We start from the raw sequence: 144179 nt of genomic DNA, 5'->3' as shown, positions 1-144179 counted from the left end.
TGTATATATGTAATTTTATATATATATATACACACACATATATATGTAATTATATTATATTATATGCCTGGAGAATTACAATTGGTTAGTTTCTCAGAATTTACAAAAAGACTGCTATAATCTTTCAGGAAACTTCTTTTATTGGCTGGCTATTGCTACAAAATTGCTGTATGTCAATCAACTACAAAGTCTTAATGACATACAGCAAATATTTTTCACACTTCTGAGGGGTTCTGCTGATCTAGGCTAAACGTAGCTGATCTTGGCTGGACCACTCACTCATACATGTGTTTTTAGGTTGGCTCTGCACCATGTGACTTCATCCTTCTCATGGGACCACAGAACTAACCTGGGCATGACCTTCTCATGGTGATGGCAGAAATAAGAGTGAAAGTGCATTAAGCAAAATCTTTAAAGGGCTAAGCTCAGAAGTGGCACTCTGGCATTTCAACATTTATTGTCAAAGAAAGTCACATGACAAAGCCCAGAGTCAGAGCAGAAGGGTACTGCAAATTTACATGACAAAGAGGAGTGAAGGATTGGAGTCACTATTTAATCTACCACAAATCCACCATTAGGCAAGAATTACTCATGCTCCTCCTATCCCCCACCTGGGATGGTGGGGGTCCACCATCCCAAGACCCCCAAAAGTTTTATCTAACACAACATCAGGTTTGAATAACTTATAATAGATGTTCATGCAAGTCCTCCTGATCCAGAAACGTATGAATGAAGAAGGCAATATAGCTGCCTCAAAAACACACAGCATACAATGGTGGAACAAGGACAGGATAATCACAATAAACATTCCAATTCAAGGAGGAGGAAAATGAAAGGCAAATAACAGTTACTGGTACCTAGCAAGTCTGAAAGTCTGCTGGGAAAATGTTTCCAGGTCCCTCCACTTTAGGAGTCGTAAATAGTCCTTGATTTGACCCTGGTTATATTTCCCAAAAGTAACTCCCCAGTTCACTTTATTCATGGATCTTGGCTTCACTTTCTAGGATGTCCTTCCTTTCCATCATCCTCTTTGGTCACTTCTAAAGAGCTCAATAGAAAATATGTTCTTTGAGAAAAAATTTTAGCCTGCCTTCTGGATACAAAACATTAAGGGCTCAGAAGCCTTTCAACATTTTGTACTGCTCATTCCCTACTAGACCAGGCAGATGGCACTTCTGCTCCTTCAGTCTTCTCAAAACTTTTGTTGGTTTCCAGTGTATTTCATTCATTTTACTCCCTGTGCCCAAAGCCATTCTTTGAGAACAATTGTTCTATTTGTCTCACTATCCCTAGACTTTGAAAGAACTGCTGTATCAGACTGTTGTGGATCTTGACCTTAAGATTCCTACAAACACTTGTGTGCAACAGAGAGCACATATTAGATTTCATCCTCATTCTTTCAGAAGTCAACAAAAAATCATATAGCCCCTTCTTTGACTTGGACTTTACTCTGAAACCATCACTTACTAGCAGCACCCCAAGTTTGACCTTTACCCCAGCCCAGACTTTACCTTACTCTGTGAATCTGTTACTGACTATAGAAGCTGGAGAAGAGAAACAATTTTATGTTCCAATTCATTAAGTCCTGGGCTCTCAATTTTTCCGATAAATTCTGCTTGCAAATGGCCAGTTCTTTTGAGTTCTTCCTTTCTTGTACTACCTTATATGCAGCTAAAGAGAAGCAGCTGATGTTTTCAAATTTTCACTGGGAGATCTCCTTGCCCAAATCCAAAGTTTGTTTAAGTACATTTTCTGTCTTCCAAGAAACCACAAGTGACCATTTCACCAAATGGGTTACCATTTTTTCAGTCTCCTGTAATAGTTTCTTCACCATTTTTTCAAACTCCCACCATCAACTAGCCCTAAAAATAATGCTATGTATTTCAGGTGTTTATTAAAACAACATCCCATTTCTGTATACCAATTTTTGTTTCAATTCCCTTTGGTTGTAATATCAAATGACCTAAAAATATACTAGCTTCATATATATGACAAAATAACATTTAAAGATATATTTGAAAAGATCATAATTGAAAACTTTCCAAAATTGATGAAAAGTATCAATCTACAGAACTTTTAAGCTCCAGGATCCCCAAGGCAGGATAAACACAAACATCACACCTTTTCAAACACAATAAAAGACAAAGATAAGTAGTAAATTTTAAAATTAGATTTTCTGCTTTTAAGCAGAAGGGAGGAAGAAGAAGAAGAAGAAGAGGAAGGGGAGGAAGGATGATAAGGGGGGTAAGAGGAGGAAGAGGAGGAGAAGAAGACATTATATACAGGGTAAAATCCATATAAATAACAACCAACATGTTACCTGAAACAAGGAAGAACATAGGGCAACGCAACATCTTTAAAGTGACAAATCAACAAAAACACTCAGCCTAGAATTCTATATCAGGAGAAAATATCCTTTAAAAAGAAGGTGCGGAAAAAAAAAAAAAAAAAAAAGAAGGTGCAGCTTCCCCGGTGGCGCAGTGGTTGAGAGTCTGCCTGCCAATGCAGGGGACACGGGGTTGTGCCCCGGTCCAGAAGGATCCCACATGCCGCAGAGCAGCTAGGCCTGTGAGCCATGGCCGCTGAGCCTGTGCGTCCGGAGCCTGTGCTCTGCAACGGGAGAGGCCACAACAGTGAGAGGCCCGCGTACCAAAAAAAAAAAGAAGGTGAAATAAAGACATTTTCGGAGTGACTACAGCAGCAAGAATTAGTCTTCTGTACTACAAGAAGTGCTAAAAGTTCTTTCAGGTTAAAAAGAAATTATAACCAGATATAACCTTAAATCTGAAGGAAAATGTAAAGGCCACAGCCAAGTGTGTGTGTATATGTGTGTATTTTTAATTTTTTTAAATAAATTGCTTTTAAAAATATCAACAAAGTATTATGAAAATTATCACATATCTGGAAGTTAAATATAAGACAACAAAAACAAATGGGTGGGGGGAGGCTTTTAAGGTTCTTATACTCTTCATAAGGTAGGATAATATTATTTAAAGGTAGACTGCAATAACTTAGATCACATTGTAAACTCTGGGATAGAGCACCCCATAAAATATTCAAAAATGTATAGCTAAAAGTCAATACATGAAATAAAATATAATAATAAAATATGAATTCACCCAAAGAAGGCCAGAAAGAGGTAATAGAGGAATAAAGAACTCCATAGGTGAGTTGTACCAGACATTAAAAAATAATAATACCAATCTTACATAAACCCTTTTAGGAAATAGGGCAGGAAGAAATGTACCCCAAGTTTTGATTACAAAAACCTGTAAAGAACATTTACAAGAAAGCTACAGACTAATACGCATCATGACCACAGAAGTCCTGAGCAAAATACTAGTAAATTGAATCTAGAAATACTAAAAAATAATAATAAACCATGACCAAGTGATATTTTTTCCCAGGAATACAAAGTTGATTTGACTTTCAAAAATCAATGGACTGAATTTCTGATTTTAGCTCCAATATATAAAGAGCTTGAAAGTCATCTCTCCAGTTCTTCTAAAAGAAAAAAAGCTGAATGAATTAAAAATCAACATCTCTTCTAGGATCCATCAGAGAACTGAGGTCACAGGGCAGATCACTGCCCTGAAAACTGGCAAGACATGTGAAAACAGAGGATCACAGTTCACCACAATCAAAATCCACTGGAGCTATAAAGTTATAAAGTGAAAGAAACACTTAAACAGTAATTGAAATTGCTGGAGACTGAGTATGAACTCGCTTGAGAGTTAAAAAAAGAACCCTAAAGATACAGTCTTAGGGGGGACTCCTACACTGCTGTGAGTTTTACATGTAGGCACCCCACCAGGTTTTCCCAGTGAAGACTTGAGAAAAATAGCCTCTGCTCCCAGGTGGGTGGGGGCAGGGAGTGAAGGGAGGGGGAAGAAGTAACCATTTTGAAATAAGCCTGGAGCATTCTGTTCTCCATAACAAAGGGTAGCCCTCAAGGAAAGCTATTTTACCAGAACCTGATCTGACCTATCAGAAGGGCAGTTAGACAGCTCCGATCCCCTCTAGCCTTCCTGTCTCACCTAAGAGCAGAAAAAAAAGAGCTAAGAAACTTTCCTGATGGTCATACTTCAGGGATTCAGGCCCACTAAAATACTAAGATTTAATCATAAGATTATAGAATGGTTTCCCTCCCCTGTACCTTACTACCACATTAACAAGGCTCCAGTATAATAACAGTGGATTACCACTGAGGGAGGTACAAGGCAGAGACTCAATTTAAGAAAGGGTTTCTAGGGAAACCCAAAAACCGTAGGGAAGACAAAACCAAGGATACTAGAGGAAACTGAACCTCTGCCATGCACAGCTATAGGAAACATTAAACATAGCCTAACTCCTATCCAGATAAAACATAAAATCTCACACTAAACTTATGTTTACCTCAGTTCCTATTACCCAATACATCATGTCAAGCTTTCAAAAAAAAGTACAAAGCATGTTAAAAGGCAAGAAAAAAACTCAGTCTGAAGAGACAAAGCAGGTGTCAGAACCTGACTCAGATATGGTAGAGATTCTGGAATTATTGGACCAGAAATTTTAAGTAACTATGATTAATAAGCTAAGGGCTCTAATGGAAAAAGTGGACAACATGCATGAACAGATGGGTAATGTAATTAGAAAGATGAATAAGAAAGAATTAAAACAAAAGGCTAGAAACCAAAACCACTGTAACAGAAATTAAGAATGCCTTCCATGGTATCAACAGTAGACTAGACACAGCTGAGGAAAGAGTCGGTGAACTTAAAGAAATACCAGTAGAAATTCCCAAACTTAAATGAAAAGAGAAAAAATATTTTAATGTGGAACAGAATGTCTAAGAACTATGGGTCAATTACAAAAGGTGTAGCATATACATACTGGGAAGAAGGAAAAGAAAGAGAGATGGAGCAGAAGAACTATTTGAATTAACTATGGCTGAGAATTTTCCAAAATTAATGACAGATACCAAACTACAGATCCAGGAATCACAGAACACCAAGCAGGATTAATACCCCCAAAATCTACATTTAAGTATATCATATTCAAACCATGGAAAATGAAAGACAAGGAGAAAATCTTGAAAGAAACCAAATGGGGAAAAAAAATCACCTTACCTATAGAGAATCAAGAATATGAATTATATCAGACTTCTCTCCAGGAACTATCCAAGCAAGAAGAGAGTGGAATTAAACATTTAAAGTGTTGAAAGAAAAAAATCCACAGAATTCTGTATCTGCTGAAATTATCCTTCAAAAGTGAAAAGAGAAATTAGGACTTTCTCAGACAAACAAAACCTGAGGGAAGTTGTTGCCAACAGAACTGCCTTGCAAGAAATGTTAAAAGTAATGTTATTTGAAAGTTGACTTAGGGGATCCCCTGGTGGTCCAGTGGTTAGGACTCCATGCTCTCACTGCCAAGGGCCCAGGTTCAATCCCTGGTCAGGGAGTTAAAATCCCACAAGCCACATAGTGTGGCCAAAAAAACAGAAACAAAAGCCAAAAAAAAAAAGTGGACTTAGATTATACTGCAAACTCTAGAGCAATCACCAAAAGAACATTGCTGGTGGGAATGTAAAATGGTGTAGCCAGTATGAAAAAGTTCGCCATTTCCTCAAAAACTTGATCATACAGTTACTGTATAACCCAGCAATTCCAGTCCTAGGTATCCAAGAGAGATAAAAACATAAGTTCACACAAAAGCTTGTATATGAATGCTCATAAGAGAAGCATTTATAATAGCCAAAATGTGGAAACAATTCAAAATAGACATCAACAGTGAATGCATTTAAAAAGAAAATGTGGTATATGCAATGAAATATTATTTGACTATGAAAAGGAATTAAGTACTAATACATGCTACAACATGAGTGAACCTTTAAAGTATGCTAAGTTAAAGAAACCAGACACAAAAGATCACATATTACATGATTCCATTTACATGAACTGTTCAGAATAGGCAAATCTATAGAGACAGAAAGTAGACTAGTAGCTGCCAGGGGCTTGGAGGGAAGGAGAACTGGGGAATGACTGCCTAATGTGTACAGAGTTTCTACTTGGGATGATGAAAATGTTCCAGAATTAGACAGTGGTAATGTTTGCACAACATTGTGAATATAATAAAAACCATTGAATTGTAAACTGAATTGTGCAGTATATATTTCCAGCTACTTTTGAAAAGCAATGTAATTAATATTTATAGAATAAAGAAGAAAAGCTATATGATCTTATTAGACACAGAAAAAGCACTTGATAAAGTCAGTACTCATTCATAATAAAAATTCTCAGAAAACTAGGAATAAAGGGACCTACCACAACCTCATAAGGAAATCTATGACAAACCAACAGTTAACATAATATTTGATAGTGAAAGAGGGAAAACTTTTCTTCCTAAATCCAGGAACAAGCACGGATGTTCTCACTCACTGTTATTCAACATGGTGCTGGAGGCCCTAATAAGGGATAATAAGGCAAAAGAAAAAGAAAGGAAGGAAGGGAGAATGGCATGCAGACTGGCAAGGATAAGAAACATAAGAAACAGAAATCATGGAATATCACTGTGACTTGAAGATAGCTCAGTATTTCTTAGACAGGACACAGGAAGAAATAAGTGTAAGAGAAAAATAATTGAAAATTTGGAATTTATCAAAATTTAAAAATTCTACTCATCTAAAGATACAATTAAAGAAAATGAATAGGCAAACCACAGAATATGAGAAAAGATTCAAGAGCGTATATCAGATAACTGTTATCTTGGGTATATAAAAAATGTCTTACAAACAAAAATAAAAGACAACCCAATGAAAACATGTTCAACATCATTAGTCACCAGAAAAATCAAACTTTGAAAAATGGTCTAGGGGGAGTTCCCTGGCAGTCCAGTGGTTAGGACTCTGCACTTCCACTGCAGGGGGCATGGATTCGATCCCTGATTGGGGAACTAAGATCCCACAAGCTGCCTGGCATGGCCAAAAAAAAAGAAAAGAAAAGAAAGAAAAGAAAAATGGTCTGGCAGTTTCCTATAAAACTATACCTCTTATTTATGACCCAGCAATTCTAGTCTTTAGTATCTACCCAAATAAACAAGAATGTTATTCAAATTTTATCCTTAGCAACTTCATTCAAATGAGATAAAAAGGAAACTAAATGTCCATCAACAGAAAAATGGATGAACAAATTATGGTGTAATCACACAATGGAATACTATAATACACAATGGAATGGAATAAAAAAGAACAAAACAGTGATACATGCAACAAATGGATGAATACCAAAAGGAGTATGCTGAATGAAAGAAGACCTAAAAGAGCTCATAATTTATATTTTATAAACTTATATGAATTTTTTTAATAAAATGAGCAAAATTAATTTATGGTAGAAAACATCAGAACACTGGTTGCCTCTGGTGGGTGGTGACAGGAATTGACTAGGAAGGAGCAGAAGGCAACTTTCTGGGACAATGAAAATATTTATACCTTAACAGGTTTGAGTGACAGTAACTTTAATATACGGATCAATCCCCTTACATGTCACCAATCTCTCAGTACCAACTTCACCACTCCTACACTGGTGCAATCACACGCCTCTACCCATTCAAACACCCCAGGCTGAGCCACCCCCACCTCCCCACAACGTGGACAACCTTCTCAGCCCACTCTGCCTCCAACACGCTGCTCTGGGCCACTGCAGCTCACCAACACGTGCCTGCCTCATTCAGCACCATCTAGGGACTTTAGGGGGAAGGGCTGTTCTTTTACATTGGAAAAGGCCCTTCCGTTTCATTTGAGCCTTCAAAGACACTATGATGTAGGCAAGGTATGTCATTTTAACCCATTTTACAGGGTACAAAAAGTTTAAAATCTTCTCCCAAGTTCCTTATTGGTAGGTGGGCACAGTCCAGGATATCTACTCTAATGTTGCTTTTACCAGCCTTAGAGTGAAGTCCTCATCCGTACCTCTAATCCCTAAATCTTGCTTTCAGAACCAGGGGATTCGGAGAACAGAGAAGCAGGCAGAATAACAAAATGCAACCTGCCAACAGCCTCTGTGGTTAAGGTGAGAACCACCATAACACACCTCTCATTCAGTTGTACAATCTGTTCCTGCAAAATAATCAGCCAAACCAGGATACTTACCTTCATGCACTTCTGATGCATACCCCACGTGCCAGGCCCTCCGGTTCACTTCCCCAGTCATTCTCATAAGAGGAAGAGTTAGATTAGATTCCTATGCCTGCCCTAACAAATTACCACAAATTTGGTGGCTTAAAAGAACAGAAATCCAAAATCGGTTTCAATGTGTTTTTAAGCAGGGCCTCGCTCCCTCCAGAGGCTCTATGTAAGACTCCATTCTTTCCTTTTCCAGCTTCTAGAGCTGCATTTCTTGGTTCATGACCCCTTTCTCCATCTTCGAAGGCAGCAGAATAGTATCTTCACATCTTTCTCTGCTTCCATCGCCACATCATCTTCTGCCTCAGTGTCAAATCTCTGCTCTGTTTTCACATCACTTCCTCCTCTATCATAAAATCTCCCTCTGCCTTCCTCTTATAAAGACACCTGTGGACTTTTAGGTCCATAATCTTCCATCTCAAAATCCTTAAACACATCTACAAAATCCCTTTTGCTCCATGTTCCAGAGATTAAAACCTGGATATGCTTGGGGACCGTTATCCAGCCATCCACAGGGACCAGTGGAGACTTACCTCCTTCAGAGGCAAGCACTAAGCACATTCCTATTCAGAAGTGGTGTGGGAAGGGTTAGAATAAAGTTGATTTATTTTTCTAGTCATGGTTAAGATAATGCTACCAGCTAAGGCATTTCAAACATTTTAGAGAATATCATCCTGTTCTTTCTGTTTTCCACAAAAGAATTGTTTGTTGAAATTTACCATCTAATTTTCAACAGCCTCTTTCACTCAAGTATCTTTTCCATCTCCAGTTGATGCACAGAGCCAGGGAAATCTCATAGAAATGAAAATGGTTGGTGAAAACTAAACATATTTTCCCTTAAAATGCAGTTTGAAATATTTGCCCATGGAGTTTCACCCAAAGAAACAATTATTTTAAGCATGAAATTGAATGTTAACATTCTGAATATGAATAAACTCTCTCTGCCTCCCTTGGTCTTTGTCTTCAGGGAGGTGGGGGAAGGTACCACAAAAGCACAGAAATATGCAATGTTTTTAGTTGTTCCTAATTTTTATTATTGTTTTATTTTATTTATATTTTATTTTAGAAAGTTTCAAATTAATACAAAAGCAGAAAAAATAATATAACTCCATGTATCCATCACCAGCTTCCACAGTTTCCAACACTCTGACACTACCATTCCATATACTTCCCACCAATTTTTTTTTCTGGATTATTTTCAAGCATATCCCAGACATCATAAAAATTTCTCCTTAAATGTTAGCTTTTATCACTAAATATTAGACCTTTTTAAAAATACATATAACCGGGCTTCCCTGGTGGCGCAGTGGTTGAGAGTCCGCCTGTCGATGCGGGGGACACGGGTTTATGCCCCGGTCTGGGAGGATCCCACATGCCGCGGAGCGGCTGGGCCCGTGAGCCATGGCCGCTGAGCCTGCGCGTCCAGAGCCTGTGCTCTGCAACGGGAGAGGCCACAACAGTGAGAGGCCCGCGTACCGCAAACAAAAAAATAAAAGTATATATATATATATATATATATATATATATATATAACCACTACATCAATAACACATTCAGCAGAATTCACAATAATTTATTGATAGTTTTCAATACCACTCAGTCTTCAGTTACCACCACTTGCTTCACAAATACATTTTAACAGGTGGCTTTTTCAAACCAGAATCCAAATAAGGTTATTATTGTTTTTAAAATCTTTATTGTATCCACAGTTATTTTTCCTTTATAATTCTGTTATTTCTTCCTATTTTTTTGGATTGGCCTTGCCAAAGGTCTACCAGCTTTGGTTTTGTTAATCTTCACTATTATTTTTTGTGTCTGTAGTCCTTTTTTTTAACTGTGCTAAAATCTACTATCTTAACCATTTTAAGTGTACAATTCCATGATATTAAGTACATTCACAGTGTTGTGCAACCATTACCACTATCAATTTCCAGAACTTAGAAATGAGCAATTTTATAAGGAGACCCAAGACCCAAGTGACTTTAGCTCTTCATGACAACTTCTATCCTGAAGAATAGGTTAAATGCAGAGTTCAGAAGAGATATTTACAAATATTTCATTAGCAGTTTCCAATTTCATGCCAACTTTTAAAGCTCTGACCTAGATCACAGTTAGGTAGCTTTAACTTGCATTCAATAAATGTCATTTATAGGAAGGATATATAACTGTATTAAATCCTCTTCCAAATAAACTGTCAGGGTCCCACCTACTAGGTATTGATTTTTTATATTCAACACCCCATCAAACAGCATCACATAGTAAATGAAATTGCTGATTTCATCCCAGGGTTCATAGAATTATAAAACTGTTTCTAAAGTCTAATTCACTAATGAACGGCATCTCAATTTATAAACTCTGGTTTACTCTTTGAAATGTTTGCACCCCATCAACAGTCACAACCTCACTGAGCCACTTTCCCTCCTATTAATTAGAAGAGGTACAAACAATTCTTAGGAGAATAACTAGCAAGCTGTTGACAAGCTTCTTTGAAAATGTATTGGGATTAAAGCAATTAGCAAAAGTGTAACCTGATTAAAACAATTGGTAAATTGAAGAGAACCTCAGTGATACAATTTGCTCCTCTATTCTACTGGCAAGACATTGAAATAAAATGTGATATATGTATTTTTAACTAAGTATTCATCCAGGAAAATCCAAGGGATAAAAAAGCAGACATCCTGAACATTGCATGGGATATGCCACATGGGATTTGGTTTATGGCATCACAACTCACCGTCTTAGAAAATGTGAGAGATCCAGTCAGTGATGGAGAGGCCACTAAGTACTCTGAGGCATGGGTCTCCATTATAATGAGATTCATTTCTGATGGAAAAAATTCATAGAATTGAAGAAGTGAGGAAAGGGGAAGAAGTAATCCTATTTTTATGTCTCATCCAAATATGTAGATAACACTGGAAAACCTGCATGGGGAATAAGGTATGAAATTACTTTCACAGTATATGAACATCATGGCCACTGCTAGACTGTCATAATATTCTTTAAGGGATGTCTTATTCCAGGACTTTAGATTTCAGCTCTTGGCTGATAGCAGCCTACAAAACATCAGCATGAATTAAACATGGAAGGTTCACAAAACTCTAAATAAAACAAGGGAAGGTTGTTAAAGTTTGGCTTCTTAGAGGTACAGTTAAAATAAGACATGATAGAAAATCCTTCTGAGAGACAAAGGAAGCAGTTTTACAAGGAGTAAACAAAGATGATGCAAATGTAATTATCTTAACTAAATAGGAATAAGCGAAAATGGATGGCTGAGCAATTTTACTTCTGCAACTGATTTTCTTGATTTGTAGAAGGAAAAAGAAAACCAGCTCCAGAGCCAATGCTTTAACCATTCATTCATGGAAAATGTGAGTGTCTACCATGCTCTGGCAGTAGGCTAGATGCTAGGGATACAATGGGGAAAAAAAACATGTTCCCATCTTCATGAAGCTTGCATCCTGGTAGAAGAGATGATAAATAAGTAGATACTTTTTTAAAATAGTAAGTTGGACAGAAGCACATAAAACAAATAATTATAGCGGTTTTAGCAGAAACAAGAACATGCCAGAGGAGACATGAGCGGTGACTCTCTCTAGTCACTAATTATTATGCATGTGTCTTCACTTACTGGGGGGTAGTTTTTCACAAGAGTCAGCCAGACCCCCACAGACTCATTTCATTAATGATGCTGGTTATGGTTGCAAATTAAAATGAGACAATAATCGTGTGTGTCAAGCACTCAGGAAGCTGAGCTGTTCTGGAAGCCTCCCTAGCTATGACAAAGGGTGAGATCCAAACAATCTATTTTTACAAAAACACATATATGTAGACACATTCAGAGAAGACAAGGAAGTGCAATATATGCAACCTAACTCTGCATTTTGCTACAAGACAGAAATGGCTCTAGAAAATGTGTCCCTAACACAGCAATTTTCATTCCTTACTTGGCCAGTTGCGCTCTCCTGTGCTCTTCGTCTCATTACAGTGAACAAAGCAGTCAACGTCGAGCTCCAGCTTCCCCACCACACTCCTCCCTGATCAAGCCCTGATTGGTGTGGGTTAAGGAAGCCTCCATTCTCTGCCCAGCCCATTCCCTCAGCCTATAAATACTTATCCTGAAGACTGAAAGTCCCGCCCAACCTCCTCCTTTGGAGTTAGACATTGAGAGCCTCAGTTCATATTCAAACGTGCTATACAGGTCCACCTGAGCCGTTACCTGACTGCATATGAGAATCACCTGAAAGGCTTATAGAATTTTTTTTTTTTTTTTTGGTGTCACAGATTATGATTTAATTGGTTGGGACAGAGCTCAGCATGGATACATTTGAAAAGCTACCCAGGTGTTTCTCATGTTGCAGCCAGGGCTAGGAACCACTGTGCTAATGCTTTAGTATAAATTAGTTTGTCCCTTTAAATAAGAGGCCGAAGAGAAGAGAACCCATTTCACCAGGAGGGGACAGATAGGCAGGGAATAAGCAGAGTACCAACCTCTGGAATGGGTGCAAAAGTGGAGAGCCTTGAGGAGCCAGGGGTCATGAAAAGACACAGGGAACGTTGGAGGAAGCACAAAATATCTGCGCCTCTGAACAAGACCTCAATGAGATTATATGTTCTTCATCTCTGGAGCGTGGGTTGTGGGATTAAAGAGGGCTGATCCTGGTGAGGAGCTGTGTAATGGAAAAGCTCAGTTCTCCTGTGTTTCTCCTTTACTCTTCCCATTACTACCACACAACACTTCTGACACCAGGGGTGTGGGGGTTTTCCCACACCAAGCAATTCTCTGTGACACTAACTGAGTGTCCTATGGTTTAACTCAATTCTGACGCTACCTACCTGGAGACAACGTAAGATCCCACAGTTACGGGCTCAGTCAGGACAACCACCCACTTCAGATGCCAATCACAAGTAGTGAGCCCCCAGGTTACCCACAGTTTCTGTCCCACTTGGCTACAAATCCAAGGTTCCCATGACCTCCTCTACCTTGGATTCAATTATTTGCCAGAACTGGCTACAGAACTCAAGGAAACACTTACTTACATTTACCGGTTTATTGTACAATAAAGGATATGAGGAAGAATACAGATGAACAGCCAGATGAAGATCAGGTACACAGGGCAAGGTGTGAAAAGGTCCCAACCGCGAGAGCTTCTGCCTCCACAGAGCTGGGGTGCCTCACCCTCCTGGTACGTGGATATGTTCAACCTGGAAACCCTCTGAACCCTGTACACAAACATTTGATATTTTAGACATATTATTCTTAAAGGGAAACTTCAAAGCAGAAAAGGCATTAATTGCCCTATCAACCGTCTTGATCTTTGTTTTGTAACAAATATTTCAAAGAAAAGTTTTTGTTCATTGCACATCGATATTGTCGAAGAGTGCATCCCAAAACATCTTTCTATTGAGTGTTAGCATACACGTTGCTTCTGATAAGCTCATTTTCATTCATGCTTTGATTTTGGGTTTGACATTGAAATTGATATTGCTTTTGCTAATACAGATCTTAGATCATTTGTGATTGTATGTCAGAGTATTCCACATAAATATACACATCTTTTCTGTTAAGGTGTTTATAATTTTAGATACCAGAAAACACCAGCAAACATTTTTGGGTATATTCTAATAGCCTGAAATTCAGATCTTCTAGAAAAATTAGCAGCACTACCAGAAATCATGTGTCAAAACTGCCAATTTAAGAACTATTTTACCTACAAAACTTATTTCTTGGAACACCATTCATATAATTTGCACATAGTATATAATACATGTAAACTTATTAATATTAATATCTCTTTTATTTATAAAAATGACTCACTATGAAAAGCAGACAAGGCCACAAACACCCAGTTATGTCATCAGCTCTAAGACTGAATGATTATATCATGACCACTTCCCTCCTATGTGCTCCTGTACCAGCTCCCAGAAATGTCAAACTTAACTTTTGACTTCACATGTCACGTTTCCTGTTCTTGCTTTTAACTTGACTTCAGTGAATTCCTTCAAAACAGTAATAACTCTATATTGATTGTTAAGCTTTAATTCCTTCAGGATCTGGAATTTTAAAGAACATACAAGTCCCAAGAGCTACAAGGAAGGATTCCTGCATGGAAATACTAAGGCTGATCAATAACTGATTAATAAATACAGGCAATAAATAAAATGTAAAAGTGTTCAGGTCCCCCAACTGTGGCACCACGTTCTAGTAAAGCACTTACTTTAGGTCCACATGTATGAACTAAAATAGAGTTTACCATCCCTAGCTTCTGGGATTTATCTAAGGGCAGGAGCTTCCCACCATGCTAAGGGAATCCTCAATATCCTCAAGGATCCAAGGAGATAACTCAGAGGGATATGAAGGAAAGGTAGGGGAAACTTTCATCCTGGGCATCTCCACTTATTTCTGTTGTCTTCAGCATAAGACTTCCTGCTTTGGGGGTGGGGGTGGAGGGAGGTCTTTGAAAATGTGAAACAATTGATATGGGAAACACTCAGCACAGTACTAGGAACATAGTCGACTCTTCTGGTTTGTTTAAATAAAATCCTTCAAAAGTAATATCTTGGCCTTGTCCCTTCTCCCTGAAAATCCATTTACAGGTCATTCATTTTCACTAGATGTTAACCGTCTTGCGTTGATCTTCCTCCCCTCGCCTCATCCCCTATGATACACACTGGCATTGAATTCCTTCCTTTGGCAAACCCGCTCCACTGTTAATAGAAGCTTGTGAGCGGTCAGCCTGATTTCATTATGACACTTCTAATCATTCTGCAGGGCCCAACTCAGCAGCCACAGAGTCCACAGGGCAAGGAAGAGGAAGGGACCATGATGCCAGTTTAGCTCTAGCACTCCACAGACTTCGTTGTGTCAGTAAAATTTGGCCAGTGACCCAGAACACACTAACCAGGAATTCACAGCCAAGAAACATGAAAACTGAAGAAACCTCATAAATGAACCTTCTTTCTACCAGCCTTCTTCTAGCCGTTCATTTTGTCATCCTTTAATTTCACCTGCTCGCTTCCTTTTTACCTCCTTTCTTCTCCTCTCCTCCTGTGTCATCTCTCTCTTCTCTTCTTCATTTGCTCCTCTGCTTACTTTTCCCCCCCACAAAAAAAATTGATTTAGACAAATAAAAAGAGCATAAACATGGAAGTCAGGTGAAAGGAAATAAAGGTTGAAAAGTGGAAAGCACATACACATTAAATCATTTCTTGCTGTGTGTCCTTGGCAATGTGTTTAACTTCTCTGAGCTGTATTTCCACTATGAAGAAATAACATGTTATGAGAATTAAATGGGAATAATGTGTATATATATATATATATATAATCTCTATTATATGTAACTAAAAGTACTCAATAAATGGTAACTACTATTATTTATTATCAGCAGCAACATAATTTGCTATCTTTTGTAGGCTCGCTCTTTGTCCGCATACTGTGCTCCTTTAAACCCTCTTTGCCTCCCACCATCTTGCATCCTCCAGAGATGATGTTCATGATTATGACAATGATGGGGGAGAGGGAGAGGATGATTTGCAATTCATTTTGTGTTCATGATGTGCTATATCCCGTGCTAGGTGTTTAACACACATTATCTGATTTAATTCTTACAATAATGCTACTAGGTAGTCACAGTATTAGCATTATCCTCATTCTACAGATGAGAAATGGGGCTTAGAGAATTTAATTAACTGGACCAAAGTTCACACAACTAATAAGTTGCAGTTGCAGAATTTGAAACTAGTGTCTGTGTCCTTGACCACTACAAAACTTGCCTGCATGAGATACTTCTCCACAATCAAAGGCAAACACGTCAGCAATGGCATGCCTCATTTTATATTTAGAGTTAAGGGGTTTTTACATAAATACAGGGATAGAAATGCTTACAAAGTAAAGCACTATGAAGAGAGAGAGACTGTCAAGTGGCAGTGCAGGTGCCTGACTGAGCTTCCCCATGAATCCCTAAATTTTTAGTGTTGGATGGGCTCAGGATCTATGTTGTGCTCTGAGGTTTAATTGGGGAGAGTTCATGGTTCCTTTCTATTCCCTTCAAGTACCTCTTACTTCATCCCAAAGACTAAGGAATATTGTTATAGATTGGTCAAGTTCCTGGACTACAGTTCTAAGAGGTAGAGCTTCCAAAGGGACTGAAGTTCAAGCATACATGATCATGGTTTCTCTTTATATATACTTTATTCCTAGGGGCTCAAGAGAGAAGAGGTGGAATTGGCTCAAAGAAGGTCTGACTAAATCTTCCACTTTATTTTGGACTGAGAGAAAGCAAGGTGATCTCAAGCAACTGGTTTGGAAAAATGAACAGGGTTGTACATAAAAGGAACCCCCCCACCAACACCACCACACACACACACACAAAAAAAAACAACAAGGGTAGTGCTTAAACTAGAGAAAATAGGAGAAGTAAAGTAACAGAAATATCTTAAGGGATCTTCTCCTTCATGATAAAATCCTCACAGACCTAAGGAATTCCAGATGAAAAGGTACTATGGCATAATAACAGTACAAGGCCCAGAAAGACTTAGAATCATGCTAGACAAAAAAATACAGAGATCATGGAACTATTCTCAGGAGTGTGCCTGTTATAAATGTAGGGTATTTTGCTGCAAGAGGGAATGAGTGCTAAATCCCTAAAGAAACCCACACTGCATAGACTGAATTGTCCCCCCAAAATTCATATCTTGAAGCCCTAAACCCCAATGCAGCTACATTTGGAGATAGAGCATTTAAGTAATTAAGGTTAAGTGAGGTCATAAGGGTGGGGCCCTAATCAGATAAGACTGGTGTCCTTAGAAGAAGAGATACCAGAGAGCTCTCTCTCTCTCTCTCTCTCCATGCGCACACAGAGGAAAGGCCATGTAAGGACATAGCAAGAAGGCAGCTCTCTCTCTGCAAGTCAAAAAGAGAGCTCTCACCAGAAACTGAATCTGCCAGCCCCTTGATCTAGGACTTCAAGCCTCCAGTACTATGAGAAAATAAATTTCTGTTGTTTAGGACACCCAGTCTGTGGTATCTTCTTATGGCAGCCTGAGCTGACTAATACACTCACTAAAATTCAACAATGGAACCCAAGGAAGTAGAAAATCAAGAAGAAGATGGAAAGAAAATTTAGGAGTTTTAAACAAGAAAATGGACACCAAAAGGAAGAAGGAGACTTCAGAAAAAACCTGAGGATGGCAATGCCACTCTAGCAGGTTGCTAAATTTTGCAAAAAGACAGGAGCCCCCTGTGGAGAAAAGACAATTTGTAACAGGGGTGAATTTCCCACCAGAGTGTAAGAGCTGTTGTGTCACAATTAACATTCTGATGGGAGATTCCTCCCAATGGAGTTGTAAGTTCACGTGTCTTCCACTCTAGAAAACTGGCATAGATTGATTACCACCTGGAAATGCTGGAAACAAGAAATCTCTGTATTTTGCTCTCCTGTTGACTCTATCCATCAACTTCTCCCATATGACTCTTTTAGTCTATGGTTCATATCAACAATGTACATCTAGAATACAATATATGTTAATTTCCAACTCATACTTTGTTGGAGGACATGTTACTATATAAGGAAACTACCGCTGTGATTGAGAGTGGCTGAAGCATGAATATTTGTTGCTGCAATTTTAGGTGTTATCTGTATTGTTGGAACTGCAGAACTGTAAGACACATTTGAAAGCTGGAATTAAATTACCTCAAATTTTGAGATGTTTGGTGGTGTTGAAGAAGCAACCTCAGTTCCAGAGGAAGGCAGCTTCTATGGAGAAACCCAGATTCCAAATAGGCCACCACCTACAGCAAATGAGTCCACCAAGAAAAAATGGTTGTTATATATATTTAGGGAATTTACTCTTTTTATGGCAACAAGAAGAAAGGAGATCCATTTTATTATATTAGTTTCTCAGGTGAAACAAGGGATTGACTTACTAGAGAAATTCATACTGTTCAACTTTAGGTTAATTATGTTATAGTATTATAAAGCTATATCCTATATAGCTAAATCCTATATCCATCATTTATTAGCATGTTGTGTTAGCAAATTACTTGATGTCTCTGATCCTCAGGTTTCTCAACTGTAAAATGAGATAGATAATAATACTAACCACCTCAGAAAGTTAATGTGAGAATTGAGTTAAACAATGCCTAAAAAGTGCCTAGCCCATAATAATTGCTCAATACATGTTAGATACTCTTATAATAATCATTTTTTTTCTCTGGACTTTACTCTGGGGCAAATAGTAAAACACTATCTTGTCACTGGGTTGGAGAAATAGGTGAGGAGGAGAAACATCTAGCATTGAATGAGCACTTAACTGTGTGCTAGACACTGTACTGAGTGCTAAGACATAGATTATTTTTTTTAATTTTAGTTATTATTCAATTATTATGTGTTTGTATTTATTATTTATTACTCAGCCCAACCTTATGGAGTAGGTACCATTACTTTAAAGACGATGAAACTGAGGTTCAGAAAGACTAAGCATTTTACTAAGGTCAACACAGGTAGTAATTAGTGACTCTAGGAGCAGAAACCCCAGTGATAAGACTCCAGGGACTATCATCATGACAAGGATCAAATAAAACATATTTCAACAAAATTGAAGTCAAAAATAAAAAGAGTATGACTTCTCAGGTATTGTACAGAGTGGTACTGGAGCTAACCTCAAAAAGGGTCCTTGGGCAATGTCAGAGGCCTTCATAAAAGCCTTGAAAGACCAAGCTGCCCATCTCATGGCCACAAGTGCAGAGGCAGAGACTGAGCCAGTGATCTCAGTGGGATCAGGACCCTGATATTTTCCTGACCTTCACATCTCATTCTACTCCGGGATGAAAAGTTTGTCTCTGGATTGACCTCTGTCTTTGAATGTGCACTTTCAAGGGAGTTAAAGATCATGTGCATACATGTATGTTCTTTCCTTGTATTTCCTTGATTCCTTGAAGCTGGAGAAGGAAGATAAGAACAGGACCTGCTCTGTCCCGGGGGAAAATCTGTCCATCTCGGCTTCATTTTGGTCCCTTCTCCCTTTTTAGACCTACATCATCCCAACTGGTGAGAAAAGATGAGTCTGGAGATGACTCCTTCCTTAGGGCTTCTAGTGCTTCTTATTCTTTTATTCATTGCTGGATGCTCTGGCCTTTGCCGTTGGAGCAGAAAGATCTGAGACTCAGGGTGCACTTAATGAAAAGGAAGCAGAATAGATTAGTGGTTATTATCCTTGACTACACATTAGAATCCACCTTGTTAGGTTTTTTAAATTCTATTGGCCAAACCACATATTATACCAAATCAGCCAGTATCTCTGGTGGCAGAAAAGAGGAGAACCAAAAAAACAGTGTTTGTTTGCTTTTTTTCTTTAAATCTCAGATCACTCCAATGGACAACTAGTGAAATAGACCACATAACCTGTTTTGGTTCCAAATCTCAGAACCAGCCTTGGCATGGAAAAAAATGTTTTCTGTATGACCCAATATAGAGCATTAAAGTTCTACAACAGGGTTAAGGGTCAGAGCCAGAGTATAATAAAGAATGCTCCTGGGGCTGCCCTGGTGGCGCGGTGGTTGAGAGTCTGCCTGCCGACGCAGGGGACACGGGTTCGTGCCCCAGTCCGGGAAGATCCCACATGCCGCGGAGCGGCTGGGCCCGTGAGCCATGGCCGCTGAGCCTGCGCATCCGGAGCCTGTGCTTCTCAACGGGAGAGGCCACAGCAGTGAGAGGCCCGTGTACCGCAAAAAAAAAAAAAAAAAAAAAGAATGCTCCTGGGTTCCACCATTTTATCTTATTAATATATATTCCCTTTGGGGACTTTGAATGATTAAACCGGAATAGTATTTATTCCAAGGTTTTGGGTCATATACAACCCTCTAACCCCATGATATTTCTCACAAATTGCAGAGGCCACATTTCTCTCCAATTACAACTGTGCTCTTTCCCTTTCCCTTTTCCCTCTTCAGCAACACTTGAGCTGGAAATTAGGTTCTATATAATCATGATATTGTTCCATGAAATATCAGGAATGATTTTTTTTAAGTATCATAAAAACATTTCCAAGAGGAGGAAATGCTTATATCTGACAGAAATGTAATAGGTCAACCAAAACTTCTATTTATGCATCATGAAACAAAAATAAAGTTCTGTTTGTCCTAGAACTATGACAAAAATCACAAATTATCTTCACCAAGGAAGAAAAATTTTAACTAATAATATCAAAGTATGCACAGAGAAGTTAAACAGCAGTACCAGACTGAAACAACATGGCCATAAAAACGTGGCTCTCACCTTAGTTCACACGTTAACACATTACAACCTCATTGTGAGCATTTTAAACATGAGTTAAACCAGAATCCGTAGAGATGAGACCCATGCATGAGGTTGGTAGGGTGTTTTTTGTTTTTTTTTCCTTCAAGCTCCCCAGAGGACTCCAATATTCAGCCAAAATTAAGAACCAATGCTCGGGACTTCCCTGGTAGAGCAGTGGTTAAGAATCTGCCTGCCAATGCAGGGGACACGAGCTCAATCCCTGGGCCAGGAAGGTCCCACATGCCACAGAGCAACGAAGCCAATGCACCACAACTACTGAGCCTGCGCTCTAGAGCCCATGAGCCACAACTACTGAGCCCGTGTGCCACAACTACTGAAGCCCACACACCTAGAGCCTGTGCTCCACAACGAAGAGCAGCCGCCACTCACCACAACTAGAGAAAGCCCACACACAGCAATGAAGACCCAATGCAGCCAAAAACAAACCAAACAAAAACAAAAAAGAAGAACCAATGGTCAAGCAGTGTTTCAGAACCTTGGACAGCTAGATACACAATAGGCAGTAGTAAGACAAAATAATAATAAATTGAGACATTGTTCACTTTTTACTAAAGAGATGATCACTTTTTACTAAAGAGGCAGAAAAGTAGGAGAAAACAGGAAGAGGGAAAAAAAGCACACCCACAGACTGGAAGAAAATGCAAATGATGTGACTGACAAGAGAATAGTCTCCAAAATTTACAAACAGCTCATGAGGCTTAATATCATCAAAACAAACAACCCAGGGCTTCCCTGGTGGCACAGTGGTTGAGAGTCCGCCTGCCGATGCAGGGGACACAGGTTCATGCCCCGGTCCGGGAGGATCCCACATGCCGTGGAGCGGCTGGGCCCGTGAGCCATGGCTGCTGGGACTGCGCGTCCAGAGCCTGTGCTCCACAACAAGAGAGGTCACAACAATGAGAGGCCCGCGTACCACACACACAAAAAAAAAAAACAAAAAAAACAATCCAGTCAAAAAATAGGCAGAAGACCTAAATAGACATTTTTCCAAGGAAGACATATGGATGGCCAAGAGGCACATGAAAAGGTGTTCAACATTGCTAATGATTAGAGAAATGCAAATCAAAACTACAATAACGATTTTTGGTAGAGGAGGCAAGAATATACAATGGAGAAAATACAGCTTCTTCAATAAGTGGTGCTGGGAAAACTGGACAGCTACATGTAAAAGAATGAAATTAGAACACTCCCTAAAACCATACACAAAAATAAACTCAAAATGGATTAAAGACCTAAATGTAAAGCCAGACACTATAAAACTCTTAGAAGAAAACACAGGCAGAACACTTTATGACATAAATCACAGCAAGATCCTTTTTGACCCAACTCCTAGAGAAATGGAAATAAAAACAAAAATAAACAAATGGGACCTAATGAAAGTTCAAACCTTTTGCACAGCAAAGGAAACCATAAACAAGATGAAAAGACAACCTGCAGAATGGGAGAAAATATTTGCAAATGAAGCAATTGACAAACGATTAATCTCCAAAATTTATAAGCACCTCATGCAACCCAATATCCAAAAAACAAACAACCCAATCCAAAAATGGGCAGAAGACCTAAATAGACATTTCTCCAAAGAAGATATACAGATTGCCAACAAACACATGAAAGGATGCTCAACATCACTAATCATTAGAGAAATGCAAATCAAAACTACAATGAGGTATCACCTCACACCAGTAAGAATGGCCATCATCAAAAAATCTACAAACAATAAATGCTGGAGAGGGTGTGGAGAAAAGGGAACCCTCTTGCACTGTTGGTGGGAATGTAAATTGATACAGCCACTATGGAGAACAGTATGGAGTTTCCTTAGAAAACTAAAAATAGAACTACCGTAGGACCCAGCAATCCCACTACTGGGCATATACCCTGAGAAAACCATAATTCAAAAAGAGTCATGTACCACAATGTTCATTGCAGCTCTATGCAGGACTGAGGCAGGACATGGAAGCAACCTAAGTGTCCCTCAAAGATGAATGGATAAAGAAGATGTGGCACATATATACAATGGAATATTACTCAGCCATAAAAAGAAACGAAATTGAGTTATTTTTAGTAAGGTGGATGGACCTAGAGACTGTCATACAGAGTGAAGTCAGAAAGAGAGAAAAAAAATACCGTATGGTAGCATGGACATATATACACTACCAAATGTAAAATAGATAGCTAGTGGGAAGCAGCTGCATAGCACAGGGAGATCAGCTCAGTGCTTTGTGACCACCTAGAGGGGGTGGGATAGGGAGGGTAGGAGGGAGATGCAAGAGGGAGGAGATATGGGGATATATGTATATGTATAGCTGATTCACTTTTTTATACAGCAGAAACTAACACACCATTGAAAATCAATTACACTCCAATAAAGATGTTAATAAAAACTACAATGAGAGACTTCCCTGGTGGTGCAGTGTTTGATAGTCTGCCTGCCGATGCAGGGGACACGGGTTCGTGCCCCGGTCCGGGAGGATCCCACATGCCACGGAGCAGCTGGGCCCGTGGGCCATGGCCGCTCAGCCTGAGTGTCCGCAGCCTGTGCTCTTCAACGGGGGAGGCCACAACAGTGAGAGGCCCGCGTACCGCAAAAAAAAAAAAGAATCTGCCTGCCAATGCCGGGGACATGGGTTCAATCCCTGGTCCAGAAAGATCCCACATGCCGCAGAGCAAATAAGCTCATGCACCACAACTACTGAAGCCTGCGAGCCACACGTACTGAGCCCACAAACCACAACTACTGAGCCTGCACTCTAGAGCCTGCGTGCCACAACTACTGAAGTCCACACACCTAGAGCCCCTGCTCCGTAAAAGAGAAGCCACCACAATGAGAAACCTGCACACCACAACAAAGAGTAGCCCCCACTTGCTGCAACTAGAGAAAACCTGCGCACAGCTACAAAGACCCAACACAGCTAAAAATAATAATGATACTAAATAAATAAATAAATAATTTAAAATAGCTTTATAAAAAAAACTACAATGAGATATCACCTCACACCAGTCAAAATGGCTATCATCAAAAAATTCACAAACAACAAATGCTGGAGAGGGTGTGAAGAAAAGGGAACCCTGTTGCACTGTTGGTGGGAATGTAAATTGATACAGTCACTATGGAGAACAGTATGGAGGTTCCTTAAAAAACTAAAAATAGAACTACCATATATGACCCTGCAATCCCACTCCTGGGCACACATCCAGAGAAAAACATGGTCTGAAACGATACATGCACCCTAATGCTCATTGCAGCACTGTTTACAATAGCAAAGATATGGAAGCAACCTAAATGTCCATCAACAGAAGAATGGATAAAGAAGACGTGATACATATATACCATGGAATATTAGCCATAAAAAAGAATGAAATAATGCCATTTGCAACAACATGGATGGACCTAGAGACTGTCATACTGAGTGAAGTAAGTCAGACAAAGAAATATCATATGATATCGCTTATATGCAGACTCTAAAAAGAAATGATACAAATGAACATATTTACAAAACAGAAACAGACTCACAGACTTAGAGAATGAACTTATGGCTACGGGGGTGGGGGCGGCGGTGGAGGGTGGAGAGAAGGGATAGTTAGGGACTTTAAGATTGACATGTGCACACTGCTATATTTAAAAAGGATAACCAACAAGGACCTACTGTATAGCACAGGGAATTCTGCTTAAAGTTATGGGGCTACCTGGATGGGAGGGGAGTCTGGGGGAGAATGTATACGTGGATATGTATGACTGAGTCACTTTGCTGTGAACCTGAAACTATAACAGCATTGTTAATTGGCTATACTCCAATATAAAATAAAAAGCTTAAAAAAATGCTCTGTTCATAAAATCCACTGTGATTAATACCTTCAGGCTTTCCTCTTTGTGCAATGGTAACAATATCTCAAATCAAAATAAAACAACAAAAGAATCCATGTAGTTTGAAAAAAAAGCACAAAATATCAATAGAAAACCCCATTCTTGTTTAAAATAGTGTTCTCAAACCAAAATGACTTAGAGGGTCCAGGTAGAAAATGTTAAGAAAAGAAACAGGGACTTCCCTGGTGGCACACTTCCCGCCTGCCGATGCAGGGGACATGGGTTCGAGCCCTGGTCTGGGAAGATCCCACATGCGGCGGAGCAACTAAGCCCGTGCGCCACAACTACTGAGCCTGCACTCTAGAGTCCAAGTGCCACAACCACTGAAGCCTGCACGCCTAGAGCCCATGCTCCACAATAAGAGAAGCCACCGCAATGAGAAGCCTGCACACCGCAACAATGAATAGCTCCCACTCACCACAACTAGAGAAAGCCCGCGCACAGCAAAGAAGACCCAACACAGTCAATAATAAATAAATAAATAAATAAATGAAACAGAGGCAAGGTTTGTTATGTAATGGTGGTTTAAGTTTACTCTTTTGACAAAGACCCCCTTTGCATATAGACTACTCTCCAGTTACACACATACCCGCACACAATCATTCTTTGATCCTTCTAGGAAAGCCGTGACCTTCTCGGTCTGGATTTTACTTTTCTACTTTTAATGGAAAAATATTCTTAAGACATAATTGCATTTTCCTTTTTATTCTACTATAAGAAAAACAAGATGATAATAAATGGAAACTTTGGGGGGCCACAACATGCAGGCTAAACAGAACACATCTGTAGGATGATTTTGGTATATATAACATCAACTTGCAACTATATGAAATTAATAAAATAATGCAAAACATATGAAACTTTCTGACTCACTTCAAAACTAAGCTCAAATTAATCTCAGGCTTAAATGTGCTTTATGATTTATGGGGTATTTAAGTGAGAGAGATCTTTTCACTATTTATCATAAGCTTTCCAACTTCCCAGGCAAATTACATTAGCAAATTTCTGTTTTGCAAAGCACCTGTTGGTCTGATAGCTGCAGGTCACACAATGCTAAAAACTGCAGCAATTACCTGGACAATTCATGATGAACAGGGCATTTGCATAGCATTCAGGATACTCCATTATCATTTTCATTACAATGCAGGCAAATTATTTATTGGAAACCTAGACAAAGTGGTTCACATTTATCAGGCAAAGCCACAGAGGCACTATGCAAATACCTCTACCTTTTCTGTCACTGGCGGTATTTCAGTCAGTTCATCATTGAAAGCACCTTTCATTAAACAAAGGTGTCTGACTGTGAAGGCCTAAAGCCAAGCAAAGCTCTTTTTATCCAATCAATCACGAGAAAATAGATAGTACTCACATTATCTAATTTATTTATAACTGATTAGTCACTGAAAATCAAAAAGGGGAGAGAAATTTGTTTTCTCCATGAATAAAGTAAATCACTTTTATGTTATTTTTTTAAGAGGAGGATCCTTCAGGCATCTGGTTCATCTTGTATATGACTATTGACGCCCTGATTTTAAATAGAGTTCAGCCTGGTAGAGTGAGAAGTCAATTTTTCATATCATCCCATTGCACTCCTGTGAGCTCTGTGTACTACTCTTCCCAAAGAGAATGGTGAGCCCTGGACCATGCTTCCTGTGACTTTGAAGAGGAGAAGCATTTAAGGCATAATATCAGAAATATTTACAGTTGCCAACAATTCCATCTCGGAGCTAAAGTTATAAATACTTCACTAAATTCCAAAGGAATATTTATGAGATGTTTTTCCCCTGAGAAAGAATTGCAATCTCAAAAAATGTCTGTTGTAAAAAAATATATAACCAGTTTGGGAAATGTATGTTTCTTTCTGGGTTCACCGAACTTTAGAATCCATGGTCCAAGAGGCACTAGGGCGCATCTCTCCAACCCTGAGTGCTGCCTGGGTGCCATATGCAAAAGCTCAGAGGCTTGGGCTGTTCTGAGTGCTTGTGTAGGCTGCCCTGGCTGAAGGCCTCTCTGGTAGATCCTGATTCTTTTTACTGTGCTACAACCTGCCCATTAATTAGCAACTGGGACAAGATCACTATAAATATTGGAAGGCTAAGCAAATCAGTTTCCAAAGCACATATTTCTGAGATTGATTAACCACATGGACAGCCAGAGACTATCAAATGTCTCTAGCACACAGTTCATTCTATAACCTGAATTCTACATTTGCTTTCCCTGAGTGTAAGAAAGACCAATACAGAGAAAAACTCTAGTGATTATAATAAAAACTAATGTGGTAGATGGCTAATTTAGAATTGATAAGTAGAAACTTTTTCCCCAAGTGGGAAATGTTGCTCTTTCTAGTTATCGTGTGTGTGTGTGTGTGTATGTGTCTGTTTTATTTAAGTGAAATTCATATAACTTAAAATTAACCATTTTAAAGTGAATAATACATGATCATCTTTCTAGGTATTTTAAAGGCTAGACTGACTACCATGCCATTCCAATGCTAAAAGTGAAAGCTACAATCAATCAAAATTCCTTTGTACTTTAGGTTTATGCTATGTTTATGCCAAATGAAATGTTCAACTGATTTTTTTTTTCACTGAACTGACTAGTTTTTGACAAAACTGACTCAAATTGACTATTTAAGATGTGCTTATATAACACTACAGTAACAGATCCAGAGGAACAACAATAAACGAGTATGTTCTCATACTTCTGGCTGAAGGACAACAGTCGTACTTTTTAATCTACCGTTGTGGTGTCTTAGAGACATATTCAGTAGTAATTCTATTGAACCCTAAGATGTCCACAGAGAGAAGCCCTGTGCTCATGACCACGGAGATCTGACCTCATCTCCATCACAGCTCAGAGATTAAAACATGCCTTCGACACCACTGGACTTAGCTGCTTCATTCCTGCCCAAGGAAGAATTACACCATACCCTTGACTCCTCTGTACGAAGCAGTGTGCCTGGACAGTGCACTGCAAAAATTGGAAAACATACAAAGTCTGCTTTGGGGAACCTCCAAATCCACTTCTCTGAATCCTTCTCCTGCCTAGCTATGCTCTGGTGACCAGTGAATTTCTGTGCCTCCCCAGAGCTAAGCCTGCCCTTCCCAAGAAGACAGCAAAATCCTAAACCTTTCTCAGTTCTGATCAACTTACTGCTTAATGCCCAGTGCTTTACTGACTGCTTTTGATAATAAAATAAACAACTCAGAACTATAAAGCTAAAGGCTGATGATGAATGACACCCCATATTACTGTTGCACTTCAGCCTAAGAGACACAAAGGAGGAGCCAGTGAGAAGACTCAAACCTCCTATAGGTTAAAGGGGAGAATGGATTTGGGGCCCCTGGGTTTTTCTGTGTTCCTGAAACCACCGTTCTGGTCTGTCACCCTGGTAAGTTGATCCTGAGAATGTGTTTACTTTATGCTTAAGAAATTACAAATGTTGGGACGTTCCTGGTGGTGCAGTGGTTAAGAATCCGCTTGCAGGGGACACAGGTTCGATCCTTGGTCCAGGACGATCCCACATGCCACGGAGCAACTAAGCCCATGCGCCACAACTACTGAGCCTGCGCTCTAGAGCCTGAGAGCCACAATTACTGAGCCCATGTGCCACAACTACTGAAGCCCGTGCGCCTAGAGTCCGTTCTCTGCAACAAGAGAAGCCACCACAAAGAGAAGCCCGTGCACCACAAGGAAGAGTAGCCCCTGCTCACCACAACTAGAGAAACCCCGCATGCAGCAATGAAGACCCAACGCAGACAAAAATAAACAAATTAATTAATTTTTTTAAAAAAAGAAATTACAAATGTTACTCCAGGGTGGAGATTTCACTCCAGAATCACCCATGCACCTTCTCAAATGGAAGATGCTCAGGCTTGTATCCCACCTCCAGGGATGCCATCTCTAGCATCCAGGCACCTGTACTTTTTGAAAGTACCCAGGTGAGTTTCAGTCACAGTCAGGGTTGACTCCCTCTCAAAGAGATTCTAGTCATCAGATGATCACTGAGGGCCATCCTGCCTCTGAAGTTCTGTGATATGCAATGAAACTTTTCTTTCTCCACAATCATGAGAGAAAATTACGTCCCACTGTCTGTCCTGTTAGCCTCTTCTAGAGCCCCAAGGTTTTTAGTACTAAGCATGACATCCAGGTTTTAAGCAGATTTCATTTTTCTCCTCCTACTCACCACGGATGAAGGAGAGTTTGAGGTCTGCGTGACTCCATTCCATTACTAAAATGAATCGAAAGGCCTCGAAAAGCATCCCCAGCCAAGCCATCAATAATGTAAAAACATGGTCCCCGTGGATTGCAAAAGAGATGTCTATTTCGATAGGAACATCCTGTGTGGCCTTTGTGTGTGAGGAGGTGACTATTTAATTAAGAGCATCGTCCCTGTCAGGACAAAGTCGCTCTCCAAACGCAATCGTCAAATCTTAACAAGAGCACGTCTGCCACCTAGTGTTCAAAGTCAGCATAACATTTGTCAGTCTTCAGAGAAAAGCAGCTGCTTTATCTCAGGCCTTCTTTAGTTTTGCTTTCTTTAGCTAAGGTCAATTCTGGAATGCTTGGGGGTAATAGTGGGAGGTATTATTTCTAGGTAAAACCTATCAAAACACAAAAACTTGCACTCATTACTCACTCACTCACTGAAGACTATGAAAACCAATCAAAACATTAGTGATCCGTCTGCCTGACCCTCATTCTCATTAAATTGGGTCCACAAAACTGGCAGTTGGAAGAACACATGTTTGCAGAGCAGATTCTGTAGTCAGATAGGTGGTTTCTACATGCACATCTTTAACCTTGAGAAGTTTTGCTCCTCATTGGCTGGAGGTAGTCTGTCCAATTACAGTAATTTAAATTTCAACAAGAGCGTAACAGGGAGTTAACAGTGAGGACTGTAGTATTTTGATGCTGAAATTTACATTTCACAACATATAATTCACATCAAAATGTTCTGTCCCTAGGAAACGCCTGGGGCCAGACTAAACAGCCCTATCTCCCCAGGTGATGGTGATAAAGATACTAAATAAAATAAACCTGAACTTACAGGGAAGTGTTGAGGAATAGCTATTACATCAGGGGTAAAAGCTCTTGTTGAAGCAAAGATGCAGGTGTACCTTATGCGGTTTAATGCCCTTTCCCCAGCCGGAGTAAGAGCTGTCCTATGGCTAATGTAGCGATGGGTCACCAGGCAATGGATTCAGAGAGAGGAAACTATGGGGATAACCAGCCCTTTCTTCCTCATGGTTCCACTTCTACAATGCAGTCAATCCTCTTTGCCCTCTTCCAGGTTAAAGATAAAATATATATGACCCTCTGGGAACAAATAAAGGACTAACAGTTATCAGGGGAATTTATCCAGGCACCACTGAAATTAATGGGCATCAATCAAGCCCTTATGATGTACCAGGCACTGTGCTTCACCTACATTACCACCCCATTGAGATAGAGTCAACTGTTGATACCCTGTGCCAATAAGACTGGAAGAACTAGGGGTCCTCCCTACATCCAGGGAATCCCTGCATTCCATTTACCCTTGGTATCACAAGCCAGTGGGCTCTAGGAACTAGGGGAAAAAAGTTTTTAAGCATGTCAGTTTTTAAAGAACCCAGGTAATGGGCAACTGGCTCTAGAATCTGGGCTCTTAAATGCTGCACTACACTGTCCGCTGCAGCACAATATTATACATTCTTCCTTGACAGTTTATTCTCAGCCCAATAAAAACAAAAGAGAAATATCTCAATGTGATGCCATTTAAACTTAAATCAGAAACTGAACAACTTCACTTTTCCAAAAAAAAAGAGAGAAAGAGAGAAAGAAGAAAGGAAGGAAGGAAAGAAAACCATTATTGAAATGCCTAATTCTTTGCTGTCATGGCTCTAACAATGGTGTACATCATTGCCTCACCACCTCAGTCCTTTTCCTGGTTACACAACATGACCATTGCTTAATAATTGAAGTTCCTTTCTACTAGGTTGGACAATATTGGTAATTATGCATCCACGTTATTTAAAAACATTTAAAACATTTGCAAACATGTACAGTTTGCCAGGTAATTTAAAACAAAAATTTTAAAGACAATCTAAATCAGTGAGTATTTTCTATGGTTTTAATCTCTTGTACTGGGTTTTTTACTCATATGTGTTGGAATATTTCCTCCCAGTAGACAAAATGTATTTCTGGCTTGTGAAAAAGCTTTAGGAAAAGAGACCTCCTAGGGTTTAAGTCAGTAGTTCAAGACCTGACTAATGATCAGAACTTCCTGCTCAGATTTTCAAAAATACAGGCTCCCCGGCTCCATCTTGGAGCATCTGAATCTGATTCTGCTGAGGCCCCCAAATTTATCGTACAACTTTTTAAAATTCCCAGTGACTCTGATGGTCAGCCAAGTTTGAGACCCTCTGCTCCAGACAGCAGGAGGAACCCTTCTCTTTATTTCTCTTTGTTCCTACATTGGCTCATTTAATGGGAACTTCCACCATGAATTTTCCCCTAAATGTTAAGGGGAAAGTTTCTGTCAGCACTTGGTTCCTCTTCCCCTCACTTGCTCCCACCTGAGAAGAGGAATGACCTGCCTGGATTGGGGAAGTTGAGGGAAGATCACTGTGCTTGCACAGCCTGTCCTCTGGGCTCTGGTTGTTGCTGTCTCCCAAGCAGGCCAAAGCAGGAGCATCTTCTCCAATCTGCTCCTGATTTGTTACAAATTATCTTCCATTAGACATACAATCAGCATGCATCGAAGTTAACTTTACCAACTTGAAATCGATTATAATTCACACAGTGATTGGTTTTTTAAATTTTCTTATCTATGGCAAGAAAGGGTTTATGAAGAAAATCCATGATGTTGATAGTACATATGGGAAAGTGATTCTTAACTTGAAAAATAAAGTGTTTAAACCCTTTATAGAATTCTTTTGCAAAAATTAATACTTACTTAAGAAGCACACACTTTTGCCTCATTACATATAAACATCTATATGCTGTTCTTTAGTAGGAGAAGATAAGGAAAGTACTGATATGTCATCCAGAGTTTCTCCCACCACAGTGAATGTGCTGTCATTCATCCTCATTCTCTTCCATGAACCTCCTACTCACCAGCTGGGCTCATCTACAAGGAAACACAGAGTAAAATTAAGGGAACAACATGGTGATGGTCCTGTGCCCTTGATTTGGTTGATATGTAGTCCTAGTCAGAACTGAAACATGGTTCTAACAAACCTCACTGTTTATCACTTTAGTGTGTGTGTGTATGTGTGTGTGTGTGTCTTTCTGTGTCTGTGTAATGTAACCATAATATACTTAAGCTGGTGGTTTTGTGAACTTATCTATTCATTAAAGTAAGCCTTCTAGGAAGTTTTGAGTGCCAGCAAGCACTTGGAAAAAGTCAACTGAATTCATTTACAAATTTTTTTCAAATGTATTCAATTTACATAGAAATTTCTACCCAGTTCATCCAAATTAGTGACAAAGAGCTGTAGTATTGAGTTCTGAAGAATTCACCTGATGTGTGCTCTATAAAATGCTTTCCAATAATGAGAAAAATTATAACAGGGCTCTTCTGTGCTTTTCTTTAACTAAGAATGATCATATATCGTCCACCTTGCAGCTAGTATTCAGAAATAAGTGACCTCAGTACATTATATGTACACATAGAATATTTACCAAGGGTCACTAAAGATTCGATTCTGTCATTTTTTAATATGCCTCACATCAAAGGCATTGATAATCTTAAGTTATCCAGCAAGATGACATTCTAAGCAAGATATTATTTAATCAGATATTTGGAAATCATTCAAGTTCACATAAGAGTGAGGGAAAGAAAACACATTAACTGGCAAAGAAAATGTATTTTCATCTATAGGAATATTGACTTTGTCAATATTATGAATGATATGAATGAAAGATCATTGATTTATCTTACCAGCAGAAATATCATTTGGACCCTTTGGGTCTATATTGCACTATAATTTCAAACATTTCAAAGTTAAATCCTTCCAACAAGTTCAAAATTTATTCCTCTTGCAATAAAAATTTATTCCTCTGTGTGATTTTCCCACTTTAGCACAAAAATATATTGCTAGATGCCTTTATAAGATAGCAGGAAATTGATTACCTCTTTGATATCTTTTTAATCAAAAAATGGACTGGAAACAATAAGGAACATTTAGTCACATCTAGAGGGAGAGAAATTTAACTAACTTGCTATTTTCTTATGAAAGTGTCAAAAAAGGAATCCTTCTAAATAACTTTTGCTGTTTCTTACATCTTTCTTCCTAGAGAAAAAGCCAATAGTTGAGTGATGGTGACAAGAAAAAATATATTGTATCCTTATGCTTTTTCTGCATGACTCATGTGAAAAAGGATAAAAGGAAAGAATAAAATTCTTATTCCATAAGCACAAGAAATAAGATTACAACTATCCTAGCAGTGTTATATGTGAAAGGAACTCCTTGGAATGTTAAATATTAAAGGTAATACAGTTGGCCCTCCATGTTTGCAGTTTCCACATCCATGGATTCAACCAACCTGTGGATCAAAACTATTTGGAAAAAAAAAAGTTTTTTTGAAAGTTCCAAAAGGTAGAGTTGAATTTGCCACGCACCAGCAACTATTTACATAGCTTTTACATTGTATTTACAACCATTTACAGAGCATTTAGGTTGTATTAGGTATTATAAGTAATCTGGAGATGATTTAAAGTCTAGGGGAGAATATGTGTAGGTTATATGCAAATACTACACCATTTTATATAAGGGACTTAAGCATCCACAGATTTTTGGTATCCACAGAGGTCATGGAACCAATGCCCCACAGATACTGAAGGACATCTATAAATCAGCATCCTCATCCATTGCAAGATGACCTTCGATAAGACAATTGATACACCATCATATCACAGCAACATTAAAAGAACTGTGCTATTTAAATTACATTGTATTTCAGGAGTTCTAGTCAAGATGGTGACACAGGAAGATTCTGAACTCACCTCTTCCCAATAACACTTGTAATTGGGAAACACTGGGAAAAAAACTTTAAAAATAGCTGTCAAACAAGGGGAAAAAAACCACACTGAAGGTGTAGGAGAGGCTGGGACACAATCTCGTTATAAACCACATCCATTGTGAGGTGAACCACAATCAGAAGGGAACTGGAAACCTGGAGCTTCTCCCTGAGGAAGGAAAGGTTCATACCCCACATTTAAGACCTGCACCTGAGAGACAATCTCCCAAAACATCTAGCTTTGAAAACCAATGGGGCTCACATCCACAAGAACCACGGGGCTGTGGGGAACTGAGAAGCAGCTCTTCACGGGCTCCCACACAACTTACTCACCTTAGGGCTCAGCACAGAAGCAGCTCTTTGAAAAGTGCCCAGATTTCCTGTGAAAGAGGCTCATTTGCTATTTTAAAAGCATTGGACTGAGGGGCAGGGGCCTGCTGGGGGACTCAGGGGACCGAGGTTGGTGGATGGCACTTCCCTGCTCTCCCTCTGCTGAGATCCTGAGCACGAGCATCTCCCAGAGAGGAGCTTCTACACATATCTCATGCCCTGGTTTTTGCAGCTGCCACCCAGTCACCCCTTGATTGCCTGGTTCTGGAGGCCGAGGGGCTTGTATTGTATTTTAAAATTTTTATATCTTAAAGGTGGAGATTGGAGGCTTTGCATCTAGTCCACCCCTTTTGTTTTCTAGATGAGGAAGCTAAGGCCTAGGGAAGATAAGTGACTTGTTCAAGGTTACAAAAGTAATGCTACAGGGGGGACTAAAACTCCACGTCTGTCTGCGGGTTTTCAAGCCAGTGCTCTTTCTAAGTCAAATATCTACTAGCTCATCCAGCTGGCTTGGGGCAAAGCATCAAGCCAATATTTATTGAGAACTTACTATGAGCTACAAGGAAAACCTGTGTGCCATTTATCAACTTAGTGCCTCTCAGCTGTAAACGCCCCCGAACACATTCTGTGCAACAAGGGGTGGATTTTCTTACTCATTCCTCCTCAACAGTGAGTGCAATTTTAAACGTTTTCAGCAGAGGGCGCTGCAGGAAAATTCCAAAAGGAAGGAGGTCTGTTTCCTGTGACTGCAGCAGGGTCAGTCGTGGTGTTGGTGTGAGATCAAAAGGTTCCCAGAATGCACAGTCCCTTGACAACCTTGCAGCCCCGGCCTAGCCTAGCAATCACCTTCCCAGAGCCCTCTCAACACCGACGGCAACCTGCACTGGCGCTCGCACTGCTTCTGCACAGCCGCGTGCCAGCCCTGCAGCTCCTCCTGTGCCCCAACGTGTTCCTACAGGGGTGTTTCCTGCTTGCCCAGAATATGCAGACCAGCTCTGGCCCATGCAAACCAGCAAAACTTTTTGCCATCCGATGGGCTCTAACTACAACTTCTCCAACAAAATGTGGACCCCCGCCTTAAGGGTGAGACCCTCTTCCAGGTGTGTCTTTCCTGTGTACTCCCCCTCAGTCCTAAGGTACCCTATAAAATCTTTTATCCTACTGTTACTCTTTTCTCCACATTTAATAATTCTTTACATTATACAACCCTGTTTAAATTATTTTGTGGTTTCTGTCACCTGATTGGATGCAGACTGATATACCCTGCCAGATGCCACCAAAATGCCCATCCTCTCCCATGATGTCCTTAATAATTATAATTATTGTCATCATCATCATATAACAAAAATGAACACTTTTATTGCTTACTTTGATACCTGTACACAGCAGACACTCGAGAAATATGTTTCAATCATTTAATTTCCCCAACAGTTTTATAGGGTAGATGTGCTGGAGGAGGCCACTGAGACGAAGCGGCTGCTGGTGGGTCCTTCAGCTGGACCCCGGCAGTGGTAGGCTCCTCACCCCCTCCCCGTCCCTGGAATGTACTTCTGCCTACTATTCCCACACCAGCAGCAGATTCAAGGACACAACCTTAAGAGACCATCTGGATGGTCTATATCACTGAACTCCTTAAGGCCTCTATAGAAAACTTTTAAGATTCTGTTGGGCAGGTGCAGAGCTCTACTCATCTTGTGGTTGCCCAAGACAAGCCTCATATGTAAGTTTTCTTGCTTATTAAACCTGCCACCTACCAATCTGTAAGGGTCGGCCTCTTTCTTCAGTCTCCCCCTATCCTCCGTGTATGGGGACCAGTTTTAAAGTTCACCCAGGGAACTCCCAAGGTTGCAAACCAACAAGGTATTATTATTATTCCCATTTTCAGATGGATATGAGGCAGAGGGAGGTTCAGTCATTTGTGCAGAATCACACAGCCCAGAAATGATGGAATCAAGAGCAGTTGTGCCTATTAGCAGATCACACTTGACTTCCTTTTATCTCCCAGCTATCTGCTTCTAGAACCCTCCCCTCATTTTGCTCCTGGTATTGTTTTCTGTGGTCCCCATTAAAAGGCAGAAGCAGCTTGGCCCATCCTTTTCTTTTCTTTTTTCTTTTTTTTGGCTGTATTAGGTCTTCTTGCTGCACGTGGGCTTTCTCTAGTTGAGGTGAGCAGGGCTGCTCTTTGTTGCAGTGCGTGGGCTTCTCACTGTGGTGGCTTCTCTTGTTGCAGAGCATGGGCTCTAGGCACGTGGGCTTCAGTAGTTGTGGCACGTGGGCTCAGTAGTTGCAGCGCATGGGCTCTAGAGCTCAGGCTCAGTAGTTGTGGCACACAGGCTTAGTTGCTCTACGGTATGTGGGATCTTCCCAGACCAGGGATCGAACCCATGTCCCCTGTATTGGCAGGTGGATTCTTAACCACTGCACCACCAGGGAAGTCCCCATCCTTTTCTTTATAAAAGGCGCCACAGCAGAGCTGTCTTTTACATGCTGCAGTCGCAGAAAATTTGCAGCCACTTCTTGAACAGGCAACACACAGAGTTACAGAATGTAACAGTGCTCCACTCCACAGTCACCACTGGAAACTGATGTCGTTGAGTGGTTAGAGAAGAAGCAGGTAAAAGCCTGCTGCCCAAAGGCTTAGATGACCTTTTTAAAAATAACAGCAACCTCTATCTTTAGACAAACAACATGTGTGTCCATCAAGACAGCTGACTCATTGCCTCTATTCCAGTCTCTGGGTTAGGTTCAAAAGAGCAGATAGAGAAAATATGATACTATCAGAGAGCCTTGGACCTTTCTGTTACCCTGGGATGTTCTGGCTAGTGATTATCACCATAGATGCTCAAGATAACTGTGAAATACTCGTCTTCTCTGTTGAAGCTCCTGGGAGACTTTCTTTCAAATAGACAGCAAACTGAGAGTCCTGGGTAGTATATGCCCAAGATATACTCTCCAGCAGCTCATTTTCAAAAGAGAATTGCATCCCTTACCATTTGGAGGCACACTCTAGAAATATGCAATAAGGAGTAAAGTAATAAGAGGAGATAAGATGAAAATGAACGAGACCAAAACAAACAAACAAACATATCCATTCAAATAAAATAGTCATGTCAGGAAACTACACACTTGCTGAAAAAAGACAAACCATAAACCTGCTGGATGGCCCTGGTGGCTCCACCTACACCTGGTCCCTTCCTGTCCCCCTTATCACTGCCCGCCCTTTGAGTGGTCTGCCAAAGAGTTCACTCAGCAGGAAGGAGCTGGCTCAGCTGAAGCCCTACAAGGTAAGTAGCTCCTACCGGCACCTGCATGTGAACCCCCTACACTATTGACACCTGGGCTCGAGACACTCCCTTTTTTTCAACAATGCCACTTCTTACCATCAGAAAACTCTCACTGTACGTGATCAGACAAGTGTTTCCTGCTCCCCTCCCTTGTTTTCCTAGTCCTTTCAGGCTTCTGTAACAAAATACCACAGCTTGGGGAGCTCATAAACAACAGAAACATATTTCTCACAGCTCTCAAGGCTGTCTGAGATCAAGGTGCCAGCACGGTCGGGTTCTGGTGAGGGCCCTCTTCCAGGTTGCAGACTGCTGACTTCTCACTGTGTCTTCACGTGATGAAAGGGACAAGCTAGCCCTCTGGAGCCTCTTTCAAAAGGGCTCTAATCCCAGTCACAAGGACTCAACCCTTAGGACCTAACTGCCTCCCAAAAGCCTCACCTCCTAATACCATCACCTTGGACATTAGGTTTTCAACTTGTGAACTTTGGAGGGACACGAACATTGACCACAGCTTTCTCCATTTATATCCAAAGAGGTACCATGGCAGGATTATTCTCATGGACCACTTTCGACAGTGCATCCAGGTGGGCCTAAACTAAGCACCCTACACATGATGGGCTGACCTTGTTTGAATCTTCCTCAATAACCCTCACTTTACACTTACCCATTGTGCCACTAGAGGTGTTTATCTCTACCCTATGGCATGACAATTATATGACAAAACTCAAGAGGAAGTAAGTCTCTTTGCTTTATAGGAGTTTTTATTCCAAATAAAGTAAGCCTTGTCTACGGCCATACCACCGTGAACGTGCCCGATCTCACCAAATAAAGTCAGCCTTAAGAAGGCAAACTGGTGGAAAGGAAAAGTCACAGTTTTGGGAGTGAGACAAATCTGGGATTGGGTCCTGGCCCTGGCTACATGGACTGTGAATCCTCAGGCCATTTATACAACTTCTCTTAGGTAAACTGGATTTAATAATGCCTATTTTATATATTTTAATGAGTTTTAACAAAACTTATTAAAAGTTCATTTGATTTCTAATATACCCTCTGCCACTTCTACCCCTGAGCCTCTTTCTTTCCAGACTTAGCAGACTTAAACAAAATTTTTGTTTAAACAAAAATAGAAGTTTATTTCTCTCTCATATTCAAGAAGCCCAATGGTAGTCAGATCAGAACTGTTAAAGCACTCAAAGGTGTAAAAGATCAGGCTCATTATCTTGTTTTTGCTCCCTGCAGGATTTCCATTCTAAAGGTCACCTCATTGTCCAAGATAAACACCGCAGCTCCAGCTATTACATCTTTTTCTGGCCAACAAATATAAGGAAGTATAAAGAAGGCAGATGCACTCTGCCTTTAAACATTACTTCTAGATACATCCCATCGAGTGGAACAGAGTCATTTGGCCACATCTAGCTACAGAGGAGGCTGGGAAATCTGTGAGTAACCATGCACAGAACCAAAAATTGGGGTTTAAAAATTGGGGATGAGAACGATGAATACTGGGGAAAAACTATAAGTTTTTAACACACAGATTTAAGTAATTACTTATAGTGCAATACAAGCTAGTAAGTGTTAATATGACAAAATAAGGGTATGATGTATTTGGCTTTGTATTTCTGGAAAGCTAAGCAGCTATAAATCGAATTGGTTTCCTGATAACACTGCCAAATTGGGAAATCACTGATCCAAAAGAATACTAAATAATAATAAAAGTCAAATTGTGGCAGCCAGAGACTTCAGGCACATCAAATATAGCTTTAGACATTCACTGAAGACATTGTTTTGAGAATAATAATGAGATAATTTTTCAGCCATTGGGAGTTTATCGTTTCAGATCTTCAAATAATGTCACAAGTAGTCACATGACAACGTTGAGAATAATATTAAGTAAATCTTTTCCTTGTTCTACTATTAAGAAATCAGAATCAAAGCCAAGACAACAGAGTACTTAAGAACTGAACAAATTCTGCCGAATAAAGTGAAGAGCCTTGTTTCAAAGATTCTCACTGTCATGGATCCAGCATCCACTTCCAGACTCCCCTCCCAGAGGTGCACAACACTGCCAGTGCTAAACATAACTATTCATTCATTCTGCATGGTCCCCACATTTTCAGCTGAATCTTTTCATGATGTTAGGCTCTCTGTGTAAAACTCCCTGAAAACATTCCTTCTTGTTGAAATGCCACCCTTCTTTTTACAGTTGCAAAACCATTAAAGAAGAGTGGATGAGCACAGCAGGAGAGAGAGAAATAATAACTAAAATAAAATTCCCCTCTCAAAATAAGAATGCACTCCAAATGCCAAAATAATTGAAAAAATCCAATCAAGCCAAGATATAAATACAATCAACTTCTGTAATTGTTTGACAAAGACCAGAATAAGCATAAGATGCTCATCAAAATAATTGCAAAAAGCATTATTCTAAGAACAACTATTGATATAATTCTAAAATTATGTTATAGATTTATAACATAATCCTCTCAGAAACTGATATAACAAGCAGACAAGAATAAGTGACAGGGCTTCCCTGGTGGCGCAGTGGTTGAGAGTCCGCCTGCCGATGCAGGGGACACGGGTTCGTGCCCCGGTCCGGGAAGATCCCACGTGCCGTGGAGCGGCTAGGCCCGTGAGCCATGGACGCTGAGCCTGCGCGTCCGGAGCCTGTGCTCCGCGACGGGAGAGGCCACAACAGTGAGAGGCCCGCGTACCGAAAAAAAAAAAAAAAAAATTATAAGTGACAATATCAAAGATATGAACAATTAATACTGTACTGGATTTATGAAATATATTAAATGTGTAAAATAAATATTGGAATACACACACACACATGCAAACACACATACATACAGTCAATGAACAATATACACTTTTTCGACACACACACAACCTTTATAAAAGTAAACCGTTTTAGGCCTTTGAAATAATCTTAATAAATCCCAGATGGTCAATATACAATTCAGACTACTTCAACCATAGTGCAATAAAGTTAGAAATTAATGCCAAAAATATAGCGATTAAGACATTTCAAATGTTTGGGAACTAAATAACATAAAAAGACCAAGCACCGCATGGGGTAAAAAAAAAAAAAAAAAACACCCAAAGGAAATGAAGATCTACTTAGAACTGAATACAAACGAAACATCGCTCATGTAAAAAATTGTTTGACATAGCTAAGGCAGTACTTAGAAGGAAATTGATTGTTCTATATGCACTCAGAGATTAAGAAGGCTAAAAATAGAAATCTTTATTACTTCTTTTCTTCTTACCTCTATGGATGTGCTTAGTTACCCTTTTCCAATTCATTAAGTTAAATGCTGTGCTTGAATGACTAATAAGTGTATGAAAAAAGACTCTCAGCCTCATTAATATTCAGAGATAAGCAAATGAAAACAATGAGATACAAGGCTGGTTTGTTACACACATCTGCATAGTCCATGGGAAATCCCTTCCCTAAAGATTGTCATACTGAGTGAAGTAAGTCAGACAAAGAAAGAGAAGTATCATTATATCGCTTATATGTGGAATTTTAAAAAAAAAGATACAAATGAACTTATTTACAAAACAGAAAGAGACTCACAGACTTAGAGAACGAATTTATGGTTACCAGGGGGGGAAGGGTGGTGGGAGAGGGATAGTTAGGGAGTTTGGGATTGACATGTACACAATGCTATATTTAAAATAAATAACCAACAAGGGGGAAAAAAAGAAAGAAAACATAGTAGCTTACACAATTCAGTTTCATTTTTATGAGAAATAAAAATCAAATAGGACAGCAGATCTTTGTATGCACATAGTAGAGTAAGAAGACCACATTTTTAAACAACATTTTCAAAGTATAAATACAGAAAACACTTGTGAAATTTAATATAATTATGTGATAGTTTCTAGAATTATGCTACTCCTCCAAGTATGGTGATGATGTAGAAAGTTAATAACTTCATTAATGATTGCCAAATTATCTTATTTAATTAAACCAGAATAATACCAAAATTTTAAAAATAAATAAAAGCACATGGCCTGAAAGATGCACACATGACCACAACTCACAACCCACAGACCAGAACTTTGTCACATGACTATACATGACACCTCAGAGCTTTCTGAAGGTCTGGGATATGTATACTTTATTATAAGACTTCCATGTACCAACATGTTAACTGGGGTTTCTATTACTGTTGAAGGATCAGAGAATGGATACTTAGTAGAGAGCTGTCATGCTCTGTCACAGGTAACACGCTTAAGTGAAATTTTTTTTAACTCTTGGACTTCTATGAGGGATCCAGCTCCCTTGTGATGGTGTCAGATAATTCATTTAGTTGTAAAAAAGTCTTTGCTGCTCAGATTTGGATTTCAAAAACATGCCAAAAGTGGCTTTAGAAAGAAAAAAAAGTATAGAGCTTCCTCTAGGAAACTCTTAACTTTTTTTAGTCCAGTATTTAATTACTTGGAGTTTTTAAGCATGTGCCTTTCATGGAATGTATGAATTAAAGCTATCTGTGGTCTTATAAAGTGGAACCGACAGATAGTTCAAACCCTGGGGATTGATGGCATTCAACTACATATAGTTAAAATCAGGCTATTTTGCATTTCTGTTTATGATATTCCATAATTCACTAATGTTTTTATCTTTTCAAGTCTTTTCACCCTGAAAAAAAAAGTATAAAACTCCTTGCATGCTAATTTTTTTAACATCTTTATTGGAGTATAATTGCTTTACAATGTTGTGTTAGTTTCTGCTGTATAACAAAGTGAATCAGCTATACATATACATATATCCCCATATCTCCTCCCTCTTGCATCTCCCTCCCACCCTCCCTATCCCACCCCTCTAGGTGGTCACAAAGCACTGAACTGATCCCCCTATGCTATGTGGCTGCTTCCCACTAGCTATCTATTTTACATTTGGTAGTGTATATATGTCCATGCCACTCCCTCACTTCGTCCCAGCTTACCTTTCCCCCTCCCTGTGTCCTCAAGTCCATTCTCTACATCTGTGTCTTTATTCCTGTCCTGCCCCTAGGTTCTTCAGAACCTTTTTTTTTTTTTAGATTCCATATATATGTGTTAGCATACACTATTTGTTTTTCTCTTTCTGACTTACTTCACTGTGTATGACAGACTCTAGGTCCATCCACCTCACTACAAATAACTCAATTTCGTTTCTTTTTATGGCTGAGTAATATTCCATTGTATATATGTGCCACTTCTTCTTTAGCCATTCATCTGTTGATGGACACTTAGGTTGTTTCCATGTCCTGGCTATTGTAAATAGAGCTGCAATGAACATTGTGGTACATGACTCTTTTTGAATTATGGTTTTCTCAGGGTATATGCCCAGTAGTGGGATTGCTGGGTTGTATAGTAGTTTTAGTTTTAGCTTTTTAAGGAACCTCCATACTGTTCTCCAAAGTGGCTGTATCAATTTACATTCCCACCAACAGAGCAAGAGGGTTCCCTTTTCTCCATGCCCTCTCCAGCATTTATTGTTTGTAGATTTTTTGATGATGGCCATTCTTACTGGTGTGAGGTGATACCTCATTGTAGTTTTGATTTGCATTTCTCTAATGATTAGTGATGTTGAGCATCCTTTCATGTATTTGTTGGCAATCTGTATATCTTCTTTGGAGAAATGTCTATTTAGGTCTTCTGCCCATTTTTGGATTGGGTTGTTTGTTTTTTTGATATTGAGCTGCATGAGCTGCTTATAAATTTTGGAGATTAATCCTTTGTCAGTTGCTTCATTTGCAAATACTTTCTCCCATTCTGAGGGCTGTCTTTTCGTCTTGTTTATGGTTTCCTTTGCTGTGCAAAAGCTCTGAAGTTTCATTAGGTCCCATTTGTTTATTTTTGTTTTTATTTCCATTTCTCTAGGAGGTGGGTCAAAAAGGATCTTGCTGTGATGTATGTCATAGAGTGTTCTGCCTATGTTTTCCTCTAAGAGTTTTATAGTGTCTGGCCTTACACTTAGGTCTTTAATCCATTTTGAGTTTATTTTTTTGTATGGTGTTAGGGAGTGTTCTAATTTCATTCTTTTACATGTAGCTGTCCAGTTTTCCCAGCACCACTTACTGAAGAGGCTGTCTTTTCTCCATTGTATATTCTTGACTCCTTTATCAAAGATAAGGTGACCATATGTGCGTGGGTTTATCTCTGGCTTTCTATCCCGTTCCATTGATCTATATTTCTGTTTTTGTGCCAGTACCATACTGTCTTGATTACTGTAGCTTTGTAGTATAGTCTGAATATGACAAGAACTTTTAATATCTCTTTTGTATCTCTGTTAAATGAATGGGCATTTGACAAATCAGTTAGTTGTTTAATTGAATACAGAGCAGAATATTTTCTTTGGAATAACTGACTCCTCCCAATTAATTTGAAAAGTCATAATTTCTTCTCACCAACCCTTCCAGTTATTTCCCAAGAAAAAAGATAGCCAAGGCTTATCAATTTATAAAAGCCTAATTTCTTTACATAGAAACATTTTAGGTTCCAAGCTTCAAGGCAAAATCTTAAGATTCTGTCACACACAGAAAGACTCAAGAGACCTATTGGCACCTATGGCTCATGATAGAAGCAAGCAGGAAAATGAGAATGAATGGGGAGAAAAGTAAAAACCAAGAGATGGAGGGTTGTGATACAAAGCAAGGTGCCAGTACTAGAGTTCAAGATCACTGTAATTACATCAAAGTTCAGCAGAACCAAAGATCTCACTCCATTGACTGAACACGGATGAAATACCACTTTTTATCTCTTCTCTGCTGTCTCCCATATCACTCAAAGAAATGTAGATACACAACTAAAATCCATCTAACATTTACATTTGTTCCAAAAAAGTACATAAAAGGGAGAAGAATGTAGGAAGTGGCACCACTGTCTCTTTACTGGGGGTACCACTAGCTGCCTACCAGTCAGTGCCCAGTACCAGGTAAGGAATTCGTGATACCCCTAGGCATGGATCTAATTGTAGCCAGTGGAAATCAGCTTCTTTTACGTGACACATACATTTTCCTGTGTCCTGAGTTCTGAAATGTGTTTGCGCAGAGGCATTTCCCATCACTGGTCCTCACGCCTACTTCAGAAGTCAAGTCTTGGGAGAGGTTTGGCAGGAACGTGCAGGTACAAGATATGCAAAAATGGAAAATGATTAAGAGGAGCTATAAACACCAATGTTGGGCAAATACGGTGTTGTGAGCTGAATTATGTCCCACAAAAAGGAATGCTCATCAGGCCTCACAAAGAGGGCAAGACTTCCGAGGGAGCTGAAACACAAGCAGTGTTCAGGAAATGAAAACTAAAAAAATTTTTAAAGCAGCTTTCTGTGACCAAAGGGTCTTCTGTGAGAAAAAGAAATGGGATGGAGGGTATACAAGGGCTTTTAAAAAAAGTGAGATTTCCAGAATGATTTAGCACTTTATGTGTGTGAGATTATAGAAAAAATATATATATTGGTCTAGCCCCCAGTTCCTGGCACAGAGCTAGTAAAACTCTTTAATTTCCTAAGTGATAAGAACACTAGGAGCATCTCTTGTCCTAAGGATGTGACTCTGGGTGGGGTCCTCAGTGGGGGCTGGTCACCAGAAAGACTAAACCATGATTAGAAGCTTGGGATTTTCGGCCCCGCCCCACAAGCTCCAGAGAGGAGAGCAGCTGGGAGTGGAATTAATAATTGATCATGCCAATGTGAGGAAACTGCCATAACATCCCAATAGCAGGGGTTCAGGGAACTTCCAGGCTGGGAGCATGTGTAGGTGCTCTGAGAGAGCATTGAAGCTCCATGCCACTTCCCACATACCTTGCCCTATGCATCTCTTCCATCTGGATGTTCATCTATATCCTTTATCATATCATTTCGTAAACTGGTAAATGTATGTAAACATTTCCCTGAGTTCTGTGAGCTGCTCTAGCAAATTAATTGAACTCAAGGAGGGAGTCATTGGAGCCTCCAGTCTATAGCTGGTTGGTCAGAAGCATCTGAAGGCAGGTGAGGAGGAACATTCATCCTTGTGGGACTGAGCCCTTAACCTATGAAATCTAATACTATCTCTAGGTAGATAGTGTCAGAATTGAGCTGAATTCTTGGGCATTCTGTTGGTATCCAATAATTGCTTGTTGGCGTGAGGAAAACACATTTCCCCACACCAACAAGCAATGTGTGTTTCTTCCACACCTTTGGTGACTAGACGTGAAGTGCTCTCTGTGAAGGTAAAGCAGACACAGAGGAAAGAAACACAGGAAAAAAGAGAGACACAGTAGGGAAGAACTGAGTTTTTCCCTACACAGGTGGAAAAAACTGTAGGTTTTTTCATACACTGTTAATGTATAATTTGATTTAAAAGTAAACGTTAAACCATTAAACAGCTGAGAGACCCAGAGAAACAGAGAGAGACAGAGACAGAGTTTCAAGTCCTAACTCCTAGTACCTGTATATGTGACCTTACTTGGAAATAGGTTCTTTGCAGAAGTAATCAAGTTAAAATGAGGTCATATGGATTATGGTGGGCCCTAAATCCAATGACTCCTGTCCTTATAAGGAGAGGGAAATTTGGAGACACAGAGACACAGACATACATAGGCAGGAAAAGCCATGTGAAGAAAGGGGCAGAGATTGGAGTCACACAGCTACAAGCCAAAGAATGCTGTGGCCCAGCAACTACCAGAACCTGGAAAAGGGCAAAGAAGGATTCCATGAGCCTTTAGTAGGAGCATGGCCCTGCCAAACACCTTGATTTCAGACTTCTAGCCTCCAGAACTGTGAGAGAGTAAACATCTGTTTTTTTAAGCCACCCAGTTCCTAATTTGTTACAGCAGCCTTAGGAAACTAATCCAGATGGGTTAGTTTCCTAACATATTACATCATCAGGAGCTAGTTGCAGGCAATAGACCCTCAGGGAAATGGGAAAATCTGGCATTAGTTATTTGGCCTGAAGGCAGTGAAAACCATGTTAATGCTTAGAAATGAAACTTTAGCAACTCATAGCATGCTGTGGTGAATCACCTAATTAAACTAATTCTTGGTATCACTTGGAATGAATTGACTTTTGAGGGAGGTTTAGAGGAACTGAACTGAACTGCTCTCTGGCCATAGAATAGTATGAAGACCATGAGGAATCCAAAATTGTGGGGTGGATGCTTCTAACAAAACCAGAAAGTTTAAACAAAGAGAAGTTCAAATCCTTAAATTCTTTGGACCAGGATCAACTAGAGACTGTCATTACTTAGAACCAAGGCTGAGAAGATAGCTGGGAACCAAACTCCTTCAGGTTGCTGAGTTGACAGTTTCATGATTTCTTACGTGGCAGTTACAGCATTGGTCATAAAGGAGTGGGATACCAAGAATCTGACAAAGCATATATGGCAGGTTTTAGGAGATTTGGACTACTCTAAGCCTCCAACATCCCACCCCGAAATGAACCTTCTCAGACAATTGAACCAGTCTCTCTGCCCCTGCCTGATGAGGCTGGCCCCCACCTTCTTAAAGACACTGTAATTCCTTTACATGAGTGAATCCCTTTGCCAAAGGAAGTCACTTCTCAATGCCCGTCCCCAGTCTTTCCTTCCACCACTCCTCACAGTCTTTGAATATTAACAGTAAGAAGATGAGTATATGCCGAAGGACTAAACCCAAGAGGAAAAGGTGTAATTTTAGTATGTTGCTCAAATTTCAGGGAAGATACTATATCATGGTGGTTATGAGCACAGGCACTAGTGTTAGACTGCCTGAATTCAAACCTCCCCTGTGGCACTCACTGTGTGACCTTAGTCAAGGTCCTTTACATATTTTTGCCTCAGTTTCCTCATTTGTCAAATTGCAATAATAATACTTTTACTACCTTAGGGTTTTTGTAATAATTAAAATGAGTCAACATATGTAAGTGCTTAGACGAGCTGGCACATAATAACTGCTATGTGAGTCTTAGCTATGACTGCAGGCTACATTAAACTACCTTTAGAATGCAGTCCATATAGGCTCCAACCAACAATGTTCCGCTGAGTGTAGCTAGGGCCTTTTCCGGCACTAAGGCTCCATCCTGATGTGTTTCACATCTCCAGCACACACACACACCCCCCGCCGCCTCTTCCAGCACAGTCAATCTGAACATCTTCTATGCTAAGCAGGTGCATGTGGCTAAGGAAACAAAGACAATGACAAAGTTGTATGTGCCACTACCCAGTTCATCTTATGTGATCTGTAACATGGAAAAGAATTATACAGTGAAACCAAAACACTGAGGCTCAGGTTGCAGCTTCCCTTTTATATATAACTACAGTTTCTTGAGGGCCTTCAGTACGACAGGCGCTGTGTGCTTCCCACTTTCCGGGCTGTTATGGACTGAATGTTTTTGTCCCCAAAATTCATATTTTGAAGCTCTAATCCTCAATATGATGGTGTTTGGAGATGGGGCCTTTGGGAGGTAATTAGATGAGGTCATAAGGGTAGGTGGGATGGGATTTGTGCCATTATAAGAAATCTCTCTCTGTCCCTCTCTCTTTCTTTTTCTACCATATCAGGACACAGCAGGAAGGCCAACCATGCTGACACCATGATCTCACAGTTCTAGCCTCCAGAGCTGTGAGAAATAAATTCTTTTTGTTTAATCCAGTTGGTTTACCATATTTTGTTAAGGCAGCTCGAGCTGACTAAGAAACAGGCATTATTCTTTGTCCTCACAAGGGTGCACAAGACCCAGTCCCTGCCCTCGGGGAGCTTGCAGCTTAGTGATTAGATACTAATCTCAAGGTGATTAGCTACTGTGATAATGAAATACAGCAATGAGGGAAGAAATATATAAACTTCCCCCAGATACACGCCCAAAGCTCTCTGCCAAAAGCAAGGGATTTGTTTGCTTGTTTCTGTCTTGATGATAGCAAGCAATGTAATTTGAAAACATCAAGCACTTTTTCCCACCAAACATCCTGGTAAATTCTCAGGAGCTATGCTCTGCTCTCCCTCATCCTCTCCCTCTCTCTCTCCATGTGTGTGTATGTGTACATTTCCCTTCACCAGTATCCTAAGGTTTCACAACAATCGTGCCGTGCTGAGTGATGGTGGTTTCAGAACCAAGGACAGCACCTGAATCTTACCTTTCTATACTTTTAGTTTTCTATCTACACCTATGGGACTGCTGTGATCAGATTTCCTCTACAGTCACAGGTTAAGCCAGATCTCTCACACACCACTCTAAGAAAATAATGCTAATAGTAAAATAATAGTAACAATACCTAACATTTATTGTGTTCTTAATATATGGTATACATGTATTATTTCACCTAATACCTTAAGAACCCTATAAGGTAGGTTATTATCTCCAGCTTATAGATGAGAAATAAATTCAACAAAAGGAGGTCAAGTGGCTTGCCCAAGGCCACACAGATAGTAAGAATCAGAGTCAGAACTGGAATCTATATTAGGTATTCATTATTATTATTCAATTTGATGTCTCTAATTAGATAAATGAAATTATTGTTTCTCTGAATAATTTTTCTGTACTAAAGCACTGTTTTCTAGGAATGCTATCAGAATCACGTGCATTTCACCATATGAATGTTACACTGTAGATCAGCATTTAATTAACCTTGGGACATTGAGCACCAATGAAGTCAGGTAACAGGTGGAATCCCCAGCGACAGAGTCAGACTGTGAGGCTGGGGCAGGAGCCCCTTCAGTTAGCCACTGCCTTCAATCTTATGCTATGAGTGATGTACTTACTGCCACCAAGAGGGAAGAATCCAGATGGGGGATAGTCATGGAAAATTACTATCTTTCACGGATTTTGCTGAACATTTTTGCAATATTTTGAAATTCGATGTTCACCTTTAAAAATAAAGTTTTTCAATTATAAATACATACTCAAGAGAAAAATAAAACCAAAAGGAAAAATTCACTCATTTTCCAATACCCAAAGGTAACCATTCTTTCTATTTTTTGTGTATTTCTCCAGTCTTTTCTTTATAAAGTTAATTTCAGCAAGTGGGGGAACAAGTGGCCCCCCATCCCTGCTTCAGTCAAACTTAAGCATTTATCAGCTAAACATATTGAGGCTCCAATTAAACTGTCACTTGAAGAAAGAATGTCATTAATTTTTTAAATTAAACTTTAAAAAATTTATCTAGTAAGGGTTTTAGATAATCGTAGAAATTTTTAAGGTGACTTTAAATTATAAACCATAAATATTTTTAGCTGATTTAGTGATCCCATAGAAGAAAACAAGGAAACGTGAATCCTAGGATTTCAAGAACTCGAATAACAACTTGCTATCTACTTACACACCACTAGGTGGTACTTGGTGATTTTTCTTTTCCCTTTAAGATGGGTGTGTGTGTGTGTGTGTGTGTGTGTGTGTGTGTGTGTGTGTGTGTGTGTGTGTGTGTGTGTGTGTGTGTGTGTGTGTGTGTGTGTGTGTGTGTGTGTGTGTGTGTGTGTGTGTGTGTGTGTGTGTGTGTGTGTGTTTCCTCTGTCTCATTAAGAACAGTGAAAAGAGTCCAATGAGCTTGAGGGAAATCTGAGGGGCGATTAAAAAGTTCTAAAACTGGATTGTGGTGATGGCTCACAAATTTAAATCACAAATTTACTAAAACGGCTTGAATTGTACCTCAATAAAATGGTAAAAAGGGGAAAAAAGCGAAAATAAACATTTCTATACATGGCATATCTTGAGAGCATTCATATACTTTGTATATTCATAAGAAAGCTCTCTGCTTAGCTACAAGTTAACATTTTTAATTCATTTCTATAATCTGAACCAATGTAATTAAGTATATATTTAAACTCTTTTCCTGTGTTATGTAGTAGTCTCAAATAGAAATGATCTAATATTTAGTTCTGGCTTTCAACATCTTCTTTAACATGCAGAGTATCTGCATGTTGCCCATAATGGACCTTGAAGGCATTATGCTGAGTGAAATAAGTCAGACAGAGAAAACAAATACCACCTGATCTTACTTATATGTGGAATTAAAAAAAAAAAACCTCATAGACACAGAGAACAGATTGGTGATTGTCAGAGGTGGTGGGTCAGGGGCGCAAAATGGCTAAAGGGGGTCAAAAAGTACAAACTTCCAGTCATAAAATAAGTCATTCATGGGGATGTAATGTACAGCATGGCAACTACAGTTGATAATACTATATGCATTGGATATTTGAAATAAGTATTGCCTGAGAGTAGATCATAAAAAGTTCTCATCATACACAGAAAATAATTGTGTAATTATGTGTGGTGAGGGATACTAACTAAACTTATTGTGATGATCACTTCAAAATATATGCATATACAAATCATTATGCTATACACCTAAAACTAATATAATGTTGTATGTCAATCATATTTCAATTTAAAAAAAAGAGTAAGAGCCCATAAACCCACATTTTGAATTTGGATGATATTTTCAGCATTTGATTTGATTATAGATATTTTTTCTGTTTTGTTCAAGGAAAGAGGCAGAAATAACAATGATTCTGGAAATGACTACAGAACACGTAGTACCTCCTGGTCTAAACTTATTTAGATGTGGGGGAACAAAAACAGTTGCCATGTACCATCAATATCTTCTTCTGTAAATGAAAGAAACTTTACAAAGCCTTTTGGAAGAATTACTATAAATAGTTTGAGAACATTGTGATACTTGAAGTTATTTGTAGATTTGTTGTGTGGAAGCTTCTGATATGTTATTTGCTATTTATGGTGTAATATAAAAATCATATTTCAAAGAGTGAGATACTTAAACCCTTTGTAAAAGCAAGGTCTCTACAAAAGCTATAAAAAATAAAAATTAAACAGCTAGGAAAAGCTACATAGCATATATTTGCGTAGTTACTGAGCACAAGTCTGATTAATCATCCCACTTAAGGTTATACAGAATTATCATAGACCTAGAAACTAGAAATTAGGGATAAACCCACTGACTGCTTTAGATATGTTAAGAATGACACTAATGTGTCATTCTTTTAAAAAGGCATTAATTTTATTTTCTCCAAGAAATATATTCAGAACAAATTTAAAGGGTAAGAACCATAATGGTATCTCCTCCAGGGAAAATGAATAGGAAATGCACAGGAAAGGGAAATAAGGAAGTAAACAGACATTCATTCTAAGAATTTTCACCCTTGCTGTTATATTACATAATAACAGGAAAAAAAAACAGTAGGGAGAAAATGACAATTAATGAATTGATGTGAAATTCTGACTTAGGGAAACTAAAGTCCAGCTAAACAGACAATAAAACAGCACATTCAAGTTCAAATACTATTTTAGAATTAAACAGCCTCTGTACCTAAAAACTGAACCAAAACTACTAGTTCAATTTTAAAAAATAGTTTTAATATCAACTGAACTGGTGTCTATAATATGCAATAGAAAGTACTTTTTTGCATTATTTTTGCATAGAAACAGAAGAGTTTGCACACAATTGGAAGAAAATCAACTGACATTCAAGCTATTACCAAGGAAACTCATGAATAACACAAGATTGCTGAGGATACCAATACTCCCCAAATTATAACAACATAGTAATATAAATTGAGGATGTCATCAGAAAATCTACAAACAACAAATGCTGGAGGGGGTGTGGAGAAAAGGGAACCCTCTTGCACTGTTGGTAGAAATGTAAATTGATACAGCCACTATGGAGAACAGTTGGAGGTTCCTTAAAAAACTAAAAATAGAATTACCCTATGACCCAGCAATCCCACTACTGGGCATATACCCAGAGAAAACCATAATTCAAAAAGACACATGCACCCCAATGTTCATTGCAGCACTGTTTACAATAGGCAGGTCATGGAAGCAACCTAAATGCCCATCGACAGATGAATGGATAAAGAAGATGTGGTACTTATATACAATGGAATATTACTCAGCCATAAAAACGAAATTGGGTCATTTGTAGAGACGTGGATGGATCTAGAGACTGTCATACAGAGTGAAGTCAGAAAGAGAAAAACAAATATCGTATATTAATGCATATATGTGAAATCTAGAAAAATGGTACAGATGAACTAATTTGCATGGCAGAAGTGGAGACACAGATGTAGAGAACAAACGTGTGGATACCAAGGGGAGAAAGTGGTGGGGGGGGGTGAATTGGGAGATTGGGATTGACATATATACACTAATATGTATAAAATAGATAACTAATAAGAACCTGATGTATAAAAATAAATAAAATAAAATTCAAATTAGAATATATATATATATATAAATTGAGGATGGCAACACTGTGAAACTGCCCAGTGGGTTCTACCTAGGGGAGGTCATGGGTGGAAGCTTCAATGAAATCAAAAAAAAAGGAACAAGAAAAGAGATTTTAAAATTTGCATATGCTCCTTGCCCTTCTGCCCGATTTCATCACCAGAATTAAATATCCATTGTCTAACTTGATTCAATATTGCTTCCTGATGAAACCATGGACCATGATATGTTAAGACTCAGTTTCCTGGTGCCCTGTGTGAGCTGGCCTAAGATTGGAGTATGCTATTGATTGCATTGTGGCCTCCCAGCATCACGTCCTTCTGTAGTATCCTCCCACACTGACTCAGGATTTGGCAATAGTAGCAAACTTGACTCAAACAAGCTTGAAACCTGTTAGCATGTTTCAGCATGTTCTCTTGGACCCCTACTACCATTAAGAGAAAATACCTAAGCTAGCCTGACTAGACTAGCTCACAACCCATCCTCACTAGCCTCCACTCAGGTGACCTGCCAGTTGATTTTATCGATAGAAACCTAAGTCCAGCCAAGATCCCCAGAAAAACTCAACTGACTCGCACATCCATACAAATAATAAAGAATGGTTGATTGTTTAAGCCACTTACATTTTGAGGTGTTATGCAGAAATAATTGCTGACAGAGTGGTCAGGCTACCATAACTTATAGACTGTCCTCTCTGCCTCAAGCATAACCTAGATGGATTAGGGTCAACCATACTAGGGAGTGAAAAATGGAAGTTAAGACTGATGAAAACTAAAAGTTATGATATTATGGTTTCTTTACAAATTTAAAAAAACAAGGATATTTGAATTATAAGCTGTAAGTTAAGCCTATACATTTAACTTAAGTTTATATTCTTCAAAATGTATGTGATACTCTTTATTCTTCCATAGACTAACATGTGTCCACATGGTGCTTCCACATTCATCACCTTTTTTGTGCCCATCCCAAAGTAGTTTGTCAAATTATATTAACTTAATAACAATTTAAACTAATTCTCTTAGAAACACACAGATCTGACTTTAAAATATTTCAGAGTATCTAAACCAATCGTATCATGTCATTTATGCCTAAAGCATCTCTAGAATGTTGTTAGATGGCAAGTACAACATAATTAACAAGCATATGCAGAAATGTTTCCTTCAGTTGGCAAAGTAGTCAACATTCACATACAAGTAATAGAAAATGACAAGTCTATTATTACAGAATTCTTAACACCTGTCACCAAAGGAAGGTTTAATGGTCTGTCTCGCATAGCTAATGAACTTTTCTTCCAATTGAGAATGGCCATATTACCTTGAACCATTGCTGGCTGTATTTTCGCACATTGTAAACCCACTTCTTAGCACTCTCCTGGCTTTCAAACAGCTCTGTTCCTTGGATCAAAGTAATCCAAGTTCCACTACACACTCCACCCCCCAAAAAATCTTTTAGAAAACCTTGCTATTCAAAGTGTGGTCCATGAACCACGAGCATCACAGATCCCTCACAAGCCTGCAGAATCAGAATCTGCATTTTTAACAAGATCCCCAAGTGATTACTTTCACTCTTAATTATACTATTATTTTCACTTATTATTTCATTTCAGGTTTTATTTAGTTCCTATACTTAGCCCTAACTTGGAGACTATGGCAACGGGATTCCCTGTTATTTTCAGCAGTTAGGCAGCCAGTCTTTTTTTTTTTTTTTCTTCCTTAGGCAGCCTGTCTTAAAAAGGAAGAAACTACAGTTGACCCCTGAACAACAATGGTTTCAACTGGATGAGTCCACTTATATACAGTTTTTAGATAAATATACAGTAGGCCCTCTGTATCTGCAGATTTGAAACCCATGGATATGGACTGCTGACTGTACTAGCTATTTTATATGAGGGACTTGAGCACCCATGGATTTTGGTATAGGTGGGGGCCCCTAGAACTAATCCCCTGTGGATACTGAGGGAGTGTACTTCACACAGAACTGCTCCTCCCCACAGTTCACAGCAGCAGCATAAAAGAGTAACGCCATACCACCTCTGAGAGCTCTGACTCACAACTGATGTGAGTCTGTGAATTGTTCACCCCCTTACATGCTATTCAAAACTGATTCCCCTCTCCATCCCTGCTGGATATTGGTAAGTACACAACATAGCCCCAATAACATTTTCCCCACATTTACATGGTTTTCTTCTACCAAACAGCACATATCTCGAGGACAAGTACTAGATCCCTTATTCAACTTTTTAAAATCTCCAAAGGCCAAATACACTGCCTGATAAGGCATAGGTAGGTATTGGACTGTGCTCTTTCTTTTTAATTAATGAATGGGAAAAAAAAAAAAACTTGGTCACTAATTAAGTAACTGATTCACGTAAAATACAAACAAAAATATCTTACCTATTCCTGGTGTTTTTAAATTACAGTATATATTTTCACAGCCAAGTCAACTTGCTTCTCCTATAGTCTACTTCTCCTACTAGATTGATTCCAAAGATTTTAGACTATGATAGAAAAAATAAATATTCAAACAAAATAGTTTACATACTTTTTTCATTTCCAATGCATATGCTTCTTTCCATTAACATCCCGTCTTAATCATCTTTGAATCTCTAATGATCCCTATAGTTTTGGGTATATAACATGTACTCAAATATTTGTTGAATGAACAAGTTATTTTCAAACTACTGTGAGTTTGTTAGCATACTACAATTAATGAAAAAAGCTCCAATGCAAAACATTTTAATAGGCTGTCAAATATACAGTAATTAGAATTATCTGAATATCACTTATATAAAAATCGGTATATCACATTAGATGATTCTATAAAATAAAAACACAAATCACACATTGACAACAACCCCTGCAGTCCAAGAACCCCCCCATCAATAGTACAAATTACAAACACGTTTTTTAAAAAGACATTGTTTAGACATTTAAACCAAAGTAACTTTGACTAAATACATTCATTCATCAAGTACAATAAATTTAGCATAGTCACTAATAACACACAATTTTAGGTGCAATTTCACATGCTTTCATATATCTTCCAGTTCAATTCCCACAGTAAAGTGTCTTTGTGCACACCATATCCATTTATATGCAGGTGCATCATACATCATACTTAAGACTATTTCACTTCATAATTAAACGTGTTAATATATATTGTAAGTGAATACCAGGCCAAAATTTAACCTCAGTGATGACAAATTTAACAATTAAAAATGTTCTTTACAGTATATTCTAATTTGTTTAATCGCATGAGTACTATTTCCTCTTACTAAACACTATTAAAATAAGTAATAAGAATTTAAATATTAACTCCAGAAACATGGAGACTCCAACCTTCTTAAAATATTAACGAGCATTTTAAGTAACAATACAATCATTCTGTAAGTCAAAAAAGTAATTTCATATTCATTGCCAAATTTAAAATACAAATGATTTGAAGATTGAGCCCTAAAATATTTGCAGTAAATTGTAAAGTACAATTTTTAATATGTGCAGTAATTTGCTTGTGAATATGTAATGGAATGTTTTTCACAGTAATGTTATGTTAAAACGCTATTCTACATGAACAGTCTAAGTAAACGTACCTTTACCAGCAAAAGTGAAAAATTAAGGCCTTCTAATGCTATCTATAATTATTACCTGAACTCAAATGTCAAATAGAGGTTACAATGCTGCAAAGTATTATTTTTAACCTCTTTAACATATTGTTAGTTGCTTCACCTCAACTCAATTATTACCTTATCTTTACACAAAGTTGAATGCTAGTTAACTTTATTATCTTTAAATAAGCATTTCTCCATATCTCTATTTTAATTTAGCCCCCAACCCACCCCCATCTAGAGAGAATGCTGGAAACGGTAAGGGCTTTGTCTGATTGCATCACAACTATATATTCAGGGGTTAAAAATGTCACATTTATATTTCTGAATGAACTAAGATGCCTGGCCTCCATACACAACATGACTTGTTTTCCTAAAGTATTAATAGACAATTGCAACCTCTTTACATGACCAAATTGACTTTTTTTAATTGAAGTCTAGGCTACGAAGACATTACAGGATGTAATGGAAGGATAACCAAGGCTACAAATATATCAAATCAAGGTTAAAGGCACTGGATAAGGAAGGTTATTACAAAGCATTGTAAACAATTTTTAAAGCAAATCAAGTTTTAAAGTATCAAATGCCAAACTACTAAGAGCAAATGGTACTAAACTGATGACAATGCTTTAAAATAGTGGACAAAATTTCTGTAATTTCACAAATAAAATTCTTTCATTGTTCTACCATTTTCTTTCATCCTACATAATCTTTAATATTCCAAGTCCTAGAAACAAATATGTTTCCAGTTGCATGAAACAAGAAAATGGCAACTGAGATATCTCTGAAAATTAATTCTATCTTCTCAAGTTACATTATTAATTTGATGTGTATACGGTATAGAGATATGAAGAACATCATCTTGGATATCATAAAATAGTAAATTATACTCAATTAAAATCATAAAAAAAGATCTTATTCAGTTGAACACAATCTAAAGCCCCACAACAGCAAATTGTAGTGTAAAGAGGCATAGTAAGTACAATTTCCAGACACATAAAACAAATAACGAATACTGAGTTGAAAATACCACATGCTCCATGTTACAGTCATTTAATACACACATTTTCACAACTGTTTCTTGAAAAACTATTCAGATAAAATATTTAGCATTTATTATCAATTTTAATTTATTTGAATCTATGTAACTTCATCCATATTAAAATATCAATTAATGTAAATACTTTATTATAAAACTATTGTACAATTTAAATTTTTATTAGAGAAATGTATTATTCACTATCCACAATTTCTTAAAGTCCTTTTCATGAGTGCATTCCATACGAAATACACTAAAATCATTTATATTTCCTAGGGGGAAAAAACTACGGTAATCCTATTAACCCAAACTATATCCTTATTATTATTTCTTGAACATTTAAATGTTTAAATATGCTTGGTGAATAGTGATCATTCATCCCCACAGTGGTAAATTTTAGCATAATGTTAAATGACTGGACTAGACAGTAAAATAGTCACATGTAGATAACACAAATAGATGCTTGTTGTTACATGTAAGCTTACTTATTATAAAGTAACATAAAATGGGCATTGGATAACAGTGAAAAAAATGTAAACAAACAGAATTAAATGTGAATCTCTTCCCTGAAGAACAAAAGATAAAAGTGTTTCTTGTTTTATTAAAACAAAACATTATCTATTGTATCAAAAATGTAAGACACTGATTATACAAAACTAAATTTCCAAATATGGATAAAGAAAATATGGAACTGATTCACACTTTATTGAGCTAAAATGCACAAAAAATCTGATAATAATTAAATTTATTAAATTCATTGTACATATAGGTTGATACCACCCCACACAAAAAAAAAGTCTCTTGTTTTGTTAAGATTCAAAATAGTGTTTAAATTGTATGAGCTTAAGATTTATTGAACCACTATCCAAATAACAACAACAACAAAAGTCTACACTGTGGGACAAAAAAAGTAAAACTAAAAAATTTCTATTAACTATGACTTGAACTTCATCCCCACAAAAAAAGCTACGGCAATACCCATTTAGGCAGCAGAGAAAAATATGAAGTCCTTATGGAAAATACCTACACTGACTCTAAATAAAAAATTTTAAATAATCAAATTTTGCTATAACAAATGCATATGAATTTTAAAGGTATTCAGGCCTAATAAATTTACTAAGCACAGAATCCATAGGGCATCTGTTACTTTTTTTTGTGCTCAGATACTTGCAAAAGTACACTCAGAGAGGGTTGGGAAGGTGAGATAAACATAAAATTGTGATACTTTCCTTCACACTAAAAAAAGGCCCTTGAATTTAAAAGTTTAATTTGCAATTTTGGGGGGAAAACAGTCTAACAGTTCACAAGTCTAAAACAATTTCCAGGAATATGGCAAAACTGTTAACTACTTAGATGTTTTATTAGTGAATCAAAGTGCAAGTAATTAAAACATAAACATTTAACATATTTGCAAATTTAATTTCAAAGTTCTGAATGTTTCCAATAATAAATAACTAGTTATTTTTTAAAAGGGGTGGATGTGAAACAGAGATAATACTTACAAATCTAATTTTTCCAAGAAATATAGTACTGCCCCCCTTCCATGAAGTTAAATTATAATTTCTCTCTTGAATATGATATACAACTGTTTTAAGAATGAAACAGAAGCATGAATTTAGACATGTACCAAACTCTGTATGATGTACTAATATACACACAGTATTTTTGATAACACTCACAATACTGGATGTTGTCCTTCACTGCTTATTAGAATTCTGAGAAACACTTTTAAGCAACATATACCCATACCACTGCTTAACTAAATGGGGACATATAAATACATGAATTGTAAAAGAAAAAAACTCTCAAAAGTTATTTAAAGGAGAAATAAGAAGAAGAGCTTCAATCATCCACCTTTTTGAAGCTGCAGTAAAAGGTATTATATGGTTTATAATACTTGTCACAATGCAGTAAAATTCCAATTTTCCCATAAAGATTTTAAAAGAAAAACATTTTGTTCCTTGCAAATAACTTCTCTCTTCCCTAACCTTGGCAAGACTAATTATTAGTGCCCTTAATGTCAAGACTTTTGTTGTTGTTGTTGTCCATTTCAATGATCTTTTTCAAGAAGTATTTTGAAATATGTATACAAATGGAAATTAAAGTGAAAATCTGCTTTTGGAATACAATGATTCTAAACCATTTTACTTCTAAGAAGCACCTTTTGATATGCTGGTCTGAACTTTTAATATAAAACCGAAACAGTACTTATTTCTGTAGAATTTTCTCCAGTTTTAATAACTTCATACATAGCAATACTAAGGATATCAACCTGTGCTTTCTAGATTTTTGAAAGTGTTCTAATAATGTAATGAGTTTAGATATGGCTCATTGTTAAGGATGGGTGGACAGAGATTTCACAATAAATTGGCTACAGAAAGCTAACTAAACTTGTAATGACTGAATAATGGTTTGCATTTTGCTTAAGCCAAATAGATGTTTAAGCCACGTACCACCACATTCCCTGCTTAACATTCCTAAGTTTCTTTATTCTTTATAGTTTTCTAAAGAACAAATAATTAGTTTTCCTGAGTAAGATTATAAAAAAGTTAACCCTTCTACCAAAAGTATAAAGACAAATAAAATGTAGACTCAATACAAATTTTTTACACAGCATTACGAGTGCAGAGTTATTAACTGCTGCTCTTCATTATGATTGCCCCACCCCTTTAAAAGATTGCAGCAAAGGATTCAATTGTCTAAAATACTCTGCAGTACAGTAATTAAATGCTTTAGCCCATAAACATATCCCTCATCTACTGTGTTGCTAGGGAACACATGAGCAAAGTCTATCATTCGCACTTCTACTTCCGCAATCTCTTGACAACCAGTGGGAAGATGGTAGAAGACTTTTTCCAGTTGGGAAAGTACGTTTCCGTTTAAATGTTCCTGTGACATGCTTTTCCACCCATTGTCTTGCTCTATATTTTCAACTTTCAACGAAGTCTGACTGTGATGCTTTTTTGAATACATTTTTCTGTGGCGAGCATACATTTTGGACAAGCTTTTGCCCACTGAAGCCTCTATTTTTCCATTCGCTGTGGAACTTAACACATGAAAGTTATTATTGTACTCTAGTACATCTGTGTCTGAGAGCTGTCCTTTGGACAAAAACTTTTCTGCTAAAGTTCTGTCATTCAATTTTGCAGTAGTTGGCTGAGATGAACCTTCATAAACAAACAGTAATGAACTTGCATAAAAGTTAAGCTGCTTCTGGCTTTTAAACCACTGCAGAATATTCTCAATCTTCTGAATACTGGCAGCAATAGCATCTTTTCTTAAGCAGAATCCATTATGAAAAAAACGGGAGACTCCTATAAAAAGGAAAATACTAGCATTATATTGAAATTATGAAATAACTATCACTTGGGAAGTAATCTCATCTTAGATACAATTCTTTAATTTTCTCCCATCAGCCCCTGCAATTAAGTGAACAGATAAGAATTCTAGTCAAACACAAAGTCTTGGAACTCAACTTAATTTCTGGTGAAGATGTTCTTGCTAGAAAACATATAAATGACACATATGTAACATGAAATACCTTATTTAGACAAAAAATTTACTACAGGTAGACTGCTAGTTTAGTGCTCTCTCTATACATTCTCTTAAGGAACAGGATTCCAAGATTTGCTTCATTTGCTATGAGGAATTTTACAGTAAGATTACATATTTGTTAGAATCACATTCAAGAACTAATCTAGAACCTTGAGTCAAATCATAACCATTTTTAATGATGTCAACAGCCTGTTACCAAAATACCAAACCATAACTGTACTTAATTTATGTTCTCGAAAATATTTATTAAATCAGTCTTTTCACAAAAGTTGAGCTCACTTTGGGGACTAGTACTACTCCAAGTTGAGTATGTTATTCAAAATTGAGACGTTTACATGTTTTAACCTATCAGATTAGGCCTCTTATAAAATTATTTATGCATATTTTATCATATTGGGGAATTTATGGATACATGTAATTAAATTTTACTGTTCCCCTACTTCGGGACAGAAACTGCTAAAAAATAGTCATATTAGCCTGAGAAATATTTTAATAAAGAGCCAATCTGGGGATTTCCCTGGCAATCCAGTGGTTAGGGCTCCATGCTTCCACTGCAGGGGACATGGGTTTGATTCCTGGTCAGGGAAATAAGATCCCACAATCTGTACAGCATGGCCAAAAACAACAGCCAATCTGAATATTAGCTTGCTATTGGTTAAGTATACCAAGGCAAATACTAATTGTTAAGGGCACACTATAGATGATTATTTTGTATACATAAAATAAAAATTCTTCAAACTATTTACATCACTCTTAAGTTCTGCCCCATCTTGGATAGAGCTAATAATAAACTTTAAAAGAATATTATTTCTGGAAATCTGTGCTATCACTGCTTTTATAATATCTTGGCCATAAATATTTTAGAAGCATATATGTTAAGACTTTATTGTGAACTGAATCATTATACCAAAGGAGAATTAAAACTGAAATCACTTTAGAATTATTTTGATAACTGTGTAGTAATAAAAGCAGTAAAGTATGGTTTTTCAATCCTTACCATCCTTTAGAGTTTCTTTTGTTAAGCTTCTTCCATAGTGCTGGTTTTGTGTCTCATAGCTATCAGAATGAACATGATAAACCTGTCAGAAAAAAGCACTGAATATTAAACACTAATACTCCTTGACCCAGGGCTGGAAGTGAGGAGCAGTGGACGGAATCCCAGCAATGCAAGGATGGTTAAAGATGGGAAGATCTACCCATATAATTCATTCTAATGGAGTTAAGATGAAAAAAAAAATCATATTGTCTTATCATGCTGAAAAGGCATTTAGCAAATTTACATCCACTATCAATGAAAACTCTTTAAAAAGACAGATGAGTATTTCCAATATGAAAAGAATTATCCATCTCAATCCACCAAAAGTTAGCCTCAAGTTTAAAGTAGAAATAAGGAAGCATCTGTCCTAAAATACAAGAAACTTCCACAAAAAGTACTTTACCACAATGTGTTTTATCATCATTATTACCTAATATTGTTCTGGAGTTTCTAGCAAATGCAAATAGATAAGAGAAAGAAATAAGAGGCATAATAATTTGAAAAGGCGGCAACAAAAATATTACTCTTTGTAGATAATGGTTGTATATTGGAAAATCAATTTAAAAACTAACAAAAACAATAAAAACTTGAAATGGTGACAGTACAAATTAGTAAACAGAAAATAAGCTTTCATATATACAAACAACTGGCTAGAAAATGTAATGAAAGACCCTACTTACAAATCAAATAAAAAAGAAATAAAACATAGGAATAAACTAAAAAAGCCTAAGATCTATATAAAGACGTCTTTAAAACACCCCTAAGATATACACATAAACACATACCCATGTTCTCAGAAAGGAAGATTCAACATCATAAAAGATATAATTAATCTAGAAGTAAAATCAGATTATAATAAAACACCAACAATTATTTTAATCATATAAGCTAATTTTAAAGTTCATATAGAAAATCAAGAATTGCTAAGGAAAATCCAAATAAGATCAGTAAGGAGGGACTAACCTTGCCATCCTACTAGATATTAAAACATATTTTATTTATATTTTTTCCAACTTTATTGAGGAATAAATTACAAGTATAATTGTATATACTTAAAGTATACAATGTGATTATTTGGTATACATATACATTGTGGAATGATTACTAAGATCAAGAAAATAAACACATGCATCATCTCATACAGTTAACTCATTTTTAGTGTATGTATGCAGTGAGAATGCTTAAAACCTACTCTCAGCCAATTTCAAGTATACAATATCATATTATTAACTATAGTCACCATGCTATACATTAGTTCCTCAGAACTTATTCATCTTATAAATGAAAGTTTGTACCCTCTGACCTACATCTCCCCATTTCCCCCTTCCCTAAATCCCTGGAAACCCCCATTCTATTCTGTCTCTATGAGATCAGCTTTGTCTTTTGGGTTTCTTTTTTTGACTCCACGTATAAGTGCTACCACACAGTATCTGTCTTTCTTTGGCTGGCTTATTGCATTTAGCACAATGCCCTCTGGTTTCATCCATATTTCCTTCTTTCTTATGGCTGAATGATATTCCATTGTTTAAAGAGGCACATCTTCTTTATCCATTTATCTGTAGACAAACACTTAGGTTGTTCCCATATCTTGGCTATTGTGAATATTGCTGCAATGAACATAGGAGTGCAGATATCTCTTTGGGATAGTAATTCCATTAAAACGTACTTTAAAGTCAAAAACATGAGAAGCTTGTATGTGATAATGGTATTTTAAACCAGTAGAAAAAGATGGATTATTATTAAATGGTGTTAGTATGATTAACTAGTGATCTGGAAAAAATAGGTTGTATTTATAACTTATACCAGGATAAATCCCAAATATATCAAAGATCAAAATGAGCAAAATAAAATGCCTCCCCACCCCAAGATAGAAGAATCCTTGAATAACTGATAACTAGGGAAGGCATTTCCAACTAAAACTCAAAAATTTCTACCACATACAATATGTTTTTTAAAATGTTCATAGTGTTTTTGCCATTCAGAAATTGAAAGACAAACAGAGAAAAGGTATTTGAAATTTATACGATGAACAAAGGGCATGTTTACTCTTATGGGAAAATGAACAACATATCTGAAGAGTTCACTGAAATCAAACAGCTCTTAAACATACCAGGAACACAGCCTACCCCAAAATTGTGGCAACCAAAAATGCCTCCAGACACTGCCAAATGACTCCCTGGGGAATAAAACTGCCCCTGGTTCAAAACCACTGCTCTAGATATCAGGCAGACTGCCAATATCTACCACAATTATAAACGCATACAAGCTCAGCAATTCCCCTCTAGGAGCTTATCCCATAAATAGCCTAGCACACTGGTGGAATGAGGTAGATCTCCGGTTAGTCATTTGTAACATTACTTGTAAGAGCAAAAGACTGGAAACAAGTCAAAGGATCCATCAAAGTAAAATGGTTAAACTATAATACTGTGCCACTATGGAAAAATCTTCATGATATGTTAAACAAAAAAAAAAAAGGCAAGATACAGAACAGTGTTCAAAGTAGGTAGGTTTTGCAATAAAGGAATACATATATGCAGCATTTACTTGTATATGTTTAAAATACTTCTGGAAGGATACACTGGAGAAAAAAATCACTATAATATAGTATCCTGTGTGCAAAGTGACTTCTCACTGTATATATTTCTATACTTTTTGGAGTTTGAGCCATATAACAATGTAGCTCATCAAATTTTAATTAAATATTTTTAAGAAGCATTAAGAATACATTGCTTTAGGGACTTCCCTGCTGGTCCACGTACTCCCATGCAGGCGACCCGAATTTGATCCCTGGTCAGGGAATTAGATCCCACATGCCACAACTAAAGATCCCATGTGTGCCACAACTCAGACCCAGCAAAGCCAAATAAATAAATAAATATTTAAAAAAAGAAGAAAAAGAATACACTGCTTTAGAAACTGATATTTTATAACTTTCAGTCTGATATGGCTAATTACCATCTATCTCAAATGCTTCACTTTATTCAAAAAGTTAAATTAGCTTTCCGACGGTGACGACCTCCCCACGAGAACATGCCTCTAGCAAAGGATCTCCTTCATCCCTCTCCAGAAGAGGAGAAGAGAAAACACAAGAAGAAGTGCCTGATGCAGAGCCCCAATTCCTATTTCATGGATGTGAAATGCCCAGGATGCTATAAAATCACCACCATCTTTAGCCATGCACAAACAGTAGTTTTGTGTGTTGGCTGCTCTACCATCCTCTGCCAGCCTACAGGAGGAAAAGCAAGGCTTACAGAAGGGTGCTCTTTGAGATGGAAGCAGCACTGAAAGCCCCTGGAATCAAGATGAATGGGAAACCATCCCAATAAACACATTTTAGATAAAAAAAAGTTAAATTAGAACCGTGTTCTTACACCCACTTACAGCCTATTAAAGAAAGATAATTTATCTTGAACAAAGTGTTACTATGAATAGAAGAAAGCATTTCATAAATACCAAAATTACATTTGACTACAAGAAAAACTATTTTTATAAGAACAGTTAATCATAACCAAAATGTGTTTAAAAAAATATACTCATGTTCTCTATGCACAGAAATATGTGTAAAAGAGGATTTTCAAAGTGACAGAGGTATTAACTAATGCTATGTGGCAATCATATGGCAATATACAAATGTAACAAATCAATATGTTGTACAACTCAAACAAAGACAATGTTATATATCATTTATGTTGCAATAAAAAAGGATGAAATTGAGAAATTAATAATCTGAGGAAATATATTAAATAGACACAAAAAACAAGTGAGAAGAATTTTCAAATACCTGGTCATGTAAACTAAAAACTAGGAAATGTACCAAAAAAGAGGATTCTCAAAATTGTCACCATTCTACTATTCAGGGATGTATTTTCTGAGCTAAGTTAGATTTCACATATGAAAAAATCTAAATTTCACAAATAGACTAAAGCTAATCAGTTTCAGTGGGACTCCTTTATTGATATTCTCTCTTCCTTTATTTACTTATTTTTATTTATTCATTTATTTTTTTATTGAAGTATAGTTGATTTACAATTCTGTATTAATTTCAGGCATCTCTATTTACTTCTACTTTACTAGTTAAAGCTAGAATATAAAGAGGTCTGAGAATTTCTTCAGTCTCTACCAGTCCAGTCTTGGTCAATCACAAAGATATCTGTAAATCAAAAGTTACAGGGCTTCCCTGGTGGCGCAGTGGTTGAGAGTCTGCCTGCCGATGCAGGGGACACGGGCTCGTGCCCTGGTCTGGGAAGATCCCACCTGCCGCAGAGCGGCTGGGCCCGTGAGCCATGGCCACTGGGCCTGCGAGTCCGGAGCCTGTGCTCCACAACGGGAGAGGCCACAGCAGTGAGAGGCCCGCATACCACAAAAAAAAAAAAAAAAAAAAAAAAGTTACAGTACCACCTTGAAAATATTTTTAACGGAATGGTAAGCTGGAAGACATGAGTAGGACAGAACAACAAGCAAAAAAAGGCTCCAGCACTTCCTGAATCATATGAGTTGCTTATTTTACAGGAACTCATGTCAGGAGCAAACCAATTCAAATATCTATAGCAAAACACATTTCCTATTAACTCAAATCCTGTTAATGGAAAAAAGGAATTTGAAGGGTTACTGTTATCCACTATTATAGAGGAAAAAAAAGGTATACAAAAAAAGAGTCCAATTTTTAGACAATGTGATAACTAAAGATCAAAAGAGAAGAATCTTTTCCCCTAGTAATTAGGAATCAGTGATTAAGAAACGTGACTTCTCTCTTAAGTGCAAATATTTCTTTGTCAAAAATTTAAGTTATTGCCAAAAATATACTGGAACATCCAAAATTAAATCATCTAAAATCTTGAATCACAAGTTTTAAAGAAATTTCAGGTAAATTTCTACAAACTGTATTTCAATTACCTGTGGTTAATAAATATAATAAACCCCTACAGTTATATAGCATGTGTTTTCCGAGTCAATACAAAACTGGAAAATTAAACAACCATTCAAATAGTTAACCCAAAAGGATGCTATGTCAAAAAGCCAGGAAGTCCCAAAGCAAGCTGCTGATATATTAACTTCTCTCAGTTTGATACTCTAAGCTAAAATACACCCCACCTTCCTACATATAGTATGCTCTAGTCACCTTACATAAACTCCTATTTCACAATATGCTCTGCTTCTTGGTTTTCTACCTATTATTTTCCCTGTTGCCAGTTCAAAATACCACCTTTTCCAAAGGCACTCTATACTCCTCTTTTTGTGACTCCCTTGTTCTTACAGTTCCTATTCAGTTTCTATCTCTTTTGTTACACATATCTTAATAAATCTTGTTATTAAATCAAAGTGAGTCTTATCATCTACACCATCTTGGGATCAAGGAAATAACAGTATAATTGCTGACAGTCATTTAAAAATAAGGAATTCCTAAACTGGCATGTTCTTCTACCCACCAAACCTCTTCCTACTACTGGTTAAACATAACAGAAAAGTATGTTAAAACTGATATATTTGATAAATTTCAGTCTATTCAGTTATATTAAGGGTTGTTTTTGGTTTGGTTTTTTTTTTTTTTAATTTAAAGGCAGGACTGTCTTGAAGGAGAATTTTTTTAATTTGGAACATTCATTCTAAAATTATTCAAGTCTATCTTTATTATTAGTCTACAAACCCACTGTGATTAAAAAGTTTAATGAATTTACCACCTACTAAAGAAATAACTATTTGAAAAAAATCCTAACATAACTACTACTAAATTCAAGGTATGTCTCCCAATTTTAACATTCTAGAATAACATAATTAAATTTATATTCACATTCTCATTCTCATTTATTATTTCACACTTCAATCATATCCTTTCTCAGATAAGTAAACAATATGTAATTATAAACTGCTAACTACTATATAAAGGAAGCCATGAAAACAAATAGGGGACCCAAATTGACCTACAGATCCAAAACTATTCCTTACAACAAAATCCCAGCCGACACTTCTTTGCAGAAATGACGAGTTGATTCTAAAATTCGCGTGGAAGTTGAAGGGACCCAGAACAGCCAAAACAATCTTGGAAAAGAAGAACAAAGTTGGAAGTCTAACAATTCCTGGTTTCAAAACTTACTCCAAAGCTACACTAATCAAGACAGTGTAATTCTTGGGTGTTCCTTGGCGGTCCAGTGGTTAGGACTAAGTGCTTTCACTGCCGTTGGCCTGGGTTCAACACCTGGTCAGGGAACTAAGATCCCGCAAGCTGCACGGCACAGCCAATTAAAAAAAAAAAAAAAAGACAGTGTGGTTCTGAGAAAATAACTGCAAATCATATATCTGATAAGGCGTTAATATTCCAAATATATAAAGAAGTCAGACAATTTGATGGGACAATTTTTTGATTCAAAAATGGACAGAGGAACTGAATAGATATTTTGCCAAAGACAACATTCAAATGGCCAACAGGAACATCAGAAGGTGCTCAACATCACTAATCATCAGGGAAATGCAAATCAAAATCACAAGATACACTTCACACCTGTTAGAATGGTTATCATCAAAAAGACAACAAATAACAAGTGTTGGTGAGAATATAGAGAAAAGGCAACACTTGAGTACTATTGGTAGGAATGTAAACTGGTGCAGCCACTATGGAAAACAGTATGAAAGCTCCTCAAAAACTTAAAAATAGAACTACCATTATGATCCAGCAATTCTACTTCTGGCTATACACCCAAGAAAAAGAAAATAGGATATCGTGGTGCTATATGCACTCCCTGTTCATTGCAGCATTATTCACAATAGCCAAGATATGGAAACAACCTAAGTGTACATCAATGAATGAATGGATAAAGACGTGGTGTGTACACACATACCTCGTTTTACTGCACTTCACAGATACTGTGTTTTTCACAAATTGAAGGTTTATGGCAAGCCTCCACTGAACAAGTCTATCAGCACCATTTTTCCAACAGCATTTGCTCAGTTCATGTCTGTGTCACATCTGGTAATTCTCGCAATATTTCAAACTTTTTCATTATTATTATATTGTTATGTTATGTGATCAGTGAATTTTGATGTTACCATTATAATTGTTTTGGCACTTTTTTAGCAATAAAGTATTTTTAAATTAAGGTATGCCCATTGTTTGTTTAGACATAATGCTATTGCATACTTAACAGATTACAGTATAGTGTAAACATAACTTTTATATGCATTGGGAAACCAAAAAATTCTTGTGACTTGTTTTATTGTGATATTTGCTTTATTGCAGTGGTCTGGAGCTGAACCCACAATACCTCCAAGGTACGCCTGTAAACAAACAATGTAATACTATTCAGTCATGAAAAAGAAGGCAATCTGCCATTTGCAACAACATAGATGGACCTTAAGGGCATTACGCTAAGTGAAATAAGCCAGATAGAGAAAGACAAATACTGCACAGCATCACTTATACATGGAATCCAAAAAAACAAACCAAACTTATAGAAAGAGAGAGTAGAAAGTGGTTACTAAGGTCTGGGAGGAGGTGGGGGAAATAGGAAGAGGTTGGTATTCATCACTCAGTTATAAGATGAATAAAGTCTGAGGATCTAATGTAAAACATGGTGACTAAATTGATAACACTGTATTGCATAACTGAAATTTGCTAAGAGGGTAGAACTTAGAACTTAAATGTTCTCACACACACAAATAAAAGATAAATATGTGAGGTGATGGATATGTTAATTAACTAGATGAGTGAATCCTTTCACAATGTGTATGCATATCAAATCACCACAATGTTTACTTTAAATATCTTTATGTCAATTATACCTCAATAAAGCTGGGGAAAAAAAGACAGTGTGGTTCTGGCATAAAGATAGACAATATGGATCAACAAAAAGAGAACTGAGAGTCCAGAAATAAACTCTTACATTTATGGTCAGTTTATTTTCAACAAGGGTGTCAAAAGCATCCAGTGGGGGAAAGAATGGTCTTTTCAATAAATGGTGCTAGGGCAACTGAATATCCATATGCAAAAGAAGAAGTTTGACCCCTTCCTCAAACCACACCCAAAAAACTACCTTAAAATGTACACACATCTCAATGTAAGAGTTAAAACTATAGAAGAAAAATAGGAGTAAATCTTCATGACTTTAGTTTAGGCAATGGTTTCTTAACTATGACACCAAAAGCACAAGTAACAAAAGACAAAAAAAAAATTAGACTTCAAAATTTAAAACTTTTGTACTCCAAAGCCATTATAAAGAAAGTGGATAAACAATCCACAGAAAAAACCCAAATTAAAAATGGGCAAAGTATTGGAATAGACATTTCTCCAAAGAAGATATACACATGGTCAACAGCACATGAAACGAGGCTCAATACCATGAGCCATTAGGGAAATGCAAATAAAAACCACAATGAGATACCACTTCACACCCACTAGGATGGCTTATAGTTAAAAAAAGAAAAAGAGAGAGAGAGAGACAATAACAAGGTTTGGGTTTTGGGTGAGGATGTGGAGAAACTGGAACTCCTATATATCACTGGTAGAAATGTAAAATGGTGCAGGAACTTTGGAAAAACACTTTGGCAGTTTCTGAAAAAGTTAAACTTAATCATAGCACCCACCAATTTCAAATTCAGGAACTACCCCCCCAAATAAAAACATAACAACTTGTATATGAATGTTCATGATAGCATTATTAATAATAGCCCAAAAGTGGAAACAACCCAAAGTTGACCAACGAACAAATGGATAAACAAAATGTGGTATATCCATACAACAATAAAAAGGAATAAAATACTGATTTATGCTAACATAGACAAACTCTGAAAACATTATTGAAAGAAGCCAGTCACAAAAGACCACCTATTGTATTACATGATTCCATTTATATGAAACGTCCAGAAGAGGCAAAGCTATAGAGTCAGAAAGTAGTTTAGAATTGTCTATGGCTAGGGGGGTTGGAAGTTGGAAGGAAATGAGGAGTGACTGCTAATAGGTACGGCATTTCTTTTGGGGTGATGAAAACGTTCTACAATTGAATATGATGATGGCTGCCCAACTCTATGAATATACTAAAACCAATCAATTGTATACCTTAAATGAGTGAATTGAATGGTATATAAATTATGTCTCAATAAAAATGTTATTAAAAAATATAAACAGAGGAACCTCATTTGTCTGGGGAAATAACAACACGGGAGAGCAAAATCATATCTTAAAGTCAATGGAAATCCACTGAAGAGTTTTTAAGCTGGGGAATGTCACAATTAGATATACATTTTGCAATGTTTGGAGAACAGACTGGAAGAGAGCAAAACTGACATTGAGAGTTCAGTAAAGATACTAGTCTAGAGAGGAATAATTTTGACAATGGGACTCAGGTGCTTGGGAATTAACATCAACAGGATCGATGGATGGCTCTGAGAGGTGATGGTACTGTGAGGTTTCTCACTCGTAAAACTGGACGTATGGTGATGCCATTTACTGAGACAGAGAATAACAGGTTTGCTGCTACTGTTGTGGCTGTTATTTTACAAGACAGATCTATGTCAGTTTTTTACATATTAGTCCTAGATGTCTTTAAGTTATCCAAGGAAAATGTCTAATAGGCTGTTAGCTATATAGATTAGGAGATCAAAGAAAAACCAGAAGCTGAAAATATATGTTTGGGAGTTATCAGTGTAAGTGAAACTGAACCAATGAGAACAAAGGACACTACCTAGGAAGAAATAAAAAAGAGAGGGAGGCAGTAAAATGGAACTAAGTGGAATCCCTCAGTATTTAAAGAACAAACAGAAAGAAATGAGCTGGCAAAGAAGACTGCAAAGTGGTCTTAGGAAAAAAGCAAGAGAGGGTGTAGTGTTATGGACACAAAAAGGAATGTTTCAAGGAGGACCTAGTCAGTGTTGAAGGCTGCTTTTCAAAGTGAAGTAAGGTGAGTAATGAAAAATGCCATTTGGATTTAGTGACATGGAGACATCATTAGGGAACTTCATGAGACGCCAATCTAGTGGCATGATGAAGCCGAAGCCAGACTGGAATGGGTTGAAGAATACTGAGTGGGAAGTAAGGCAAGAGAAACAAATGTAACTAGTTTGGGTGTAAAGGCGAAACAATTTAAATCCATTGCTGGAGAGCAGAACAGGATAAAGATGGGTTTTGATTTTTTTTTTTTTGAGAGTGATTTGAACATATTTAAAACAAAAGGAAAAAAAAGTAAAGGAAGACAGAAGTTGAAGATATAAAAAGGACAAGAGAGAATCAACAGTATTAGGCTCCTGAAGAGGTGGGAGACAATGAGATCCAGAGGACATAGGGAAGGGCTGTCCTTAGGAAGATGGAAAATTCTTCAACGTACAGGAAGGAATAAGGAGGAAATGAAAGCACTTGCAGGTTAGGTATGTACATCTGTTAGCAGGAAATTAAAGGAAATCCTGTGTGATGGCTTATTTTTTCTGAAGCAGAAGGCAAAGTTATCTGCTAAAAGAGAAGGAAAGCAGGAGGGTGAGAGATTTGAAAACAGTAAAGGTTTAAATAACTACCCAGTCAGATTCCTTTGAGATGTTTATTCCATGTTTGTTTTACCATTATTCCACTACCCTTTTCCCCTTTACTATATACCCACATTTAATTAGAGTTTTCTAAAATGAAATAACTGTGTCAATAATTTCTTTGGTTTTATTTACAGACTACCAAATTCAACTGTGCTGTTTTAACTATCACAGTAACAATTCATTTATAATGCTTCCTATTAACTCTCCTGTTTAAAACTCAAAAGGAAGACTGTATATCATCTTACATGATGAATTTCAAAATGACCCATTATGTTTTTATAGAAGCAATAATTTATCATATATACAAATTTTACCTCCAGACATCTAGGCATACCATTTATTTAGAGGATTTTATTCCACATTCTTAACTGTGGCATATTGTTTGTGAAGATGGCCTCAACATCCTTGTGCACACTGCCATTTGTATTTTGACTTCCCTATTCCCACCATCAGAAGTGGGGTCTTCTTCTCCCTATCAATATGGACTGGACCTATGATGTACTTTGACCTATAAAACTCCATAGAAATGACAGAAAGTGATTTCCTAACCTAGATTTTAACAGCTCTTGTAGCTCTCACTCTTGCCTTCCTGGAATGTAGCACACGAAGAAGCTCCACTTAGCCTTCTGGAAGATGAGGAACCTCATGGGAAAAGGCTCAGCCAACAGTTAGTATCAACTTGTAGACATAAGAGTGAGGTTATTTAGACCACCAAGCCCCAGCTGAGCCATCAGATGAGTGCAGCCACAAGAGGGAACCTGGATGAGATCAGAAGAACTGACCACCTGAGCCCAACTCAAATTGCCAATCCACAGAAACATGAGCAAAGAAAATAACAGCTTTAAATCACAGTCTGAAACAATAAGCTAATGTTTAATTTCACTTTTCTGTTTTAAATATACAGAAAAATTACTGAATATATAAACTTAGCACTTTTCTCATGGGAAAATCATAAATAATATCACATTCACTTATCATGTTACTTATTTTGCACCTAAACTTAAGACTTCTTTAATACAAAATTATCAGAGTCAGAGCCTTGAGGTTAAGCTATTCATTTACTTATTAATCATGTTCTGTATATCAGAATAATTCCTGACACTGCCCACATACCAGTGAATAGAAAAGGTAAAAATCTCTGCCCACACTGGGGAGTTATGGATAACCTAATACCAAAATATATGTGACATCTATAATTTTCAAGGGAAGAACATGTAACAAGAAACGTGTGTATTACACTAAAAATCACTCTTACCCTCATGCCAAGCACCAAGAACCCAATCTCTTCCATTAATGGGTACTTGCTGACCTGTTGCTGAATCTTCTCAGATGAAGCAAAAGGATCATAGCTTTTCCGCCCTATCTTTACATCCATTATACAGGGCTTATTAAATTTATGGGTCACATCTTCCAGTTTTAGGTATAAATCTGTTATTAAAGAAAAACTCTAATTAGTAATAGGAAAATATATTACTACTCAAGGAAAAACAAAAATGAGGAAATCTTAAAACTGAGAAAAAAGTTAAAACAAGTCCAGAGTCAACAATTATTATTACTCCACCTGAAAAGAGAGAGAGAAAAAAAAAAAAGACTGACCAACAAATTTATAACAGGTATAAATGTCACAGAGAAACTCTTGCAGGAGATGGAATTAATAATATTCAACGATAAACAAAAGCTATGAATTAGATATAAGGCTTCCAAGGACATTAAAAAGGCAATGAGATTATTTTAAAGCTGTCCCAGAATACATTCTCCTTTTGAATATAGTTTATATCATATATGCCTCAGCAGATATCAATATTTTAATAATTTTAAGTCTTCATTTAAAATTAGTAATAGGAATAAATCCTTTCCACAGAGGACACAACAGGTATAGGTTAAGAAAGGTAAATCAATCCAAATGATGGTCACTGCCAAATATACGTTCTAGTCTTACTAGTCCCAAAGGAAAAACAAATATCCTGCTTTTTAGAACACAAGAAATCCTCAAAAGTTCATTTGTAAATAACTTTGTCATCCTGTATACATCTTCCCTCAGAAAACTATTATAAATGGAGATTCGAGTAAAAAAATAAACATCCCAGTTATCACACACGGTAGCTGACCTTATAGTTTTAGCTTGAATAAGAGTCCAGGTGCACTGAGGGACAGAAGTAAGGAAAGAAATTCTTCCCCCACTTCCTGGGTGAATGAGTCTTCCCAAATAAAGTTCTGAATGAGATCGTAATTTTCAGTTACAAATGTAATACAAAGCACTTCTCATAAAAACTTTTCCTCAAAGACAGAAGAGATTATATTTTCTTTTTATCAAAGTAACAAGGTTTTACTTCTTTAAAGTAAATAAAATTTAAGTAAATAAATTTATTTTTAAAATTTTTATCTCTTAGTGAAAGGAAAATGGCGAGTGGGAGGATTATAACCTTGTAGAACTAGGTGAAGTCAAGTGACAAAAAAGGAACTGCAGCCTAAGAGACCAGCACTGGCAGAAACAAGAAGGAGCATGTCACATTTTAAGAAAGTTTCTAACAAATGGACATCTTCAACAGGCTAAGAGAAAGTAAAAGGTCTGGACACACACATGAACCTGCCGACAGTGAAGGTAATGAGACAAGTAGGAATATCCTGATCAAGAAACTGGAACCCACCCATTTCTGTGCTTTAAAAGATAACCACAGGAGGGGATGAGAAGAAGAGAAAGGAGGTAGCGCAGGACAGGCCCCTTCAGATTCTCTCTTCCCAATTTCAGCTACCTTGAGCAAAACAGAAGGAAACCAATCCATCCTCTCCCTAAAGTTATATAAAAATTTCAGTAACTAGGCTTATATTTCAAGTATCAGAAAAGACTAATTAGATCCTAATATAGTAAATCATTAGCATTCACAAATTTATCATCATTAATTTCCATAACTCAAGAAACCCTAAAAGCCTTACTGAGGTGAGACTATGTATGGGAGTATAAAGATAGTGTGTAAACCTAGCTATCACAGCATCTATAGTTCAGTGTAGGGTTATTATTTTCTACTTGCCAATTTGGTAGTGATTAAAAACAAAAAATAACCTGTTTGTTGTCATAAGATAGAAATGTCAGAAGCTAGAGCAGAGACTTTGCAAACTGCATATAAAATTCCTATTTTTTCCTTCTCTTGCGAAGGAGAAAAATACAAATGCAAACTTTCTTTATAGTGGGAATACAATAAATGTTTGCTGAAAGAATCAATGTTTGCCCTTCTCATTCTTACTGCCCAGGGGAACTTTGGGTTTGGCCTTTCTGATCCTGTAATAAATTGAGCCATTCCTTCAGTAAACAGGCTTAAGTATCATCGATTTTATTTGACATTTATTTTGACTAGGCAAATGTTTGTCACTATCTTACTTTCAGGTTCTTGATATGTTTTATATGATTGGAATTACCAAATAACTGCTAAATTATTGATTATTAGCGTTAAGTTAATAATCATTAAATTAAGGCCTACTGAGAGTTGGTTTAGTGTATTCTTTTAGTTCTCTGGCCTTGATTTTTTTTAAGTGAAAAGATTTTGAGATTTTCGTTTCTCTTTCCCTCTAAGTTATTAAAAAAAAACAATCAAAACCTGCTTTAGAGATGCAGAGTTTTAAAAACAGAATATGATGTTATATATCTAGCAGCTTGCCACAACTGCTTTTGAATAAAATAGGTAAATAGGAAAATGAGGCATGATCTGAGCACTGAGATCTAAGCTGATTTTTTTTTTTACAGGTTATTATCACCAGAAATTAATCTGAATACTAATTCCCTCTGAAAAAATGCTATTAGCAAATTATTTCAGTAGAAGACAGTTCAACTCAAAGTAGGTCAATCTCAAGACTTAATAGCTTAAATGACCAAAGGCATTTTATAACAGGGGAGGCTCATTTATAAGGCAATGCTACAGACTGGATAACAAAGGACACTTTTTCAGCTAAGCCCCTCTGGGTATAGTGGAACAATATTTTTCAATCTTTAGGTATGCAGACAATATGTTCTAAAGCTCCGTCGCCCAAATCTGATGGACTAAAAATAAGATAATGTTCTATCTGGAACAGTTTAGGTTCATTGTAACCAAGGTCAAAGAAATAAATTAAACTATATTAATATGATGTTTGGAAAATAATTATGACTATTTGATATGATGTAACTTGTAAGTAAAGACAGATTTTTGAATATTAAAAAATGAAGAGAGCTGATTTTTTCATATATACACATATATATGCATGTGTATATAAATCATAAAGATAGCAAAATAACTACATTTACTTTTTTAAATTCTTAAAAGCTCTATTTAGGACAACAGATTCTGATGAAACCAGTCTGTCAGAGGTCTAAGGACTGGCATTTGTGAACCTCGGAGCTAAAAGATATTCTATTAAGCTTAGTCTTGGTATTTGTATAATAAATAATAGGACATCTATTTTTCATAAATACATGGATCTCATTACAAGAGGTCACACTGACTAGAAGTATAGTTTAGTTTAACGGGCTGTGGCCATAAGGGATATATCTGTTATTTACATATTAATTTATGGAAAAAATATATAGAATTTCCATAGTTCCTTAATTTTTTGAGGTAAAAATCATGAAAATAACTACCAGGTATTCTAAAATACGCCACTTCATGCTGTTATAAGCAGACTATTAAGTAAGACTTCTCAGTGGCTATACCAATGGCATAGTTAACATGCTCAAAATATTTATATATTTCATGCTGTTGATGATAGTATGTATAAGATTACACAAGGTTACTATGAATGCAAAAGCTTTTCTATTTTAAATATATTTTCTATTTAAATATATACAATTAAATATAATTATCTTAAATATTAATATAAATTAAATACTTACGTTGTTTTCTAATACATTAAGCATAAAAAAATTCTACTGATGGAATATAGTCCGACACTCTAAGAAAAAAAAAAGGCAGAATATTCCCCAGTATCAAAGGAGAAAAAAATAAAAATATCTGAAATACTGTGGAAAAACTGAAAGACCTACAAAAAACTAAACAGTCAAGATGAGATAACCAGTTCTTTTAAAGGAAAGACAAGGGTGAAGACATTTAGAGAGTTCAAGAAAGATTTATTCAGATCCCCCTAATGAATATTATTGATTGTATAAATTATTGGAATATGGGTTCCAAGTTTCATCACATTCTTCCCCACCATATCTAGGTACTGGCTACCATCTTCATTTCTGAACCCCCCAAAAAGGAGAAAAGGCCTGGTGGTGAATCCCTGCTCATCTATGAAGCCAAATTTCTGTTTTTCACATCAATCTTCAGCTATTTCTAAGAGTAACGGAAGCTGAAAGTAAAAGGAATTATAAATAGAAGAGACCTTGAGCCTCCAAATGTGGGATAAAGGGAACAGCTAATTTCAGTCCATGCTTCCTGAAACTTGACTAGTAGCTAGATCCAGAAACCTACCAATCAATGAGACTGGAGATTACATTTTGGAACTCTCAATTTGCTCAAACCTACTTAAAGATACACTTTTCCATTCCTCCAAATACCTATCAATAAAAGGCTTTTGATAGTACATGTACTAGGCATCTATGTACTTATACACAAGTAAAATGAGATTTAATACGTATAAATAGCTCCAAATCTTCAAATGTAATTACTAACAAATGTTTTACCTTAAAAAACAAAAACAAAACCCACTGGTCATGTTCTAAGATTTGCTAATGGTGATGACTATATAACTCTATAACAAAAAACTACTGAATTGTATACTTTAAATGGGTGAGTTTTATGGTACATAAATTATATCTCAATAAAACTGCCATAAAAAATTTAAAAGAAAAAAAACCCTATTGGTCAGCACATCCTTATGCTTCTCTTCAGTGACAATAATTTGCTGAGCAAACTGGCAGTACTTTCTACATCTTACAACTTTGGATTATAAGAATTATACAAAGCTGTATAAAACTCTACCCTGAGCACATAAGAAAAGATGCTCAAATAAAAAGAGGAAAAAAAAAGTCAAGAAATAAATTATGTCATTAACTTAATACTATGTAAAGTTCAGTAATACAAACCAGTTTTCTACTAAAATTTAAGAAAATATTTGTTTTCATGATCTCGTGGGCTAAAGATGTCAAAGGGTTTCCTATCTTATATTTATTTCATTTACAATCAAAATGATAAAAACAGAAAGATGAGTCCATGAACTCTCTAGCAAAATCAAAGCTGAACAATCTGTATGGTGCAACAGTTTTATCTAACTCCTTCCGTAGCTAAAAAACTGGAAACGGGACTTCCCTGGTGGTGCAGTGGTTAAGAATTCACCTGCCAATGTAGGGAACCCTACATGGGTTCGAGCCCTGAGCTGGGAAGATCCCACAGGCCGCGAAGCAACTAAGCCTGTACGCCACAACTACTGAGCCTGCGCTCTAGAGCCCTCAAGCCACAATTACTGAAGCCTGCACGCCTAGAGCCCGTGCTCTGCAACAAGAGAAGCCCCCACAATGAGAAGCCCGTGCGCCACAACAAAGAGTAGCCCCCACTCGCCGCAACTAGAGAAAGACTGCTCACAGCAATGAAGACCCAATGCAGCTAAAAGTAACTAAATTTAAAAAAAAGAAAAGAAATTGGAAAGGAAGGGAGTTCCCTGGTGGTCCAGTGGTTAGAACTCGGCGCTTTCACTGCTATGGCCCAGTTCAATCTCTGGTCGGGGATCTCCCCCAAGCCACGAGGCGCAGCCAAAAAAAATTGTTTGTTTTTATTTTTTAAAATAAATTAAAATGGGCTTCCCTGGTGGCGCAGTGGTTGAGAGTCCGCCTGCCAATGCAGAGGATACGGGTTCGTGCCCCGGTCCGGGAGAATCCCACATGCCGCGGAGTGGCTGGGCCCGTGAGCCATGGCCGTTGAGCCTGCGCGTCTGGAGCCTGTGCTCCACAACGGGAGAGGCCACAGCAGTGAGAGGCCCGCGTACCGCAAAAAATTAATTAATTAAAATATTTTTTTTTAATTGGAAAGGCATAGGAAATTCCCTGAGACAATTGGTGGTATTACAGGACTACTCTAAATATGTATACTTCTATTGACATTTTCTCCTCTCTTTTCTCATTTTCCTCACCTCATCTTTTCATCTCAGTAGCACCAATATCTCCATTTATATTAAAATAAGAGTATTAGAGTTTACAAAGCATTCTCACATAACGTGATCTTCACAACTCTATGTGATATTATTTTCCATTTATAGAAGAAAAGTGGAGCTCAAAAGGTTAATGAGTTAGCAAAGTTCACAAAATTTGGAAATAACCAATGTAGAAGCCAAGTCTTCTGACTTCAAAGTTACTGCTCTACAATATATTAGCAGAGATGTCCCTCAAGATTATTTGGTATTGAAGACCAAATAGGCTGTTGATTGCTAGTAAGTCTTTGATTTTTAAATCATGTGCCAGTAATCCTAAACTATAAAATGTTACTTTCAATTAAAATATTTCCTCTCTTACCCAGATTCTTTCAGTATACTCTACTTTTCAAAATAATGATGCTGTTTGCTCAGTTATTCTACCCCTTATTTTTTATTTTTTTTATTTTTTGGTTTGGCTGCACTGCACAGCATGTGGTATATCTTAGCTCCCCAACCAGAGATTGAACCCATGCCTCCTGCAGTGGAAGCGGGGAATCCTAACCACTGGACAGCTAGGGAATTCCCTCTACCCCTTCTAAATAATTTTTTAAACTGAGCATTTAACTATCCCGAGGCTAGATTAGATAAGGGAAAGGAAGGGAAGGGGAAAGAAAGAGGCAGGGAGGGAGAAAAGAAAAAAGAAAAGGAAAGGAAAGGGAAAGAAGGGGAGAGGGGCGGGGAGAGGGGAGAGGAGAAGAGGGAAGGAGAGCAAAGCAAAGCTCACCGCCCCCCCATACAACTGAAATACAGAAGAATCCTAAATACCCTGGGGAACCACTGATTTACTATTATCTGAGGATACTCACAGGGAGATACCATGATTCCCTATAATGAAACTTCGCAAAAGTAGTGAATGAGTAGAAGGGAGACAAAGAACCGAGGAAAAGAACAAGCTGAAACTGTTCAGAGGAGAAAAGGAGCCCCCTTCTCTTCCTGTTCTCAAAATGTGGTTCAAGCACTATCTATATCAAAAAAAACTTGAAGCTTTTATTTAACAAGCATATCACTAAGCTCCAACACAGGTCTGCATAATCAAAATGTCTGGGAATTGAGCCTATTAATTTGCATTTTAACAAGCCTATGGGTTATTCTTAAACTAAGTCAAGTTTGAAACTCTTCCCTCATTCATGAATCTTCTTCAATCGTTAGCAGTCACGCTACCAGTTTAACTGAATTCTGTCTGCTGTCAAAGGCCTTGATGTGGCAAATACTGCTTCAAGTATTAACTAATATTAAGAAAGAAATGCTATGCCCTTACATAGATCATTTTGTCCTCTAATTATGAAACTTACCAGTATTTTTTAAAAGACTGCTATTTAAAGCATGCAGGTGGGGGATGAAGGAGTGATACAGACGATAGGGAGGAAGGTACACAAAGAAAATATTTTTCTTGATTTTCTTTTTTCAAAATGGGAAAAGAAATTGCTCAATATGTTCAGAAGGGGCTTCCCTGGTGGCGCAGCCGTTAAGAATCCGCCTGCCAATGCAGGGGACATGGGTTCGAGCCCTGGTACGGGAAGATCCCACATGCCACAGAGCAACTAAGCCCGTGCACCACGACTACTGACCCTGCGCTCTAGAGCCCGCGAGCCACAACTACTGAGCCTGCGTGCCACAACTAGTGAAGCCCGTGCGCTTAGAGCCAGTGCTCCGCAACAACAGAAGCCACCGCAATGAGAAACCCGTGCACTGCAACGAAGAGTAGGCCCTGCTCGCCGCAACTAGAGAAAGCCCGCGTGCAGCAACAAAGACCAAATGCAGCCAAAAATAAATAAAATAAATAAATAAATAAATTTATTAAAAAAAAGAAAAAGTTTGGAAAAAAGAATATCTGTAAATTAATACAGTATTAAATACTAGTATATATATTTTCATTCAACTATAAGAGATTGGTCATTAATTTGTTTATGCTATCTAAGAAACTGGTTATGAACAGCAAAAATATTAATAAGTTTTCTTTCATGAAGAGAAAAAGTAGTAAGAAAAATGGATATATTGTTTTTATATACTAGGCTAAATCTTATTTAAGCCTTTTAAAAAGCAACTCTCTTGAATTAAGACTAAAAGATGGATTTTAAAGAAAAGATTACCATTTGGTGCAGTGGGAGGTGACCAGATACCGTAGTATTTTGGCAAATATTTTCGTAGCTCTAAAAGAACACCATCAGTACAATCAGCAGCATAAACCTGAAACAAACAGAAATATAATATTTGCATGTTAGTTTCTTATAATGCTTTATTTGTAATTGCCCCACACATTTCTCAAATAACACACTACTGTTGAATCATAATTTATCTGGTATGAGTTTTAACTGGAAGTAAATCTGGGAAAAAAAAAAGATTATTATGTGTCTTCAGTGAAAAACCATGTACTGTTTAGAGCACATTCTTCTTGGTTATGTAATTCTAGCCTTTCACTGTCCTTGAACTATTTTACAACAAAGTAAGTTATAGATAATTCTTAGCGAATGCAAAAGAATTCTTGCCCACAGACATGAAAATAAATTCTGGCCTAGAGGAGGGTCAAATGACTTCCCTCCAACCCCGCTGAAAGGGGAGAGTTTACAGTGTTCTTATGTACCCTCATTCCACCTTCCCTTTAAGCCATATAAATTTGTGCTTCTTTGACTTCTCTTTTGAACCAGTTTTAAATCTGCCTAGTTCCCTCATTAAATGATGAGTTTAGCAAAATCTTTACCATGTATTTGTTTTATATCTGTAAGGAAATTGTGATTTTACCTCAAAAAAAAATATCGTTTAACTCAATGCAAGTCTAACTATTATTTTGTGGTTTTTTGTGTGTTTTTTTGCAGTACACAGGCCTCTCACTATTGTGGCCTCTCCCGCTGCAGAGCAAAGGCTCTGGATGCATAGGCTCAGCGGCCATGGCTCACGGGCCCAACCACTCCGTGGCATGTGGGATCTTCCCAGACCAGGGCACGAACCCGTGTCCCCCTGCATTGGCAGGCAGACTCTCAACCACTGCGCCACCAGGGAAGCCCAAGTCTAACTATTATTGCTCATTTAATTCTTTGATTTATAACCAGTAATAATTCTAGAAAAGACTAGAAATATCCAGATATCTTGGAACTAGATTCTTAACTTTTTTCCTAGAAAAGGAGAGAAAATATTTTTGTTTTAAAAACAACTTGTAAGACATCTTATCCCATTAACTCTTGTCAAATAAGGTCTACCTAATTATCCAAAACCACTTAAGTTTACTCATGTAAAATGCTCATGAAATCTCAGTATCAGAATTCTACGTGTCACACCACATTTATGTCAAGTAGTTACATACAACATAATTCTACAGAATAAACTCAAGTATGGCAGAAACTCACCAAATATCCACATGATACATTGTATTTCCCAGGTTCCCCTATTGAAATATGAGCATAAGTGATATTAGTCACTTATGGGCCAAGGTAATTAAGAGCAGGGTGTACCTTATCATCCCTCTGTTCCTGGCACAATGAGAGTGAGGGCACAGAGTGTTCATGATGACCTAACAACAAGATGGAGGAACCAAGTATATCTCTATGTACTTACCTAAAGAAGTCTATGATATATTTATAAGTGAAAAGATAAAAACTGGAAGAGTAGAAAGGTAAACTTTCTCTTCTTACTTTAAATATTTTTTTAAAGTAGTAAGACTGGTATTTACTGCAATATGCCAAGCAAGATAACCTAAAAAGCTTTCTACCTAGAAATGTAGGATAAAATACAACAAATATTTTCTTAAACGCATAACTGAGCTCCCAAGGTTAAAAAGGAAATTCATAGGGATCTAAAATAAAGAGGAAACCCAAAGTGCTAAGCTGAGCAGTGATGTTGGGCTCATAGAGGTCCACTCTGAAGCCTTGAACCAAAGGATATCTGAACTTAAGGACTTGTCATAGATGAGGATAGAGCTACTATACTGAAACAAGGAGAGTAAATAAAGAACGTTTTGGTCAAGCTGATAGAGAAAAAGAGAAAAACAGCAAATAAACAATATCAGGAATTAAAAGGGAGTCATAACTAAACTAGCACAGCATTTTAAAAAATACTATGAAGAACTCTGCCGGGTGGGTAATTATATAAAACAAACTACAATCTGTATTTTACTATCACATTAACAAAGAAAAAATCAAGACATTTAAGAAACTGAATCATTAGTTTAAAAATACATCCCTTGGGGAAGGGTAAGCTGGGACTAAGTGAGAGAGTAGCACTGACATATATGCACTACCAAATGTAAAGTAGATCGAAGCAGCAGCATCGCACAGGGAGATCAGCTCGGTGCTTTGTGACCACCTAGAGGGGTGGGATAGGGAGGATGGGAGGGAGATGCAAGAGGGAGGGGATATGGGGATATATGTATACATATAGCTGATTCACTTTGTTATACAGCAGAAACTAACACAATATTGTAAAGCAATTATACTCCAATAAAGATGTTTTTTATATATATATATATATATATATATATATATATATATATATACACACATACACACACACATCCCTTCCAAGGAAAGAATGAGAGAAAAAAAGATGGATGGAAAGGAGGAAAGGAAGAAAAAGACAACAGGCCACTCAGATGAATTCATAGGTTAAGTTTTATCAAGCCTTTAAGGAACAAAATCCTTATCTGATACAAATTCTTCCACAAAATAGAGAAAGAAATGCTTCTCAACTCATTTTATGACACTAAAAGAAACCTGATATCAAAACCAGACAAGGACAATATGTGAAGAAATAATAGTCCAATCTCACTTATGAGTATAGCTGGAAAAAATCTTAAATAAAACACTAGCAAACAAAATCCAGTAATGCATATTATTAAAAAACAAATTTAAAAAGACATGTCCAAGTAGGTTTTATTTCAAAAATGGAAGGTAGTGTAATGTTAGAAATCTATTATGGCATTTACCACGTTAACAGATTAAAAGAGGAAACTCATATGACCTTTTCAACAGATACAGAAAGGCAGCTGAAAAATATTCAATACCCATTCGTATTTTGAATTGTTTCTTGAAATAAAAATAGGAAGGATGTTACGTATCTTCTTCTCCTTCCCCAAGAAGCTCATTTGAATCGACTGCATCAAGGGGGGTTCCTTGCCCTCTTGCCATTGTCTCTTCCTGGTACAAGAGACTGGAGGGTAGGAGAAGACTTGAGGTCAGCTTATTTACTTCTCTAGTTCCCTCCTTATCAGTTCAAGTCTTCTCATAAAGTTACCCTCCCAGAGTTCCAACAACCACTCCCTCTCCTTGCCGATTAGGTCCAGGGATGGTATGGCATTATCTCTTGCAGGTGGCCTTAAACTCTGACTACAGTTCTTTTATTAAACTGACAGAGTGCACCATTTGTTCCTTGACAGAATCTTGACTCACAAAGAAAGCAATTTCCTTAACCTGGGGAGAAGTACCTCTCAAAAACTTAGATTGAAAGTCATACTTTAAAGGGGAAATGTTAGAAGCACTTCTACTAAATGAGAGGAAGATGCCCCCACCATTGTTTCAATTAAGCACTGAACTAAAGTTCCTGACTGCAAGGGATGCATGCGGGTTTGATCCCTGGTCGGGGAACTAAGATCCCACATGCCTCGTGGTGCGGGCAAAAAACAAAAAGATTTCAGCAAGATTACTATATATAAGAACACTATACAAATATCTATTTAATTCTTGTGTATTAGTAATCATTGGAAAACTTAATTCAAAAAAATACTATTTACAATAGAAACAAAAAATAAGGTACCTAGAATAAATCGAACAAATTATGTGCAAGACTTTTGCAGAGTAAATATAAAATACTTTCCTCAAAAAAGAAGCAGTGTTAGCAGTTAAAAGCATATTCTAGAGATAAGACTGCCTATGTTCAAATCCAGGGGCCATCATTAACTGTTTGAATGATCTTGGTCAAATTATTTAAACTAATTTTGCCTTAGTAAAAAATGAGGATAAAAATAGTACCTAACTCACAGGTTGTTGTTAAATGAGCTAATGGTGGTAAAGCATTATAGCAGTACTTGTTTCTTGTTTTGGTTTGCATCGTTTTTTTACTTGCACTAAATTTAAGAGCTATAGTTATAAAATTCTTAGAAGAAAATATAAGCATAAACCTTCATGACCTTAAATATGACACAAAGTCTATGCTTTGAAGGACACTAACGAGAAAGTGAAAAGACAAGCCAAAGAACAGGAGAAAATATTTACAAATCACATATCTGATACAGGATTTGTATCTAAAACATGGAAAAAAGGTAAAGACAACCCAATGAAAAAATGAGCAAAAGATCTAACTAGACATTACTCCAGAGAAGAAACACACATGGCCAATAAGTACATGAAAAGATGTTCAACATCATTAGCCATTAGGGAAATGAAAATCAAAACAAACCACAGTAAGATTAACACTTCACTCTCACTTGAGTGCCCATTAAAAAAATAATAATAATAACTAACATGTGTTGGTGAGGATATGGAGTAACTGGAACCCTCATACATTAGTGGTGAAAATGTAAAATAGTGCAGCCACTTTGGGAAACACTTCTGACAGTTCCTCAAGTAGTTAAGTGTAGAATTATTGTATGACCCAGCAATTCCACTCCTGGGTATATATCTAAAATAACTGGAAACAGGTACTCGAACAAATACTTATACATAAATGTTCATAAAAGCACTATTTACAAAAGCCAAAAGATGGAAACAATCCAAATGTTCTTCAATGGGTGAATGGATAAACAAAATGTGGTATCTAAGTATAATGGAGTATTACTCAGCCATAAAAAGGAACAGAGTACTAATGCATACCACAAACCTTAAAAACATGCTCAACAAGAGGCTAGACACAAAAAGTCACATATTGTGAAACTCTAATTATACGAAATACCCTGAATAGTTAAGTCCATAGAAAGCAGATTGGTGGTTGGCAGGGATTGGGGGGAGGGAGGAATAGGGCATCATGGCTTAATGGGTACAGGGTTTTCTTTCATGTGATAAAAATGTTCTGTAACTAGACAGAAGTGGCAGTTGCAAAACACTGTGAATGTTCTGAAAAATACTCCTAGCACACCACTGTAAAGCAATTACACGCCAATAAAGATGGTAAATAAATAAATAAGTTTTAAAAAAAGTACTCCTAGTAATATGGTTAATTAGATGTTAAGTGCCCCCCTTCACCCTTACCCTCCTTTGGAGTTGCACAGTACACATTAGCACATTCAAGGCTCTAAGAAATCCTGTAGTAAAAAAACACCTATTTAAACTCAGCACTTCTGAGAAACAGTCTCTCAGCTAAGCGTTTTTCAAAATGTAGGTCACAACCCATCAATTGAAATCAATTTAGTAGATCAAATCTTCAAAAAATGAAGTAGAATAGAAAATACCAGAATGCATCGGTAAAGATAAGCATTGTATTTCTTGAAGCTTTTGTTTCAGTCACACACACAGTATACTAAGACATGCTGTCAAATGTATTTTTTACTGAGTCATCACCAGAAGGCTATGAAAAACACTTTGAATACAACAAAACAAATCTTACCTCACTTACCATATTATAGAATTCCAGCTCTCTTGGACCCCTTGGAGGTGGCTGCAACTGTTTCAAAACTGTGCCATCTGGATGTTGCAGTATACCTACAGAACAAGTCACATATTTTAAAATGGTTTAAATAATAGCGTATCTTGCATCGTAGATTTGTTCCTAAAGTTACAGATAAACCACTTTGATAAATTTAAGGGATTCCTTACACTTATTTCAGAAATTTTAACATTTCAGTGCTTGTTATATGCAAAGCACCGGAACACAAATTCTAAACAGCTTGGTTTTATTGTCTCCAACCACTGTTTCCCTTGTAGCCCCCTCAGACTTTCTAATAAATAGAACACATGTAAATTTTTACAGAAATTCTTCAGTGATAGACTTTCCAGGAGATGTTAATTTATAGTTAAATAAGAAGCAAGTTAAAAGCAGTAGCATAAATTGATCCCACTTTTATTAAGCAAACAAAAAAATGTTAACAATGGTTCTATATGAATTTCCTACTTTGTAATTTTTTTGCTTCTCTCATCTGTTATAAGAAAGCAACTAAAATTTTTTCCTGATTCAGATGCACTGTGTACAGCTATACAGATAGCATGAGGGCACCTAGGCAATGGGAAAAGTGGGGGCTGAAATCAGGGGCCAAGCCTGGAGCAGGAAGAGGTACCTTTTTATAATATGTCCACTCAAAGGGAAAAACTTTTTCTAAAGTCATCACATATATATACTAGCACTGCCCCTGTCACTATGCCATGAAGATTCATTCCCAAGTTTATATGTTAAAATCTTAAATTTTCATATATTGAGATTTCATAAAATCACACTAGTTAGAACACAACATAGCTCAAATAAATCTATTTACAATTTTCGTAAAATACGCCACTTAAGTTTCTATTTCTTTTGGCAACGCCAGGAATTTTTAATCATGACAAAAATGCAGAGTTTAGTCAACAGAAGCAGAAAGTACCAACTTAAGAGAAACAGTAATCAAGTTTATTTGTTTTAAGTCCTAGTTATAGACTAGAAGGAAGGTAAACATTAATTCATATGGATAAGATTGGTTGGTAGAGGTTTTTGGGACTTCAAGGAGCAGTCTAACAGAGCTAAAAGTTCCTAAAGAGAAATTCTATTCCCAAAGGCTGGGATGTAGAACAAGAAAAGTCTTCACTCCCATGGAAATAGACATTTTCAATAGGCTAATGAAGAATGGTAGATGTAAAAACTCCTTGATGAACTGAACTGTGGTTGTGGGGGGGCGGAATGGAGCATTCATAAGTGAGAAGAGAACCATGAAGCTTCCCTATCTTGGGGCAGACACCTCATCTAGAGACAGGTAAACCTGCCATTAGACAAATATTTTAGCAGGCAAGCAGAAATCAGCCAGACTGTAGACAACAGTGGGGGGTAGCAGGATGGATTAGAGACAATAGTCCTAACACAAAAATAGATTGCTTGGTCCAGCAATTCTCCCACACTACTCACTCTGCAAAACACCCACTCCAAGTTTTCAGAGAAAGCAGACATGGAGTAGAAGATAGTAATACCAGGCATTCTCCCAGTGAATGAATTCCAGGATCTAAAAGTAAACCAATAGTACCTTATACTGCAGCCAAATACCTCACAGCCAAAAGACAGTCATGATAAGAAAGGAAGCATCTTGGAAGGCTGAACCAATACCAGGTGAACTGAATCTAAGACTGCAGCCCACACCAGCTCAATTAAATTCAAGGGGGAATATGATTTATCAGCCCCTCACCCTAAACAGAAGAAAGGGCTTATACTCTATGTGGAGCAAAACAAAACAAAACAAAACAAAAAATAGCACACTTCAGGGGACTTCGGTGTTCCAGTGGTAAAGAATCCGCCTTCCAATGCAGGGGATGCGGGTTTGATCCCTGGTCGGGGAAGTAAGATCCCACATGCCGTGTGGCAACTAAGCCCTCGAGCCACAACTACAGAGCCCCCGTGCTCTGGAGCCCGCGTGCCACAACCAGAGAGAGAAAACCTGCACGCCACAACTAGAAAGAAGCCCATCTGCCACAGCCAAAAATAAAGATAAATAATAATAACCTTTAAAAAATAATAATAAATAAATAAATATTCCAAAATGAGTAAATATACTGATGTCTGGGGAGACAGAGTTCTCTGTGAGAAAAAAGGGAGATATAAATACAGAACAGGGGGAGGTAAAGAACACTGTGATATTAAATTTTAATTACAGGTATGAATATGAACTCTTTTTTTTTTTTTGCAGTACGCGGGCCTCTCACTGTTATGGCCTCTCCCATTGTGGAGCACAGGCTCCGGACGCGCAGGCTCAGTGGCCATGGTTCACAGGCCCAGCCGCTCCGAGGCATGTGGGATCTTCCCGGACCGGGTCACGAACCCGTGTCCCCTGCATCAGCAGGCAGACTCTCAACCACTGTGCCACCAGGGAAGCCCTGAACTCTAATTTTTAAGAATATTAAATTATTTATTTCTTAATCTAGTCTGCTGAAAGGACAAACAGCAACCACACTAAAGGAGCAAAGAATACACCTGTTGCCCAGATCTTGGTTTTTAAATACCATTTACCCCCAAAGGAACTAGGTTCTTGAAGAAAATAGTGGTTCATTCTAGGACTGGGACAGGGCAAGTACAAGATGAACATGGGACATCTTTTTATGCCACAACGTGAGAAAATGCTTTAAAAGAAAATATGGAAATGTTAAAAAGGCACAGGAGGGACTTTCCTGGTGATTCAGTCGACAGCCAAAATAAATAAATATTAAAAAAAAAAAAAAGGCACAGGAGCCAGCTTGAAGAAGCTCCCACTGCCGAAATCTGGGACAATTGAGCATCAAAATAAGTAGCAACAATAACGGATTAAGACCCATTCACTGAAGTTTGAAAAATCCATTACTCCATCCTACTAATTAAAGAAAGAGAGACAGAGGAGGGAAATCTATATTCCTTACAGAAGAATGCCAAAAAAACCCAAAAAACAAAATAGCAACTTCCCTGGCAGCCCAGTGGTTAAGACTCTGCGCTTCCACTGCAGGGGGCACAGGTTTGATCCCTGTCCTGGAACTAAGATCCTGCCTGCCATGCTGTGCGGCCAAAAAAAAGAAGAATGACAACTAACATGTAGCAGGAATAAGAGAGTTAGAACATTACCATTTTCCAACTAACAGTAATTAGTGAGTTGGTCAAATATCATCAATGGGTGCTTACATTTGATGAAAACTTTGATGAGAAACGTGATATTTTAAGTCTAAAAATATTCCTCTCAAATTATTTACTTACAATAGGAAAAATAAAACTTCATGGTGGAAAAATCTGGCAATATCATTTAATCAGGTGATCAGTTATTGGGTTGGCCAAAAGATTCGTTCGGTTTTTTCTGTAAGCTGACTCTAGTAGTGCTTAGTTGTCTTTAACTTCATTCGAAACAATTTTGTTAGATTATATTGTGACAGCTGTCATATCAGCATGGATTAAAAAAAACTTATCAAAATTGGTGAATTTTTGTGTAGCCATTTTAATATTGAAGATGGAAGAAAAAAAGCAACATTTTTGGCATATTATGCTTTATTATTCCAAGAAAGGTAAAAACGCAACTGAAATGCAAAAAAAGATTTGTGCAGTGTATGGAGAAGGTTCTGTCACTGATCAAACATGCCAAAAGTGGTTTACAAAGTTTCATGATGGCGATTTCTCGCTGGACAATGCTCCACGGTCGGGTAGACCAGTTGAAATTGATGGTGATTAATCAAATCCAGACATTAATTGAGAACAATCGACGTTATACCACGTGGTAGATAGCCGACATACTCAAAATATACAAATCAAGGGTTGAAAATCATTTGCGCCAGCTTGGTTATGTTAATCGCTTTGATGTTTGGATTCCACATAAATTAAGCGAAAAAAACCTTCTTTCCACATGTGATTCTCTACTTAAACATAACAAAAACGTTCTGCTTTTAAAACAAATTGTTACGGGTGATGAAACATGGATACTGTACAATAATGTGTAACTGAAGAGACTGTGGGGCAAGCAAAATGAAGCACCACCAACCACACCAAAGGCTGGTCTTCATCCAAAGAAGGTGATGTTGTGTATATGGTGGGATTGGAAGGGAGTCCTCCATTATGAGCTCCTTCCGGAAAACCAAACGATTAATCACAAGAGGTACTGCTCCCAATTAGACCAACTGAAAGCAGCACTCGATGAAAAGCATCTGGAATTAGTCAACAGAAAACACATAATCTTCCATCAGGATAATGCAAAACCGCATGTTTCTTTGATGACCAGGCAAAACCTGTTACAGCTTGGCTGGGAAGTTCTGATTCATCCACCGTATTCACCAGACATTGCATCTTTGGATTTCCATTTATTTCGTTCTTTACAAAATTCTCTTAATAGGAAAAATTTCAATTCCCTGGAAGGCTGTAAAAGGCACCTGGAACAGTTCTTTGCTCAAAAAGATAAAAAGTCTTGGGAAGATGGAATTATGAAGCCTGAAAAATGGCGGAAGGTTATTAGAAGAATATGGTGAATACAATGCTCAATAAAGTTCTTGGTGAAAATGAAAAATGTGTCTTTTATTTTTCCTTAAAAACCAAAGGAACTTTTTGGCCATCCCAATATATCACCAGCAATGCAACTGACATCCTGTGCTTTATGATATGATGCTTCAAGAAAACAACATAATTCATAAGTATTCTTACGAAGAATACATTCATCTGATTCTAAGCGTGAGGAAATAATTAGACAAACTTAAAGAATATTCTAAAAAGCCATATGCCTATACTCTTCAAATATTTCATAGTTATGAAACATAAAGAAAAATTTAAAAACTGCTCCATATGACAGGCAACTAAAGGCTCATAACAACTAAATGTAATGTATATAGCCTTAGAAGGGGAAAAACTGTTATAAAGAATATTAGGGGAAAATTGCTATAAAGAATACTATAGGAATAATGGCAAAAGCCAAATGGAAATATTCTGGAATTGATAATTTTACCATGGTTAGGTAAGAAAATATTCTTATTTTTAGAAGATACACAATTATTTAGAGGAAAGGGGTCATGATGCCTGCAATTTTTTTAAAATGGTTCTGCAAAATCATTACCATATGCAGAGAGTAATAAAGCAAATGTGGCAAAACATTAATAATAGGTAAATCTAGATGAATGGTAATATATTCATTCATTCATTCAGTTCATTGTACTATACTTGCAACTTTTCTAAGTTTGAAATGTTCCCACACACACAAATTCTTTAAAAAGGAAGGATGATTTACAGTAGCATCAAATACCTAGGGAAAATTTAGTGTAAGACCTTTACACTGAAAACTATGTCTAAGAGAATTAAAGAAGGCCTAAATAAATGGAGAGATAGACCATATTCAAATACTGGAAGACTCAGGATTATAAAGAAATCAAATCCATCAAAGCAATCTATAGATTCAAAGCAGACACAAAATCTTATCAGGTTTCTTGGGGAAAATGACTAGTTGATTTAAAATCTATACAGAAATGCAAAGGGCCAGAAATAGTCAAGATAATCTTGAATAAGAAAGTGGAATGTTTATTCTACCATACATCAAGACTTATTATACAGTAGCTTAAGTTAAGACAATGAAGTATTATTGCTAGGATAAACAAATCAGTGAAACAAAAGTCCAAAAGGAAATTCAAGAAATTGAAATAACTGGGGTATATGCACAATACAGTACAAATGAGCTGTAGAGAAACAATGAGGAAGCACTCTGTGAACTGATAATACTGATTTCTAGGAGATATTGTTAAGTTTAAAAAGCAACGTCCAAAACAGTATATACAGCATATCACTTTTTGTGTCAGAAAGAAGGGAAAATGAGAAAACTTACAGAGATCTGCTTATTTCTGCAACAAGAAACTCAGAAAGAATAAATCAGAAAACAATGAAATTGGTTAACTACAAGGGATGCTGAGAAATGGGATGGAGTGATAAGGAATAGAGTGACACTTCTGATATACCTTTTTGTAAAGTTCTGACTTTTGGAAGCATAGTAATTTTATAACCATTCGAAAATATTGATATATCACTGAAGGAAGGGAACTGAATTTAAACAGAAACAAATGAATCCAACTGTATTTCGAATGAATAATATTACCATTGAGAAGGGGGGGTAAAAATAACCACACACACAAAAAAATTCTAATCCAAATAACTTTTGAAGAGTTTCCAACCACATACCTTCAGTAAAAGGGAATCTCATCTTGCACTCTTTATTCTAGGTTTGTTTTCTAGAGTAGTATGGGTCTAGAAATCCTGAAGATTATAGGATTAAGAAAAAAAAATTAATATTGCTGGGAGCCAGGTTCTCACTGAGGCAAACAGGAAACAAATTTAGAATCAGGAAAAGGAAAAAAACTCTGTGGAGTTGGAATGAAACTGGAAGTATCAGTATGTACTTATGATTTCTAAAATATTTATACATACTTTTTAGTTACGTGTATTGAAAAGACCTGGAAGCAATGACACCCTAGTGGCAATGAGCAAACCTGCACCCAGATCTTGGTTTCTAAATACCATTTCCCACTAAAAATGAACAAGCGCTCCTTAGAGAAAATGGCTGGGTCCAGAGCTGGGAAGGGAAGGCACGAGATAAGGCAAAAATAACTTGTGACAGAAAATAAGGAGGTGCTCCCAATTGGCCAAATCTAGGACAATTTGGACAACAAAATAAACAAGTTCTATAATGGGTTATGACACTTTATAAAATAAGAATCCACGACTCCAAAGTGATCATAAAAAAGAACACATGGGCTTCCCTGGTGGAGCAGTGGTTGAGAGTCCGCCTGCCGATGCAGGGGACACGGTTTCGTGCCCCGGTCCGGGAAGATCCCATATGTCGTGGAGCAGCTGGGCCCGTGAGCCATGGCTGCTGAGCCTGCGCGTCCGGAGCCTGTGCTCCACAACGAGAGAGGCCACAACAGTGAGTGAGAGGCCTGCGTACCAAAAAAAAAAAAAAAAAAAAGAACACATATGCATAGTAGTAATGGAGGGCTATCTCTTTTTTTTTCCTTTTCTTACAAAGTCAACTATACTTCAATAAATAAAATATTGACTATATTCCCTGTGTTGTACATTACATCCTTGTAACTTATTTTATACCTCATAGTTTGTACCTTTAATCCCCTTCACCTATTTTGCTCCTCCCACTGCCCCTCCCCTCTAGTAACCATTAGTTTGTTCTCTGTATCTGTGAGTGGAAGGCTCTTTTTTTTTCTTCCTATCTGAGGGCTATTTCTTACAACAGAATGCTGACTGTTAAAATAAAGGGAGTGGTAGAATTGGAAAAATCACAATTTTTCAACTATCAGAGTAAAGGTTGCTTCAGGCAAGAATCATCAATAGATGTCTAATCTAGGGGTAAAATATGAGGACCCCAATATCTGCATGATCTTAAAGCATCTCTCCATAGACAGCTTATTATTGCAAGGTGGAAAATATTAACTATGTACTAGAGAAGCCAGACCACACTTGGACCAGATGATCAAGTTAATATCACTAATAATGGGCAGACAGGCATTGTGGACTTTAGACGTGATACCCTAAGAAGGACAGACTTTTATAATGTTCCAGCCAGAAATGTATCACCTGAATCTCATCATAAGAACCCATCAGAAGTCCAAATTAAACAATATTTTATAAAATAACTAGCCTGTAGTCTTCAAAATTGATAATATCATTAAAAAAAAGAAAGGCTGAGAAACTTACTAATTAAAGAATTCCAAGAGACATGACAACTAAATGCAACAAATGGTCCTGGACTAGTTCCTATGCCGAAAAAAACAAATACGATAAAAGACATTATTGGAAGAGTTGACAAAAGCAGAATATGGACTACAGATTAAAGCATTGTATCATGGTTAAACTTTCCATATTTGATAAATGTGCTGTGGTTACAGAAATACACACTAAAGTACATTCTTAGGAGATACTCACTGAGGTATTACTTGTGTAAAGGGGCATGATATATACAACCTACTCTCAAATAGTTCAGAAAAAGACAAATTATGTATCAATATATAGAGAGAGCTAACTTCAAGGAACAAGTTAACTAACAATTTAATGGGGGAAAAGGCACGCAACTGACACATCATTAACCCCTAATTTTGAAAAAGAGAAAAGGAGTAGGTAAAGATCAAAGTAGTGGGAAATGTTCTTTGGGAAATAACATACATTCAATCTCATCCATTTTCAGAAATCCTTGTTTGAGTGGTTTTCTACAAGCACAATACACGGTGGGAAAAAAAGTGCTCTGAAGCAGGACCCTTGGTTTCCAGATTCTACACACAGTAGCTTTGTGACTTTAGGCTTGTCACTTAACCAGCCTTGGCTTCAGTTATCTCGCCTAAAAATGTCAGTATTATCTTACCAGCCTAAACCGGAATCATCTTACCAGCACAAACCAAATTGTCAGGTCTAAGATCTGCATTACTCACATACGCCTCCATCTGATTCTCCAAGTAATCATGGCCTAGGAACCAGTGTAAGCTAGGTGAATTCCAGTTTCTAAACCGAACTTTTACATCACCAAAAGAATAAAAAGGCCCTGGATTGTGCTTTAAACGCCGTGACTCAAAACATGTACTACACAGGCCAGGACACAATCTTATAAAGATGATCAAGAATAACTGATTGTCTTATCTGTGTACCACCCTAATACAATAGTAGGGTGTATTTCCTACCGTGAATCCGAGTTTCAGCATTCCTGAAACCACGCCTCCCGGAGAAATCCAGGAGATATCAGAAAAACCTCTCAAGGGGGCGCGGAGAGAGATCCCGGATAAACCAGGACAAGCTTCCAAAACCAAAACCAAAACCCAAACAAACAAACATTCTAAAACAAAAAACAAAAAACACTTGTTTCGTCCCCTCCAGCTATGCAGCTGCACCCAAAAGAGAAGCACTAGATTAGCATCATATGCATTTCATTCCTTTTCTTTTGCAATACTAGCTGCCCGCCTATAATAAACAGACCTTGTGCTCAGGGGAGAATTTACTTCCCCGTCCAGTAAAAACGAAGTTCCTTATTTTCACTAACAACGAAAGCCGTCTTCAATCAATACCCACCCTCCCTGGGGAGACCAGACACTCCTCTCCCCGCCACCTCCTGCTGCCCGCCTGACGCCCCACACCCCAGAAATCGTCCCACTTTTCGAGCCCCTGCTGCACGGGTCGCGAGGCTCTGGGGGAAAGCGGAAGAGACCGGGGATGCGGCGTACACACCCGGAGGGGCGTCCGGCACGGCCAGCGAGCCCCAGGCTACCGCGGCCGGCCCGGGGCTCGCGAAGGCGGAAGGGGTGCGGTGAGCTCCGCGCCACCCCCACTTACCCACTTTGTCTTTCCCGTACATGTGCCCGGCCACCTGATGCGAGAGGGGCACGCAGCCGTTGAGGAAGCGGAGCCTGCCGCCCGCCGGCTTCAGGGTGCCCTCGCGGGAGGTCTCGCCCGCCGGTGGGGTCCGCATTTCTGGGGGGCCGGGCGCCTCAAGCCGGAGAGGGGATGGCGGCTCCGTTGCCATAACGGAGAGCTGAAGCGGCAGCAGCAGCGAGAGCAGGGAAGAAAATAAGGCGGAGGGAGGGGACGCCGGAGAACCCGGGGGTCGCTCAGGCTCGGCCGCGAGGAGGCCCGGGGGTTCCTGCGGCTGGTGCCCTCTGTGGCCCAAGGAGGGGGCCCATGACGCCGCGAAGGCGCGGGCTCGCCCTGCCCAACTCTCGGCGGAGCGCGCCTCTCGGCTCCCGTTGCTCAGCCGCCGCAGCCGCCGACCCGGGCGCAGCCCAGGAGAGTGACCCCAGCGGATGAGCGGCGTCGGCGCTGGCGCCCCGCGCTCCCTGGGGCTTTGACGGCGACGGTGGCCCCACCTCCCGTGCCCCCGCCCCCTCCCGCCGTCCTCCAGTCCCCTTAGCTGCCGCGCGCGCGCGTCAGCGCCGCCGGCACCGCCGCCTCAGCCGCGAGCTTCCTACTGCGCGACCCGCGGCCGCCGCCGCTACTGAGCATGCCCAGAGGCCGCCAGACGGGACCCCCGCGGCAGGGCGCGCGCTCGGCGCTGCCGGGGCGAGCGGAAGGCGACCTGGATGAGGCGACCAAGCTCGCGACTCTTCTCATTCCCACCCGGTTGGCCTTACGGTTCTGCCAGGGCTGGTGTGCCTTCATTCATGCAGTGCGCGCTTCAGCGCTTCCCGGAGTTAAGCTCAAAGACATCAGGGGCTCCTGGTTGTGAGGGGCAGTCAGTCACGCGTTAGGAGAGTTGGGAGGCGGTAGCGGTGCCCAGGGAGGCTTGGAAGACCACCCTTTAACTGCAATCACCTCCCTCCTCCAACTCCCACCCTGCACAGATACAACAGGAGTAAAAACAGGCAAGCTTCTTAGAAGACGCACCTCCAAAACATCCCTCAAGTAATCCTATCCTCCCTCCCCAAATTGCTGCCCCTAAACAGCTAATTAAAAAAATTTGAAACCGACACTGATTTCAGACTGTAGAAGATAGGGAATAATCTTAATTTTTTTTAAGTGAGCACATTTTTTTTTAAGAAATGAGCCGTTTTTATCTCTCTCCCACTCGACCCTTAGCGCAAGTTCCAAGGTGATCAAGGAGAATTGGGTGGAAGGCAGAGAAAAGGGATGCACGCTGGGAGCGAGGGGGAGATTCTGGGATGGGACACCACAGTTGGTTCCTGTGTCCGGCGTTTCAAGTGAAAACTGAACCTGGCCTTGCAGGTACCAGACTAAGCAAGAAAATTTTGGGTAAAACCTTAGATATCTGATTATGGCAAGTGTTATATCAGCACACACCCCCTGCCCCCACAAATCCGCACACCTGGGAGAGACGTAAAACCTGGTCCGGATTCCTTATTCCAAAGGCCCGTCCGCTGGGCTCCAGGACCGAGCCTCTCAGGATTGCGCAAACTCAGTTGCTACCTCTCTTAGTCTTTTCCTCCTCCCACCTCTTACGGCTGTCAAAATCCGGACTCAGGACTTCCTAAAGGCCCGGAACGCAGCTTCGCGCATGCTCAGCATCAGCCCGGCTGCTTAATACACACGTGCTTACGGCCTATCGCGGCGCCTGCGCAGTCGCAGCCTGCAGTTCGCCCTTAGGACAGACGTCTGTTTTACCTTGACTCCCGCTGTCCGCTCGAGCCGGTCTGTGCTCAGTGTCTTGTGTACATTCTTGCAAGCGACGGCGCCATGAGTATGACTTCCAGCGTACGAGGTGAAGTGGGGCATGGGAGCGGGTGAGGTTGGCGGCCTGCGCACCGGTTGCAGCTCCCTCGGCACCTCTTCGGGCTATTACGGCTGCCCTGCGTTCCCGCCAGTCTCGTAACCTTGAGATGGAGAAGGGCAAGCGCTCCGCGGACCTGCGGACACCTCGGGCCACACGGGGCAAGGGGGCCAGGTCAGGGTATGATCCCGGGGCAAAAGTGGCGTGGGGGCCATGCAGGCATCTACCCAGGTCTGGGTAGTCCCCTAACTATACTGCTGCGCTGCTAGCTTTTCTTGTTCTTCCCTGAGACTCCTTTCTGTTGTGTCACAGGGCCTGGAAAAAAAAGGAAAGGTGAAAACAAAAAACAAAAACGCTCTTCCCCCTTCTCCACATTTAAATTACCGTGGAGTGAGAACGTAGATTTCCTGCAGCCCTCAAGCGATGCATGACTAATCACAGCTTAGTTTTGCACATTTTTTAAAGGGAAGGCACCCAATCCGAGGTCTTCAGTTTTCCCAGGGTTTTTTGTTGTTGTTGTTGTTTGTTTTTAATGCCTCTGGCATCTGGACCTCGGTGGCAGTAGTCCAGGAGAGAGGATTGAAAACTGAGCTAACTGAGCCTTCACCTTTGTCAGCCTTGCTTCCCTTGTGCTAGTACCTAGCGTTTGGAAATGTTACTTCACAGAAGGTCCGATTAAAATTAAGAGACTTTCTAGAGCTTCACTTTATAACAATTCTTGGTGGTAGTATAATTGTTAATATAATAGTTTGTGCCGCTACGGGATACCTGTGATCTTTGCCCAGGTATAAAATACCATCCTCAAGGTTTGGTTACCTGTAACAGTAGTTAGGTAAAGGTAGATTGTCCAGAAATTAATTTGAAATAGTCTACTTGATTCATTTAGTAAATATTGAGCATCTGGAGTACCAGGTTCTGTAAAAGGTCCCTACTAACTTGGCCCTAATTTTGTAATAGATTCTATAAATTGGAGAATTCCACTTGTTGGGAAAAGTTATCTGTCAGAGTGGGGGTGATAACCCATGACATTTTTAAGTTACTAATGCCGTATATAGGAGGTGATTATTTGCAAAACGTATTTCAAAGGATACTCATCTTTAGACTCCTTTAAATAGAGGCACCTTCGTATATTTAAAATAGGGAGTGATTTTTATTGTAAAAAAAAAATTTTCCGAGGAATAAGACAATTGTGTAAAATAAGATATTCATGTGACTTGAGCCACTGATAATCTTATAGGAAGACAGTTTGCACTTGTGCGATATGGGACAAAAGATTCCAAAGTGTGTTTTTTTAATGTGGAGTCATTTTGTATAATTGGGCACTAAACTCTATTTAGGTAGCATACTATTGAAATGTGATATAGGTGAACCCTAAGACTCTTAAGACTATAAGCTAATCTTTCTTGTAATCAAGACAAGTTTGTTATTTTTTTGACCTAATTATATGGGAATCCAAAGGTGACTTTCCCATTATTTTGCCATTTTCTAAGGGATAGGAAATTGCTTCGTCAATTGGGTTATTAGCTTAAACTTTAGGTACTCAACTTTGTTATGAGAACTACTTTTTTCCGGCTGTGTTGGGTCTTTGTTGCTGCATGCGGGCTTTCTTCTAGTTGCAGCGAGCAGGGGCTATTCTTTCACTGCCGTGCGTGGGCTTCTCATTGCAGTGGCTTCTCTTGTTGCAGAGCACGGGCTTTAGGTGTGCGGGCTTCAGTAGTTGTAGCATGCGGGCTCAGTAGTTGTGGCTCACGGGCTCTGGATCGCAGCCTCGGTAGTTGTGGCACATGGTCTTAGTTGCACCACAGCATGTGGGATCTTCCCAGACCAGGGCTCGAACCCGTGTCCCCTGCATTGTCAGGCGGATTCTTAACCATTGCGCCACCAGGGAAGCCAAAGAAGTAACTACTTTTTATTTCACCTAAAAGCATAAGGACTGTTGTGAGGACAATGGGCAGGGACCCCAAAGCCTTTGTAAATCACTTCTACCAGTGCTTTCTTCCTCAGATATAGTGGTGTGGCAAGGTAGGGACGGAATATCTGTTTTGTAATGTTTAGATCTCAAATTGTTCTACTCTCAGTGTTTAAACCAAACCTGTTCATTCCTATAGATTGAAAATCAATTTAGATCTTTTGATTTGGGGGAAGATGACCATGACTTTTCTCAGTTAAGTAAGTGAATTATATATTTTTTTAATAATTTGTGTGTATATTATATAATGGTATTTGGCAATGGTAAGTACTATATAAGTATATGTTAAATAAAAAATAAAAGGGTGTGTATGTGCATGCAGAATTCTTGTTTATGTTCAGGAAAAAAAATAATGGGTGGGTTAGAAATAAAATGAATGGAGATCAGATCAGGACATGAATCTGGGAAAGGCAATGAGGATGAATGATTGGAATGGTAATCCGAAGATCCAGTCAGTGAGATGGCTTTTGATGCCCATTTGGTCGATATTACCAAACTTCCTTTTTCCTTATTGAGGTATAATTGACATACTTATACCAAACTTATTTTTTATGTGATACCAAATATTGATTACAGTTTTAGAAACTGTAATAAACATTAAGAAACATTAAGTGCCTTTCACTGCTACAGAGTCCCCGTTCTCTAATGACCCCTCCTCATACCCAATAGATGACCTCTAGGAAGTTTACTAAACTTCTTGCTCCTTAATACCTCCAAGACTCATTGACTCTGCTCTCATCCTTAATCCCTTCCCTTCTATTTGCAAGGAAGAGATTATCTGAGGCTGTTCTCTCTATATCATCCAGATGCCATTTTCTCCTGCTTCCTTAAGCTCTTGCCTCAGTAATGATACCAATTGCTCTTAATTCTTCTGTCCTCTCACTCACAGGGATTTTCTTCTCTTCAGCCCAAAGTCAGTCATAATTCACCCTCATTTAAAAAAAAAAGCCAACTAAACCAAATATTTTTAAAGGCCTTCCTTCTTCCTGCTGTCCCCTCAAGTCACTTTTTTCTTCATATTTTGCTTTACCCTCCAGTTACAAAATAGGCATTAGTCTATCTGCCTGTGCTTTATTGTACTTCCCAAACCCTGAGCACTACAATGCTTGTAACCAAAACTAAATTTCATAAGTTCTTATTCTCTGACTGTTATATCGTTGTCTCTTTTGTTGAAACTAACGCATAATTTTCCAATCCATTTAACTTCAACATATAAAAATACTGTTTGGGTTCAATAAATTTATTGAGTCATTTAAAGTAACTATTCAAGGGTTTGTTTTTATCTGAGAAGGAATGTGCAGATCATACTGTGAATAAAGAAGTTAGCTCCTATGGGTTATGAACAAAAAATAATAGGGGCTGTAGATGAAACAAGATTGGCAGTGAGTTGATACTTGTTGGAGCTGGGTGAGGGTAAATGGGAGGTCATTACAGTATTTTCCGTGTATGTCTGAAGGGCTCCATAATGAAGTTTTATTTTTAATTGCAGGAAGTATTGAAATTCCACAGTTTGATACAGTAGGTTAAGATGAGGCCAAAGAGAAGTCATTTGGTATAAGAGCAATGTGATAGTAGGATGGACAGAGGGAGTTGCAAATTCAGATTAGGAATCTATTATTTCTTTTTACTTAACTAACATTGAACACTGCCTGTACACCAGGCCTTGAGAGAAAAACGTTACCAGGCACAGCCTACCAATCTGAGGGGGACCTAAGGGAGGCAAAGATTTAAACACAGCTCCCCTCCCCCCCTCCTGAGGTGGAAGGAACATTCTGATTCTATGGCAGTTGACACTGGGTAGGAGAGGACAGTTTGGGGCTACCAAAGGGGCTAAAGGAAAAGAAGCAGGGTGAGATTTCTGTCTTAGGTTAAAGCAAAATGATTTCCCACAGTAAAGAAATGAGTTATAAATATGGGTGTGGGATTTGGGAACAAGTTGATGTTTTCTCTATCTCTGAATAATCCTAAGAGAGAAAACCAAAGATTATAAAAAGATTGCCAGGGGAAGAGTAAGAAAGGGAGGGATTATTTAGAAATGTATTTTTTGTATTTTCTTTATATTGATGTATTTATGGTATTTGTATAGATAGAGAGCATTGTTAAGCAAGGTAGGGGCTTGATCTAACTATAGGAACACTATACCTTGAGAGAGGTGTACAGAAAAGGGAAGTAACGATAAAGTAGAAGAGGCAAAAATAAGGCTTAGGATATTTCTGGACACCAGTTTTGAAAGAATGTCTGAAAGGTGCCAACTGAAATATCTTTAGAAATTGGGTCTTGATATAGTCCCTTGTTCAACCTGAGATGGTGCCTGTTCTTAATAGGCATGTACACTATCAAGAACTAAATGTTACTTGGGTTTTATTGTTTGTTTACTGTCTTGGGTTTTCAACTCTTTCTCTATTGTAATTGTTGACTTTTGAATCCATCATCATTCTTGTCTATCTCCATATAGTTTCCTTTTCTTTCTTTTCCCTAGAGTTGCCAGTGGCATCCATAGCTTTTTGCCAGAAAAGACTGATTCAGGCTACAGTAATGAAATGATAAAACAGCAACATTTTTCTTACTCTGGGAACTTTTACATTTGTCTCTAATGAGGTTAGAGAATTAGAATTTGGGAATGGGGGAGGGATGGAAATTGTTTTCTTGAGACCTTATCTGGCTCTGTGAGTCTAAAAAACTCATTGGAGCAAATGCAAAGCCATTTCCTAGCACACATATGGTGCTATGACATTTATAAAGGTTCATCAGTGACCCTCCTTAGGGGGTAGGGTCACAGAGTGCATGTTTTGATTCCCCACAGGGCAGCCACTCTTGGGTAATATCTAGAGTTAGTTCCCTCTGTGTCAGTTATTCTGTCATTTCTTCCACCATCAAAAAAATCCAAGGGAAGTAAAGGTTTTTAAAAAGTCACCATATGGATTCAGTTGGTAGTAATGAGAAAGGAGAATATAAGGATGTTTTGATGGCTGAGAAAGATTCTTCTGGCCTATCATAAGTTTCAGGTAGAAATTCCTATAGGATTTTTTTTTATATCATGAGACCAATTAATCCTAACCAATTGTAGTTGTTCTTTGGATCTCAGGCCTTTATGTAATGTGTAGGCATCATTAAAACAAATCTGATAGAGATTACTTCAAACTTCACCTCAAAAGTAAGGTGTAGGGCTTCCCTGGTGGCGCAGTGGTTGAGAGTCCGCCTGCCGATGCAGGGGACACGGGTTCGTGCCCCGGTCCGGGAAGATCCCACATGCCACGGAGCGGCATGCCATGAGCCATGGCCACTGAACCTGCGCGTCCGGAGCCTGTGCTCCGCAACGGGAGAGGCCACAACAGTAAGAGGCCCGCGTACTGCAAAAAAAAAAAAAAAAGTAAGGTGTAACTAAGATCAACAGCATTTAGGGAATTGTATTATTTCAGTCTTTTGGGATATTTCCCTCTTTTAAGTTTATACTAAGGATTTAACATTCAGCAAACATAATTGAATATATATATGCAAAGCAGTATTTTAGCCCATTTTGTGATAGGTACATTAACTATTCAGAGTGGCTTTCCATTAGCTAAGAAGTAGATTGCTATAACTCCTGACATTTTCTCAAGGGACTTCCATGGTAAAAAATGCATCAGAAAGGAAGATCATGAATCAAGCTAGAAATCAGTAAAGTTTCAGCCCTGCTTGGAGTTGCCACAGAATGATACCATGAAGCAGCACTAAAATTCAAGGCAGGGAATTCTCTGGTGGTCCAGTGGTTAGGACTCCAGCTCCAGGACTGGAGCTTTCACTGCTGTGGGCTCCTGTTCAATCCCTAGTTGAGGGAATAAGATCCTACAAGCTGTGCAGCGCAGCCAAAAAAAAAAAAGAAAAAGTATCCTTTACCAATGAGAAAAAATGATGACATTCATAATAAAACAAATTTTAAAAAATAATAAATAAAAATTTAAAAATTCAGGGCAAATCTACACAAGGTGTGTAGTTTAAAGTATCTTTCAATGAAGCCAAAGGTTTGAAGCTATCAAATGACTTATTAACTTTTCTCAGTCATACAGTATCTGGGAAGGGCATAAAGTTAATGTTTATTTTATATAGCAGGGAGGAATAGAACTGTTGTGTGGGCAGGAAAACAAACTAAATTTTTTCATAGAGAAAAATAACTGTGGTTGAAAATAGAATCCAAGGAACATGCTAATTAGGAACACTTGATGAAAACTAAATTATTAAATAAGCTAGAAGAGAAGACCGAGATAAAAGGAACTAAGTGTGAGAGTGGTTGTTCCTTTCCATTAGAGTTTTGTAAGAATGAACTCCAATTTTATGTAAGGAACTATTAGGTTCAATGATTAATCACATTAGTACAATAAGAAATTTGACTCAGTAGTGCAAGTAAGCCATACAGTTAATTATTCATTATATGTTTTTATTTGGTCTTGGAATGTGTTTTTTGTACTTGTCTCTCTAGGGCTTTATTTGATAGTCTGGGAACTTATTTCAAACACTGTGAAGATCTGACTTAGGAAATGCTGGGACGCAGTCCAGTGTGTTTATCCTGACCCCTGTTCAACTTCTTCCTGCAGTCCACTCCATGCTGGGAATAGACAACTCTCCTCTGAGACTGAGGCTAACCAGACTATGCAGAACTCTCTCCTCTCCAGAATTCTCTGGAACTGGGGTAGTTGTTAAGTGCTTGGATTTCTAAGGGATCCTTGAAAAGCTACGTGAACAGAATAAATAGATGGCCTATTAGTCAAGCAAATAATTGCACAGAAAAATGTCATTAAATTTAAAATGAAGTTTGTAGGGAATTCAGATCATCCACTGGTGGATAATGGAAATTTAGAATTTATTAAAGGAGAATCTAACTAATTATATTATGTTTTCTATAAAATTAGTACCTTCTGAGTTTTATTTTAATGAGACACTTTGAAATTAAAAAACAAAAACAAAAACAAAGCTTTTGAATGACTTGAAGCCCAGAATGCTGGTGGATATATTCCTCTGAATGTTTAATATTAAAGGTTGGTTTTGTTTTATTTGTCCTTTCTTTTTCTTTGGATACCAGTTCTGTTCGTGGTTATGCATTTTTAAATGACTAAAGGACCTACTATTTAAGTGAACTCTGGGACTTCCCTGGCGGTCCAGTGGTTAAGATCCCACTCTTCCACTGCAGAGGCTACAGGTTCAATCCCTTGTCAGGGAACTAAGATCCTGCATGCTTCAGGTGTGGCCAAAAAGAAAAAAAAAAGAACTCTGATGAGTCATTTTGTTAACATAATCACCTCCTGATTTTTAGAGGGATGAGGAGGGTCTTGTTTGTAATCTGAATTTTTATGGTCTTATTAGTAATCTGAATTTTTATATGTATCTTTTTTTTTAAAGCAATAGGTATCTGCAGGCTCACAGGTTATTTTAAATCTATTTATGAACACTTTAAAAAGATTACTAAACTTTGTTTCTTCTCCAATTATAAAATAATTTTTAAGTTTCCCTCTTCTATCTTAACTTAGCTAACAATACTGAATAGAAAATACACAATTGCCTCAGTAAGGGCTGGGGAAGGTTTTAACAAGGGACTACTTCACCAGTGTGTTCTGATCATTTTTTTAATGTTAAACACCTTTGACTGTTGGGATGCTTAGTACTCAAAAACTGGATTTCCTGAACGTTCGTGTTAGATTATTGGTATAGATTTTGGTTTTGATAATCATTCCTGTTTTCCTTCCCTACTCTAGTTGAATGGATTGCAGCGGTTACCATTGCTGCTGGGACAGCTGCAGTTGGTTATCTAGCTTACAAAAGATTTTATGTCAAAGATCATCGCAACAAATCTATGGTAAACCCTCACATCCAGAAAGACAACCCCAAGGTAGTACATGCTTTTGACATGGAGGATTTGGGAGATAAAGCTGTGTACTGCCGTTGTTGGAGGTCCAAGAAGGTAAGAGAAGCAAGTCCTTAATGCCAGTGCCGTCTTTAATGCAACATTTCGTTTAAACTATCTGCCACACTGGTACCATCAAATATCAAGATATCCCTTCTCCTTTGCTTCCTTTTTTCTATGGATTCTGTTTTTCTCTGTTTTCTGTGTACTCTTCAGGAATATATTTACTAAGATGTATAACCACCATGCAGTGAAATTGCATCGTACCCTCGTCGAGTTAGGCAAATATAACCACATTCTTGGCCAAAGAAGAGAGAAAAATCCCTTTATTTACGCTTAGAATTTCCTCCCCAAGTGGGTGTTAGCATTCAGTATCCCAGGAAAAGGAGTATGCAGCCTAAATACAAAGAGAAACAGAAGAGGTCGTTTTTTTTTCCCTTGAGATTTCAAGCTCCTAGATTCTAGCACAAGTTTTAGAAATACCAAGAGAAACTTTTGGAAAATCACCCCTGAAAATTTCTTACCTGGTACATATGTATTGACCCTGTATCCTAAGCTTTTTTTAAGCTGCAGCTCCTATATTTAAATATCCAACACAGGATTTTTTTGTATCTTTATTTTCTTTTGCGAGAATTGCATTTTATCAAGTTCCATCTGGAATTATCTCTGTGATACCTGCAGCTTTTAGATAGCGATGACAGCTGGTGATCTGAAGATGGTAAAATGCTCTCCTAAGGTCATCTTGAAAAGCTTCATACATTGAATAACTTCAGAATTTCTGGTATATTTAGAGAAATATGGTGAAATACTGTGTATACTGCCACTATTAACATTTAAATAAAATGGATTTTACTAAAGATGGCACTATAAGGCCTAAGAAAATAGACAATAAAAATGATGTATCTATTTCTGAAAGCATGTTATGTCAGGGACCTCTTCCCACAGTGGAAAGCCATTATCACAAATCACATATCACAGATAAGGAAAAAGTCACATACCAGGTAACGGAAAGCATATTACTCTAACCCCCTTCTCCGGATACAATTGATACTGTATAATCCAGTGGTGATAGAGTGCTTAGATTATGTCATTGTGTCTGAAAACTGCTTGATGAACATATGGAATATGAACCAAAAATTAATAGTCCCATTACAGAAATTGTTCCTTAAGAAGAGCACTGTTCATTTGGAGTATGGGATTGTTTATAAGTACTAGTGGAGTTGCTAGAAAATAATCCTCAATAATATTCTGTAGACTAGATCTGGTTTGTTTTTTAAAAATTAACACCTATAATAGGTTTCATTCTCTTGTTGCTCACCAAAATATAAAAAGTAATACCTTTAGGAGCTTTCCTGGTGGCACAGTGGTTGAGAGTCCGCCTGCCGATGCGGGGGACATGGGTTCGTGCCCCGGTCCGGGAAGATCCCACATGCCGCAGAGTGGCTGGGCCCGTGAGCCATGGCCGCTGCTGAGCCTGCGCATCCAGAGCCTGTGCTCCGCAACGGGAGAGGCCACAACGGTGAGAGGCCCGCGTACCGCAAAAAAAAAAATAATAATAATAATAATAATAATACCTTTAGAAATTAAGGCATTTCTAAGTCCGGAGTTGTAATAGTTCTTTAGTCAGTGATCTTAAGTAGTTCATTTAATTTCTATTACTTATATACATGCTTGAGAACAGTTAAATAGTAAAACAGCAGGTATCATAGATGTGTGTAGTAGATGCAGTACGAATGCTTTAAATAAAAGGAAGAGCTTGTTGCACTGTGGGCTAGAATTTTCTGGGAAGGCATAGTGATATATACATGGGAGTTAAACTGCCCCTGGAAAGATTGGTGGCATTGGAATACACTAGCAAGTATTGGGGACTCTTTCTCAGAATCTGTGGGAAAGGACTCATGAGTGAAAGTGTGATCGATGAGGAATCTAGTCTGGTCCTTGCACCTCCCTCCCCGCAGGAATAAGTCCAAATTGAGGAGAGTCTTGAGTACCAGCGTGAGGAATTTGTGCCTCCCAACATGGGGGAGCTTCTTGTCAGGGATTTCAGACATAAAGTTATACTTACACCAGAGTGCTGGCTGTGGGAATGGCGAAGCATGAACAGAGACATGAACCATTTTGAGGCAAGGATCAGCCAAATGCAATGACTGATTTGTGCGAAAGATTGTGGGAGGAAGACTAAAGCTCGTGGAAGTATCTTGCTTAAGATAGGATCGTAGGGTTAGAAGAGGTGGTGCCGTCAACGGAAATAAGGAATTCGGGGTGAATGGCTCATTTTCCAGGACACCAATGAGGAGTTCAATTTCAAAGAGTGACACTGAGGTGACATTTGAATGGAAATGTACAGCAGACAGCCTGAAATGTGGGACTAAAGCTGAGACATCAGGGTTGGAGATAGCGATCAGCAAAACTGATGAGTCAAGGGTAGGAATGCAGCAGATCCTTGGTACAGATAAAAATCGAGGGCTAAGTATGAAATCTTGGAGAATTTTCTGCATTTTGTAAAGAGAAGAGCCAAAAAAGGAGATGAAATGGGTCCCAGAGTTAGAAGAAAACTAAGCATATCGTGGCTTCACAGTGGAAAAGGGAAAAGTTTCAAAGAAGGTTTGATTGTGAACATCGGCTTGTGCAAAAGACCAGGAGGTGAATAGACTATTATACTAAGACTGTGGGGTTAAACAATTAGGCAACTGACCTTTTGGTGTCATTTTCACAGAATAATTAGAATAGAAGCTGTGTCCAAATGGATTACAGTATGAATTACTACTAAAGAAATACCTAAATATATGGTATTTCTAAATATATGGCAAAATTTTGGTAAATATGACAGTGAATGGAAAGAAAAAAATATGATGACTGCTTGAGTGAATGCTGAAGCTTACCTTTGAAGCCAAGTAAAGGGCGTTTGCTTTGGTTGGGTGTTTCCAGAGGGTAAAGGCTCAATAAAGCGAATGTGGACTTTTATGGACTAAGATCTCAAGTATTTCAGGAAGAATCACAAATGGACACAGGCCAAGCTAGTGGTTTAAAAGTTTATTAGACTTTATAAGTCAACAGAACGTTCCAGGATTATTCTTTCATCATACTATTTAGAGTTTCCCTTAGGTAGACTTTAAGGAAAGGAATGCGAGACCAGTCATTTTATTTTCAATTTTCTCAATGTCTTCTTTCTTTTTAAGCTTATCTTTCATACCATTATTAATCCTCTTTGCATCTTTGATTTGTCAGTTCTGAATTTTCCCTGAATCTTGGGCACTTTTTATTACCACATGAGGCGATTCAAAGTTCACTTTGAATATCATTCAAATTATTCTCCAGGCGTCTTTGGAATCTCCGCACATTCCTGAGGTTCCTAAGGTTGTCACGCAGGTGCCAAGTCACACACTTACATGCCTGTCCACAGAAGGCTTGATACCTTTGATTAGATGGCTATATGGAGTTTATGTTCAGTAATTTTTTCCTGATACACCAGTTGTGTTTCTAATACAACAAAATTTAAACTCGTATCTAAAAAAAAAAATTTATGTATTATATAAACTAATTCAGTTTTAATTCATTATTTTTTTTAATTGAAGTATTGTTGATTTACAGTACTGTGTAAGTTTCAGGTGTACGGCATAGTGATTCAGTTTTGGAGGGGTTTTTTTGCTGATTATATTCCAATATAGGTTATTAAGAGCTGTTGGATATAATACTCTGTGCTATACAGTAAATCCTGTTGTTTATCTATTTTATGTGTAGTCGTTTGTATCTGATGATCCCATACTCTTCATTTTGTCCCTCCCCCCTCTTAATTCATTCTTAAGGTACAGTCACGAGTAACCTGTTGTGGGTTTCTAACATTTTGAGCAGTTTTCTCAGACCTAATGAATCAGATCTCTTAGTCAAGTGCAGAAATTACATGTTTTTAACACACTTCGTTCCTCCTCTCTTCCCCCCGATTGGTGTGCCCTCTGCTGTTTCAGAAACTGGACTGTTTCATAGTATTTCACAAAAGTGTTGTCCCTAAGTGAAGTGAGAAGGAAAGGAACCAATACAAAGGAAATGATTAAAGCAACTACAGGGAAAGATACTATTTGAGACAGTGGTATGTTGAGAGGGGTGGAAGGAAAGGAGAGTACGAGCATAGATTTCGGACTCAGCCTTAGAAAGAAAGAGATAGTCTTACTTTCGAAACAAGGTGAGGGAACATTGATGTCAGAGGGAAGAGTGTGCAACATGGTCTTACTAGATTCCCAGCCCCCACTCATCTTGGGTAGATTATGGCGTTTGCTGAGTTGTATGGTGGCCATTGGGGAGGCAGGAGAGATTTGAACAAGGACAGCAGGAGAAGGCAGACTAAGAGATAATCAAGAAAGAGAGGAAAGGTGAGCCAGTTCATGCCAGGAGCTCAACTGAAATTGAAATGAAATGTAACTGTGTAGAATAATTTTCTTTCCTTAACAACTTCCGGATTTGAGTTGGGTTTTTTTATTAGTGATGGGTTTGTTTTTGGTGGGTGTGTGTGGGAGTGTGGGTGTGTGTGTATTAGTTATGGAAAGTCTCCACCCTATTAATGGTTAGAAATGGGACTTCCCTGGCTGTCCAGTGGTTAAGCCTTCACGCTTCCAATGCAGGGGGTGTGGGTTCGATCCCTGGTTGGGGAACTAAGATCCCATAAGCGGCACAGCGGGGCCAAAAAAAAAAGAGTGGCACTGACTCCATTTCTTCATAGAAACAATATTCTGATCGTTGGTTACATTGCTTACCCAGTCCACACAAAGACAGTCTTGTAGGGCTTCCTTGGTGGCGCAGTGGTTAAGAATCCGCCTGCCAATGCAGGGGACACGGGTTCGAGCCCTGGGCCGGGAAGATCCCACATGCCACTGAGCCCGTGCGCCACAACTACTGAGTCTGCGCTCCAGAGCCCGCGAGCCACAACTACTGAGCCCATGTGCCACAACTACTGAAGCCCGTGTGCCTAGAGCCCGTGCTCCACAGCAAGAGAAGCCACTGCAATGAGAAGCCCGCGCACCACAATGAAGAGCAGCACAGGCTCGCTGTGACTAGAGAAAGCCCACGCGCAACAGCGAAGACCCAACGCAGCCAAACAAATAAAATTTAAATTAAAAAAAAAAAAGACAGTCTTGTAAAATCTTAATTTTTCTTACATATTTTCCTACTATATCTACTATCATAGGTCTTACTAAAGTAAGTATATAAGAATGGTATAAAATGTCATATTCTCTTGTTTAGTCTCAAAGATCTCATTGCTTTTATTTTCTTTCTTAACCAAAGCAAGCTTGTTTCTCAGAGCAGTTTATAGTAATGAGCCAAATGGCCCCAGGCAACTTCCTTGGAAAATATAATCCAAACTAATTAAAAATACAAAGTTTGGCAAAGGAAGCTTCAAAAAAATTTTTTTTAATTTTTGCAAGTAGAAGAGGTAAGTCAAGGATGAACAGTTATTTGTTTCCATCTTGAATCACCCTAAAAACAGAAACATCATAACTTGAGATGTGGGACCATTAAAAAGAAACAAGTTTTGTGCTTTTTATGAAGACCCTGACAAGGTTGCTAGCTTTCCAAGTAGAGAGCAAGGATCTCTAGTGTTTTTTACCCCTAAACATTTATTTCCACCTCTTCTCCACACCCTCTCTTCTCTAGTTTTAAAGGTATTTGGGATTCGTAGTTTTCTAATTGGATTAACAAATATGATAGTATGTTTTCTGGACATACAGGAAATTCAACCAATTTAATTCACAAACTTTTTTCCAGGATTTGTTAATAAACAAAGGTTAACATCTTAGAACAAATGTTAGAATCATCTGAGCTAAACTTTTTTCTCATCAATTTTCTGATTCTTTTATTTTTAAGTATTGATACATGAGCTGAATTAAATATACCCTTTGTGTTTTTTGTAATTTCAGCTCTTGACATTTTTAACACATTTAAAATTTTTAATGAGTTAATAAAATTCACATTTTCATTATATTGTTATTTAATACAAAAACTGCTATACTTCCTAGATTACGTTTGAAAGTATATATCCCCCACATGTTTTTTTTCTCCTGTATAGAAAGGTCAAAAATGAAACAAGGCACTTTCTGGAAAAACACAAATATTGTTATATAATTTACCATTTGAATTTTAATGCCAAGTAATTACCATTCATTCATTTATACTGTATATCAGAATCATGAATTAATTTTAATAAATACATTCTACTAACACATACAATGTATTCTTAAGAAATTGCTAATCCTATCTTGAAATAACTCATTTTGGCTCTTGGTTGAAAAAAATGTTTAGTCTTTTCATTAACTTAAAATGAGACATATCTAATGGATAAATATGAGAATGCCTAATCTTCACATGAAGTTTGGGAGATTATTCTGACTAGTGTTAAGTGATACAGGAAGTACTATTAAAAGATATCTGTGCCTCTGAGCAGAATGATTTTGAATACGGAGTTTACATTTTAAAGGCATACAAAGCTTTATGTACTTTAAAGAAGCATGAAAGTTTATTAACAAATAGCCAGGATCTCCTTATTCACTACTGTTTTTTTTAACTTTTATTGGAGTATAGTTGATTTACAATGTTGTGTTAGTTTCAGGTGTATAGCAAGTGAATCAGTTATACATATACCCACTCTTTTTTAGATTCTTTTCCCATATAGGTCATTACAGAGTACTGAGTAGAGTTCCCTGTGCTATACTAGTAGGTCCTTACTAGTTACCTATTTTATATACAGTAGTGTGTATATGTCAATCCCAATATCCCAATGTATCCCTCCCCCCACTCACTACTTTTTAAAGAAATATTTTTAGATTTTTTTTCTTTTAATCCTTTTTTAAAATTTATTTATTTTATTTATTTATTTTTGGCTGCATTGGGTCTTAGTTGCTGCGCGTGGGCTCTCTAGTTGCGGCGAGCGGGAGCCACTCTTCATTGTGGTGCACTGGCTTCTCTTTGCAGTGGCTTCTCTAGTTGCGGAGCACGGGTTCTAGGCGCACAGGCTTCAGTAGTTGTGGCACGTGGGCTCAGTAGCTGTGGCTCGCGGGCTCTAGAGCACAGGCTCAGTAGTTGTGGTGCACAGGCTTAGTTGCACCACGGCATGTGGGATCTTCCCAGATCAGGGCTCAAACCCGTGTCCCCTGTAATGGCAGGCGGATTCTTAACCACTGCGCCCCCAGGGAAGCCCTAAAGAAGTATTTATTTTTTACTTGTTTACTTTTAAGACCATGATGAAACATGTGAATTTCCATTTTTAGGCAGAACCAGATTATTACAAAATTATATCCTCATTTTAGATGTATGGCTTTCTTATCTTTTGTATATTTCTCTATAGATTTCTCTCCTGTTCTTTATATATGGAGAAAAGTAATTTGAGAAAATATATTAGTTTTCTAGTATTTTCAATGTGAGACTAAAATAAAAATAAAAGGGACTTCCCTGGTGGTCCAGTGGTTAAGCCTTCCAATGCAGGGGGTGCGGGTTCGATCCCTGGCCAGCAAGCTAAGATCCCACATGCCTTGTGGCCAAAAAACCAAAAAAAAAAACCCAAAACAGAAGCAATATGGTAAAAAATTCAATGAAGACTTTAAAAATGGTGCATATGAAAAAAAATCTTGAAAAAAAATAAAAGTTAAATATGCTATTTTAGTAAATTATTTGAGACTTTTTACTTTATGAATATTTCATTTTTCAGAAATGTATTTTATAACCTGTGGGCATAAAACCATACAGTGACGTGTTTTGTGTGTGCTATTTATAAAAATGGAGTTTTTTTACAATGTAAACTTTTATTCTCACTGTAAAATCATCTGTGTTTGTTTATTAAACATGCATCACTTTGAAATGCTGTTCTTTGCTGTGGGATACATTTCAGTTTGATATTTTATGGGCTGTTTCCTCATCCATGCCAAGAAAACACTGAAAGCTTGGGGTCATGTTTTTGTTGCACAGACTTGTTTTTAATATGAATATACTGTACCATATTTTATTGACAGAAATAATGTAACTTTTATATACATTGAATTTATATTGGCACCCCAAGATAGAATTTATACTTGGAAATATGAGATGTGACGATACCTTGAGTTTTTCTGTAGTTTTTAACTAATTTACCACCTCCCAGAATTATATGCAGATCGTAAAATTAAAATTGAATTTCTTTAACATCAACCCAATATTATTTTAATCTTAGAATAGACAAGTCTCATCAAAGTTTAATATTATGTACCATCATTGTCTAGTTTCAGGTATTGAAAATTATACTTCCTTAATGGAGTAATGGGTGATTTTGCTCTTCAGGCCAGGACTCCTGTTACTTTACTCTTCTAAATAGGCTCAGTTCGTGCAACAGTGTACCTTATACTAAACAGTGAAGCTAGATTCTAAAGTGCAGGTACATTCCAGATATCAAGAATAAAACAAAGATGCTCGCTATCATCATTTGACATGAAATAAAAAATGAAAGGTATAATATAGAAGGAAAAAACAAAATAATATACTGATAATTGTAAAATCCTGAGGAGACACCTAAAACATTGTTGCATTCTTATTTTTATCATTTAACAGTAGGAAGGGCATACTTGCAAAAAACAGTGATATATACACACACACAGACACACACATATATTTATATATATAATATATATCAAGAGTAGTCAGGTATGAAAACATATACCTAATTATAATAACCATAAAACATATAAGGCAGAAATGATCTTATTAGAAAATGCATGAGACCTGAGGATGAAAAACACAAGAGGAATAAAATAGGACGTGGCCAAAAAATTCTCAAGTTTATCTGGAGGAATAAATAGGTAACGTTTAATAAAGTTAGGTAAAGAATAAATAGGAAAGTTTTAACAAAGAAGAGTAATGTGAAGGAAAACCAGCCCTACCAAATATTGAAGCCAATTTTAAACACAGTCATTATCCCATTATGAATATGATAATACGAATGATGAATATGATAATGTAGAACCTATAAATAAGCATTTTTATATGTAGAATTCATTTTGATAAATTTATGAATAAAGGTATAACAATTTGGGAAGCAATCACCTCTAATAATATCGAAGCAACAGGATCTTAGAACAGAAATTTGCAAATTGCGCTCTGTAGAACACCGTGATAATGGGTATCAAAGTGAAAGTGTCCATAGTCCAATCAGCTTGGGAAATTTGGGGTTAAAATAGTGTTTTATAGCAGAACCTCTTTAAAATAATAATATATGTTGTGACTTAACTGTATATGTTTTTTAAACACAGAATGAAGTTACATCAGAATATTTTGCAGGACTTAATTTGCAGAGCTCACTCTGGGAAACACTGTGTTAAATATTTAGTTTTTGTCCCTTTTCCTTCAACTGGACACCAAAATGTCTGTGTTTTCTAAAATGTGAAATCTTGGAAAGGAATGGAAATTTATCGCATCTCCAGGAGAAAGAAGTCTCCATGAAGGAGGATAAAAAGGGAAATACTTATTTGTATGAAAGAAGAGAAATTAAGGATATGAACAAATAAGCAAAATAAAAAGGGTTGGGTAAAAAATTGCTGCAAAGATGATCAGCAAAAGGATAATGAACAGATTGATTTTAAACAAATGAACTTAGGCTCTTACCAATAGATAGGCCATGGATGTAGTTCACTAGAAAGGAAATATAACTAGTACATAAACATGGAAAAGGTTTTCCACATCCACAATCAAACGTCACAAATGGAAATTCAATTAATGATCTGTGTATTATCCACAAGTCAGTTTCTTCCTCCTCCTTGGTGTGTACACTTTACATATGCTCATTAAGAAAACCTGTAAAAGGTAGCCAAGAAAAATCTATTGAGTTATCATGTCATATGTGAATTAAGCATCACCCCCACTCTGCCAAACGTAATACTGATTTTGCAATTAGACATTTCACATTCTTTCTCTTCCTAGTTCCCACTCTGTGATGGCTCTCACACAAAACACAATGAAGAAACTGGAGACAACGTGGGACCTCTGATCATTAAGAAAAAAGACACTTAAATGGACACTTTTGATGCTGCAGACCAACTTGTCATGTTTCCTGATCATTTAATTAGAATGAGTACCACTTGTGTCTAATTCACCTCCCCTGGGTTCTAGATGTGGTATATTGCAAACTACAGCTTTCGTATTCGCGGCATTTGCCTTACTTGTTGAACCATTGTGGTGCACGTTTGTTGAAACAAAAAAAAAAGGAAAAAGGAAAATCCAGTCTCATGGACTGTGGGTTACTTTGGTCTTGTAAGGATCCGTTTCTTTACATTTAAATATGACATTACAATATAGTTGTATGGCGAAGTTAACGTATTAAATTATTCTCAAAATCATGTCTGTGCAGATTGTACTTGTAATTTCAAAGAAAAATTATCACCATTTAATATTACTTAGTTAACCTAGAAAGTAAATTGGGTGTGATTAAACTACGTTAATCTCTTAATAACAATCTAGGAAAAATCTTTTATGACCTTGGTTTTCTTCTTGAACGTGGTAATGACACTGAGAAAATACAGCTTCTGTGTTTTCAATCAAAATGAACTTTGAATGTTAATTCTGCTTAATCAAAAGTGGGCCAGGTCAATAATAAAGGGACAGTAACTTCTTTGTATTCATCTTCATGGATATTTAATTGATCCATTAAAGAAACCAGTAGTGGAAATTTAGATCAAAATGATATGAGATTTAAAGTTGTCATGAAGGATGTCTTAAAATGTAATAATGTTCCAGAATTCTAGCCAAGGAGTGGCAAACACTTGAATTGGGGACACTGAAGGAATTGGAACACATAATATCAAGTCTCCTGTATGCAGAGCCACACATCCTTGACAGAAATAGTAGTCATGAGGGTAGATCAGAGGCATGGGAAGATTTTTATTTCCTCATTCTTGATAATCAGGCACATGATTAATTCTAGTAAAGAAACTGTTTGGGGGAGAAAAATAAGAATTACATCCTCTTTTAAACTGTATAATCTTAAAAGCAAAAATTTGAAGACAAGTGTTTATGTCATATTCTTCAAAGTAACTTTTTTCAGACCAGAAACATTGCATTTCATTGCTGATTCAGAAAAAAATATGAAAACTGAAAATAATTAGGAGCAATAAAAGAGTTAAGACAAGAGTAGTTAATATATATATATATATATATATATATTTTTTTTTTTTTTTTTTTTGCGGTACGCGGACCCCTCACCGCTGTGGCCTCTCCTGCCGCAGAGCACAGGCTCCGGACGTGCAGGCCCAGTGGCCATGGCCCACGGGCCCAGCCGCTCCGTGGCATGTGGGATCCCCCCGGACCGGGGCGTGAACCCGTGTCCCCCGCATCGGCAGGCGGACCCTCAACCACTGCGCCACCAGGGAAGCCCAGGAGTAGTTAATATATTTTTTAAGAGAAATTAGGTTTTTGGATTTCATGGGTTAGAAGGAAAAATATATACGTAATGTAGCAGACATAATTTGAAATTGACAAAGGTAACAGGTAAACATTCTCATCATTTCTTTGCAGGCACTTGAATTCTCAGTAGTAGTGCATCATGTTTCTACTTGGTAGGATCCAGAATTACTTTGGAAGTAACAGGAATCAGTGCAACTAAAACATCAGTGTTCCTATATTAAGTATGATCATTGATATTTTTTTAATGTATGGTTTTGTGTATTATAGTAGATAAAGTTGATCCCAAAATTGTGTGTACCAGTTTTTAAGTAGTCCACGTGACTTAGTTGAACTTGTCTTTAAGGCATATCCTAAGCACAAAATCTCAAGTACTACAAACCCTGATTCTACCTATAAGATTCTCAGGCTGAATTTTTTCATGCCTCTTCCTCCTTTTTCAAATAAGTATGATTGGGTCAGCAATAGAGAGCATCATGCTTTTAAAGGTTAATTGTTTTAAAGAAAAATACATCTATGAACTCCCGAAGTTACAGATAAAAGGACATCCTTTGAGGGAATTGCCCAGTTATCCAGTGGTTGGGACTCCACACTCAATGCCAGGGTCCCAGGTTCGCTCCCTGGTGGGGGAACTAGGATCCCATGAGCCATGTCGTGCAGCCAAAAAAAAAAAGGGAGGGGGGACATCCTTTGAACACACTAAGCTGTATTCTTAATTTTGAATTTGAAATTATTATGAGTCATGCATTTTTATAGCTAGAGGGAGAAGAAAACAAACAAACTAGTGCCAATTCTCAAAAGTACTTTCAATGGTGTAAGTGCGTGACTATGATTATGGTAAAATTGGAAATGGTCACCTTATTGTGAAATGCAGATCTAGTGTAGCATTTTGATAGTCCAGAATAATTAGATAAATGTAGTCCCATGGTCATGTTAAAATTCTATTACATGCTTTTGAACTAGAATTCCTTTAGGATATGAAAACCTTTTCATGTTATTAGTTAACCTAAAAAGTAAAGTAGGTGTGGTTAAGTTAATGTGAGCTGTTTTTACACAAAAATCATTGTGTACAATTACTGTTCTCCCTTAAATACCCTAAATCTTCTAATTGCTTTTTCATTTGATAGAGAGATCAGGCAAGTGGGGCTCCCCAACACCATCACCATCTTTTTTTTCTCTGTATCATTTATGTTTCAGTGATTTCTTCAGTAAGATTTTGTGCCAGGTTGAGAAGTTTCTAATGTCATGAAGAAACTTGTTTTGCAGTGACAAGTTTAGAGTGACATACTCCTGTTCATGCAGACATTTATTAAGCATTTATTATAGACGATGTAATTGAGAACACAACATTTTGGAGAATTCAAAGCTCACAGTTTGGATTATATCATTTATGACATGGGTTATATTATGATAGTTTATGACTTGGGGTTGTTTTCCTTGACAAATTGTAACAGGTGCAATCATGTATACCAAGTCTTTCTACAGAGTAGGTGGGTTTATTTGATTTTGTATTAGTTATGAATGATTTTGTTTTAAGATAAACGTTGGTTAAGATTCCTAATTAGCCACATGTTCAATACTTGGGTATCTGTGACAGTGTTTTATTCTACTAGTTGTCAGAAGCTCTGCTTTTCCTCCCTGATTTTAACACTAACTGATGTCAGGCAAACACACTCATCTCTTAGCCTTTTAATTGAAATGGTTGGACAAAATGGCATTTTAGGCATTGTTCCCCAATTCTAAGCCAAGACTAAAATTTCAGCATCCCTAAAGGAAAAAAAAAAAAAAGGTTGACAGAAGGTCATCAACTTGAATTTAATTTTTATTACATGATTATACCAACTTTTGTGGTATTGAGGTATCCTTTTATGAAATGGCGTTGATAGTAGTATTAGTTGCTTTCAATATTCTTGGCAAAATAAAAAGTTGGCAGCCCTATATTGGCCCCCACTTTTTTTTTTTTTAACTGCTCCATGAAATCTAAAAATCTGGAACCACGTTTTTATCTAAAGCCAAGGTTTTAATCTAAAGTTCTGGGACTTAGTAATTATTTTATAAAGGTGTTAAAACAGTACAGTTTTATTGATTTTGATATTTAGTTTGTATATTTGAAATTTTTCATATATGACTGTTAACACAATGCATTGAGGCTTCATGCAAAGTTATTAATGTAAAAGAGTGGTTTTATTTTCATTCAATTTACCGTCATGATCCAAACTAAGAATAATGCCAATCCATCCCAATCCCTTCATAACTCATGATTTTAAAGGATCAAATAAAATACACAACACTGAGATTTGCACAAGATGATTGTTAACTGCACATCTGCGTTTTCTGAGAAAAGTATTTTTTATGGACCTAAGAAGTATTTCATAAACAAAAAAATTGCATATATGAGCTGAAGTTACCAGGAATCATGCCCAAGGGGAAAGAGTAGAAATAAAATTTTAATCAGTAAATGGGTGAATATCATTCGGATTATAAATTAAGGGTATTGATATGGTGTTAGCCCTAAGGTCTCTGAACAACAAAAAAGGCAGTGCGGGGCTTCCCTGGTGGTGCAGTGGTTGAGAGTCCGCCTGCCGATGCAGGGGACAAGGGTTCGTGCCCCGGTCCGGGAAGATCCCACATGCCGCGGAGCGGTTGGGCCCGTGAGTCACGGCCGCTGAGCCTGAGCTTCCGGAGCCTGCGCGTCCGGAGCCTGTGCTCCGCAACGGGAGAGGCCACAACAGTGAGAGGCCCCCGTACCGCAAAAAAAAAAAAAAAAAAAAAGTGCGACCTCAAGCATGGCACTGAAGAGTGCCAAGCTGAGAATGTTGTCAGCTAGGCATTGTGTAAACTGGATGTTCTTCACTTGCAGTAGTACCTGTGTCTCTGAGGATAGTCTATTTCTTTCTAGTTCTTCCAACCTGTCACTTACAGATGAGCAGAAGTCAATTTCTGTCAAGACCTGCTTCAAGTGCTATTTCAAAAGTTGTTTTCATTTGTAAGTATCAGAGTTTTATAGATTTCCAGCTTTATTTTACATTTAAAATAATTTTGAACATTGCCCACATGCTCTTTACTATAGGATAAATTGTTTTTCTGCTGGTAATACTGCCTATCAACATTTTCATTATTGGGTTAGGCAGTGGCTCATCTCACACCATATACAAGATAAACATGAGAGATGATGTTTCTTATGGCTGTATCAACAATTAAACTTAGCTAAATCTGTTAAATTTATTTCAAAGTCTCCCGACTATGAAAGATAGGGTTCCATTTATGTACTCTATCACTGCACAGCAATCCTTTATCCTAAACTTTCTTGATATGGACTACCACTCCTTGATCTAGACAGTAAGGCTGTGTTCCCCTTAATATCACGATTTTACACTTTTAGAATTGGTCAGCCTTTATCTTTCCAACTTGCAGTCTGCTCTGTAGCCATCCCATGAACCTTTTCTTTATCTCTTCACCTCTGCGGCCCTTCCGGGGAAGAGCATTGTAATCATCACTTAAAGCAACCTCACCCCTTTCTCATTTAATACTGTTTCTCAGGACCCACCAGGAAGCTGCTTCTAGCACAGACACTGAAACAATATTGACTTTCCATTGCTGGTTACTGCTTCTATCCTGACCCTGAACGCCACCTAGCGTAGACTCTCTGGTAATGAGAATATTAAATCATAAATTACATTTCTTAATTTAACAGTGCCATCCAGTGTATGCACTAAAGTCCCTGACCCTAAGGAACCTTTATTTATACCCCAGAAGTCTGGTCACTGGCAAGTTTCGTTTTTAGTTCTGTGACTCTCTTGTGTTTTGGGCGTCTGATTTGCCAAGACATTGGTAATGCTACATGACTTGCTTTTTTTTTAGCTCTGAGAAAGAAAGTGTTTCAAATTTTGATCATTACAATATGCCCAGTACCCCAAACAGTTACAAGTACATAGCAGGTGCTCAATAAATACTTGTTTTAATTAATAAGTTTTTAATGTAATTTTAAAAGGATACAAAAGTAATTGTCAAAAAGTCAATATTTCTGTCTTGTTCTGCTTCCAAATCCTGATTATCTTTTTTTAAATTTGCTCCTCTATATCCAGTATTACAGACTTTTGATCATGCCTATTAGGAAAATTTACTGAATTACTTATCCTGACCAGATTGGCTATTATTTAATCAACTTCTGTGCCTAAACTTCTAGTATAAAAACCAACGAGCAAATACTGCTATCCAGATCAGTTTGTTTGAAGCCGGTATGCACATGATGTTTCATAACTGGGGGTAAATGTGGCATTTGGGATATTTAAAATCTGTGGACATTGCTTTGGGAAAAAAGAAAGCTGTTATGAAAAAGACCAAAGGTTTATCAACCTGGAAGTGCTTCTAACTGCATTTATTACCTCTCTGGTGGCAATGTGTGGACTGGGGCAACAATCAGGGGCTTGTAAATCAGACTTAGGTTTAAATCCCTGCTTTGCCACTTGAAGAAGTAATTTTCTGTGGATATCTGTGGTGGTTAATTTTATGAGTCAACTTGACTGGTCCACAGAGTGCCCAGATTTTGGTCAAACATGATTCTGGGTGTTTTTGGATGAGAGTAACATTTATATTGATAAACTAAGTAAAACAGATTGTTTTTCCTAATGTGGGTAGGCCTCATCCAATCAGGTGAAGGCCTGAATAGAATAAAAAGGCTGACCCTTTCAAGAGGAAGAGAGAATTCTCTCTGCCTAACTGCCTTTAAAGTGAAGCATCTGGTTTTCCTGGGTCTCAAGCCTGCCAGCCTTTGGACTGGAACTATACCATCGGATCTCCTAGATCATCTCCAACTTGCTGACTCACCCTGTACATCTATATACATATATAGATATAGATCTATCACTCTGGAAATCCCTGACTAATACAGCCCCTTTTATTATTTTTTTTAAACATGTAAAAGGGGCTTATACCTACCTGAGAGGGTTAGAGATAATGGATTTAAGCATCTATTGTGGGACTTCCCTGGTGGCGCAGTGGTTAAGAATCCGCCTGCCAATGCAGGGGACACGGGTTCGAGCCCTGGTCGGGGAAGATCCCACATGCCATGGAGCAACTAAGTCCGTGCGCCACAACTACTGAGCCTGTACTCTAGAGCCTGCAAACCACAACTACTGAGCCCGCGTGCTGCAACTACTGAAGCCTGCACACCTAGAGCCCGTGCTCCACAAGAGAAACCACCGCAGTGAGAATGAAGCCCGCGCACTGCAATGAAGAATAGCCCCCCACTCACCTCAACTAGAGAAAGCCTGCGCAAACAGCAACGAAGACCCAACGCAGCCAAAAAAAAAAAAAAAAAAACTATTGCGGTATCATCTCACACATGACTTCCTTACCCTAAAATTATGTCCGCTGCTGAAAGTAGTATAGGAAGGTATTCAGAATTATCTTCTAAATAAATAACACAGAGAAATGGCTCAACATTGGCAAACTTACTTTGTTAACATCCCGAAGACAATTTTCTAAAAAGCTCTCCTATTTTTCTGCATGAGGGGGAAAAAAAGCAGTTTTAAAATTGCAACATCTTTCTACAGCAATTTCTACAAATAATCATTAAGCACCTACGGTTTGCCAGGCTGTTAGTAAGAAACTGAAACAATTCCTGCCCTTATGGAGTTTGTCGACCCCCCAACTCTTAGTATGGGGGAAGGTTGGTGTTACAGACAAGTAATCAGGCCATTATTAACATGACTAGAGATATGAGGGAGATAAGTGGAAGAGCACAAGCGGCAAAAATCCAGAACCAGAGGTCAGGAGAAGAGCTGAAGGATGAGTAAATGTTTGAAGGGGAAGAAGGGCCAGCAACGTTCAAGGCTGGGAGTGATCCACCTTGTGATCGTCTCTGAGATGGCCCTGACTGGTTCTACTGCTTGTTATATCTGCAGTGTACCTTCCTGTGGCACGATCTCATTAATAGTATTTTTTTTTCTGGCTTTTAATGTGCAATATGAAATCCAGTTGTCATCCCTGACTCATCAGGTGAAAGGACAAAGTCAGGATTAAACCCTAGTAAAAGAGGCCGGCCCTATTGCTTGAGCCAAAATTTAAAAGATCTTGTATTCAACCTTAATCACTTCACCCGCAAAGCCAAGAAGTCAAATCAATGGTGTTATGTATTGTCACTGCCTAATGAAGAAACACCTGATCTGTACAGAAATGTTTCATGATCTCAGTAGAAATAGTGATGTATTAAATTAAGCTACACTACAAAGTAATTTTGAAGAGGAAGGTTAAGTGGGCATTTATGCCAAAATCATTCTCAGTATTCACTGCCCATCAATGAGCATGCTGGAAAGTTCCTAACAAAGCAAAAGAGCTAAGTGTTACCAAAAGCTCAGCTTCTCTGTACTCCTGTGCTGAAAACCCCAGAGGGTTTGATGTGGGTTTTTAACAGTCATTCAAGGGTGGGGTCTCTGACAAGATTAGGGTGTGAGCAGGGCCTTCACTCCTTAAATCTCTTCTCGGGTGGTCATTCTCCTAATCTTGATGAGTTTCTCTGGTCCCTTTAATCTTGCCTTATGTGGTCTCTTGTCTGCTCCTTCCTTGATTAGCAACTCTTCTAATCCACCCTTTGGAACTCAGGGAAAGTCATGGAGGCTGGAGTCTTGCCCCACAGGGCCTCACTCCTTTCATAAGCCCTCTGCCTTTTCTACTGTGTGAACTTGATCAGACCACTTAACCTATTTGATCCTCTATGAAACAGGGATAATAGGACTGACTATCTCACAGGGCCTTTGTGAAGATGAAATGCATGTGAAGCACTTTACACCATGCCCAACAGCTGGTAGGTATACTCAATTACTCATTATTATCCATTATTGTCCAGCTGTTTAACAGTGTATCAGAATGCTGTAGGAATCATTACTATTGCATCTACCATGACCATTTCAATTCAAAGAAACCTTTTCTTGATCAAAAACTATTGTTTGGTCAGAACTATAGTCAACCAACCATAGTTCATTTTTTTGTTTTGTCTTGTTTTTTATTTTTATGTTATTTATTTTGGCTGTGTTGGGTCTTCGTTACTGCACACGGGCTTTCTCTAGTTGAGGCTACTAGCCTCAAAGCGGGGGCTAGTCTTCGTTGCAGTGAACAGACTTCTCAGTGCGGTGGCTTCTCTTGTTGCGGAGCACAGGCCCTAGAGCACGCAGGCTTCAGTAGTTGCGGTACACAGGCTCTAGGGCACTCAGGCTTCAGTAGTTGTGGAGCACAGGCTTCAGTAGTTATGGCTTGCGGGCTCTAGAGCACAGCTCAGTAGTTGTGGCAGATTCTTAACCACTGTGCCACCAGGGAAGTTGCATAGTTAGTTCTGAGTGTAAGGCTGCTTGGATTGTTGCACACTTTGATCAACATCCAGAACAAGAAACTAGAAAAAAAAACAGAAGTAATAAACACACCACACAAAGATAATGAGATTGGAAATTTAAGCTGAGAGAAGTAAGCCAAACATTCCTACATTTTTCTCCTTTCCCTTTTGTCCTTTAGCCTCTTCTATTAATATCCGCTCCAAAGGATGAAAAAGCCTAGGGAGAAATGCAAAGTTCTGGATTCCCATGTACTTGTTACTATGACCACCTGGGGGCGTCCTGGCCACACATTTCTATGGCAAGGTACTAGGTATAGTGGAGCAAAGTCTCTTTTGCAAAAGTTTCTCATTAACATTTAATCAAGATTAGAAAAACTGCAGTACGGTTGACTAATGGGAGTGTACCACTGGATATCAAAGAAGCCGTTTCATCCAGCTAAGTTCTTATTAGTGTCCTAAGAAAAAAAGAGAAGAATGTAAACCCTAAGGGCAGAATCAAACTCCAAATAATAAGCAGATCAAAGCAAATGGATCTGAGACTGTTCTTTATCAGTAGGCACAGAAAAATGCACACTTGCAGAGGAAGGGCTTCATGAAAGTCCATGTGTAATATCAAAAAAATTTTCCAATCTCCTATTGCCTTCAAACACATCTCAAATGATAGGAAACATTTAAAATAATACAATTCTCAAGTGAAGCACATTTCTCTAGCCTTAATCTTCTAATGTTCCAAAGAGTAATGAGATTTTTTTTTCCTTCTTGGTAAGAAGGATTCAATATACTCATCATTCTCTGGGAGGGTAAAATGAAGAGTCAGCTCTCTCTGTCTGTATTTATATATGTGGTAAATATTTTATGTTTTATATGTATCAGCTGCAAGTCAAAAAGTCACTTTACAGATAAAAATCAAAATATGAGGTGTGCAATTGCAAAAGAAATAATCATGCCTTTGTGGAAGATGTACCAGCAAAAAGTCCAGAGGAATTCAGAAAGGATGAAGGAACCCTTTGGGTTTCAGTAGTTGGAAGAGACTGTGTGAGAAAGCCAAACATGAACTGAGTCTTAAAATACACACACCAAGGGCTTCCCTGGTGGTGCAGTGGTTGAGCGTCCGCCTGCCGATGCACAGGACACGGGTTCGTGCCCCGGTCCGGGAAAATCCCACATGCAGCAGAGCGGCTGGGCCCGTGAGCCATGGCCGCTGAGCCTGCGTGTCCGGAGCCTGTGCCCCGCAATGGGAGAGGCCACAGCAGTGAGAGGCCCGCGTACCGAAAAAAAAAAAATACATACACTAAGGGATAAAAGACCTGTCATGGTCATCTGTTCAACAGCACTAGAACAAATAAACAAATAGCCTCGCCACCTCAAAAATGTCTGGACACAGGTAAAGCAATAGAAGAAAAGTTCAGTGTGAAATGGAATTTTATTACAACCTTCCTCCTATGCAAATGCCATCAAATTTTCTTTATCCCCACTAATCACTTGGGCAATCATTTTAACCCAAATGATTTAATAAGAAATCACATCTTCGCTACTGCTATTCCACTTGCATGATGTGCCCTCCCGCACTCTTTTTTGTGTATAACATTACTTATACTCAATGTCCAACAAATACTATTTCCTCTGAGAAGTCAAGGACAATCTCCTTTTCCTTTTGCACTCCCAAAACACTAATATGCAGATATTTAGTCATTCAAGGAACAAATATGAAATATCTTAACAGATGCTTTGAATACAAACATGTACTTAAAAATGGCCCTTGACTTTAAAACGATTCCAGCCTAGTTGGAAAACTAATAACAATACCTATAAAACAAAATAATTACAACTAAAATAAAGGTATATGCAGTGTACAGTAGTTCAGTCAATTCAAATTCCATTCTTAAGGGTTACAGAGAGGTTGAGATCATCTTTCCGGAAAAACTGGCATTTGAACTGGTACATGAAGGATAAATGAGATGTTGCCAGTCAGGAAATAAGAAGTAAGAAATTAAACACAACATTGTAAATCAACTATACTTCAATAAAATTTTTTTTAAAAAAAGATAAACTGAGTCATACTAAAATGCTGAAGAGTTTGTTTTTAAAAAGAAAAGGGAAGAAGAAGAAGTAAGAAATTATAGACTGCCGTTGGGGGAAACTCACTGAAAAAAAAGTGAAGAGGGGTTAGGGTGTGTGGTGTGCCAGTGTAGGAAGTTAAGGATTCAATGTAGTTCTTCGTGACCAGCCTCCGGCACCATCATTCAACATCCCAACTCATGCTCTAGAAATCAGCTATTCCAATCTAATTTAGATCCCATACCAAGCTGGTTTCTCTTCTTGGAATGCCTCCCCACACTTTTTTTTTTTTTTTAATAAATACAACTTATCCAAGAATCAAAGAATCAATTCAGACAGATATTGCATCCTCTGGGAGCCATCCCTACTCCCTCAGTTAGGATTAGTTGCCCCTTCTTTGCAGCCCGCAGAACTCTGCATATTTTCTGTCTGAGTCCTTACTACACTTATTATAAGCCTTTTCACTTACGCTATGAAGTCTTTTCTGTTTCCCTGCTACCTAACATTTGTTGAATGAGTGAACAAACAAATAAATGCATGGACCCCTGGTAAGTACCAGAAACTGTGGTAGGTGAGGGGAAGGAGAGAGGGATGCTAGGACATAATCTTTGCTCTTAAGGAGTTTACAGTCCAGATAAGTCATAAGTGGTGTTATCAGTGGCTGAGGATAAAGGGAGAAGAGGGAAAGGGCACTGAGTTGTAGGAGCCATTGGCTGATATTGGAGGGAGGAGTCCGGGAGGAGGATTCCTTTTGTGTGTCCCCAGCACCTATTAACACAAAGAACTGGTAGACCCACAGCCAAAAGAGTCACAGGCATGTTTCGTTTGTCCCTTTAAGCTAACATTGAAAAATCAGATTTTATATAATAAGGTAGATTTTTTGGCTTCATTTAAATAATTTGGTAAAATAGAAATACATTCTCAGAGCTGAGGAATAGCTTCCTGTTTTATAAGACATTCACATTTACCATTTTTTATATTGTAAAAATGTTTTTAAAATATAAAAAAAAGTTTACCATTATAAACTTATTTCAGTTAAGGAATGTGTCACTTTAAAGAAAAACATAAGGTAAATAACTACAGGCAGTATTTGCATATGTCCTAAAAAGTGAAGGTGGTACTTAAACGATGATTCAAGGCCATAGAGAGCAATACAGGGGCCTCTGGATTCTCTGCCACTGGTACCGCCCCCCACCCTCACCTGCAATTTCCAACAATTTTGGTCAAATTTTACATATAAGTTGGGCATAACTATCTGTAAGAACGTAATTGTATATTGCACACCCTATAAAGTGTCATCTTTGTAATTGTTTTCCAGAATTTAATCTCATTTGATATTAATATCAGAACCCCTACTTTATTTTATTTGTATTTTCCTAGAATATCTCTGTTCATTTTCTTTACAAAGTTTCTGAGTAATTTTAATTTAGTACTTTCTCTATGGGCAGAATATACACAGAGAAGTACAGAATGTTCTTTCTTTTATAATTCAACTGGAATCTTTTTTTTTCTGTATTTTATTTTTACAAGAGATAAATAAACTGACACCAAACATTGTAAATGGATGACCACAACAAAAGCAACATTGACTGCAATTACCAAACATGAAACACCCTCACACTATGTCATAATATTGACATTCAGTCCAGTAAGCCTCTACTGTAACACCTCCTTTACTTTGCAGTGAATATTGGTTTGTATATTTTTTGCCTCCGAGTCCTTGTGTGATTTTTTTCTTTTATTCAAACAGAAAGTCACAAAAATTATAATCATCCTCATCAGTTCACTCAGTCCCATGTAATTAATTCTTTTTTTCATCTTGATCTTTTGTTAACACTTTTATGAATTCATCAGTTTTCCATTAGAGTCCTGAAAATGCTTACTCATTCAGTTCAGCAGTATAGTCAGTTACCAGAAACCTGTACTTGTCAGAGTCTTTTCCATGAATTCCTTGAAGATGAAACCCTTTTATAGGAACATTTTTGCAAAAGCATCAGAGTACACCCAGAACTGTCTGTAAATGACAAAAGACTTAAAAATGACCATGGTTAAAGATTTGATGAAAGTTCATAATAATGCAATTGACAAGGAAATTTAGTTATTTCTGAGATATACATTTTAAAGTAATAACTAGAATTATGACTTATAACATTATACCAGAACATATAAGATTTTTAGAAATTTCATGTAATGTCTGACACATTTATATTAACATATTTCCATACAAATAACCCAAAGAAGTTTTAGTATTAGTTGGGTTTTTTTTGTTTGTTTGTTTGTTTGTTTTTATACTGCAGGTTCTTATTAGTCATCAGTTTTATACACATCAGTGTATACATGTCAATAATAGATAATCGATAGGTCTTAACATATTTCCATCTATGGATACAATAGTTAGATGAGTCTTAGTTCTATCATTTTTAAATGATTTCTTTCTTATTTTTAGTTTTTTTAAAAAAATAGATTGTCACTACATGCTCTACACTTGTTTTGTGTTGGTATGTGTTTTTCATCTGACAATTTTGGGAAGTTCATATTTTTATTTTAGTTGTTACATTTATTATGAAATAGACTTTCTCCTCTATTTCTTTAGATAGTGTCTAACTACTGCCTATTCAAGAATTATGACACGAGCATATTTGCACTTCTTTCTCCCTTTCTTCCCTCTCTGCCGCCAACATAAACGGACATCTGAGGGAAGTAAGTTATGGGTGGTGGAACAGCAATTGTAAAGACCTGGAGTAAATTATGCTAAGTGTTTTTTGTTTATGCGTTTGGAGAATAGCAAGGAGGCCCCTGGCGCTGGAGCTGAGAGGGAGTGGGAGGTGATGAGGTCAGAGCTTTGTGAGTATTTGTCTTTACTCTGAGTAAGATCAGATGGTACTGCAGGTTTTTGAGCAGGAGGCTGACATCTGATTTACATATAACACAGGCTTCTGTATGGAGACTAACTGCATGGACACCAAGCACAGAAACATGGAAACCATTTGAGAGGCTACTGCAAGAACCCAGATGAGAGAAATGATGGCGGCTTCATGTAGGACAGAATGGTAGTGAATTGGTCAGATTCAGGATATATTTTGAAGATAGAATACATCAGATTTGCTGATGGACTGAATATAGCATGGAAGAAAAAGAGAAAGGATTACTGCAGGGCTTTTGACCTGAGCATTTACTGAGACATTCTCAAGATTGCTGTAGGAGGATTGCAAAACCTATTATTAAACCCCAAATTAGCAACCTCAGATAGTTAAACCTATTATTAAACTACAGTAATAACTGAAATGGTGTGATAATGGAGCATGCATTTACACACACACACACAAAATCTATGAAAAGAATAGAAGCTTAGAAATGACATTAAGTCAAATAAGAGTTTAAAGTAAAAGTTCTATTTCTAATCATCATCAAAAGGATAAGTAATTCAAAGGATTACGCTGAAACAACTAAATAGCCAGCTGGGAAGAAAGAATCATTTTGGATACTTGCCACTATCTGAAATCTTACATTAATTGCTAAATCCTCCGCCAAAATGTAAAGATGGTGAGAGACTACAAAGTTCTGGAATAAAAGACAGGACGATATTTTTTTCATTCATGAAGTGGGAAAGACTTTTGTAACACAAAACACAGAGCCATCATTTTTTACTTCATTTTAAAAAACAAAAAAACTTTGCATGACAAACACCCAATAAATAAGATCAAAAGACAAACAAGAAACTGGGAGTAGGGGTAATGTTTGAACAGACGTGTATGATGTTATTTGTCAACTTTTTGTATTAACAAAAAAAATGCTTTTTAATCTCACAGTAAAAATATTGAGAAGAAAATAGAATTCTACAGAGATTCAGGAATTGGGGTGACTGTGAACAGGTGGGAAGGGGTATGACACTAAAAACAAGAGGATATATTAAACATCTGACTAGGAAGCTATAGACACCCCTCACCAAATTCCCTGCAAGGCTCATATGGGCAGGTGACTGTTCCTCTTCCCCTCCCCCAGCTCTCTGAAAGATGACTTGAGATTTACTCTGAGAGGTTGTCATGAGTGACACTGGACTCCAGGATCCTAGACTTGGCAGGGGGCTGGGTTAAAAACAGAAGAGTTAAGTGGAAATCTGTATATTAATGGGGAGACCTGCAACCCCTTTTCCTGATGGGTTGCTTATAACTCCTTTACATATCCCCTCCCCACCTTATTCAGCTTGGGGTGCTATAACAAGAATAACCATAGACTGGGTGGCTTAAATAGCAATCATTTATTTTCCACAGTACTGGAGGCTAAGATCAAGGTGCTCGGCAGATCTGGTGAGAACCCATTTCCTGGTTTGCAGATAAACATCTCCTTGTTGTATCTACATATGGTAGAGAGCCAAAAGACAGGACTCTCTTCCTCTTCTTATAAGGACACTCATCCCATTATGTCTCCATCCTCATGAATAAATTACCTCCCAAAGGCCCCATCTCCAAATGCCATCGCGTTAGGGCTCCAGCATATGAATTGGGGGGTAGGGGTGGACACAAACATCTGTTTCATAGCACCACCCCAGCTCAGTAGAATAATTGAGAGAAAATACTGACAATTGTAACTAAATAAATAATCTTAAAGTAATACCCATGGGTCAACAAGCCCTGCTTATACACTCAGAGGCTGAAGCCAGCCTTTCAGTACCTCCTCTTAAATATGAACCGATAGCCAATGCTCACCAGGCCAAACCAATTCGGGAGAAATCATTCGGGAGTTAACAGAGGCATTATAAACTCTGAGACAAGTACGTGTGATACAAGAAAAGAAAAGGTATGTGTGGCTCTGCTGTGAATAATATTTATCTGGTTATAATGATTAAACCATTAATTTTGATTTTACCAAAACTGGTGGGAAAGGACAACCGTTTTCTCTTCTGAACCTTGTTTAAGTCTAGTTCAGACTCAGTCAAGTCGTACAACCTTGTTGTACGACTTGACTGAGTCTGAACTAGACTTAAAACTACCTTCAGACAAGTCACTGGAAGTCCAAGTCAGTGTGAGAGGAGAGGGGGAAGAGACTAAGATACTTAAAAAAGAGACAAAAGGACTGAAAAGGACAAACACAATTCTAGATGTCACTTTGTAACTTTCGGTCTCAACTGTGACTCTATAATTAGTCTTGACTTTGGAGTACTCATGGTGCCCTAAAGATTGTGGACATGAAAATCTTGTTACAGTTAGAACATTTAAGATCATGTAATGTTGCTGAATACAAGATCTGGATACCCAAATCGATTATATTCTTATAAACTAGCAACAAATAATTACAAAAATGCCAAGAAATAAATTTCACGAAAGATGCAAAGATCTTTATGGGAAAAAAGTAAACCAATTTCAGTGAAGAACACAAGACCTAAGTAAACTGGGACTACAGCATGATCAAGAATGGTAAGAATTGCCATCTCAACAATATCAATTTCTCCCTCAAACTAATCTTTACATTTAATGCAATTACAGTTGAAATCCCTACGGGGTTTTTCATGGACTTTGATAGGCTGATCCAAAAATTCATATGAAAAAGTAAAGAAGAGGCAACATAGTTTTCAAGGCAAATAAGAAAGGGGCAGGAAAGCAAAATTCATGAAGCTAGAGTAATCAAAACAGCATGGTTGGGCTTCCCTGGTGGCGCAGTGGTTGAGAGTCCGCCTGCCGATGCAGGGGACAAGGGTTCATGCCCCGGTCCGGGAAGACCCCACGTGCCGCGGAGTGGCTGGGCCCGTGAGCCATGGCCGCTGGGCCTGCGCGTCTGGAGCCTGTGCACCGCAACGGGAGAGTCCACAGCAGTGAGAGGCCCGCGTACCGCAAAAAAAAAAAAAAAAAAAAAAAGCATGGTTTAGTGTGAGACAAGAATACCAGAAAAAGAATAGATAACCCACGCCAGAGCCGCATATAGATGGACAGGTGACAGAAATTGCCTAACCACATGGAGAAAGATAAGACTGGATTTCAGTATCATTCTGTACAAAAAGTCCAGGTAAATTAAAAACTAAATATAAAACACAAACTTTAAAATGTTTAGAAAAAAATACAGCAGCCTATTTGAGTGATGCTGAGATAGAGATTTCTGAAACAAGACCCCAAGAGCACAAACTCTGAAGGGGAAGATCTGATTACGTAGATCACACAGATATTTGATTACACAGATATTTTAAAATTTCTGTTTCACAAAAGACAACCCACGTAGTATCCAGAATATATAAAGAATTTCTACAAATTCATTAAGAAAGAAAAGATTGAAAAATTGGCAAAAGATGTGAAAAGTCAATTCATAGACAAGGACACCCATATGATCAATAATTAGGTAAAAGATGTTCAATCTCTTGAGTAGGGTAGTGCAGAGTTTAAAATAAGTTGACATTTATCAGATTATCAGAAAAGACTGATAATACTAAATGTTGGGAGAGAATGAGGGAGTGTATGTTGGCACCACCAGCTTGGAGATCAGTCAATTTGGAAATATTGAGTCAAGTTGAAGATGCATATACCATTATCCAGCAATTTCACTTTTGGAATTTAACCCAGAAAAACTTTTACTCAATTGTAAGATCCATAGAGCAAAAACTCTCAGTGACACATGATTAGTAATAGTAAAACATTGAAACAATCTAAATGTCCACTGACATGAACTAATGGATAAATTGTGATATATTTATTTCTAAAATACAGCAATTAAAATTACTTAAGCTCTATATGTAAGAAAATGAATAAAACTTAAAAATATTTTTGTTGAGCAAAGAAAAGAAGTGACATAGTGTGATACCATTAATGTACAACTTGAAGCCCCAAACCAATATAGCTAATATTTTAATATCTATAGACACATGAATTGTATACCTAATATTATATAACCAATATTATACATAGCTATGTGTTCATAAATGTCTAATACAGTTATAAAAGCATGCACTGGGGTCACACAAAACTTCAGCAGAGGAGCTACCTCTTCAGAAAGAAGTAGGGGAATGAAATGTCTTTAACTTTACCTGTAATTTAAACACCACAAAATATAAATATTCAGTATATTTCGGTGGTGGGAATAGGACTGTGGTTCTTTTATATAATTTTGGTATTTTCTGTATGCTTAAAATATGTCATAATTTGGGACTTCCCTGGTGGTCCAGTGGTTAAGAATTTGCATTTCCAATGCAGGGGGAGTGGGTTCGATCCCTAGTCGGGGAACTAAGATCCCACAAGCCATGTGGTGCAGTATTTTCTGTATGCTTAAAATATGTCAAAATTTGGGACTTCCCTGGTGGTCCAGTGGTTAAGAATTCACATTTCCAATGCAGGGAGAGTGGGTTCGATCCCTAGTCGGGGAACTAAGATCCCACATGCCATGTGGTGCGGCCAAAAAGAAAAAAAAAAGTCATAATTTAAAGAGAGAAGCAGACAAGCTTAACTAAAGCCTTAGTCATCACTAGGAAGGAAAGATTTTAAGTAACACATGATGCTTCTACTCACATTCTTCATTGAGCCAAGTCTCCACTCTCCGCATGGGCTCATGACCAAGGGTTGCTGGGGAAAACTGGTGGTGAAGAGAGGGAAAGAGAGAGGGAGTGAAATTCTGTAAATATAAACAGAAAGTACAGTTTCTTTAAAATTCTAGGAGACATAGTGGTGCAGGGCATAGGTGGGCTAATTTTTTTTTTAATATACTCTTTCTTTTAAATATTTTATTTTTCATTTTTTAATTTCCATTTTTATTTTTATTTTGGCTGCACTGGGTCTTCGTTGCTGCACGTGGGCTTTCTCTAACTGCGGTGAGCGAGAACTACTCTTCATGGCGGTGCATGGGCTTCTCATTGTGGTGGCTTCTTTTTGTCGTGGAGCACGGGCTCTAGGCATGCGGGCTTCAGTAGTTGCAGTGCATGGGCTTCAGTAGTTGTGGCATGGGGGGCTCAGTAGTTGTGGCACACGGGCTTTGTTGCTCCGAGGCATGTGGGATCTTCCCAGACCAGGGATCAAACCGTGTCCCCTGCATTGGCAGGCAGATTCTTAACCACTGTGCCACCAGGGAATTCCCATGGATGGGCAAATATTCTAGATGGGCAATTTTTCTCATATTTCTTTTATGATTCCTGGTATGTACTAAGGTTGTGAAAACAGACAGGAGCCTTGGTAATGCAACTCAAGGCCAAGAAAGAGACAGACATCCTTTCAGCACATTGGAGCTACGTTGGCAGGAGGCTAGTTTTAACCACGCAAAAGGCTAGCTTTTTTTAAATTTGGCTTGCAGGATCTTGGTTCCCCACCAGGGATTGAACCCTGGGCCCTGGCAGTGAGTCCTAACCACTGGACAGCCAGGGACTTCCCAAGGCTAGCCTTCTTTTAGGTACTCCATCCGTCTTCCAGAGCCCAGAGTCAGCCAAGGGAGAGAGGTTTTTGGACAATATGGAGAGATTGGTCATGCAGAATGTTCCTAGAGCTGGGAACTGAGACCATGTCTGATCACTTTGGACAAGACAGATAGGGATATTTCATACTCTCTTGCACAACACACAGTGCAGCATTAGGCCACTGAGGGCTGCAGAGAACACAGTGCCACTTAAGTGCTGTAGGGATCCAAGATATCGGTGGTTCCTTTTGAGAGGTCTAGTGAAAGCAGAAGTAGCAGGGCTCACTGCATATGACAAGTACCCAGTGGAAGCAACTCTCCTGCGGGCACTGAAGGTAACAGCAGGATGGCACCAAGCCCAGTGACAATACTGGAGTCAGGGATACACAAATTATACATAGTGATAGAGGGTTTCAAATGGAGGACTGTGGAGGATACTTTGGGAGGTGGTGGAGGGATTCTATTCCATGGAGTTGGGTGACGTCCATGCTCTTGTCTATGTTGAGTCTGTGCTCCTAAAGGAGCACTAGTTGTTTTCCTTTCTTATGCATGGTATGTCTTTGCTTCTGGAGTTTCTAACTTTGGGATGGTCCTTGTGAAATTTTTTTTTTATCACTTTATGTTTTATTTTTTCCTTGTGAAACTTTTTTATGGGATGAGCAAACTGTCAAACTGTGGATCAAGATTTATCATACAGTGGATTTCCTTTAAAACCTGTGTGTGTTGTTGTTGTTGTTCTTTGGAAGGAAAAGTAATATAGCGTTTCAGTACTTCTTTTCAGGCAGCTCAAAACAAGAGAGGAAAACTGAAGAGGGGCATTTGGCCCAATGGCTGAGCTACTGGCCCCACTGATCCCAGGAAACTATAGTAAGAACCTGAGGGGGCTCCTGGGCGGGGACACTGGCAGGGCTGATGTTCAGGCCAGGAAGCACCAGGATGGGCATTCCAGATGTTAAAATATTGAAATTCCTCTGAATCAGTTGGCAAATGGCCAGTGCCCAGAGGAGACCCCCAAGTGCTGCCCCAGCTTTCCTATATGTTCTCCCAAACTCCTCTTCCACCCAGTTCCCTATGACCCAGCAATGAAATGGCCTCCACAATCCTGTTCCAACATTACAGTCCAAAGGAATTAATGACCAGAAAAAAGTCTCTACTATTTCTACTTTCGCATTTGCATCCTTTCCTAAACTTTGTTACACCCTCTCCTATTGGATAAACTTCTTTTTTCCCCTCCCTTTTGTACTTACTATGTAGAAGTAGCTATTACTTACTTTTTCCCTACACTTACCTCCACCGAGCCTGTCTTCTCAAGATAAACTTCATTAGACTAACAAACACCCTAGGAACTGCAGACACCAGCCCTGGGATCTTTTTTTTTTTTTTATAAGTAGAAGAATCCTTTCAAAATCTGTTTTAAAGGGCAGTTATTTCCTTCTGCCTCATTTATTTATTTTTTATTTTTGCTGTGTTGGGTCTTTGTTTCTGTGCGAGGGCTTTCTCTAGTTGTGGCGAGCGAGGGCCACTCTTCATCACGGTGCATGGGCCTCTCACTATCGCGGCCTCTCTTGTTGCGGAGCACAGGCTCCAGACGCGCAGGCTCAGTAATTGTGGCTTACGGGCCTAGTTGCTCCGCGGCGTGTGGGATCCTCCCAGACTAGGGCTCGAACCCATGTCCCCTGCATTAGCAGGCAGATTCTCAACCACTGTGCCACCAGGGAAGCCCCCACCCTGGGATCTTTTATTTGAGAAATGCTCAGCATGTAGGCTTCATCCTGTTTCTTAGAGGCCTTGGATCAGCTTGTGCAGCTCTTGAGAAGAGTTGAATAAAAAAAGGAGGGTGAAGTTTCTCGAAAAAAGTGTTCCTCCCAGTCCCTTTCCTTCCTGTCCTCTCATTTCTGCCTTATTCTCTTCGCGAGGCCTTTTATTCTTCAGTTTCTCTCCACTAGGCAGAAGTTGTAAATACAAGGACTGCCAAGCCCTGGGGTGCAGACTTGAACATGCTGGACACCTGACCTTTAAAGTGTCCTTTCTAATGACCCAATTTCATTCCTTTTTATGGCTGAGTAATATTCCATTAGATCTAGAGACTGTCATACAGAGTGAAGTAAGTCAGAAAGAGAAAAACAAATATCGTATATTAACGCATATATGTGGAACCTAGAAAAATGGTACAGATGAACTGGTTTGCAGGGCAGAAATAGAGACACAGATGTAGAGAGAAAATGTATGGACACCAAGGGGGGAAAGTGGTGGTGGGGGGTGGTATGATGAATTGGGAGATTGGGATTGACATATATACACTAATATGTATAAAATGGATAACTAATAAGAGCCAGCTGTATAAAAAATAAAATAAAATTCAAAAATTCAAAAAAATAAAAATAAAGTGTCCTTACATCTCCTGTATCTGTTGGGAGTAGCCTACTTCTGTTTTCTCTTCTCTTTTTAAATAATATAAGGAATGGTTTCTTTTTCCCTAATTTATTTAGCTACTTTCCTCTATAAAATATTTTCTATTTCTAGGACAGGTGAATTTTATAAAATGCATTTTGCCCAAAATAGACACTAGGAATACTCTTTAAATGAATGGTGTGTGTTCTATCAGAGCCTGCTAAAATGGGGTCAAGTCTCTATTTAAAGAATTATAAAAGTGAAATAAAAGCAAAATTGAAATCTCTCTTTATTTTAATAGATTAAATGAAATATGTAAAGTCTTCCCCATCCCCAAATAAATAAGTAGATTTTCTTATAAGACCTAACCAGGACTTTAAATTTAATATCTAATGGTATTTTTCCCAGATGATATGAGAGTGAAGGACTCCCTTACAATCAGGACTCCTTTCATATTTGACGCTAGTTAACGCTAGCTGGCATTGCTAGAGAGAACCATTAGCTACTGATGCTGCCACTGCTCAGCTGAGTACACAGTATTTAGAGGTGCCCTTAGAAGAAGCAGCTTGGCTACAAGGAAATTCCTAAAATTAAAATCTTCCACCCTGGTTCATTATTTTTATACCCATTTTACTGTAAGTGAAGCTCAGAGAGGTTAAATAATATGCCTCAATTCACGTAGCTGTTAAGTAGAGAGGTCAGGATTCAAACCCAAGTCTCTCTGACTCCACAAATCCAAGTGTTCCCACACAATTGCATTTTTCACTCAATCCTAGACAAAGATGCATGCTACAGTTATTACTCGCTGTATTTAAAGAAGAGAGAGAGCATTCTGGACTAAGACTGGCAGAAAAGTCAGCTTACTTCTCTAAAACAGAGAGGAGAGAGTGAAGACAGGAGGTACTTTATTTTTGGGTTTTTTTGCGGTACACGGGCCTCTCACGGTTGTGGCCTCTTCCGCTGCGGAGCACAGACTCCAGACGCGCAGGCCAGCGGCCATGGCTCACGGGCCCAACCGCCCCACGGCATGTGGGATCTTCGTGGAACGGGGCACGAACCCGCGTCCCCTGCATCGGCAGGCGGACTCCCAACCACTGCGCCACCAGGGGAGCCCGAAAAGAGCTATTTTAAAACAAAGAAGATAATGAAGAGGAAAAAAAGGAACAGCAAGAGAAAATGCATAAGGTTATCTCTTATCTATTGCTGCATAACAGTATTATCAGAAATTTAGCAGCTTAAAACAACACACATTTATTATCTCACAGCTTCTGTGGGTCAGGACTCTTTATTTCAGGGTCCCATGAGGCCGAAATCAAGGTATTGGCCTGGCTTTGGTCTCATCTCAAGGTTTGACTGGGCAAGGATCTGCTTCAAACGCAGATGGTCGTTAGCAGAAATCAGTTCCTTGTGGCCTGTTGGACTGAAATCTTCAGTTTTTTGCTGTCGCAGTTGCTGTCTTCAGTCCCTGGCTGATTGCTGGCCAAAGGCCACTCTCAGTTCCTTGCTACGTAGGCCTCCCCAACACGGCCTTTGCTTCATCATGCTATCGAGATGGGTGTTATAGCTCATATAACTGCAGAAGTGACATGCTGTCACCTTTGCAGTATTCTATTGGTTAGAAGCAAGTCACAGGCCCCACCCGCAATAAAGGGGAAGGGATTACACAAATGCATCAATACCAGGAGTTAGGGATCATTGCAGACCATCTTAAGGTCTGTGCACCGCAGGGAGAAAGGAATTTTCAGTCTCTAGACTCTAATTTGCTCTCTATAAGCCCAAAAGAGGGAATTCCCTGGCGGTCCAGTGGTTAGGACTTTCCGCTTTCACTTCCGAGGGCATGCAATTCCTGGTCGGGGAACTAAGATCTTGCAAGCCAGGCGGTGCAGCCAAAAAAAAAAAAAAAAAAAGCCCAAAAGAAATCCCTGAAACCAACACCTCCTAAAATTATTTCCCCATTTCTTCACCTGCCAAATGCATAATCATCCTTCAAAACCTAGATCAAACATTTATTTAATGATGAACTTGGTTGTTTTTTCATGGTACCCCATCCATATGTTCTATTATTCCCTCCTTTGTGGTTCCATAGTGTTTTGTTCAAACCTTTAATAGAGGTAGCACTTAACAATTATTTATTATTATCTGTTTATATGTCTCTTCCAGATTCGTCCTATTCATTGAAATAATACCAGAATGTAGGCAAGTGCCTGTTATATTGTAGAGCAGCAGTTGGTGTTCACTGATTAATTACTATATTAAATGTCTTAAATTATAATAAGTCCTAGAGAAACAACATAGACAATAAATACCATAAACATTCAGAGGAGTGAGAAGTTAAATTTATTTCGTATAACTATGGATATTACAGTTGGATCAGTGGGTGAATAGTACAAGGAAAACAAGTTTAAGCTCACTATAAAGAGAAGTGCTGGACTTCCCTGGTGGTGCAGTGGTTAAGAATTCACCTGCCAATGCAGGAGACACGGGTTCAACCCCTGCTCCGGGAAGATCCCATATGCCTCAGAGCAGCTAAGCCCATGCGCCACAACTACTGAGCCTGCGCTCTGTAGCCCACGAGGCACAACTCCTGAAGCCCGCGCCCCTAGAACCTGTGCTCCGCAACAAGAGAAGCCACCGCAATGAGAAGCCCGCGCACCACAACGAAGAGTGGCCCCCGCTCACGGCAACTAGAGGAAGCTGACGTGCAAGAACAAAGACCCAACACAGCCAAAAATAAATAAATAAATTTCTAATTAAAAAAAAAAGACATCACATAGTTTAAAAAAAAAAAGGGAGAAGTGTTACTGATAAAACGACCCCAGGAGCTGATCTTTTTCCAAACTTACTAGAGTTTCTTGTCATTACAGATCATTGGTCTGGGAATTCCTGTAGTTGTTGAAGTATGGGACCAAGTGACCCTTTAACATCTTTTCCAAACTTTTAGTCCATAACTTTATAAAGTTACTGGGTTTTTGCTTCCAACTAGCATGTCATCTGTATTTTCTTCTTGGGTTTGATATATAAAGCAATCTTTTCTTGGAGGACATGATGAAGGAGCTGGAAGTAGAAAGATCTCAGAGTTTTTTCAGCAAAGCAAACTCTAGCCTGCATTCAGATGATAGATTCATAAATCAACTATACTCCAACAAAATTTTTTTTAAAAAATGATCGATTCCCACTACATTATGTATCCTGTCTGTTGGGGAGGGTCATGGGTTCAGGAATAAGAATTCCCATTTACAAATGAGGTAACTATCTGGCTAGGTTTGCACTAACCATTTGGTGCAGAGAGGGAAAGAGGCAAGAAGAGGAAGACAAGACACCAGATGCTTTGACCTGTGTCTCAATGGAAGGAAAACAGGTCTTGAGTCTAGGTTGATAGGGACCCACTGAAGTGGTTTTCAACAGACAAAACTTGAGAGATAATGACAGGAAAGAGATTATAATGAACCTTTTTCAACAAACCCTGTCCCCCTACGTTTTCCTGTATAACCTGCTTCCCCTTTCCTGGCCCCTAAACTGCCCTTCTCCCCATGAGCTTTCCTCTCTGCCCCCCAAGAAGCCCTTCTTCCTCACTGGTTCTCCTCCAAAATCCTCTCTCTCCTCTCCGTTGCCAGCCACCAAACTTTTTCTTAGCTGATCACCTTGATTGTGTTCATTTTCTCAGTGTACTTACCCAAGCTTGACCTCTGTTGCTGGAGTCACCTGCCTGTCTGAAGACTGGGACAGCCAAGACCGCAACCTTGCCTGTCCCAGATTTCTCACGGCTTTGAGAGGGGCCTTGGAAAAAACACAAAAGGCCTCTTCTTTCAAGATTTCTCTGTACTTTCCACCTGTGTGAAAGTGGGTGTTTTGGTGCAGGAGCATTGTTTTTCTTCTCTAGTATTTGCAATATGTCCCCATTTCTCCCCCTCAGTCCTTTCTCTTGCTCATTGTTTTAAGTTATGCATTGCGCAAGCACAGGCTCCAGCGATATGGGCTGAAATGAACTGAATGCACTTTCATGGTAGGCTGCTTTGGTGGACCCAGCAGACAGCACAAAGCATTAATGGATCAATCTTTTGTTTCTACAAGAAAATAATTTGGTTGCAGATAAGTTAAAAAATGCCAACCTCTATGAAGGAGACTTTGTCGCTATTTTTAAAAATTAAAAATTCATACACAATTTGATCCAGAAACTCTACTTCTAGGAATTTATCCTAGATTTACTTACACATAAGCAAAGGATATAGTTTTAAAGTTGTTATATGATGCACTGTTTGTAATGGCAAACCAAAAGAAACAACCTAAGGGTTAAAGACGATAGGATTCAGACAATGAAAGAAAGTGCTGCCATTAAAAGAAATAAGGCAGGGCTTCCCTGGTGGCGCAGTGGTTGAGAGTCCGCCTGCCGATGCAGGGCACACGGGTTCATGCCCCGGTCCGGGAAGATCCCACATGCCGCGGAGCGGCTAGGCCTGTGAGCCACGGCCGCTGAGCCTGCGCGTCCGGAGCCTGTTGCTCCGCAACGGGAGAGGCCACAACAGTGAGAGGCCCGCATACCGCAAAAAAAAAAAAAAAGAAATAAGGCAGATCTTTATGTACTGATATGAAACTGTACAATATATGTTAAGTTAAAAAAAAAAAGGGTGCAGAAGAGTATGTATATGCTTTATCCATAACTATCTTTTGTGTGAAAATGTATATTTGTGTGGGTGTATATCTGTGTGGATATGCATATACATATAACTAAAAATCATAAAGTTACAAGAAAAATCAGTGCAAAGCTTTATACATGGCTACTATGCTTGAAATATTTGTTACATTGAATATAGTGGCATGAGCTTCTGAAATCCAAGCCCAAACTTGAAGATGACTGGAAATGGTTGGTAGGATTTTGCCTCAGTTATACAGGTAAACTAAAAGGATGTGAACTTTCTTTCTTCTGTAAGCAGGTCCCTCTAAATCAATTAAAGTCGTCACTTAGAATCCTGACAGGCAAGGAACAGACCCAGCTTTTCAGCTTTTCACATTTCCTCATGCAGATTCCTCTTTCTTTTATAGTTCTGCATATAAATACTCCCTTCCAGGCCCTGCTCAATCTTTTCCCCATAAAGCCTTCTCAACTGCAAGACCCCCTAATGATGGCTCCATGTTTTGACCCAATAAAGGTCTTGGTCAGGTCTTTATGGGCACTTGGCATAGATTATTTATATTATTTTATCTTTTTATCTTCATTTATGGGTTCTGAATTCCCAGTTAGGCTGTAAACGTCTGCAGCACAATGCCTCTCATTTGAGGTAGACCTGGATTCAAATCCACTAGTTAGAAACCACATGTTACTATGTAACTTTGTTTACCTTGCTAAACCTCTCTAAACCTCACCTGTAAAATGAAAATAATAAAACCTACCACAGGGAGTTGGGCTGATTGATTCAAGCAACACATGCGAAACCACCTGTGCTGGCATCTGACACATCTGAGTACCAGATGTGAGTCATGCCCCGCCAGGTTCTAACCGAGTAGTTTCCAGGAAGTCATTAGTATATCTTTATTTATGATAGCATAGGTTTAAAAAAAAAAGAAACCAGGGCCTTCCCTGGTGGCGCAGTGATTGAGAGTCCGCCTGCCGATGCAGGGGACACGGGTTCGTGCCCCGGTCCGGGAAGATCCCACATGCCACGGAGCGGCTGGGCCCGTGAGCCATGGCCGGTGAGCCTGCGCGTCCGGAACCTGTGCTCCGCAACAGGAGAGGCCACAACAGTGAGAGGCCCGCGTACCGCAAAAAAAAAAAAAAAAAAGAATCCGCCTGCCAATGCAGGGGACACAGGTTCGAGCCCTGGTCGGGGAAGATCCCACATGCAGTGGAGCAACTAAACCTGTGTGCCACAACTACTGAGCCTGTGCTCTAGAGCCCGGAAGCCACAACTACTGAGCCTGCATGCTGCAACTACTGAAGCCCATGCACCTAGAGCCCGTGCTCCTCAACAAGAGAAGCCACTGCAATAAGAAGCCTGCGCACCGCAACAAAGAGTAGCCCCCGCTCACTGCAACTAGAGAAAGCCTGCGCGCAGCAACGAAGACCCAACGCACCCAAAAATAAATAAATAATAAAATAAATTTTTTTAAAAAAAGTAATTTTCAAAGATGATCAATGTAGTGATCAAATATGTTGCTTATCTGACATGCAGAGCAAATCATTTTATTATTGTTGCTTTTAAATACCTTCTATGTTACACGACAAAATTAGCTTCAGTAATATTGTAAAAGGGAATGAATAATAATAATGGCCAGAAAAGAATGCAGAGGGGAGAAAATTTTCCTTTATTTAACTTCATATGTATAAGCGTGCTGGTAAAAATTAAAATTTAAATATTTCAATAAAATAAAGAAAAAAAGCATCTAGCTTTTCAATTACTTTAATGTATTTCTTGAAAGAAAGGAAACATACCTACATATTTGTCTGTGACAGAAATGAATAACATTACATCTTCTGTTTTGGGGCGCTGGCTTAGAAAAATTTGTCAATGACTTCATCAAATTGGACCTCCTTCGTATCTTCACATTCAATAGATTTGTGGATCTATCTTCAGAGCAAACAACATGTTTTAATAATTTTAACTTGGAAAAGTTTCTTTCACACAAAGAAACAGACACACAAAGAGTTAGGGAAAGTCTTAAACATAAGGATAAATTTGGAAGAGTCATAAAAATCAGATTTAACAAGAAATTCCAGAAATTGCAATATGCTTCAAGTCTTTGTCTTCAGGAATGATTCTAGAGGCTTTCAAATGTCTCCACAATCAAAAATTTTCTATTAAAATGTAATCTTTACCAGAGATTACTTTTTCTGTATTTTAGTAAAAACTTCCAAAGTTTTGCATCTTATAAAAAAAAAATCTGAGGAAACGACAGAATAATAGTAAATATTGGCATTTTTTTGATCCATTACTTTAAAATGGGTGTCCAGTGCTTGTCATTGAAACATTGACTTC

The 144179-nt window shown here is 38.1% G+C and overlaps 3 protein-coding genes and 1 pseudogene across 5 annotated transcripts; 2 read left to right on the top strand and 2 right to left on the bottom strand.

The window, feature by feature from the left end:
- LOC132506923 (dual specificity protein phosphatase 18-like) overlaps positions 1-8186 on the bottom strand; it is a 15758-nt pseudogene extending 7572 nt beyond the window's left edge.
- A 49360-nt stretch (positions 8187-57546) lies between these two features.
- IPMK (inositol polyphosphate multikinase) lies at positions 57547-96401 on the bottom strand. Of its 3 annotated transcripts, none has more exons than XM_060125904.1 (7): positions 95934-96031; positions 92787-92861; positions 86571-86656; positions 81125-81221; positions 73135-73307; positions 61335-61416; positions 57547-60096 (listed from the first exon to the last, which is right to left on the bottom strand). In XM_060125904.1, the coding sequence occupies exons 2-7, from the start codon at positions 92806-92808 to the stop codon at positions 59474-59476; spliced, it is 1083 nt and encodes a 360-aa protein (XP_059981887.1). In that variant the 5' UTR covers positions 92809-92861; positions 95934-96031; the 3' UTR covers positions 57547-59473. The 3 variants fall into 3 exon arrangements, with proteins under 3 accessions (XP_059981887.1, XP_059981888.1, XP_059981886.1); XM_060125905.1 differs by lacking the exon at positions 95934-96031 and adding an exon at positions 94779-94875 and having other exon boundaries at positions 92787-92836; XM_060125903.1 differs by lacking the exon at positions 92787-92861 and having other exon boundaries at positions 95934-96401.
- LOC132506912 (small ribosomal subunit protein eS27-like) lies at positions 64385-64702 on the top strand. Its single transcript, XM_060125748.1, has one exon. The coding sequence runs from the start codon at positions 64404-64406 to the stop codon at positions 64656-64658; it is 255 nt and encodes an 84-aa protein (XP_059981731.1). The 5' UTR covers positions 64385-64403; the 3' UTR covers positions 64659-64702.
- Positions 96402-97658: 1257 nt separating the features above from the next.
- CISD1 (CDGSH iron sulfur domain 1) lies at positions 97659-116011 on the top strand. Its single transcript, XM_060125967.1, has 3 exons — positions 97659-97812; positions 105517-105722; positions 115596-116011. Exons 1-3 carry the CDS (start codon positions 97788-97790, stop codon positions 115683-115685), a joined length of 321 nt encoding a protein of 106 aa, XP_059981950.1. The 5' UTR covers positions 97659-97787; the 3' UTR covers positions 115686-116011.
- The last annotated feature ends 28168 nt before the right edge of the window (positions 116012-144179 follow it).

The sequence above is a fragment of the Lagenorhynchus albirostris genome, chromosome 16 (genome assembly GCF_949774975.1).
Source record: "Lagenorhynchus albirostris chromosome 16, mLagAlb1.1, whole genome shotgun sequence".
Lineage (NCBI taxonomy): Eukaryota > Metazoa > Chordata > Mammalia > Artiodactyla > Delphinidae > Lagenorhynchus > Lagenorhynchus albirostris.
This window is presented reverse-complemented; position numbering and strand designations above follow the sequence as displayed.

What these genes read in the sequence shown, in the direction of transcription:
- IPMK (XM_060125903.1), bottom strand. Translation starts at nt 96,123, where the DNA reads ATGGCAACGGAGCCGCCATCCCCTCTCCGGCTTGAGGCGCCCGGCCCC. An exon ending in AGCTGGAATTCTATAATATG is followed by an intron (nt 81,222 to 86,570) that starts GTAAGTGAGGTA and finishes TGTTTGTTTCAG; the next exon opens with GTTTATGCTGCTGATTGTAC. An exon ending in TCTTGGTGCTTGGCATGAGG is followed by an intron (nt 61,417 to 73,134) that starts GTAAGAGTGATT and finishes TTTTTCTGACAG; the next exon opens with GTTTATCATGTTCATTCTGA.
- CISD1 (XM_060125967.1), top strand. Translation starts at nt 97,788, where the DNA reads ATGAGTATGACTTCCAGCGTACGAG. An exon ending in TATGACTTCCAGCGTACGAG is followed by an intron (nt 97,813 to 105,516) that starts GTGAAGTGGGGC and finishes TCCCTACTCTAG; the next exon opens with TTGAATGGATTGCAGCGGTT. An exon ending in GTTGTTGGAGGTCCAAGAAG is followed by an intron (nt 105,723 to 115,595) that starts GTAAGAGAAGCA and finishes TTCTCTTCCTAG; the next exon opens with TTCCCACTCTGTGATGGCTC.
- LOC132506912 (XM_060125748.1), top strand. Translation starts at nt 64,404, where the DNA reads ATGCCTCTAGCAAAGGATCTCCTTCATCCCTCTCCAGAAGAGGAGAAG.